At 36.3% G+C, this 121896-nt stretch overlaps 1 protein-coding gene across 1 annotated transcript; it reads right to left on the bottom strand.

The window, feature by feature from the left end:
* Positions 1–543: 543 nt before the first annotated feature.
* G2E3 (G2/M-phase specific E3 ubiquitin protein ligase) lies at positions 544–70605 on the bottom strand. The gene is made up of 15 exons (XM_045841289.1): positions 70420–70605; positions 43171–43211; positions 37136–37233; positions 34951–35052; positions 30538–30662; positions 29378–29543; positions 24865–24971; positions 23883–23999; positions 20898–21022; positions 20658–20790; positions 17936–18243; positions 15715–15896; positions 12421–12593; positions 4755–4945; positions 544–3638 (listed from the first exon to the last, which is right to left on the bottom strand). The coding sequence occupies exons 2-15, from the start codon at positions 43205–43207 to the stop codon at positions 3382–3384; spliced, it is 2121 nt and encodes a 706-aa protein (XP_045697245.1). The 5' UTR covers positions 43208–43211; positions 70420–70605; the 3' UTR covers positions 544–3381.
* Between the last annotated feature and the right edge of the window lie 51291 nt (positions 70606–121896).

The following is a 121896-nucleotide window of genomic DNA, read 5'->3' as shown; positions in this document are numbered from 1 at the left end:
AGTTAATTCTGATAAACAATTATTTTTCATGAGTGGCTAGTTTTAACGTAGAACAACTCAGAACAGTTCATTCACGAGAGCTTCCTAGGTGTAAGCCAATGACTGTTTGCAGTATCTCCCATATACAGAGAGGAAAGAATCTTCTATCTACTTAATATTTTTGGAATCTCAAATCCTGTCAAGTTACCTAATTGAGTTTATATAAGCACTTCATGTTTAGTAGCATAAACATTTATTTAGAAAACTTCATTATAAGTAACTGTAATGTTTTTTGGCTATATTTGATGTCTTTTAAAAACGGGGGATACAGGCTGACACATAAACTATCAACTAGTACAATACCTGGCACAGAGTAGGCATTGGAATACGTTTGGCAATTGAAAAATTGTGAAAATGAGAACTTGAGCACTGGGTCTCTTCAAAGCAATCCAAATATTCCTAAACTACATGTAATACACATTCAAGCAATCCACCATTCAACACATTCTTTCTTATACTTTGTATTGCATCGCTCGAAGCATAAAACTTTGTATTGTATTTCTTTAAGCATAAAAATTAGTTTAATAGCTTACTGTAAAAGTAACAATGAAGCATGTAATAATGACTATATATAAAAGATTACATATTTATAAATAGAGTCTTGTTCTAGTAATTTTCTTATAATGATTGGATGCTAAAGGCAAAGTCACTGAAAAACTTATTATCCTCTCCTTAGCATTCAGCATTAAGTACAAAAGTTCCACTACCTTTCATATAGTTGGGAAAAAATTATAAAAAGTTTTGGTATAAAGAAGAGGCCAAAGTGATTTTTCAATTTAGTAATGGAATGAAGGCTTTTTACTTGACCCAAACAAGGAATGGCTTATTCACAATATGGGAATTAAATATGACAAAATATAAGATCAGAAACTAGTTGCTAATATTTTAAAGAATATTTACCTTAACTACTAAAACAATCAAGTATCATAGAAAATTGTATAAAAGGCTTTCAGATGTTCTCACACCAAAAAGTTTAAAAACTGTTAGAAACAATTCATATAAAAATAACCAAAGACTATTAACAGTAGATGCATAATAAGCAAATTTCTGGTTTCCCTTGGTATTGAAAGCAATAGAAACAAGCTTGAAATATATGGCATTTGGGTTGAAATATTTAAGAAATACACACACATAATCATAAAAGTCTATTATTCCTTTCTAACAAACATTAGTAAGAATTGTGCACTGGCTATAACAACGAATGGGGAAAAAAATAATCAATACCAACCATGTGACATAGTAACAGTACAGTAAACAACCTACAGATTTCTCTGATATGCCCTGATTATACAGATTAATCTAAAAAAAAAAAAAATCACACTAATGGAACATCCTTAAAACCAGAAAACATTTTTCAATATGAACATTTATGCTTCAGTTTAAACGGTGAATATCCTAAATGATTATTTACACTACCTTTTCCCTAAGGCCCTGTCTATGCATAAAGTAAGTGAAATGAGGAGTTGAAATACTGTTTTTAATTGTAGCCAGACCAAGCCTGCTTCCTCCTTCCCACCCCTCCCCACCTAAAAAGTGTGTGAGTGCTCATCAGCTTAATTATTATGTAGGGGAAATTAATTAAAACTACAAATAACCAGAAAGTAGTTTAAATTAGATTTTTTGTTTGTATTGGTATAATGTCTTTTTAAATTTTATAAAGCTAGGTAGGTTAAGAAATAAAATATCTAATTTATCAACACATTTGAAATAAAAGCTATACGGCAAGTTTGAGGTTTATATTAGATATTCACATTTTTGATAATAGGTCCTTTAATTACTTTCAGTAATCTAAATTTAACACAAGACAAAGAAGTGCCTCCTTTAATGTTCTTTAAAAATTCAAACGAAAGTGAAACTTTAATTGCTGGGTGTGTTAGTAAGTATAACAAAGAAAATTACATTAGGATTATGTTTTACTTTTTCTTTGGTATTAAGAGATATATTATCAACACCAAATCAAACCTATTATTTTTCTTTAAAAATATCAATAACTTAAGGATACTTCTTGGGGAGAATGAGAATATGATGATAAATTATACCTGCTCTATGTATCAAGAAAAATGTGGTTACAATTAAGCAATTTACCTCTTATATGATTTACATTGGTAGAAAACCCATTTATATATGATAATAGATTTAGAGACATTAGACTTTTCCAAGTTCTTCTTCTGCAAAAGAATATATAAATATGGGGACATGACTATGGGTACATGACTATGGAGACATAATCTTCAAAATGTTATTATATGATTTCTGGTTCCTTTTAGGTGACATTAATAAATATTAATGTTCTGTGACTTTTAGTAACAGTAATAAAGTTAAAAAGGAAACAATTTATAGAAGAATATACTGAAACAGTTAATTCTGCATGGTGAGATCAGAATGGGTTTTTCATTCTACTTGTTTTTTTGTCTTACATATTTCTACATTGCCTATATATTAACAGATACCTTTCAAGAGCAAAAGAAGTTACAGTAATGCAGTGGTGTGAGCTTACTTATCATACAACCATCACAATAATAAATAACTGTCAAATAGCCAAACCTACCACATGACGACCCACAGAGATCATTCAGATATCTGAAAAAATTAGGGATCAGACATGAAAAAAAATCCTGTGATAAAGCCAAGGCTTTAAAGAAGACATTTTCTTAGTACTGTCAACTATGTTTTATCCACCTCAGAAGTGTTCTTAAGACTATGGAATGTACACAGATTGTAGAATATTTGTGCAGTTCTGATTTTTATGTAATACTTCCCATTAGGCTTAATCTAATTGCAGTGTGGGTCTATTTTAATATAAATCAGTAATCTAAAAAAAATCATTCTTTTTAGTTTAGCAACCAATTTAGTCCCATCCTAGAAAAGGATACATAAAACACATATCCCAGAATATATGCCATTGACCTATACAACAGGATTTATCAATTACCTTTCCCATTTAATGCTTTAAAATAAAGTGATAATTTGAAAATTGCATAAAGCTAGAAAAAAGCCATTGCAGCATCCTACAGCTAAATCAAATTTACAAAACAGTGAATACAAGGTTTTTTTATATATACCATGCTACTATACTTGAAGAAAGTCTGTACAGCCATTTTAAAAGTAATTACACTGAAGGTTATGAAGCATGCTTACTAACAAAATGGAAAAATATCAACTTTGGTACACCTTAACAAAATTTTTTTTAGCTTAAATGGCCAAAATATTCCTTTATGTTCATATCAACAGTTTTATTGGACCAAGAAGCTGACAAGTATGTTCAACAGTGACGATGGACAGATTTTTGAAATAAAAGTATTCATAGCAGCTTTTAAAGAAGCATCTCTTTTTCAAAACATCTTAATGTTCAATGTAATGAGAACTTTCTTCCTTTTCTAGTCTTAGAGTGTTTCTTATGGCAAAGTCCATTTTTTCTTGAAATTCTTTATATGTCTTGGTAATTGGAAGAGCTAAACAGTTATTACACTTGTTTCCAACAGGAAAATCTATATGAAGGCACTCAATTGAAGGAGTGGGTTTAAATCCTGCAGGTGGAATGGAATTGCAACCAGTTGCAAAAACAAGAATGTCTTCCATTGTTGTTGCAGATTTACCATCTGAAAAGTTTAGCAAGAAGAGAAAAAAAAGAAAAATTCAGTATATATTAAATACCATCATAGAGTCTTCCCCAACTCAACTGGGAATGTTGCAAGACAGACTACCACATTTATTTTGGGCAAACTAAATCACTAAATTGAATGTAGTAATAGGAAAACAGCACATTCCATAAATGTTTATTTGAATCTCAAAGTAGGACTCACAAAATCACTTAGTTGAACTACCCATTTTATATTTGAATGCCTTCTCAAATATAGAATTATCATTGAGTCCAAGAGTTTCAGTGGGTAATGAAACTCCATCTTTTTGGAATATGATGCTAAAAACAATTTTAAACTACTTCTAGAGCATCACTATTTGATAAACCAGTTCAGCAATTTTCAAGCTTTTTCATCTCATGCAATACATAAACTAATTAATTATTAAAAGTTTACAATACACCAAAAATATATATATTTTTGCCAACCTGACAAAAAATAGGTATAGTTTTGATTCATTCACACTGGACAGCTATTGTTGTGTTGGTTGTTATAATTTTTTAATTTGACAATCTAGAGGAAAAGAGGTCCATGCCTCTGACTAAATAGTCAGGTATTGCATGTGTTAAGAACTCTTGCACATACGAGTGTGCTTGAGGCACAGCAGTTGAAAAGTGCTGAATTCAACAAATGCAGAGACAAACTAAATGGTGTAAAACAATAAAAAAAAAACTAGCTAAAACAAGATTCTACTAAAAGTTAATTTTTCCCACTCTATTAAAGATTTTCACATGACTAATGCTCAATGATAAATATCACTCACTATCACAGCTCTATCCAATGAATAGAGAATAATTCAATTTAAGTATGAAAAAGATGAAATAGACAATTAGCTTTTAGGCTATTCTATGCAGTAGCAATCATTCATATATTTAAAATTCCTAGGAAAAATGCCTTTTACCTCAAATTATACACAGGAAAACTTTACTCTGTAACCTTTCCTTGGCACTTTCAACTTAGCCAATAAACTTTTAAAATATTTTATCAATATGGAGTTAGCTGATGAAAGTTCTTATTATCAAAAAGAAAAACTCAAAGAAACAAACTAAAACAGATAAAAATTAAACATCCACATACCCTCAACAGCCTGTAAGTAACTGTTCCAAAACCCCAAAGCCTGTGCATCCGATAATGTGTGTACCGTGAAAAGATCACTAAGGACTTTTGCTGAAAGACTCTCAGGTTTATGACAAAAGATGCTATAAAATGCTTCTGGATAAGTCTGAATTTTCTCCAAAACACCAAGAGTTTTCAGACCCTGCTTAAAACTTAAGAGAAGAAAAGTAATGAGCAAACATTCATGCATGTGTTTGGTATTAACAATAAGGAATTAACATTTCTAGCTAATTTACTACCACATATACAGAGAAGTGAGGAAAAAAGATAAATTATGGATATACTATGTGCTATGATACTTTCAAATCAATAACAAGCAAATATTTTAATATAAAATGAAACTTTTATATGTCTACATTATCTGGCTGTATAGTTTTAAAATTAAGCTAACAATTTTTAAAAGGAAAAAAGTAGACATCCTTTTCCTTGTGAAGTATTTTACACATCAAAGCTATTTAGTACAAAAATGCAGCTGCCTAAAGATTGCAGATTACAAACTGTAGCTACATAAAAATTTAAAACTTATGTATGGCTAAAAAGAAACTAACAAAGGAAACAAAGTAGGAAAATATTTATAATATGCATGACAAAATTAATTTCTAAATACACACAAAAATACAAATCGTTTTTCTAAAAGAACAATCCATTAGGAAATGAGCAAAATGCACAATTAACACAATACAAGTTAACAAATGACTTTTAAAAAAGGTACATTCTCACTGGTAAGAAAAGCATGAAAATGGTATCAGACTGACTAGGCCCTATCTGTGGTTCCAGACTCCCTATCACAGGTATCTTGCCACACCAATTCATCTCCCTTTCTACTGGCTCTTCCTCAAGAGTACATAAATGTGCTTGTCTTTCACATCTTTGAATAAGGAAAAAAATTCACTCAATTCCATCTGTTTTCCTTCATTATAGCCTACTTGAAAGACATCTCTATATTCACTGTCTCCATTTCTTAATTTCCATCCACTTTTCCTCCACTTTTGTCTACATTTCAGGAAAAAATTGCCCTATGTTTATGAATGATCTTCCTCTTTGGTACCAGTCTCATGGTTTTCTTCTTTTTCTCTGACCATACCTTTTCAGTATTTTACAAAAAGCTTTTTTCTTTGCTTTAAATGTTGTTGTTTGTCCCTCATGGATCTGTAACAAGGCCAATTTCTCTCATGGCTGCATTTAGCAGGTATAGGCTCATCACTATAAAATCTAATCTCTCCAACCTAAAAATACATCCAACAGAGTACTAAGTACCACATATTCCAAACAATTATTACATCCAAAAAAGAGCTATTCCTTACTACCAAAATCTGACCCATAAGAAACAGCAGATGCCTCTGTTTCATCTATCAAATTAGTACAGCTAAATCTGAAAGTCAACCTTAACTTCTCTCTCTTCCATTCCTAATTACCGAGTCCTATGAATTCCCTTTTCTGAAATTCCTTTTATCTGCCCATTTCTCACTACTACCCTAGTACAAAGTGCTTGAAGAGGAACTGTTATACCAGGTAAATAAATCTCCAAGTTCATCTTTCGTCCTATAGCCACAGGTATGTGCCAGAAATAAACCCAATACTGTCATTTATCCTGAGGTAGGGGGGAGTGCCCCCCCAAAGATATTTCCACATCCTAGTCCCTGGAACCTGTGAATATGACATTATTTGGAAAAATGGTTTAAGCAGATATAATTGAGGATCTTGAGACTGTCCTGTCTGGATTGTATGTTCTGGCCCTAAATCCAATGACAAGTATCTTTTATAAGAGACACACAGACACAAAAGTCCATGTGATACAGATTCAAAGAACTGGAGTTATACAACCACAAGCCCGCAGAAGCTGGGAGTGGCAAAGAACAGCCTCTTCCTAAATTCCAAGAAAGAGTGTAGCCCTGCCAGCACCTGGATTTGGACTTCAAGCCTCCACAACTCTAGGAGAATAAATTTCAGTTGTTTTAAGCCATCAGTTTGTGATAGTTTTTTACAGCAGCCACAGGAAACTGATATACACACACTTGTCCATGAAACAAAGCCCAAACTCCTTACCATGGCTTCCAGTGCCCTCCAGAGTCCCACACTTATGTTTCTTTCTTGTTTTTAACATTCACCTTCCATTTACCTTTGAAGCAAATTTTAGTCAAACTTAAGTTCACCCTTAAAAATTTTTTAAATTAGGATATATTTCAAGCTTAGATAAAAATCCAAGGAATAATAGAAAACCAAAAACTGTCACTAGAATTTAAAAGATAATTAACATTTTATGTTTGCTCAGATTATTTTCATGAAAAACACTCTATTCACTCAACTAAATCCTGTCTCCTTATCACTTCCCCTTCTCTCCCTCTACAAAGGAATCTACTTGAAATTGTTATTTGACTACTATCCTAAATTTTTTACTATAGTCTGCATTTCATTTCACTATATATGTATCTCCAAATAATAGCATTGCTCTGTTTTTTTTTTAATGACTTAATGTCTTCATTAAAAATACTCAAGTCCTTTAGAATACCCACAAATGCACAGTCCTTCCTTCTCCCCTTTGCCCAGGGTACCATATCTCATGAAGCATTGCTCTGATTGTTTTGAAACATCAATAAATGGTAAATAAACACTGTATTAATTTCTCTGCAACTTGCTTTTTGGAGAGCAATTTTTACTTGTAACTATTACTATATTAGGAAACTATTTTGATAAACTATTTTGGGCAATTATACTGCATTTTAAAAATTATTTTTTTTACTTGGTTTCAGAGAGAGAGGGAGAGAGGGACAGGGACAGGGAGAGAGAGAAGAAACATCAATTTGCTGTTCTGCTTATTTATACATTCATTGGTTGGTTGCTTCATGTACATACCCTAACTGGAAATTGAACTTGCAACCTTGGAGTATCAGAAGGATCCTCTAATCAATTGAGCTACTCAACGAGGGCCAATTGTACTACTTTTAAAAAATGTTTTTTGTGTGGCTCAGTGGATTGAGTGTTGGCCTGCGAACCAAAGGGTTGCTGGTTCGATTCCCAGCTGGGGCACATGCCTGGGTTGCAGGACAGGTCCCCAGTACGGGGCGTGTGAGACACAACCACACATTGATCTTTCTCTCCCTCTCTTTCTCCCTCCCTTCCCCTCTCTCTAAAAATAAATAAAATCTTTAAAAATTAAAAAGAAGTTTTTATTCCTTCCTGACAACTTTTGTATTTATTTTTTTAAAATTCCAATTTACCTTCTATTTTAAGTCGTATAAAATCTTTTTTAAAAAGTTACCTCTTAAGATTTTAATAGGCATATTTAAAATATTAACTGAATCAGTACAGCAGTTGCCCCTTATCCATGGGAGATACTTCCCAAGACCCCTAGTAGATGCATGAAACTAGATAGTAACAAACCCTAATACAGTATATTTTCTCCTGTACACACACAACCCTTCTCCTTAGTAATTAAGTTCAACTCTACTGGAAATGTGGCAGCAGTGTCTTTAAGGGAAGACATAGCCTCTCCAGCAATCTTTATATTTTTCAGTCCAAACCTGTTCCTGAATCCCTTACTTGCAGTAAATGGCGCAGTGTCACTTGTTACAGGGATCCCTAGCTGAAGTCTTCATATAAGCTCAATGTGTCTGGTGCAATGTGTTGCCATCATTCAGAATGAATTTTCTGTTCATATCTTCCACCCACAATTCAATTCCTTTTCCAACTTAACTAAGCACTTTTTTACACACTGTGGCTGTAACTTTTGCCATTTGAAGTGTGACAACAAAAGTAGCATAAATCGCTTTTTCCTTATTCACAATTTCACAGATAGAAGATTCGTTCTCACTGTAGATGTTAGCAACCTCAGCTGATTTTTTTTTATTCCTTACTAAGGTTGAGAATGTTCGATTTTTCACATAAAGGAAGCACTTTATGGCTTCTTTTTGCATATCCAAATTGCCAGTATCATTATTCTTGCAGTTGGGGCCATTATTAAGTGTATCCAAATGGCCTGACTATAAGACTCTTAAGTAGTATAATTTTCTTATGAAGAGAATTACCATTTATATTATGACTAATACACAGAATAGACCAACATAGTATAAATTTTCATGTTATTTTAAAATTTGAAGTGCATCTCTTAATGAGATAGCTGTACACAATGTTTATTTCCCCAAGTAGTTCATGTATCTACAGATGTATTTTTCTGATTGCTAAGTTAGAGAATTCATCATTTGTTTCTTCTTTTTTATTGTTTTCATAGATATGACTAATCTAGATTTCAGAGAGGGCTTCCCTATCTATATAACTGTTTAAAATAAAACTGAATGATAAATAGGATTTAGGCAGATCAACAAGAGGGCAAGAGAAAAACTGAATAATCTTTCATATGTAAAAGATAAAAAATCATATAGCAAAAAATAATCTTTTAAATATACATCTGAGCGCATAGGAAAAGTCATATAAATGTCAGAAATAACAAGGAAACCAAAATTTTGCCAAATTCCCTAGCTGTCATAATCAGAACCCTCAGTTTGCACAAACTTGGCTTTGGCATACTGCATGGACCCCCATCTGAAGCAAAGAAATTAACAAAGTAATTGGTTTTAGGATTCAAAGCTCTTATAAGTAGAGTGCCAGGGAAAAGCAAATACATAGCAGCTGTGTTGAGAAATCTCTATAGCCTGGGTCTAATGGAAATGCTAAAGACACATTGCTAAAGAAGATTTCCCAATAGAAGACAAAACATGAAAACACCCATTTACATCCACGCAAGTATTGAGGATAGCACTGAAAAACCAAATGGAATGAGATAAAGTATTAGTACAGTGATTTTATTAAAGCTAAAACAAGCAACTGAAAAAAAAATGAATCAAATAACACTTCTGTGTTGAAAAATGATCAGACTTCATTTTCGTGTAATGGAATAGACACATGTCTATTCTTCCTAAATACAGTAAAAACCCTGGACATTATATATAAAACAAACAGAAGACGACTGAAAGGTGGAGAGATGATGGCAGACCAGTTGGGTATCTCAGAACCCAAGGAACACCACGGCAGAACAAAGAGGAAATCTGGACATTCTTATATGAAGGAAAACTAAGAGAATTTGTCACCAGCAGACCTAAAATAATATCTATAGGAATTTTTTGAAACAGAAAGCAAATTATTAAAGGTATACTCTTAGAATATTAGGAACAAAGAAATAAAACTAAAAGCATGTTTCCATCCCTTCTGTTTTCTAAACTATGTTTGATAGTTAAGTTAAAAACTATAACATTTTATGTGTTTCACAAAGCACGTGCAAAAAATATTTAGGAAATTACATTATAAACAGGAAAAGGCAAAGAGACTTAGAGGTGAATCTTATAAAATGTTGACACCAGTAGACTGTTATCTTTTTTAAAACACCATACAAAGATATACACTCAACAGCACTATAGATAAAAATGGAATTAAAAAATTTAACCCACAGGAAGACAAGAAAAGTAGAAACCAAAATGATCATGGAAATGAAAACTATTAATATAACAGTGTTATTTTAAATTGCAGTATTAAAAATATATTGGAAATTATATGAAGCTTATTAATGTCATATTTAATTTATAAGAGTGCTAGGAACATCCCAAATGTGTATCTATAGGAAACTGGTAGAAAACCAAACAAAGGATACAATGATATATCCAAACAACAGAGTTCTGCAGAGCTCAAACACAGAATGAGGATTATGTCTGTTTACTACCATAGAGTGATCTCCAGAATACACTGGCAAGTAAAACATGAGCAGAAAAAAAAGGGGTGGATGGCATCTCATCCAATAAGATAATGAGTACACACATACTCATATATTTGCTATTATTGAAAAAAAATGAAATGATAAACAATAAAAGCCACTAAAATAATTACTTCATAAAGGCATGGAAGGTAGATGTGATAAACATGAAAGCTATACTTCTTTGAATACAATTTGTATCATAGAGCTGAGTTCTTTCAACACACTTTCACTATAGATTTGACTTTGGAACCACCCAAATATTTTACATAACTTTTTTTAAAAATCAAATTTTAATTGACACCACTAAAAATAAAAAATAAATGAAAGAAGTATACCCAGCTAGTAATATAACAACACAGAAAAGAACTATTACAAATTACTTTAGAACACAGTAATTTGACAGTAACAGCCTAGAACAAAACAAAAAAGAAAAATAATTTTAACCTATTTACAGTTATCTGTTACTGGTAATAATGTTGGTATTATTCTAAGACTATTATTTATAAAATGTGGAATAAGCCAAGTGAGGAATTATTTCATATTCTAATTCTTTAGTGCCTTTGAGAACTGGGATTCTCAACGTGGGACAAAGAAAAAGTTAAACATCTTGTAGTAGTGAATTTGAAGTATCAGTATAAACTCATGAGGTATTTTATCTTAAACAAAAACAAAACAAAAACACATTTGCTATTTTTGGTCCACTGAAAGGGCCTAGAAACAATGACCAACCTGGTAAAAATGATCATTCCTAGCATCAAAACTGTAGTTTTAATATATCATTTCCCATTTAAAGAAACAAAAGTCCTTTGGGTCAGAATGACAAAATGAGACTGAAACACATTATTGTACAATATAGCAAGATGGCTATCAAAGACTATTAAGGGTCAACATAAGAAAACAAAACAAAACAAAACAAAAAACCCTGGCTGGTATAGCTCAGTGGATTGAGCGCGGGCTGCGAACCAAAGCATTGTAGGTTCGATTCCCAGTCAGGGCACACGCCTGGGTTGTAGGCCATGGCACCCAGCAACCGCACATTGATGTTTCTCTCTCTTTCTCTCTCCCTTTCCCTTCCCTTTCTAAAAAATAAATAAATAAAATCTTAAAAACAAAACAACAACACCTCAAAGAAAAATAAAAAGGCTTATACTGGACAAAAATGAGACAATTTTAACTCCAGTAAAGATAATAAGTGTAACAGTTTCAACAAGTATATTTAAATCTATGCATTAATGATATTGAAATAAAAAAAAAATCTGATCAGTTTTGAGATAATATGACATCTGATAATAGCCTGAGAATAATACTGGAGTCAATGACAAGAGTATGACATATAAACAAGCTGGCCACAGGTTGGTTGATAATTGCTAAGATAATGGTATTACATAGTATACCATTATGCCTACTTTAATATGTTTTTTTTTATTATTTAAAAAAGTATGAGGACATATATAAGTTTTCAAGCTTCTTTAAAGTATTATTGGAACAAAAAGTTTGAGGACCAGTGTTAAGTTCAAGAGCAAGAATCACACTGACCTTCTTAATCAAAGAACACTCAGTACCTATTACCCACCAGACTACAGCACTCAATATATATTGTAGTTATTAAATAAGTAGAGATGAAATAGTTGGCTTATGTGGTTAAGAATTCTTAAATATTTTTTACTTAGAAAAATAATTATAAATTGAGACAATGATTACTTTCCTTACATAAGCACCACACATTTATGAAGTTTAGAATGGTCAGAACAGCAATCATCCTTAACAGGTTAATTTTAAAGCATTATTTTAAAATAACATTTAAAATTTTTTATCAAATATATATTGCATTATAAGACAGTTAATATGTAATTTGAGAGAATCTTTCACATATAAATAACTTACCTTTCAAAAGGTGCTTGTACTCTCTTAATTACATGGTATGCAAGTATGTCTTTTGCCAATAAGTATTTATCACTTAATGAAGTTATAAGTCTTAGACATCCAATAAACTCTAGGTAGCTATAGCACTCATTCATAACTGAGTTTAAGTCAGCTATATTTGTTGCAGTATTTATCTGTAATGAAGAAGAAAATATACCCAGTTTCCCCTTTCAGTTGTGAATGATACTTACATTTCAAATGACACATTACTTTATCCTCAATTCTTGAGTACACTGAAGTGGAGTGCAAGTATACCAATTAATTATTTTTAAGAATAAATATCTGACAACTTAGTTTAATAAACATGGTATATTTTTGCCTTTAAGAAACTTTGAATATAATGCCACTTTAATACAGGCAATCACTTATATAAAAGGCAACAATTGACATAAAATAGTTACATAGCACTAGAGTGGCAAGAGAGATAACCTGAGATTTCACAAGAGAAAGAATTACCAGGTGACTTAGATGAATACAATCAGATGAATACAATCAAAAAAGTATTTCAGTGAACAGCATAAACAAAGAAATACTTGGCCATTTATGTGCCAGACACTTTCATGTAGGTTAGCTCTTGAACAAAGTTACAGAGGAGAAAGATAAAAATAGGAAGCAGTCTCCAAAGGTTTTCCTGACTACCTGGTTCAAAATAGTACCTTCACACTCTGTGGGTATATGTTGTTTCATCCTGTCAAACCCACCAACTGGCGTTTTAGTTGGGCACACAGCCAAACTTTCCTCGCAGCCAGATGCAACTGTATGTGACTAAGGGTGTCCAATGGGATGCGAGTGAAAAATGTGTCAAACATCACTGTACTCCCACTTTCTCCCTTAAGAGCAAGTTTCAACCATGTAAATGCAGACACCGTCCTAAGTGATTACATAAATGAGAGGATAGAATCCAATTACCTGGATGACTGTATGTATCTTAACTATACCTCTGAAATAGGAGTCATTTCTGTAAACACCAGGTAGCATTTTGTTTTGTGGGGCATATGATATTTGCCACTACTCAACTCTGCCACTGCAGTGTGAAACCAGTCATAGACCTATAACAAATGGGTGTGTTGTGTTTCAATAAAACTTTACAAAAAGAGGCAGCAGGCCAACTTGACTTACAGCCATAGTTTGTCAACACCTATCCCTAAAATCTAGACAACAGATTTTAGAGAAAAATAAATACCCGCCATTGTTTTTGAGACATTGGTTTTCTTTTGGAACTGTTTTAGCAGGTTAGCCGAAGTTCTAACTTATTATCTAGCATTATCCCAGCATTATCTAACTCCTTTCTCACAGTCTGTTTTATTTTTATAACGTATTTTACTATATAATAGTACAATTAACCCTCAAACTGCACAGGTTTGAGCTGTAATGGTTCACTTATGTGCAGATTTTTTTTCAGTACAATTGTCTCTCTGCATCCATGGGTTTCCATTAGTAAATGCAGTAGGCTGACTATATGCATTGTTCTATGCCATTTTATGTAAGATTTTGGTATCTGCAGAGGCGGGAAGGAAAGGAGTCCTAGAACCAATCCCCAGAGGATACTGAGGAGCAATTATAATTTGGGGGGAATCAAAAATTATACGTGGATTTTTGACTGTGTGGCATTAGGTTCCCTTAACCCCCATGTTTTTCAAGGTCAACTATGTATTACATATTTATTTGTTTATCTTGTTTTCCCTCTAAAAGGTAAATTTCAAGGAGGTAGGGACTTTGGTTCACTACTCTATATTCAGTGATAAAACAGTCCTGGATACGACGTAGTATTTGTTGACTAAATAAACAAACATTTAATAAGAACAAAGTCTAGGAGCTCAAAGATACAGGTCTGGGAATCATTCAGAAAGGTTATGGGTGAGCAGAAGCTTTCCAAATACTATAGAATGAGGACTGTTAAGTCCAACCCCCCAAATATCTAAGTTTCAGGGGTAGGAAGAAGCATTAAAAAGAAGCATTAAGAAGTAGAAGGGAGTGCAATATTAAAGAAAACGGTAGAGAAGACTTTGAAGACAGTGGTGATTGCAGAAGTCAGAGGAGATAAGGGAATTAGAAAAAAAAAAAAAGGTAAGACATTTAAACGTGAAGATCTGGATGCCTGGATTATGAACTAGCTAACTTGGGACAGTGATAGTGGGATCAGAGTAAGAAATTAAGAAAGCCACAGGAAAGAGGAAGTGAGGATAAGGTCAGGCTTAACAAAATTAAGCCTAACTTCATTGCCCAAGTCACACAGCTTATAGTTTCTAACTATTTCAATCTACAATCTGACTTGTAAACATTTGTTTTTAACCAGTAAACTATACTGCTTTATTAATTGAGACAATGAATGGCTAGAGTAGGCTTAAGTAGGAAGGAGGTTAAAGGAAAAAAAGTTAAATGGCTTTCATTACCTTAGTTAGCTTCCAAATCAGTAACATGTAACCAAATATACTAATACAGCATTATGAAAACTAAATTGAATTTGTATATGTAACATGTGCAGTACAGGGTTAAAAAAATGTTAACATTTTTAGTTGGGAACAGTGAGTCTCCCCACTTGTTTCCATATAGAAAAAAAATTTATCCTGGTCTTTCTCTCAACCTAGCACCTATATTTCCCTATAGGAAGAAGTAGAAGTTTTCTGACTGGTAAACTAATTTCTTGCTCTTTTCAGATCCACTGCCTGCCTATAGGAAAGCATACTTTCATCTACTCTATAGCATGCAACAAGGAACCTGCCTTCCACCGTATCTGACAGGGTAGAGAAATCCATCTCATTCTAAGAAATGTTAGCAAGCCATTCTGACTACAGGTTGAAGTCACATTATCCAATTGGTTTTATCGACATTAAACCAGGCATTTTAATCCCTAGCTGTCTTACCTTTACATTTATCTTTTAACTTGTTGTGAACTTTGTTGATAAATAAGAATATTGACAGCCCTTAACTACTCTGGAGTATTATTATTCTATTGTAGATGCATTACTTATATTCAGATATACTTAGAATGTAGTCTACATTTTAATTATTTTTAAGATTTTATTTATTTATCTTAGAGAGCGGGGATTGGAGGAAGAAAGTGAGGGAGAGAATCATCGATGTGAGAGAGAAACATTGATCAGGTGCCTCTTGCACACAGCCCCCACTGGGACTGAACCTGCAACCTAGGCATGTGCTGCTATCTTTCGCTTTTCGGGATGACACCCAGCCAACTGAGCCACACCATTCAGGGCAAATGTAAACTATATTTTAATAAACATGCATAATTCTTACCCTAATTATAATCTGTGCCACATCAAAGTCCGAAACATCATCGAAAATTGGTAAGGTATTTTCTGGTCCATAAACAAGGCAGTTAAACAAAGTTTTAGAAAAGAAACCAGGTGAAGGACCACCATGAACCAAACAAATGGCAAGCATTTTGCCAGCTTCATAGTAAAGATTCTCTTTCAGAGCTGTAGATAAATATACATTAAATATATTTCTTTAATTATTATAAGATAACCATCATATATAATGAACACACATATAATAAAATGTTTTAAACCTAAGCATTAGATAAATGAAAATTCACAGGAGCTAAAACATATATAAAATATATACTTAACATAAAATATACAAAGAATATTTTTCTGAATATAAAGTAACAACATGTAGTAGCAAAATACACAGAAACTTTGAAAAAATCACCTAAATTCCCAACACTATAATAACCAATATACATACTTTGGTATATTTGTGTCCTGTGTTTATATAAACATATACATAAATAATTTGACTTCTGCTTTTTCTACTTATTTGATTGTAAATTTTTTATATTATTCAAAATATTAAAATTTACAGTTAAGGAATGCATTAAGACTAAGTTATAAATGTGCAGCAATATAAACCATTCCTTTAATTATTGGTACCCTCACAGAGTACCATTATACAATCAACATCTATTTACATATTCTTATTTATATATCTTTGATTATTTGATTAGGATAAATTAGGATACAGTATTAGTGGTTCAAAGGATACAAATATTTTTAAAGTTGTTGCAATATGGTGCTAAGTTGTGTTCCAGAATGATACAAATTTAATCCCAATGCTATATGTTATCTTACCATATCATAGCTTTCAATATTTTTCAATTGTCATTTAAAATGTTTTAGCTACTTTGATTAAGTCAAAAGGATATCATGTACATTTTCCTTTATTGTTTCTAAAAATTGTTCAAAGCAACTTTTTAGTAATCAATATTAACAATACTTGAAATAATTACAAAATCTCCTCAACAATAACTTTATAAGCTATGTATCAGTAGTCATATTTTACAGTAGAAGAAACTAAAATTCAGAGAGGCTATGTAATTACTGTAATCTAAGGATATAAAGCTACTTAAGTGATGTGTATAAAATGAATTCATATTTTGTGCCTTAAGTTCATATACTGTCCACTGTATCACAACTATCTTGACTTAACATTACTGATTACTTAGAATTTTTTTTAAAGGGAGTTTAGAATTAAACTGTGTGTACTGTATATAGTACAAATGACCCTTGGTGGTTTCTCAATTATTTCAATGATGCTTCAGGCAACAGTGACGAAGTTCTAGTGAACATATAGGAAGAAATTCAAATGGAATGAAGTAAGTCTTCCCACTTTTGAATTTCCTATTACAGCAAAAGTGGTATAAAAGCTCCAAAAAAAGAGTACTAGAATTAACAAGTGTTTTCAGATGCCTATTTTAATCACATTAACTTCTCACTAGATGTAAAGACACAAAAGTATCATATATATAATAAATTGCATAAGGAAAATTCTTCAAAGCAAAAGTACATTTAAAAATCCATTACATGTGGCCCTGGCTGGTGTGGCTCAGTGGATTAGGTGCCGGCCTGTGAACCAAAGGGTCACCGGTTCAATACCCAGTCAGGGCACATGCCTGGGTTGTGGGCCAGGTTCCCAGTAGGGGCATGTAAGAGGCAACCACACATTGACGTTCTCTTCCTCTCTTCCTCCCTCCCTTCCCTTCTCTCTAAAAATAAATAAAATCTTTAAAAAAAATCTGTTACATGTGGATCAGAAAATTATGTTATAAAAATGCTAGGTTGTGAAGAAACATGCCAGCTGTGAATTCCAAGTAGCTGTGAATTCCAAGTATCTGAACAGAAGGGCTCGGATAATCATCCATCCTATTTGACCACTCTATTCAAATAAAAGTAGAATAAGTATATAATACATTTTTAAGAAGTTAATTATGCAATCACTTCAGATGGATATTGCTATAAAGAAATTAAGAACATTCTTAAAAACAATGTTTTACTCCAAAATTTGGCTTTTGAAAATATCACTCTCCCCACCCTCCCTTTTCTGTGATTCCATCAGTATTTTATTAACAAAGGAAATTATACATTCCAACCAGCTATCAATTCACGTACTATCAATTCTAAATAAGTCTCTTTCTTTACACAAGTGTAGACAGTTAAGTTCAATAAGAAATAATTACCTTGAGAATTTAGGGACAAGTTCTTTGACAATGACCCTTCAAACAACGGTGAGTTCTCAAGATGATGCATTAAAAGTCTTAGAAATTCTTGCTTTGATCCAGAATGCTCTATTTCAAAATTATCATTTTCATGAACATAAACTACTTCAATTGTGTATAAAGGATTAAACTTTCGATTTCTGAATCCATTTAAGGCACTATTCCAGATGTCGGCTTTGTTGACATAGAATCTTTTAGTTTTTTTACTAATTTGAAACCCTAACTCTGTAATTATTGTTGAAATGTCTTTTCTAAATTTGTTGCCTTGCCTGTAAAACATGAGTTTAAACACAGAGGTAAGGTCTCTAAAATACTTTATGTGACAGTTATACAGCAAATTAAAAAAAAAAAGGATAAAAAGGAAGTTCTTTTCCAACTCCCACCCAAAAGCAGACAATGGCTGCTGCTGGAACCCAAAACATTTGATAACCTTAGTTCAAAACTCTTGATTCCCTCTCCCTAATCTTCTACCAAATTAAAATCAACTAATGTCATAAATGATTTGAGAATGTTGATTATTTAAAATTTGATCAATTTAGTAGACAGAAGCTCAAACTGTCACCTTTATAGCCAATGGCTACAAAATACATTTAAATGTATCTTATCTCATGTTCACTAGATCCTTTAATAATAGAGCAAACATAGTTTCCGCTTACTGTACGAGATTAGTTTTAAGAAATTACAATATATTTTAATCATAAAATTAATTAATAGTAGAACTAATATTATAAACAGAATTCACAACCCTTTAAGTAGTACTTTTTAGTCTATACCAGTAATTCTCAAAGTGTAATCCCAGACCAGCAACAGGAAACTTGTTAGAAATGCAAATTCTTAAGCACCACAGCAGATAAATGGAATCAGAACCTCTCTGAGCATGAGGCCCCACAACCAGCCTTAATAAGGCTTCCAGACTAACTCAATTGCTCCCTACCTCAGTTGCTCCACCTGTAACTGGAATTAATGTACTCACATTGATCCCATTTGGGGCAATATCATGGATTACCTTTCTACATCAAGTATAAATTTTTCCCATCCTAAAATATTATAATGACCCAGTGTGGGCCCGGTTTTATTTTTTCTTTCTTCTAATTCCAGTTTGGTCCCAGGAGGAGGTTAGTGATGGTTCCATCTAATTGGCTGCCATCTTGGATCCTCCTGTTTTTTCTTTCTTCACATACCCCTTTTCATTATTAACCCAGGTTGAGCAAAACCAAAATCTTTTGGTAGATAATCCTTCAGAAATACACCTTTTTGTAGCAACTCGATTCCTTGCTCCTGCCAGGAATGGGAATACTAACGTTATTCTAGAACATGATGGAATACTAGAACAGGAGCAAGGAATCAAACTTCTCTGGTATAGTATCTTTAGAAACCTAAATATTAAAATAATTTAAAACTATTGTGAACATCTTTTTTGACACTAATATATAAAAATATTTATAACAAAATTTTAGTTAATACAGTGGTACCTTAAAACAGCAATTCTTCACTTTTTGAATAGTATTCCATTCTATCTGCAAATCTAGTTATCAAATATTTTCACAAAAATTCTCTTGTTCTGTCCTGGCCAGTGTGGCTCGATTGGAGCATTAAAACAAAAACCAGGGGTGTCAAACTCACCTGTTGCCTTTAAAGGGTTGAAATAATTTTAGGGCTGTATAAATGTAACTACTCCTTAACTGTTAAGGAGTTGAGATTACATTCCATCCTTTGAAGGCTATTGTGAGGCTGATGTGGCCCCCAGCGAAAATGAGTTTGACACCCTGCCATAAACTAAAAGGTCGCAGGTTTGGTTCCAGTCAGGGCACACGCCCAGGTTGTGGATTCAGTCCTGGTCAGGGTATGTATGATGCAACAGATCTATGTTTCTCTTCCTGTCTTTCTCCCCTCTCTAGAATCAAAGAGCATATCCTTGGGCGAGGTCTCGTGTCCTTCTAAGTTTTAACTTGATACTATTTTTAACAAGAAAGTCTTTCCTCACGCTTAGGTACTAATGTTACTTTTGTATATTTTTCCCCTATTGGCTACAACAAGGCTCTATAAACTTTTTTATAAGCCACATATACTTACAGTCCTAATTTTAGCTGAACAGATACCTGACACAGCATAAAGATGTAATTGTAGTCTTATTTATATGGTTAAAAATGATTTTGGAAGTTATTCATTTTGCTGTCTTATGAAAACAGGCATTAATAGAATAATACTTTTAAGTATGCCTTAAACTTCCTACACAGCTGACATTATACCTGATATTGATAGTAAATGCATTAAACAAATGATAACAAAATAAAAAAATTAACCTTCTCTATTAAATGATTCCTTCCTTTTTAACAAAGTAACCCAATACCATGTTGTTTTAATTTCCTGTATTACTCTGTAACCAAATGACAGTTTGAGCACATTTTCTGGATATGTTCCTAAACTATCTTGAAAATCTCTATAATGAAAATATATTTTATATCATGACTCAATGTAGAATAAAATACTAAAATTACTTATATACATGCTTTCTATTTATAATACAATATGATACTTTATATTCCTGTTTCATTTTCTTTTTTAAATGCTGGTTGCATGATTTCATGATCAAATGTTGGTTCCTGCTGTTTGAATTTGGCCACTTCCTATTTAATTTTCTCAGAACAGAGTTTTATATTTTTCTCCAATTCAAAATACACACCTCAGCAGGTCTTTATGCTGGGCTCCAGGTGACTGTCTGGGTAATTTAGGTGATGATTCTTCCAACAAACAATCATTTATTCCAACATTGTTAGTGTTGGGTAATGTATGTTTTTTGGCTTTTTGGAAACCCCCTGCAGATTTAAAACCCAATGTGAGCATAACAGAAATATAAGTAGAAACTTTTAAATAATATATATTTGAATAAGAACATCTTTATTCAAAATTACAAAATAATTACCTGAATTGTAGAGAATACCTCTACATTCCAAACATTCCCAATTTTGTTCCCATGATCGTAGTGAGGAACAGGCTAAATGTGTTCCACTAGAACCACAACACTGACAGCGCTTTATTTCCCATTTGCTGAAGAGATAAAGAGAAGCAGATGTTGACGTTTTGGTGATAACTTAGTCATATTCCAACTACCCACACTGCCACAGGCCTCACTGTCAGTCTCACACAACCAACCCAAAGGAAGCCAAGTACATTATCTGCTTTGATATATTGCATTATTTTTCCTCAAAGCATTTTTTTCTACTTCATTATTTATACTCAAGTCTCCTTCTCTAAATGTTCTCTTAAATATAAATATGTATGTGAACATGCACATACACAAAGAATATACATGTCAGAAAGAATATGATTAAAGAAGAAAAAATTTTTCTTTTATATTTGGAGAGGACTATGCTTATAGGGAAATTGCTATGCCAGTGTATCTGATATGGAAGAAGCATTCGGTGAGTATATTACTTTAGCTAAAATATTACCTTTCCCATTGAAGATGAGACATTATTTTCTATAAAAAGCTTGCTCACACATCTCAGGTACTGTGCAGCTCAACAGGACCTAGACTCACTACCTGGCCCATCTTTGTATTCTCTCTCAGCTGCCCCACCGCATGTTGTGTGATGTGTGCCGGTCCATAATCACATTTTCTGTATGGGTGGGGATGGGGGTTGTTGGGCCTTGTCTTTGTTTGGTTATGAGTACACTCTCTATATAAAATGGATACATTCCCTGAGTGTGTAGGTGATGAGAAAGGTAACTGGATACTCTCCCTCTGGTACGTGTGGGCAAAATTCCCTTTGTGTGAATATGGGTATGTAGGTGTGTGTCCTGTGTGTCCCAGTGACCCCTTCCCCAGATAGTTCTGCCAACTAAGGGTGAAAAGAAAGAAAGATGACAGCTAACATGAGTGCTTATTATACACCCAGCCCAGTTCTCATTCTTCACGTGAAAAGTTTAATCCTCACACTTTAGAAGGTAGGGAGACCAGTTATCTCCTTAAAGAAAAAGAAACCAAGGCATAAAGGAGGAAATAACTTGTTCAGTCAAGTTTATCCTGCTAGTAAGTCTCAGAGTGAGGCCTCCAACCCAGTTTACCTGCTGCCAGACCCATGCTGCTAACCATTAAACCAAGCTGCCTTCTAGCAAAATTGCCTTCCCATCACTAGAAGGAGGGGGAGAGATTACAAAGAAAGCATTTAGATAGCAGTTATCTGTATCTCAGGAGAACAGGCAAAGACAGTAATCTCAAGTAGCTGTCAGAAAAAGTAGTTTGTACCTATTCATGGGCCAGTGGTTTACAAAAAGTATGTGAGTGTGTGTATAATTGTTATATATAATATACAAATATATGCATATTTTTATGTATAAGTAAGATCAGTTAAATAAAACAGCCTAAAAGGAATTTAGGCAATATCAGTATTAATAAATGCATTGCTTCTTAGAACTCTAAAGTGCTTTTATTGTTTGTGTTACCTCATCTGTGCCTCAGCACAACCCTTGAGAAGGGTATTGTTACTGAACATCCAGAGTCACCATATTAAATTATATAAATGCACATTACTCAACATTGTCAAAGATATCTCTGTCCTTATAGAATTTTTAGTCTAACAACAAAGACAAATGTAAGGAATGCGATTATTTAAGCATAATAAGCATAGTGAAAGGAAAACCCAGCCCAGAATGGGAAATTAGGAGTGCTAACAGCTGCTTAGGGGAAACTTCCAAAGCTACCAAGACCTCAGCTGAGTCTTTCCAGGTTAGTAGTAGCCCCATTTTCCACGACGAGCAAGGCTGCTAATATCCTGCTTTATATCCTAAGATTCACTTTGCCGTGTTCAAATACTATTGTATAAGAGATAAAAACTGAATAAAATTTCCTACATAAATTTCTACAAAACTGGCTGTTACTTTTTATTCTACCACTTAAAAAATAGATTCTTGACTTCTAGTATCCAACACAGTGTAGTACACACAGAAGGCACAAAATGATTGCTGATTAAGATTAGAGCCAATATCTACCAACATTACAAAGGAGTAATCAATAAATTTCAAATGCAAAACCCTTTTTATAGTGATCAAAAAGAAGAACTGCTAGATTAATCTAGTTAAATTAACCTCTAGAACAGGGCCATCCAATACAAGTATAATGCAAATCATATATGTCATTTAAATCTTTCTAGTAACCATATTTAAAAAGTAAAAGAAACAGGTGAAGTGCATCTGTTTCCAAAATATTATCATTTTGTTCAACACATAATCAATTTAAAATTATTAAGGTATTTTCAGTTCTTTTTTCTACTGTTATAGGCTCCCCAAAATTCATATGTTGGAGTCCTAACACCCGGTACCTCACAATACGACTATGTTTGGAGATAGGGCCTTTAAAGATATAATTAAGACAAAATGAGGTCATATGGGTAGACCCTAATCCAATATGACTAGACAGAGAGGCACAATCATGTGAAGATATAGCTAAAAGAGAGTCATGTGCAAGCAAAGGACAGGTTTCAGAAGAAATTAAATCTGCGGATACCTTTATCTTGGTCTTCTAGCCTCTAGGACTGTGAGAAAACAAACCTCTATTGTTTAGGCAACCCAGTTTGTGGCATTTTGTTATGGCAGCCCTAGCAAACTAAGACACATACTAAGTTTTCAGTGTTCAATAAAACCACATGTACCTAGTGGCTCTATATAGGACCGGTGCAGCACTAGAAAATAGAGCCTCAGGAAAATGTACCAAGGAAATAGGTTGCAATTATGCTGCATGCAATAATTTTTCTGTAAACAGATGTAAATATACATTTAATCAACATACCTCATCTTGTTAAAACATCAAACATCCTAAAAGCAAACACATTTTACTAACTGTAACTCTGCTTACTAAGCTGAAGGTTTCAATAACACTAATTAAGCACAAGTGAACTTGTCGATATACCTATTAGGTACATTATAGTCTCTCCCTTCCTTGCAACGACATCTTCGTACATCACAATGTTCATAGTGCTGCAGAAGCTCTTGATAAGCATTTTCCTCTAACTCCCAAGATGCATCTCTGTAAGTGAAGTAACATATTAAATATACTTTGACCTAAAATGTTACATGAAAGGATTAGTAATAAACCAAAAAATAAAAACTTTTTGTATACTTAGGAACAAGGATAAAACTTGTTCTTTTTAGGATCATTCTCTTCAAGATATAAATCCATTAGTGTCATTTTATCCTACACTTAGTCTCTCAGTGAATTTTCAAATGCTAAATGAAAAATTAAGCATAAATTTTCCTAAACTTACATTTTTAACATTTCACTGCCATTTTTTAAATTTCAAGTTTATGAGCATTATTTCTGGATTCCTCATCTTTAAATATTAAGAAAATTCTTCTCATATAGTTTATTTATTTTTTATTGTTGACACTATTACGGAAATCCCCTATTTCCCTCCCCTCTGCCTACCTCCACCCTGCCTTCACCCCTCTCCCCTGGCCTTCACCACATTATTTTCTGTGTCCATGGGCTATACATATTTGTTCTCTGACTAATTGCTTCAACTTCTTTTATCCTGCTCCCACCCTACCGCTCTGAGATCTGTCTGTTCTCATACATTTTAAATCATATCTTAATTCCCTTAACAAACACATACCATTCTGAAACCCACTATACTTGTGTATGAATCAATTAATACTGTATGTAACTAATGTGTTTATTAAGACACTATAAATCAACTATCGAGACATTTCAGTCACAGTCCCTGCTCTTAAGAATTAGAAATCTGGGGAGGAGGCAGTGGTAGGGGTGGCTTTACATTACTCTATTTGAAATATCTGCTTGTCCATCATCACATAATCAGACATAAATGATTATTTCTAGTTATTAAATTCTACATTTAAAATACATTTTGTCAAAGGGCTATGTTACTTACTTTTCAGGAATATGAATTCCCATTTTCAACATCTCTTTCTGAAACATGTCACTATTATTGCATATTGTGCACCTAAAGAAAAACACTCCTGCATTTATTGCTTGAACCTATAGTAAAAAAATAGAAAACCTATAATGAACTTTATAGTCAACAGAATATGCTATTTTTCTCTTAATATATTACAAAATTTTATTTTGTGTGTTAATGGTTTTCAAATACCAATAAACTAAGTTATCCCACTGCTAAAATTTGGAGATTGTTTTTCCCAATGGTCAAAACAATTAAACTAATGAACTGACTGTTTTTTTAATATATTTTATTGATTATGCTATTACAGTTGTCCCATTTTCCCCCTTTCACTCCCTTCCACCCTGCGCACCCTCTCCCACCCACATTCCCACCCCCCCACCCCCTTAGTTCATGTCTGTGAGTCATACATATAAATTGTTTGGCTTCTACATTTCCCGTACTATTCTTACCTTCCCCCTGTCTATTTTCTACCTACCATTTATGCTCCTTATTCTCTGTACCCTTTCCCCCCTCTCTCCTCTCACTCCCCTGTTGATAACCCTCCATGTGATCTCCATTTTTGGGGTTCTGTTCCTGCTCTAGTTGTTTGCTTAATTTGTTTTTGTTTTAGGTGTGGTTGTTAATTATTGTGAGTTTGCTGTCATTTTACTATACATGCTTTTTATCTTCTTTTTCCTAGGTAAGTCCCTTTAACATTTCATATAATAAGGGCTTGGTGATGAACTCCTTTAACTTGACCTTATCTGAGAAGCACTTTATCTGCCCTTCCATTCTAAATGAAAGCTTTGCTGGATAGAGCAATCTTGGATGTAGGTCCTTGCCTTTCATGACTTGGAAGACTTCTTTCCAGCCCCTTCTTGCCTGTAAGGTCTCTTTTAAGAAATTATCTGACAGTCTTATGGGCACTCCTTTGTAGGTAACTCTCTCACTTTGTCTAGCTGCTTTTACGATTCTCTCCTTATTTTTAATCTTGGCTAATGTAATTATGATGTGTCTTGGTGTGTTCCTCCTTGGGTCCAATTTCTTTGGGACTCTCTGAGCTTCCTGGACTTCCTGGAAGTCTATTTCCTTTGCCAGATTGGGGAAGTTCTCCTTTATTATTTGTTCAAATAACTTTTCCTCTTCTTGCTCTTCCTCTTCTCCTTCTTGAACCCCTATAATTCGGATGTTAGAATATTTAAAGATGTCCTGGAAGTTCCTAAGCCTCTCCTCAATTTTTGAATTCTTGTTTCTGCATTCTTTCCTGGTTGAAGTTTCTTTCTTCCCTCCTGTCCACACCGTTGATTTGAGTCCTGGTTTCCTTCCCATCTCTGTTGGTTCCCTGTACATTTTCCTTTATTTCAATTAGCGTAGCCTTCATTTTTTCATCTAATTTGCAACCAAATTCAACCAATTCTGTGAGCATCCTGATTACCGTGTTTTGAGCTGTGCATCTGATAGGTGGACTATGTCTTCATCACTTAGTTGTATTATTTCTGGAGGTTTGATCTGTTCTTTCATTTGGGCCATATTTTTTTTTGGTCTTGTTACACCTGTTACGTGGTAAGGGGCAGAGCCTTAGGTGTTCACCAGGGCGAGGCAACCCAGTCACTGGAGTGTGATGCTGTATGTGGGGCAGGTAGTCTGAGAGGGAACAATGGCACTTGCTCCGCTCTCTGCAGGATTGCAGTCACTTCCCCCACTTCCTGCAAGCAAACTGGGCCCTTCTGGTGCTGATTCCCATGTGGGGGGGTTTGTATACATTCTAGGACCTCGTGGGTCTCTCCAATGAACTCTCCTGTGAGGCTGGGAGTTTCTCCTGGCACCTCAACCCCCACAGGTGTTTCCAATCAATGTTTTGAGGCTTTATTTCCTCGAGCTGGAACCCTGGGTTGCATGGTCTATCTTGCTCCCCAGTTTTGCCTGGTTTATCCGAGCAAGAATGTGGCACCGGATGTGCTGTGCCCCTCTACAATGTGCTGCCTTGCTGGGTCCTCCAGCTGCCGCTTTATGTGCCTGGGGGCCACCTGCCACACTGCTGAGAGCCCTCTCCGTCCCGGCTCCCCAACTCCGCCCCTCTTTCCAGTCTGAATGAATGTGTCTACTTTTAACTCCTTGGTTGTCGGACTTCCATACAGTTTAATTTTCTGTCAGTACTGGTTGCTTATTTGTTTTTAAATTGTTGTTGTCCTTATTTTGGTTGTGCTGGGAGGCACAGTGTGTCCATCTACACCTCCATCTTGGCCAGAAGTCCGAATTGATTGTTCTTACCTTTACTATATATTCACTCATATATTCTTCTCAAACCTTTGGTGTCTAACGTAATTTCTATTCCCAAATACTATGTTGCCCACCTCTATAAATAAAATAGTAAAAATCTTGAGTCACATCATCTAGAAAAGATGTTTAATTGTTACATAAAAAGCACCCTTGATTCTATTTCCAACTCAATCTGTTAAGTTTTCTTCCTAAGAGTGGAGAAGTATAAAACCCATTCTCACTCTTTAGCAAATCCCAGGACAGAAGCAGCAGGCAGAAGGCATGCAGGAGGGAAAAGAAAACTATGAACCTACCAGAAAAAGTAGCAAATATTTAGTAAAATTAAAAAAAAAAAATAGTAGCAGACATTCATTTAACAAATATTTAACCTGTTCTATATAGGTGCCAAACACTATGATATGTACCAAAACAGAAATATAAAATAACTTGGATTTTACTTCAAGAAAAAGGTTTTCTTAAGTATATACTTGGGAGAGGAAGAAGTACCTCAGTCTATATAAGAGTGTGACAAAAATGTCACAGAAATGGTGAAGTCAAAGCTAATTTTGGAAGAAGATACAGGAGTCTGTCAGGAAAATGGGACAAAAGACATTACAAAACTGGAAAATTGCATATATCAAGTCTCAGTGGTGACAGAAAGCACATGTGATTAGAAAACTAGTTAACAATATACTTAGGAATTACATGCTGGCTATACTGAACTAAGTAATGAAGCTAAACAGGTAAATCAAAGCCAGTAGTGTGAAGAAATCATAGGAAATAAGGCATGTAAGAGGAATCTAGTTAGAGAAATAAAAAGTGCCTGAAGTTAAACCACATAGAAGGCAGAGAACAGCAACAAAATAGGAAGCCCAAAAATAAACATTAGGAAGACCTGACAGACTTGGGAATGCTTTGTGCTTGGTGAAGAAAGAAGTGAACAAAGAGGAATCCAGGCTCAAACAAGTAGCAAGTCTCTCTCTCTCTCTCTCTCTCTCTCTCTCTCTCTCTCACACACACACACACACCCATGTGGTAGAAAAGTAACAAGTTACTGAAATCTTTGAACCTAAAGGGTCTGCAAGCAATTGTAACAGATACCAAGGTCTTAGTAAATATAAATTGAAAGTGTGTAGTATGGAGGAAAAGAATACGATAGAACATATATGGAAGGTATCAACAAGACCAGAGCAACGATGGAGAAATCCAAACAGAACAAGAATAGTGACAATTCTATACATACCCGGAGTGAAAACTTTCCATCATTTTTTTTATATTAACCTATAGTCTCTCCTCAAAAAAATCCCAATGTATCATTTATAGTGGTACAACAATGAAATTTGCTTAACCACATATAAACTGTACCCTCTGGATCCTTTTAAAACACTTTTTTTTGTAAGAATTGATAGAATTTCTGATGTTGATCCAACAAAACAGGCTCTATCCTGCCACTTTTCACTGAATAGTCCTAAATATAAATGTTAAGGCTCATACAAAAGAACTAAAAGTAATCAATTAAGCTTTACTACTTTGACTACTGTTAGTACTTTGAAGAGTATTGAAATAGAGGATTTATAATACCTCTTAACTTTAAAAAATACTTTTGTGGATAATCTGTAGTCAGTAGTAATGTTTTGTTTTAATAAACAATAATAAAAGACAAGCTTTAAAAAATAGTACTAAACTTAAGTAAATGCTTTGTTATTTGGCATTCTATTAACTGTAACTGTCTATCAGTTGTCACTTTCATATATATATAATATATTTGATATTATTAATAACCAATCTTTTTAATTTTCAAGTATCTTCTGAATAAAATATTAAATTGTTTAATGTCAGGTTTTCTGTTACTTCATTTACTTGAAAACTTGTCATCAGGTTTGACATACAAGAAAAAATGCCTGTAACATTTAAATATCTTAGCTTACAGTTAAATGATTGTTTCACTTATCTTGATTTTCTAAGCTTAAATATGTAAATAACTTGGGAATTAAAGCCTGCTTTTTATTCATTGTGAAATACAAACAAAATCCTCAGGTAAGTATACATTAAAAAGTAGTATCTAAAGTATTAAAATACTGTACATTTCTAAAGGGTGAATTTTATATGTAAAATATGCTTCAATAAAGCTGTTTTTACAAGTTACAAGTAGTATTAGCTAAATACATGTTAACGCTTTCCAATTTTAAATTCAAATCAGCAAGCAACAAATTTTATATCAGAAAACATTTACAAAACATCTTACCTGTAAACAGTCTCTATGAAACCAAGCATTCTTACAACAAGGACTTCGTAATATGTTATAAGTTGGAATAGGCTCAATAAATTCCAAACAAATGGTGCATGGTACAGAGTCTCTATAATTATTAGGTGTAATTATTTGAACAGGTCGATGGTTCCAACAAAATGACCTAAAAATGTAAATTATTTAAAAGCAACATCTAATAAATTACAAAGCACAACCAGACTAGCATTACAATTCACATTTATAAGAGAAAAATTATTCATATCTCTCTAATAACTAATGTACATTTGACTGGAACCTTAGTACTATAAATCAGTTTTACAACCTATGACCATGGTGAATTGAACTTTCCAAACAAAAATCTTTTGTGGTAAGACTCACAAAATTTCAGTAACTAATACTATGTTGAGGATCCCATGTAATATTTATTGTTAGCAACAGAACATACACATAATTTTATTTAACACTACACAAAATTAAAAGAACTTAAAATTTAAATATTTAATCATTTAACAAAATGCAAGTAATAACTTACTCCTAACCCATTAAATTTATTTCCATTTGTATTATCAAAACTGCAGTTTTTGTACATAGTAAAAAAAATCCATTAACTTGGTCAAGAACACAAAAACTAAAAGAAATACAATGCTCATGATACCCAATATCAAAATCCATAAAATTTTGATGTTTAAAGCTGAATTCAGGAAGCATATTTTCAGGAGCATCCCAGGGCATGATATTCATTTTTTGGACTCCACCAAATTTCTGTACCTTCAATTTACTCAAAGAGAAATAAATATGCTCTGTGAAAGAAAACTGTACAACTATATCTGAAGAAGAATACAAAAATCTAGAATTACATAAGGTGAAAATTTTCATTGTCTTTGAATACACGTCGACAGTTTCATATTATATTCCAGAGCTGAAAGTTGAAGGTATAAATAAGCCCATTTCAGACTGGGCAATTCTCAAGACTCTGAAGATATAAATGATTCCATATATATTCCCTCTCTATGTGTTTATACACTATATATATAAAGTGTATAAATTCAGTGAAGCTTTGAAAAAAAATTTTAACAAAAAATTTTACCATTGGAATACCCGTATCCCTTACGTATTCTTCTTTAAACATTATCTCTCATACTCAACAGTTAACTTACGCAAAATTGCCAGTGAATTGAAAAATACATTCTCTCTGAAGTCCACATGGGAAATGGTAACTTCGTTTACATCGAGGTGCAACACATCCAATTGAAGCACCACTTTTCTTGCAAACACAGCATTTCTAGAAGAAAATAAGAAAGTAGGGGTCATAATATAGAAAATTTTTTTCATGATAATATGACTTAAGTATAAGTGAATATTCCTTTTGTGGAGTCTGAAAATTATTTTCATCATACAATAGCTGTGATGACAGTATATTAAAGAAATTTCCTGAGAAAACTGTTCTACCCAGAAACAACCTGAAGACACTAAAGATTTACTCCTACAACAATTTCTGATATAAGGAACATTTATAATCTAACATGTGAGTAAGAAAGAGAAGCTTCTTTTCCTTCCTATTTGCAAAAACAAACAGAAGGGTTTATATACATAATGGCTATACATGAAAGTCTCATTCAAATCTCAATAGAAAATACATAATTAGGAAATACTCAGCAAGGAGAACAGTAAAATACTAAAAACTAATCTGTAGAAAAATTGGCTAGGATTACTTTATCCTAACCAAATGAAAAAGTGTTCGATACTTACAGTAAATTAAACAGTGAGCCCCAAAAAGACATGTTCAAGTCTTAACTCCTGGTACCAGTATGAACGATACCTTATTCGGAAACAGGGTGTTTGTAAATGTGATCTCAAGATGAGATAATCCTGGATTTAGAGTGCTTCCTAAATCAAATGACTGGTGTCTTTGGAAGTGAAAGGAGAGGGAGATTTAAGACAGATGCACAAAGGAGAAGGCCATGTGAAGATGGAAGTGGAGACTGAAGCTATGCTGCCACAAACTGAGAAATGCAAAGGTTGCCAGCAGTCACCAAAGTTTTAGAAAGAAGCATGGAATGTATTTTCCCTTAGAGCTTTCAAGAGGAATCAATTCTTCTGACAGCTTGATTTGGAACTTCTGGTCTCCAGAACTGTGAGAATAAGTTTCTGTTTGAAGCAACCTGGTTTGTGGAAATTTATTATGACAGCTCTAGGAAAGAAACATAATACCACTGCCACTAACTGAAATACAGAAGTAGCATACAAACAGAAAGACTATTAGATGAATCATTACTAAAATACAGAGCAGTACCTAAAACACCTTGGAATCCTTGAGATAGATGGCCATTATAATTGACACTGATGAAGAGATTATACAGTGTTAATGCTAATCCCTCAAGCACCACCAAGTCATAGGAGAATACTTTGCCAACCTGATGCTCTCCTAGTAAAATGATATACAGAATTCCAGTTTGAAGTCACAAATGGAGATACCTCTTCAGGATCAAGATATTTTCATTTTCAAAGGTTCACAATACAGTATACTTAAGAGAGAATTCATATGTTTTAAGAAAACAGGTTTCCCAACTGTAAGGGGACTTTGAGGTCATCTTTCAGAAGTTCACTATCATCAAGAAGCTGAACTTTGAAACTAACATTCACATGTGGCCCTTAGATAAATGCCACCAGAGATAAACTTTCCCAAGGTTTTCCCTTGTGCTCTAGAGCCTCCATTTTACCACCAAGTCCTAGGTATCCTCAACATCTTAAAAAATAATTGGCTTCATTTCTTTGCCTCAACTAGGATAGGGAACAAACAGAACATTATTTTAATTACCTGTTGCAGATTGTAGGCCCCTACTCTATCTTCATATTTAACCTTCTCGTTCTCTTTCATCATTTCTACTCAGATCATGTGAAAACCTACAGTCCTTTCCTTGCACATAATCTAGTAGCTATCACACAGAAGACTCACAGATTATAATTAAATGAATGAGGAGTTAAAAGTTTAGAATACTTATCTTAGAGAACAGGCGAAGGCACTGAACACCAGCACACAATGTCACAGAAGGGCCACAAGAGGTATGGAGATCATAAATTATTGGTCTACATAGTTGTGTGATTTCTTCCTCAAACAATCATTCCAAACCAGAAACTGAGGTATAAGAATGAAAAGTGAACGGCTGGATTGACTCAGGTTTGAAGAACAGCAGGGTGGAAGTATGTTTATAATTCTGATGGAGAGTGAGTGAAAATGGCCCTATCTGGGTAGCTCAGTTGGTTACAGTGCCATGCTCATACACCAACTTGTGGGTTCGATCCTCGGTCAGGGCACATAAAGAACCAACCAATAGACAGTGGTATACAAAGAAAATATTCAGAAATCAAGGGCATTTTTGTATACCAACAATGAAACATCAGAAGCAGAAATCAGGGGGAAAATCCCAATTGATACAGCAACAAGAAAAATAAAATATCTTGGAATAAACCTAACCAAGGAGGTAAAAGACCTGTACTCAGAAAACTACAACACAACACAACACTGAAGAAAGAAATTAAGGAAGTACATATACTGTGTTCATGGAAACCTATACTGTGTTCATGAATCAGAAGAATTAACATTATCAAAATGTCCACATTACCCAAAGCAATTTATAGATTCAACGCAATACCTAATAAAGTATGAATGGCATATTTCACAAATATAGAACAAACACTTCAAAAATTTAAACTGAACCATAAACACCCTGGAATAGCAGCAGTAATTTTGAGAAAGAGCAAAGTAGGAGAGATCACAATACCCAATATCAAACAGAATAACAAGGCCACTGTAATCAAAACAGCCTGGTACAGGCATAAGAACAGACACATAGACCAATGGAACAAAACAGAGAGCCCAGAAATAAATCCAAGTCTCTATGGTGCATTAATAGTTGACAAAGGTGCAGCACCATAAAATGGAGTAAAAACAGCCTCTTCAACAAATGGTGTTGGGAGAGCTGGACAGCTACATGCAAAAAAAAAAATGAAACTCAATCACCAACTCACTCCATACATAAAAATAAATTCAAGGTTGATAAAAGACTTAAGTATAAATCATGACACCATAAAAGTCCTTCAGGAGAACATAGGCAGGGAAATCTCAGATATTCCATGAAGCAATATTTTCACTGATATGTCCCCTAGAACAAGGGACATAAAGGAAAGAATACACAAATGGGATCTCATCAAAATAAAAAGCTTCTGCACGGCTAAAGAAAACAACATTAAATGAAAAGAGAACCAACTGTATCGGAAAACATATTTGCCAATGATACCTCAGACAAGGGTTTGATCTCCAAAATACATAAAGAACTTACACAACTCCACTCTAAAAAGACAAGGAGCCCAATTAAAAAATGGGCAAAGGACTTGAACAGACACTTCTCCAAGGAGGACATACAAAACCATGTCCTCCAGAGACACATGTAAAGATGCTCAGTATTGCTAGCCATCAAAGAGATCCAAATTAAAGCCACAATGAGATACCACATCACACTGTTGAGAATGGCCATCATAAACAAAGCAACAAACAACAAGTGTTGGAGAGGTTATGGAGAAAAGGGAACCCTAGTGCACTGTTGGTGGGATTGCAGACTGGTACAACCACTATGGAAAACAGTGTGGAATTTCCTCAGAAAACTAAAAATGGAACTGCCTTTGACCCAGCAATTCCACTGCTAGGATTATATCCTAAGAATCCTGAAACACCAATCCAAAAGAACCTATGCGCCTCAATGTTCATAGCAGCACAATTTACAATAGCCAACTGCTGAAAGCAACCTAGATGCCCATCAGCAAATGAATGGATCAGAAAACTATAGCATATTTACACAATGGAATTCTCTGCAGCAGAAAGAACTCCTACCCTTTGTGACAACATGGATGGAACTTAGCATTATGCTTAGCCAGGTGGTAAAAGACAAATACCATATGATCTCACCTTTAACAAGAACCTAAAAAACAAAACAAACAAGCAAGCAAAATATAACCAAAGACACTGAAATAGAGAACAGGCTGAGAGTGACCAGAGGGGAGAGGGGAGGGGATTATAGGGGAAAAGGGTCAAGGGTTTGCAGGAACAATTATAAAGGATAGATGGACAATAACAAGGGGGAGGTGGAAATAGGGAGGCTGGGGGGAGGGATGGGGTGGGGGGAAAAGGCAGAAAACTATACTTGAACAACAAAAAATGTTAAAGAAGAAGAATCAACCAATACATGCATAAATAAGTGGAACAACAAATTGATCTCTCTCTCAAATAAATAAATAAAATTTTAAATAAGAGTGGGTAAAATGATGGGTTAGTTGGACTAAGATAAGGAAGTAAAATCAACATTGTCACATATATTATCCAGGGACAGTTTAACTCCCTGTTATTTGCAAGAACACAAATGTTCTAAAATTCACCGTATTTGACAAAAATAAGTACTATAACATAAAATCAAAGACTTACAAATTTCTAGTGTAGAAATTTTTGATAAAGAAGACTTTCCCATTATTGACAATATTTATAGTCTTTAGTGTAATGAGTAAAATAATTTACTTACCAGTTTGGAAGCTCTATTCACCTCTTTCCTTATGTCTTCTATTAGAAAACCATAAACTCCTTCTTCTTCTTTACCTCGCTGCCAAATTCCACTTGACATTAACTATGAATATATTCTCAGTTAGAAAAAAAACTAGTTTGGAATAAATATATATCTAATATTTTAATAAAAATAAGCATAACTCAAATTTTATGCATCTTTTAACTTTGTTATTTTTCATGATCAAAGTAAGAAGCTACTCACATTTTTTTTGTTTGAAAGACATTGTATATTAATAGTTCATATAACCAAACTGGTTTCTCAAGTATTTCAGAAACTAGCAGAAAAAGGAAGGAAAACAACAACAAGAACAAGAACAGCAGCAAAAAGCCCTGTAATTAAGCTTTAGGGGGAAAAGGGAATAAATACTGAAAGGTATAAATTTAGTCACAGTAAACAGTATGGAGATAGTAGAGATTACTGGTAATATTTCAGGCTTAATTATAAGTCTAATTGGATTCTGGATCATAAAAGGCAGATTTAGAGGGAAACCTATTGAATTATAATTAACATAAATGTTCACATTTAAAAAATCTGATTTTTAACTTTAGCTTAAATATATTAAAGGAGCATGAAACAAGAAAAAGCATGGGACTTGAATAAGAAATCCTGGCTTTCAAACCAGGCTCTGTGTCCAACTTTCTGGACCCCTAGGCAAGTAATTTAATGCCTGACCTTAAACACAAAAATAAAAACACTGGGCTAGATTACACTGTCTCTTAAGTTTCTTTCACCTCTAACATTTGTTGCCATTTGTAACATTACTATACTTTCCTGTTCATAATGAAATAGAATGTTGCCCAGGGTCAGTATCTTTTTGAATATATTAAATAATTCAAAAATATATTAAATAATTCAAAAGCACTTCAAGTATGTGATTAAAGAGGCTTATTTCAATCAGTATAATATACTCTAAAGAAAACCAAGTGATGCACATTACTTAAAAATTAGCTATGAAAAAAACCACCCTAACAAATAAAGTAGGTCTGCTAATTCTACTACATAAAAAGTGAAATAGCCCCAGCTGGTGTGGCTCAGTTGCTTGGTCATCATCTCACAAACTGAAAGGTCCCCAGTTTCATTCCCAGTGGGTTGCAGGTTTGGTCCCCTGGGGTGTGGACACAAGGCAACCAATTGATGTTTCTCACCCTCTTTCTCCCTCTGTTCCCCTCTCTCTAAAGTCAAAAATAAAATAATTTTTAATAAAACTGAAATAAACTCTTAGAAAAATGAAAAAAGTTTTCTTGTGTGATGCAAAATATAATAACCCCAACTTACAAATAAATCTGGAATGCCAATTTCATGTTCCCTGAAGTACTGGTACAAAGTAATTACACTCTTAGACCATCTACGAGTCTATTTAACTGACACACAATTCTGTAGTCTTAGAGAGCCACCAAGGAATATGTTAGATGTTTTCTCAAGGAAGTATCTAAAGAGTTTTAGCATGGATACTGTGTTGGGTATAAAAATATGTCCACAAATTTGTTGATACTCCTTCCTTTAAGATTTGGGACCTGATCCCTTCCCCTTAAGTGTGGGCTAGACTTAATGACTTCACTTCTAACAAATAGCAAAAGTGACAGTGGTATGTGACTGTGAAGACTTGGTCATATGATTCCATCTTGGTGTATCCATCTATCCCTCTCTTTTTTATCACTTACTCTGGGAGATGCCACAGTCCATGCCACGGACAACCCTACACCCAGAAATAGGCACCCAGAAAATAAGAACTTAAGACACAAATTCAGTGAGGGGAGAAGTTGGTAGAGGGAAAGGGAAACAAATTAAAAACAAATTTTCTTCTATTCCCTCAACCCACAAACAAGTCTTTTATGAGATTTATCACTAGCAACAATGAAAACAAGAAAGCGGTAAGAAGAATAACTTCCTCAGAGACTGAACCATTTTTTTCAGTTAGGCCCTAAAGGGTTAGACAAAAATAAATAGGTAATGATGACAGGTCTTTATATGTGTCAAGTAATTTCAGAATCTTAGAATCTGATAAATGACAATCTCATTTTTACATATCGGCAAAATAAGATCTGGAGAAGTTAAATGATTATCAGATAACAGCCATCAATATCTAATTCTCTTCTTTAAAAGAATATAAAATTTCTGAGATTTAATTATAAATTATACTCACCAAACAATAGTAATGCACAGTGAGATTCCATTTCTCATTAGTTTTCTTTTCTCCATACTTATTAGGACAGTCATCATTTTTTCGACAGAAAACACAAACTAACAGTGAAAAAGTAAATAGATATAAAAATATTTTTTAAATTAAAAAAACATTTATAGAATTAGTTCTTTCTTCAACTGATGTGTTTAATTCTTTCTGCATGAGCAGATCACATTATATTGTTATCAGTAACTTAAAATTTCCAACATCTACGCCTAAAACAATAATGTAACTCCACATTTTACTCATTAATTTATAATGATGAATGTAATGATTAGTGTGTAGTTAAAATGGCAACTTGCAGGGTAACATCACTGAAAACAGTGGATTAGGAATTTTTAAAACTCCACTAAAGCAACAATTAAACGGAAAAAAAACATCAGAATCAACTTTTCAGAAACTTTGAAATCTAATTTAAAAACAACAATTAGGAGGATGCTTAACAAAGAAACAAGTTGCTATATTTTGATGAGAGCTTCGTGGCATTTTAACTTACCCACCTACCATCACCCCCCTCCCCGCCAATCTCCAGCTGGGCAATGGCCTTAGGTATGATGGCTCATGTTCCTGGTGTGGACTGTCCAAGAGGAGGTAACATGGACTTCGTTCTCAAAGAAATGTGACCAGTTTGACCTCTGTGGTGGCTGAGGTATGCTCTCAGTTGCTTGCCCCTGTTTTGCCTGCCTCAGAACTTTGTCAGGGTTGGAGTCTGACCATCTGTCAAAAGCATTTAAGACAAATATACTAGCTACGGCAGCCTGAAGCAAAGGCTAACAGAGGGCAAGCAGGTGACAGAGTAAAAGACTAGTGGCTCTCAGGGGCTGAGGACACGGGAAATGAGAAGTGAATACCTAATGGGTACAGCGTTTCCTTTGACGATAATGAAAATATTTTGGAACTGGTAGTTGTACAACATTGCGAATATACTAAATGTCACCAAATTATACACTTCAAAATAGATAAAATGATAAATTTTATATTTAGTGCATTTTACCACAATAATAATAATTTTAGAAAAAAGTTTGATAAGCTTGGCTCTAAACCAGAGCTGTTTTAAAGTGCGTCAGTCTGCTCACTCATGCTCTCCTGAGGAAGTCTGGACAGAAATCCAGAGGTTCCCAGAAGGGCTATACTGAACCTTCCATATGACTAGTTTATGCCTTATTGAACTTTATCACTATCCAAGACACATGCAGAAGAGCCTTATACACACCAAGTTTGCTGATGGAAGTATGCAAATAATGCTTCATAGCCATGAACTACTACTATAATCAATAACATGGAGGAATTTCATAAACATATTGATGAGCAAAAGATTTAAGGTCAGGTATTACTCTTGGGGAGGAGCAACAATAACAAGGACAACTTCTGGGTGCTGTTTCTATTCCACTTGTTGTTCTGGAAGGTGGTTACACAGGATGATACTAATTATTACCCTGAGGAGTTTGTGATTTATTTGGGGAGCAAAGAGGAGTCAATAAAGACTTCTGACTTGGCAGTGATGTGACCAAAGGTTGTTCAGAGAAGATAATTCTGGAAATAAAAAGCCTAAGCATTGCATTCAAGAAAGGTAAAAGCCCACAGGAATCTAGAACCAAGACAAAAGAGACCGAAGAATGGCCAAAAAGGAAAGGAAGAAGATGGTGTAATTATAAGATGGTGTTGTTGCCAACCCTTATTATCAATGTGTCTTGATGTAAGTCTTATCCACATTTCCAAGTACCTCACTGAAAAGGTCTCAAAATAAAGCAAAACTGTTCTGTGACAATACTGGAAATAAGAGTGAGCCAAATCCAGCTATGTCCATGCGAGGTCCTATAATCTCTCATATGTATCACTTTGGATAAAATATGAACTGAAGTTAATAATTGCATCATTATACTACATTTCTCAAATGTATATGCAATGTTTTTTTTAATATAATGAGATACCAGACACCTATCTTCAAAAATGGGTGGGAAAAAGAATTGAGGGTTTCATATTCTTAGCAAGTTACATATAGGTCACCAGACTACAAGCAATTCAGAGAAGCTCCAAAATCCAACATCTATATTTCCACCATCACATATACTGAAACCACTTTGATGATGCTGTCATTCTCATCTGTCAGACTGAGTCAAGATATACACTCTAAATAAAGCAATAAGCCTCCAACATTCCTGTTCATATTCCTCTAAAACAACAATGAAGTATCTCTTTTATAGTCCCTGGTGAATCTTATAATTGCTTTCAGGAGGAACTCTTGATGAGAGCTGCAGGTTCTTCAGGTTGCCCATGTCAGGAGCACAGACTGACACTGCATACAGATGAGCAGAGCATCCAGAGAGCCTCCCAGCTGCATTTCCCCAAGGCTGAAAGGATCCATACCAGCTTAAAATCCTGCCTCTATCTCTTACTCACCAATCAGCATGTCCTTCTACAACATCAATTCCTTTCCTGTGAAGTCAGATTAATATTTTACACAAGTCAACAGCACTCTGAGAAATGTTCAACTTTCCTTTACCTCTGAATACAGATCCCAGTCAAAGTAGACTAAAAACAGAATAGGAAATATAACCAACTATAACCAATATGTAAATTAGCACTAGCCTTCAATTACTGGGCCACACACATGCACACTGACATTTCTGGTTTCCATGAGAGTAGGACCAGAGAAGAATTAGGAAGACAGTGTGGTGGGAAGAAACAGGCACTGCCCAAGTGTTGGGAACTGCCCTGCCTGGTTTCAGAAGCTGTAATCCCTGTGGCTAAGGCTGAGTAAAGGACCTTGGAACCATAAGCCACTTAGGAGACAAAGCTTATCTTCCTTGTAGGGACACCACCTCTGCCCCCTTTCTCTTCACCTTGCTTGGCCCCAGGCAGATGACTGGTTAGCCAATGACAGGTAAGATCCCTCAAAAGAGGGACAACTTAAGACAGGTATGGTCACAAAGGGGCCCTCAGGGAAGGACTGTGGGGGGCTATAGAAAAAGGGGGTGATGGACCCTTGCCCCTTAGCTTTGACATAGCCTGAGTCCTCATTCTGTCTGTGAGAAGTCTCCTAATCTCTTGGCTGCCTTACTTCCCCTGCGCCATTTAAGCCTGAAACAATGCCTTAAGCCTGAAACAATGCAGGAGGAGGGTGCTGCCCTGTGATGGAAGGGGCAGGTTCCCTAGGGCGATCAGGACTAAGAAAAAAATGCATAAAATCCTATGAAACCTACTTTGCTAATACCCTCAATTTAAATGATAAGGGTCCAAGCAGGAAGTGAGTTTGTTCCCCAAAGTTTCAGGGCCCTTTAGCTATCTGACCCTGACTTAGAATAAGCCCTCAGAGTTCTTTGAATGTTATCTATTGTTTAATAATTTATGCCTAACAATGACTGACCAGCTTTATGTATACACCCTGTATTCCTGTGCAAATTGAACCCAATAAAAGCTGTCAAGGCAAGGGTCGAGGTGCTCTCCTCTCAAGAGAGTGCCTGAGGCGCTCCAAGGCTTTTCCTCCCCTTGAGAGAGAAGCCGTGCCATCCCTTTTCCTCCACAGGACTTGGTAGTCTGTGTGAATTTGTCTCATCTCATCCACAATGACTCAGACCCCAGGAGCCGGGATCTACAACAGTCCAAGCATGAGGTGTCCTCCCCTTTCCTCTCTTCTCTTTGTCTGGATCCTCCACAGGCTTTCAACTTTCAAGATGAATTCTTCCAAGATCACCTTAACCCAAACATTTCACACTGCTCCTTGAATTCATAGCAACTCTAAGAGCAAAATGCTCCTGCATGAGATTTCTTACAGCGTTACTTCTTTTATTGTGTATATATGATTTTGACTACCATAAGGTCAAGCACCTGTAAGATCTCTGGGTTACCATCCACATTCCTTCCAGTGCACAGCACTGGGAACATACCATGTTTTTAATAAATATTAGTGAGATGAACAAAATCTTAATAACAATAATATTAAAAAGGCAATCGTAGACTCAGGGAGGTGTGAGTTAAGACACAGATCTACACTCTCACTGTAACCTTGGACAGGTCACATAAACACGTTATGGCTCTGTTTCCTCTTAAAAATGAGGACAACACTACCTACCTCAAACTGTGTCTTAATGAGAATGAGATCCTATATAATAATATAATTAAAAGGGTATGGCACCAAGACAGAACTGAGTAAATGTCAGTATTATAACTATCACTATTTTCTATCTTGCAATGTTTATATGCACAGAAAATTTCTAATAACATACTAATAAAACAATGAGAAAATCACTAGCTGAAGAGAAAAGACTGAGGATCTCAAGGTGCAAGATCAATACAAGATGAAGGAGCCTGAATCTCTGAATGAATGCATGGAACAGAAACTCCCTATGTGTCCCATCTCCCCTAACTAATCCACACTGAACTGTAACATGAACACATAATAAACTTTTATTGTGTTAAACTATTAAGACTTCAGGGTTTACCTATGACAGCAGCTTGTCTTATTTACTTTAACTAATCAAGAATAGATGTTATGTGTTAAAAAGGTGCTATGTATTTGTTAACAGGCTAGTTACAAAATAGACTCAGGACTGGAAACAAACCTCCATGAGCTAAAATATAATACTGTGAAATAGCTCCCCTATTATTTACCTTCCTCTCTCCAGTGTAATGAATTAAGCCATAAATGAAAGCCCTTTCCTCCAACGTTTTGAAAGAGTTCAGCTCCCCTGCCTTCCCCACATAAAGTAACTGACCACATTAACTCCAGCAAATTGCCATTTGTTTATTGGACATCTTACACCAGCAGCTCCTACCTTAATGTCTTCATCCCTACTGCCTCTACTTTTATGTAAGTGCACATCAAGAGAAAGAGGACTACAAGGAATTAGCTTACACTACAGAAGAGAAGTCCTCATGATGTATGCTTGAATGAACCTGAATCTGCTATAGACAGTGAGCCTGTGGCTGTCCATGTGTTCCCCTTTGCCCTTCACCCAGTATGAAGACCATGAATGCAGGACAGACCAGGTTTCAGGCATGCATTTTGTAAATAGGTTACTTTTGTTTTTATTTGTGCTTTCATTTTTTCCTACATTTTAATGTCTAAAAGTCAATAAAATTGTTCTGACTTAATTATACTTAAGATCACCTTCTACACTAGCAAATGATACTGGCTGCATCATAACAATGAAATAAACACATTCACATATATACATACAAGACTGAGTCAATCTTAGCAAAAATATTAATAACAGAACAGGTAGTATTTGCATTTGACAAAGACATGAAGGTAGTCCATGAATTTTTAAGTATCAGAACTGTTAGCATAGTTGATAGGAGTCTGTAGGTAAAGTTAGGAAAGCAGAGGGAGGTTTAAGAGCACCAATTTCCTTATCTAACATGCTGTAGAGTCAACAGATAATCTCCTTAAGTGATATGCAAATTATAGAGTTTTAAGTGTAATACTTTGAGAGGGAATAAAAAATAAATCTTAAAAAGGGTAGAATAGAGGAGAAGTGGTGGCAGAAAGAGTATAAAGTAACAGTTTAAATTTCTCATTTTCTATGGGAGCAAATCAATAAATACTGTTTCAATTCAAAATATAAATGAAAACAACTACAAAGGTCTATATCTATTTGAGGAGACTGTTGTGACCACTCAAGAGGCCATGTTTCTTATTTGTGTTCAACTTCCATGTATTGTTTAAATCATTCTCACCAGCATTTTCTTTTGTAAGAAAAATTATTTACTAAATAAAAAATACCACTTTACTCAGGTACAAACTATACCTGATAAATACATATAGATAATACAAATAAAATATGGTAAATTATCTTCTTATAGCAGATTTTTGTTGAAGTGAATACATACAAAATTGTTCTTTAGTATACAGATATACGAAGTAAGCATGGATCCAGGAATTCATTTCTATTGTTTGCGCAGAATTCTAAAGAGGTTTATTATAATAAAAAAGCAAGAGTAAAATATCTTAATATTTTAAATTATATTTGAAAAATTTAAATACGGTTACTTACCGAGAGTCTTAGAGTCACCAGGGTTATTTTCATTCATTTTACTAGAAAACACAAGAACATACAATACAGTCATCTTAATTTAAAAGTCTCAAGTTATCCATCTTAAATTTAGTCTGTGCATGTTTAGTCAGTCAATTTCAAGTGTTGCATATCATTTTGTACTCTAGTACATGATTTCCTCACCTTTTATACAATAAGACCAACAATTTCTGATAAGAGTGGTAATGTCTGTGGACACTGTTAAAACTGGAGGAAATGAGTCCTAGGCAGGTAGTTTAGTTGGTTAGAGCCAAGGTTGTGGGTGCCATCCCTGGTCAGGGTACATACAAGAATCAACCAGTGAATGCATAAATAAGTAGAAAAACAAATCAATGTTTCTCTCTTCCTTCCTCTCTTCCTAAAATTAACAAGTAATTTTTTAAAATTGCAAGGAATGTTTATTAGTTGTCAAGAGATTAAGATGACTGCTTTTATTTACTGTAAAGAGGCCAGAGTTTTAAGATATACTGCAATGCACCCAACAGACCTACACAATAAAGAATCTAGTCAGGGGTGTCAAACTCATTTTCACCGGGAGCCACATCAGCTTCAAGGTTGCCTTCAAAGGGCTGAATGTAATTTTAGAACTGTATAAATGTAACTACTCCTTAACAGTTAAGTGAGAGCTCAGTGCTGCTGCCAGGTAGAAACAAGGTGCCAGGCTGAATAAAACAAGGTGGAGGGCTGGACTCAGCCTGTGGGCCTTGTGTTTGCCACCTGTGGTCTAAATGAGCAATTTTCAACCCTTTTCATCTCATGGTACATATAAACCAATTACTAAAATTCTGTGGCACATCCAAAAAATATTTTTGTTGATCTAAAAAAATAGGATTAATTTTGATTCATTCATACCAGACAGCTATTGTTGTGTCAGCTGTTATTTTTTATTTCATAATTTAAGGAAGAGGTTAGTGCCCCTGACTAAATAAACAGTTAGGTATTACACATTTCAAAAATTCTTTCAGCACACTAGTGCACCACAGCAAGTAGTTGAAGATCTCTGGTCTAGACTTCTGAATTTCCAGCTGTACATTCAAGTAGATTAAACAAACAAACAAACAAACAAAACACAACTATTTACAATTATATCAACCTAGAACCTAAGCCCATTTTACATGTAGTCTTTTTTCTCCTGCTATTTTAGAACAAAATGACTATTTCTAAACTACAACTCCTATATAAAGTAAAAAAAATTTCTATTTTATTTTTGTTCATAATTTTACCAACACTTGCTCATCGGACAAAAAAACACCATCATCAATAGTAATGGCATTCATATTTGAGTAGTCTATACAACAATCATTTATCAGACTATATCTGTGGCTATTTTACTTGCAGGGATTCTATACAGAGTTGCAGCATGACTGCCATATCACATTCTAACTCTAATACAGTGTTCATCCATTTACATACGGAAAGACACTGATCTGCCTGTCTCCTCACTAGATAACAAATAAAATTATTAATATTCATTACTGAAATATAATTTTTGTCTCTAGTGCTAAAAGATCAAATAGAGAAAAAACATCTTAATAGTATCAAATTTCACTTTTTGAAGGATATATGAACAGCCTACTTGAAATGTTATGAGATTCAAGTATACATATGTGTTGGCTCTTGGAATTTAAGTTGAAAAGAACAAACGTAATGATGCTACTAGGTACTATAAATAAAATCTCCTTTTACAGCTGCAAAACCAATGCTCAGAGAGATCACAGAGCTTGGAAATGACAACAGACTAACCTATAACTGAATGACTGTGCCACTTCACATGAAAATAATAAAAGAGCACAATAAATAACAATGGTAATATCACAGGAGGGGCAAAAAGACCACAGAGATTACTATAAAATTTTGTTGATGCTTTCTTACAATTTAGAATTTACATTTCATACAGATTTTAAAAAATGTTTGAGTTTAAAATTGTTTTCCTCATATATCACTTTGGTGTTTTCATAAAAAGTCATAATCTAAGTCTTTTGAATCATTCTGACTACAAGCTTCAATATATCCGGGTTCTTCCTTACAAAATCATCTGTGCCATCAAGATTGATATTTTAAAGAATACATAAAACAATGAAAGTGTCCTGCATTAAGCAAGTTTTGAAATTAAGTGGGTGTAGCCTACTTTTCCCATCCCCACAACCATTATATAATGTTAAAGGAATACTCCTTAGTATTTCCTGGATGATTTTTCTTTTTTAGAGGCATTTACTATACTCTATACAGGCATATGACAACATTTATGACTTGTATATATATTCATACAATTGCCACAGATTCAGTACCTTGCCAAAATTGGCTGAGGATCACAATCTGTTTTTTTTTTTAAGTTTTATTATTAAATATATTGGGATAACATCAGTTAATATGTTTCAAGTACTGGGTTGGCCAAAAAGTTCATTTGCTCCCCGCCTCCCATAATATGGCTTTAGTGGAGCTTCATTATCTTTAACTTCATTTGAAACAGTTTTGTTAGATTGTTTTGTGACAGCTGTCATAGAAATGTGCATTTAAGAAAAAACTTAGTAAAATTAGTTAATTTTTGTGTAGCCTTTTTAACACTGAAGATGAAAGAAAATGAGCAATATTTTTAGCATATTATGCTTTATTAGTTCAAGAAAGGTAAAAACTCAACTGAAACACAAAAATTGATTTGTGGAGTGTATGTAGGAGGTGCTGTGACTGATCAAACACATCAAAAGTGGTTTGTGAAGCTTTGTGCTGGAGATTATTTGTGCTCCACAGTAGAGTAGAGCAGTTGAAGTTGATAGCAATCAAATTGAGACATTAACTGAGAACAATCAACATTATATCACACAGGAGAGAGCCAACGTACTCAAAATATCCAAATCGATAAAGTTACTGGTGAAAATAAAAAATGTGTATCTTACATATTACAAAAAAACTAAATAGATTTTTTGGCCAACTCAATATATAATTCTATAATACATTACCTATATATTGCATTGTCTGTTCACCACTCTAAGTCACCATATCCTTCTGTCACCCTTCTGTCACTATACACAGGGGTGCAGCAAAAGTGGGTTTAATATTGTATGTGAAACATACTGTATTCTTGTATGATTATTTATTAATTATTATATTGTTTTTCATATAAACAACTGTAAACCTACTTTGGCCATATCCTGTAGTTTGCCTTTTCTGCCTCCCCACAAAAAGCTTGTTTTTAAACATGCTAACAAGGATGAAAGAGTGTCAATCTTAAAAATGATGAAATACAGTAAATAGGGAGATAAAATGCCCTTTTTTATAATTCAACATCTGATAATAATTCAGCATACCATAAATCATTCATATCTAAGAATTTACCACAGAAAATTCCATATACACAAATGTAACAGTACTTTAATTAGAGTAAACACAAAAATTTTAACTTATAAATGATGTTTAGTCAGTTCCCAACGGATTTATATCTGATATTCAATATCTCTATCTTCTAATTCCTTAACCAGTCATCTCTGTGGGTGAGTTGCATCTATCTATTGTTTACTTTTAGATTTACTATAACTTAGTATAATGATTTAGGTCCACAATATAGGTAACTTTAATAAAGATATTTAAAAATCTCTCAATGGCATTAATGCAAACATTAATCATGTATTACTTTACATTATGTTTATTTCAATTTTGTTAATTCCTCAGCTATACTACTAAATTCCCTGAGGTTAACATCCCCATATAATTCAGCACAGTGGTAATAATTATTTGCTGAATGTGACTGACAATTATATTACAGATATTGGTATGAGTAAGCAAGATTCTAAACTGAATTTTCATTGTAAAGAAATCATTACATCTTCTGCTATTCCTCCCCTTCCCACTGCAAGAATCCAAGGCATCTCTCTTAGAAGACAATGTGATTAAGCCCTATCTAGATTTTTATAATTGTATAGGCAACTATATTACTTTCAAAAAGATACGTGAAGATTCTTAATTACCAACTTTAGAACTCTGTACTAAAAATGTGCTTCCTCATATTTACAGATAAATATAAAAGAATAAACCTGAACATCAATCTCACATGACATACAACAAAAGTAGCTCAGCAGGATGTAGAGGACCATGCTGAAAGCCTCCAAGTATCACTGGCCACAGCTAATCATAAGAAAGGTCTCCAAGGCTGTCTAAACAGGAATGGAAAAGGTATGCCAATATCTAATAAGCACTTTATACAGTTTTTCAGTTATTAATACACACTATTCCATCAATGGCACAAGTCTAGAAATAAGTCATCACTTTTTTAGTGATCTGATTTTCAACATAGGTACAAAAGCAATTCAATGGGAAATAGAAGTCTTTTCAACAAATGTTACTGCAAAACTGGATAGTCATATGGAAAACAAGTTAACCTGGATCCATACTTCATACCGTACATAAAAATTAATTTTAAGTGGATCATAAACCTAACTGTAAAAATTACAACTACAAAAAATTTAAAAGAAAAAGTAATACAGCCCTGACCAGTGTGGTTCCACTGGTTGGATATTGTCCCACAAAGTGAAAGGTCACCAGTTCAATTCCCAGTTGGGGTACGTGCCTGGGTTGCTGGTTCGGTAACCATTCGAGGTGCATGGAAGAGGTGACTGACCAATGTTTCTCTCTTGCATCGCTGTTTATCTCCCTCACTTTCTCCCCCCTTCCCCTGTCTCTAAAAATAAATAAAGTCTTGGGAAAAAAGTAACACATTCACTTTCCTTCACTTTCATGAAGTATTTATATATACTTCATCAAAATAAAAGCTTCTACTCATCAAAAGTTACCATTAAGAAAGTGAATATCCATGCCATAGACTGGGAGAAAATATTTGAAAAAGATGTCTGACAAAGACTTGTACTCAGAAAACAAAGAACTCCTACAACTCAATGATATAAAACAATCTAATAAAGAGATGGGCAAAAGACATGAACAGACACTTCATGTAGGAAGAATACAAATGGCCAATAAACACATGAAAAGATGTTCAACATCACTGGTAATCAGAATAATAAAATTAAAGATACTATGAAAGATCACTTGATACCCATAAAAATGGTTAAAGATTAAAAAGACTACCACCAATACCAAACAATGGAAAGGATATGAAGCAACTGGGAACTCCCATAAATTGTTGATGGGCATATAAAATGGAACAATTATTTTGAAAATTTTGGAAGTTTCTTAAAAGTTAAATATATACCCATGCACTTAACCCTTGCTTCACACCTAGGTATTTATTCAAGAGAAATAAAAACATATATTAGACAGGAAACTGTATACAAGAATATTCATTAACAGCCTTCATTATACTCCGAAACTGGAAACCCATAAAATCATCAACAAGAAAATATATAAACTGCAGTATATTGATAAAATGCAATACTACTTAGCAATGAAATATAAGAAGTGCTGCAAGATGCAACAAAGAGCTGACTCTCCCAGATATGCTGAGTAAAAGAAAAAACATACTACTATCCAGACCCAGGTTATTACATTCACATAAAGTTTCCATGACAGGCAAAACCAATCATAGAAAACATCAAAACAATGCTTGTCTCTCAGGTGGGCGAATGATCGGAAAGCAATAAAAGGAAAATTTCTAAAATATCCTACTTTTGCTTGGAGGATGTAAGCAAGCAAATTTCCAACAGAGATACCAGAGCTACAAATTGGAGTTTTCTAAATCCGATATTCTTTGTCTCTCTTAATTTTGTAGTTTTCAAGGAAACAATACCATAGGTCCATTTTGTAGTCCAGACCTGATATTGACTCCTTTACACACAGTCCTGCCTTTGCCTTGATCCTATGCAAATGCTACTTCATTTAAATTTCACCTAAATGACACTAAATTGAATTTACCAAAATCCTGTAAGAAATATATTTTACCCTTTGGTGAGAAGCCCTTTGGTTCCTCTGGTCTGCAATGTCTCTCACTGCAATGAGTTAGTCTCAAATTAGAATTTCTACAGACATCATACAATTCATACTTTTGACCAGTTCTATTTAGCCTTCTTTCTAATCCCTAGCACCTGAAATAAAACCCTTCTTTCTAAATCCTGATTGATGATAATTTTATTTCAAACAACCATCCCCAAAAGAAAACTACGTAAAAAAGGGACTATTCACATATTTTTGTTGGATTTTTGTCATTTGTTTTCCTTCCAGTACATGAATTTTAAGATGTCCTAAATAGTACAATGAAAATAATGTTATTTAAGTATATATCTCAATAACCATTAACAACAGATTTGGTCTTAGAAATAATATCACTATTTCCCCCTTTCCTGAAAATATCATTAACAATTTAATGAAGCAATCTAGAAAGACACTGTCCAGAGGTATTCTTATAATATGATTGAAGTAAACATACTAATCAGGTGTTAATTATAGATAGAATAGCCTGTACTAACAAACTCATTGATGATTCATGTATTAAGTGCTTCTATTTTATAGACATCAGCAATTGCAGCTCCTGCTTAACCAAGGAATAACCTGGACCACAAGAAATTCGGCGAGCATCAGTGATTCATATCAGAACCAGCAGAAACGCTGCCTGCACATCCTGTTCCCAGATCTCAGCAGTGAAACTTGGATGGAGCAATGAAAGTACACAATGATGCATTCAGGAGATAACACTGAAACCACCCAGAAGCAGAGCTGAGAAACTACATATCGCCAGAAATTCCTTAGTTCCCCTCCTCACACGGTTCACCTATATAAATTAGCTGGGATGCCTAAGATGCTAAGATGAGCTTTGAGATGAGAGTGCCCCATTTTCCAGGTTGCCAGCACCTGAATAAAACCACCTTCCTTTAGAACAGCACCTGCCTCTGGAGTAATCATTTTTGAAACAGTGGGCAGCTGGAGTTGCATTGTTACACTCTAAGTCTCTTACACTGCTTACCCCCACATGGTAAGTTAGTGATATTCAGAGTTTGAATCTCTTCCCCTCAACAGATGAAGCCTGATTTCCCCTTCCTTGTTTGTGGTTGTACTTATCAACTTGTTTCCACCAAAAAGCCTGGCAGAAACAACAATGTTAACTGTCATAAAAGGCACTGTGATATTCCCTTGAGTCACCTGCACTGGAAGAAGCTATTTACCATGTAATAAAGACTTATCAGATGCTCTCTAAAAGGTCAGTTGGCAAAGAACTGATATATACGTCCATAGTCCTGTGGACTATGAGGGAGCTAATTTAGATTTAATCCTTCAGCCCCAATCAAGCCTTCATATGATTGCAGATGGGCTGAAAACTGAGAGCAACTTCCCAGAAAACCATAAGCCAGAATCATATGAACTGCGCCTCCTCCCACAACCAAAAGAAAGACAACAATTTAAAAACAAAAAACAACCAGAACTGACAGAAAATCGAACTGTGTGGAAGTCTGACAAGCAAGAAGTTAAAAAAGACACACTTATCCAGACCGGTAGGAGAAGTGGAGACAGGCAGCCGGGTGGAGAGGACTCGAGGAAAGGCGGTGGCTGGAGGACTGAGGCGGGCAAGGCGGCACCTGGCAGACCCAGTGAGGCAGTGGCTGGTGGAGTGGGTGGTCCCACATTTGCGAGCAGACAAACCGGGAGGAACAACTGGGGAGCAAGACAGACTGAGCAACCCAGGGCTCCGGTGCGGGAAGATAAAGCTTCAGACCACTGATTGAAAACACCTATGGGTATTCAGGCAGCAACAGGAGAAACTCCCAGCCTCACAGGAGAGTTCGTTGCAGAGACCCACAGGCTCCTAGAATGTACACAAATCCACCCACTCAGGAATCAGCACCAAAAGGGCCCAAATTTGCTTGTGGGTAGCAGGTGAAGTGACTGAAATCCGGTGGAGAGCAGAGCAAGCGCCACTGTTCCCTCTCGGACCCCTGCCCCACACACAGCCTCACAACGCAGCCATGTGGGTTGCCCTGCCCTGGTGAATACCTAAGGCTCTGCCCGTCACTACGTAACAGGTGCCCCAAGACAAAAAAAATGGCCCAAATGAAAGAACAGATCAAACCTCCAGAAATAATACAACTAAGTGACAAAGAGATAGCCCACCTTTCAGATGCACAGTTCAAAACATTGGTAATCAGGATGCTCACAGAACTGGTTGAATTTGGTCATCAAATTAGATGGATAAATGAAGGCTAAATGAAATAAAGGAAAATGTACAGGGAACCAATGGTGATGGGAAGGAAATTGGGACTCAAATCAATGGTATGGACCAGAAGGAAGAAAGAAACTTCAACCAGGAAAGGATGAAGAAACAAGAATTCAAAAATTGAGGAGAGGCTTAGGAACCTCCAGGACATCTTTAAACATTCCAACATCCGATTTATAGGGGTACCAGAAGGAGAAGAGGAAGAGCAAGAAGAGGAAAAGTTATTTGAACAAATAATAAAGGAGAACTTCCCCAATCTGGCAAAGGAAATAGACTTCCAGGAAGTACAGGAAGCTCAGAGAGTCCCAAAGAAGTTGGACCCAAGGAGGAACACACCAAGACACATCATAATTACATTACCCAAGATTAAAGATAAGGAGAGAATCCTAGAGGCAGCAAGAGAAAATGAGTTACCCGCAAAGGAGTACACAAGACTGCCAGCTGACTTCTCAAAAGAGACCTTACAGGCAAGACGGGGCTGGAAAGAAGTCTTCCAAGTCATGAAAAGCAAGGACCTATATCCAAGATTGCTCTATCCAGCAAAGCTTTCATTTAGAATGGTAGGGCAGATAAAGTGCTTCTCAGATAAGGTCAAGTTAAAGGAGTTCATCATCACCAAGCCCTTATTATATGAAATGTTAAAGGGACTTATCTAGGAAAAAGATAAAAAACATGTATAGTAAAAAGACAGCAAACTCACAATTATTAACAACCACACCTAAAACAAAAACAAAAGCAAACTAAGCAAACAACTAGAACAGGAACAGAACCACAGAAATGGAGATCACATGGAGGGTTATCAACAGGGGAGTGGGAGGGGGAGAGAGGGGGAAAAGGTACAGAGAATAAGTAGCTAGATGGTAGGTAGAAAATAGACAGGGGGAGGTTAAGAATAGTATAGGAAATGTAGAAGCCAAACAATTTATATGTATGACCCACAGACATGAACTAAAGTGGGGGGAATGTGGGTGGGAGAGGGTGTACAGGGTGGAGGGGAGTGAAGGGGGGAAAATGGGACAACTGCAATAGCATAATCAATAAAATATATTTTTTAAAAAGAGGTTGAATAATTAATCAAGAATCTCCAAACAAAAAGCAGTTTAGGTCTATAAAGCTTCACTGGTGAATTATGTCAAGTATTTAAGAAGAATTGGTACCAATGTTTCTCAAACTGATCTACAAAATAGAAAATGAGAAACAGTGATAGAATAAAACATAATAAAAAATAGAGGAGGAACTACTTAATTCAATCTGTGAAGCCAGAACTACCTTTATACCAAAGCTAAAGACATCACCAAAAAGCTACCAATCAGTACCCTTATTAATATAGATACAAAAATCCTCAGTAAAATACTAGCAAACTGAATCTGTTTCAAGAGAATTAAATACCAGGACAAAGTGGGATTTATCACAGGAATGACTGGGTGTTTCAACACATGAAAAAAATCAGTGTGATACATCACATTAACAAAATAAAAGAAAACGTTAACATGTTCATCTTGATTGATGCAGAAAAAACATTGGTCAAAATCTAACACTCTTTCACAATAAAAAACTCAATAATCTAGAAATAGAAGGGAATTTCCTTTGCATGATAAAGAACATCAATGAAAAACCCACAGCTAATATCATACTCAGTGGTAAAAGACTGGAAGTTTTCCACATAAAATTTGGAGCAAAACAACAATATCCACTCTTACCACTTGTATTCAACACTGTACCAGAATTTCTAGCTAGCACAATTAGGCAAGAAGGAAATAAAAGGCATCCAAATTGAAAGCAAGAATAGCTCTATTTGCAGAACACATATTTTGCGTAAAACAGCCTAATGAATTTGAAATTAAAAAAAAAAACAAAAAAAAAACCTGTTAGAGCTTCTGAGATGTCAGCAGCATGGCACACATGAGGCTGAGCCCAGGGTCAGGGGCAGCGAAGAGGAGCAAAGGGTCACAGCCTGCTATCACTGGACAGAGGAATCAGTAGTCATGGGGACTGCCCACCCTATCTTCCTGTGGCCCCCTGCCAGCAGTAAAATCCTCACTTAGAGGATCTTGAAAAGGCAGAAAAAACTTCCCAGCCTAAGTGGTCTGTCTGCATTGCAGTTAAATGCACTAGAAATAACAAAGCTGTAGATATGCAAACCTGCCCCTACCACGGACCCCTCCCCAACCCATCCATGTTGAGCATTGTAGAGGCAGCTCGGTCAAGTCAGAGCAGCTCTGTGGGCGCTTCTGGCTACGGGAAGGCAGCGAAGAGAAGACTCAGGTCAGGAGATTCACAGCTCACCACTTCCACCGTGGAAGTGGTGCTTTGAGACTGAGGCAAACAGGTCATAACAGAGGGGACCACCTCCTTGAGAAATATGGGACATTTTCACAGCAGAGTGACTGGCCCACAGAGATCAAGGAAGCTCCAGTAGCACAAACAAGAGAAAATAAAAATTTGCACTTCTGCACCACCTACTGGCAAACAAAAGAAAGACCTCTAGTTATCAACCTGCTAAAGCTAAACACTTAAGAGTCAAATACTTAAAAAATATGTATTTCATTCCCACAACTGCCCAGGCAGAAATTAACCCATCAATCACAATTAATAGCCAAAGAAAGAAGGGAGTTCAGACAGAAAAGAAAAATCTCCAGAAAATAAACTTAAAGACATGAGAAACTCTGATTCAAATTAGAGTATTCAAGATTGCAATTCTGAAAAAACTCAGTGAGACAGAAGAAAACTCAAAAAGTCAACTCAATAAGCTCTGGAAAAGAAATCAGTGAGCAAAAGGAATATTTCACCAAAGACTTTGAAACCAAAATAAATACATACATACATACATACATAAAACATATTCTGGAGCTGAAGAACTCCAAATAAATGAGATAAATGAACTATCAAGCTTAGAAAACAGATCAGACCAAGCAGAGGACAGAATTAGTGATAAAGAAGATAGAAATCTAGGAGGAGGAAGATGGCAGCGAGGTAGGGGGGAGCAGATTCCACTTCCCCCTACACATGGGAGAAAAACCTAGCCTATCTACAGAGGAACATAGCAAACAGCCAACAGTACCCCAGCATATAAGAAAATAGGAGACCAAAAATTGTAGCGTACATTGAAAAACCAGCCAGTAAGGAGAGTGCTTCAGGACAATAAGGTCCCAGGGACCAGTGCGGGGACCAGTGCGGGGACCAGGGCAGCTGCAGCCCCAGACCAGGCACCCACTGGGTCTGCCACAGGGTTCTTGGGAGAGAGCCAGGTCAACTGCTCCCTCCCCAGCCAAACAAGGTCTGAGCAGCACCGGGAGAGACCCAGTTGCTTTAAGTTGCAGAGAAGTGAATAAGGACTGAGTGGCAAACACACAAGGGCTGTGAGCACCTATGGAGTTTGTGGATGCCGGTTGGGGAGAGTTGCGAGTCCTGCTGTAACCGGCCCTGACCTGGATAGTCCTGGTCTAGCTGGAGGCTTGGGCTGTGCGAGAGGCCAGGCTGCTGTACAGAGCAGCAGGCTTGAGTAGGAGGAATTTCTCAAAAAGAAAAAGTGAAAAGAGACACTGTCTGGGGAATTCTCCTGCACTCCAGCCTCATCCCCACCCAGGTGGTTAGCGCTTCCGAGGGGGCGAGGGAAACCCTGCACACCCCCATAGCACAGGGAAGAGTGCGTGCCCAAACTCGTCGGACTGGAGGTGGCCTTGCTGAGCGTACCTGCCTGCAGCTGGGGAGAGTGTGCTCTCCTGAAGGGCCCAGACCACAGCGGTAACCCCGAGGAGACTGTGCTCTGAGCATGGCCTGAATTCCATACCCAATGCGCTGATGAGAGGAGCCAGGCTAGCTCTGGGAAGAGTGCGTGTGATTATGAGTGCTGATCGGGAAGGGAAGAAAAGCCCTTCAGCCTGCTGCAGCCAACAAGACCAGAAAAACCAGTGTGGCCAGTTTGAAACGAGCAAGAGGTTTTTTTATGTAAATTTTAAAAGAATTTTTATTATTTTTCTCTCTCTCAATTCCTTTTTCCTCTCTCCTTTCTTGTTTTATTCCTTCTTCCTTTCTTTCCAATTTTATCTCTTCTTCCTTCTTTCTTCTGTTTCTTTCTCTCTCTCTTTTTTAAATACCCACAAATGAGACAAAAAAACCTGGAACTGTGAAAAGACAAGAGTTGGACCCAGAATGGGGGCATCCCAACAGCTGAGACAGTGAGACAAATTTCACTTTGCTATTACAGAGAACCTGCAAGTTATTGCATATCTGCATTTTCCCCATCATTCTTACATCTTTTATTTTAATAGTATTTTTGTATTCCTCTTCTTTCTGTTTAGTCTCCTTTGCTTGGCTGGTTATATTGTCTTGTTTGACAGGTTTCCCCTGTTCTCTCTTTCATAGTGTATTGCTAATTTATTGTCCTTCACTTCACTTGGATTCCATTAGCACACTACTCAAAGTTCTATACTCCCTATTCTTGATATCCAGATCACATAGATTCGGTCATATGATCATTGCTCTAATACTACTGTAAATAATAGCTGTTCCATACAATTGTAAATACTAAACAACACCCCTCTCAGATGTTAGGCCACTCTATGGTTTCCTGAACTCTATTACTGTAGTGGTTAATTCTATTCTCTCTCACACTACACCTATTCATTATCCTTTAATCTCACCTTACCTCAGAATCTGATGACCCACAAACTCGCTGCCTTCTAAATGCAACTCACAACCCTTCCCTCCCCAACAAGAGTCTTATCTTCTTTCCATCTTTTCTAAAAAGTGGCTAGTTGGATGGAATATCACGGTTAACACAATACATAGCCAAAGGATCTCCTATCTCTTCTCTACCGGCTGCTACTGTAAATATCACAGAATACTCTCTTGCTGTTTTAAACTATTTTGCCTTCCCCCTCCAACTGATCACAAAAAAGAGTAGGTGGAAGCTGTGAACACCAGGATACAGCTGGAAGAGGAAATCCAACAACAAAGGAACCACCAACAGATAACAACAGAAGAAGGTGAAGGAGTGGGTGGAAGCCAAAATAACTTCAATCCAGGACCTATCTGGAGATACAACTAAATAGTGGAGAAACTACCCAGAACAAACAACTGAACAAGAGCAAGAGAGAATCCTCAAAACCTTGTACACACAGAAGAACCAGCTTCAACACAACCTGCCCTCACCAGCACAAAAAAATACAAGAGGTGATGGAGAGAGTGACCCTCAGTTAACCAGCTGGTGGGGAGGACCCACCAAAGAAAGACCCAACAACAATCAAAACCCAAAGACAAACACAGAGCCAACTTAAACAACAGCCCAAGACCAGTGAGCTCAGGAGTTCAAGGAGACTGCACCACTGAATCTCACAGGTATTTTACCACAGAAGTTCACACCATAAACCCAGGGAGCCAGAACAGATCAATTTAAGAAGCTGAGGCTAACAAGAAGAGTCTCACAAACAATGGGAAGACAAAGAAACAATCCCCAAATGAAAGGAAAGGAGGAAGCCTCAGAAAGAATGCTAAATGAAATAGAGGCAATTCAACTATCAGACAGTGAGTTCAAAGCAGTGGTTATCAGGAAGCACAATGAGCTCACAGCGAATTACCAGAAACTACAGGGAAACTACAATGAACTCACTACAAACTATATCAACATGAAAAACAAAATAGAAACTATCAACAAGGGTCAAGAAGAAATGAAGAATACAATTTCTGAACTGAAGAACAGAGTAGAAGGAATCAAAAGCAGGATCGATGAAGCAGAAGATTGGATCAGTGAGCTGGAGGACAAAGTAGAAAAAAACATCCAGAAAGAGCAAGAAAAGGAACACAGGCTCAGAAAGAATGAAGAGGGATTAAGAGAAATGCAAGACAATATGAAATGTAATAATATCTATATAACAGGGATATCAGAAGGAAAAGAAGAGCAAGGGATAGAAAACTTATTTGAAAAAGTAATGACGGAAAACTTCCCTAATTTGATGAGGAAAAAAAGTCATACAAATCCAGGAAACACAGAGACTCCCAATCAAGAGAAACCCAAAAAGGCCCACTTCAAGACACATCATAATTAAAATGGCAAAATTCCAAGACAAACAGAAAATCTTAAAGGCAGCAAGGAAGAAACAGGAAGTAACATACAAGGGAGCCACAATAAGGTTAGCAGCTGACTTCTCAGTGGAAACGCTCCAAGCCAGAACAGAATGGTAAGAAATATTCCAAGTAATGAGAACAGAGGTCTGCAACCAAGGCTGCTTTACCCAGCAAGGCTCTCAATCAAGATAGAAGGCCAAATAAGGAGCTTCCCAGACAAAAGAAGTCTAAAAGAATACGCCTCAACCAAACCAGTTCTGAAAGATATGCTAAAGGAACTGCTTTAAGGAAAGGGAGGAAAAGGGGGGGCAGGGGAACACAGGTACAAAAATGGCAATGAATAAGTACCTATCAATAACCTTAAACGTAAATAGATTAAATGCTCCAATCAAAAGACATAGAATAGCTGAATGCATAAGGAAGCATAATCCACACACATGCTGCCTACAAGAGATCCACCTCAGGGCAAAGGCCTACACAGACTGAAAGTGAAGAGCTGGAAACAAATTTTCCAAGCAAACAGACAGGAAAAAAAAAAAAAAGCTGGGGTAGCAATACACATATCAGACAAAATAGACTTCAAAAAAAAGGGCCATAAAGAGAGACCCAGAAGGTCACTTCATAATATTCAAGGGAAGAATCCACCAAGAAGACATAAACATTGTAAATATATATGCAACCAACATAGGAGCATTCAAATACATAAGGAAAATCTTAGAGGACTTCAAGAAAGATATTGACAGACACACAATTATACTAGGGGATTTTAACATCCTACTGTCAAAAATGGACAGATCTTCCAAACAAAATATCAACAAAGATGTTGTAGCATTGAACAATGCCCTAGATGAAATGGACTTAACTGATACACATACGGAGCCCTTCATCCCAAAGAAGCTAAATACACATTCTTTTCAAAGGCACATGGAATATTTTCAAAGACAGACCACATGATAGGACACAAAACAAGCCTCAACAAATTCAAGAATATTGAAATCATACCAAGCATTTTCTTGGATCACAAGGGACTGAAACTAGAAACCAACCCCAAGGAAAAAAACACAAAACATTCAAAATCATAGAGATTGAATAGCATGCTATTAAACAATGAATGGGTCAAGAATGAAATTAAGGAAGACATCAAAAAGTTTCTGGAAACAAAGGAAAATGAACTCACAACAACCCAAAACTTATGGAACACAGCAAAGGCAGTCCTGAGGGGGAAGTTCATAGCAATACAGGACTACCTAAAAAAGAAAGAAACATTTCAAATAAACAACCTAACCCTACACATACAAGAACTCGAGGAACAACAACAAAGACAGCCCAGAGTAAATAGAAGGAAGGAGATAACCAAGATCAGAGCAGAACTAAATGACATAGAGACTAAAACACATTTCTAAGGATCAATAAATCCAGGAGCTGGTTCTTTGAAAAGAGAAACAAAATTGACAAGCCTTTAAGCAGACTCATCAAGAAAAAATGAGAGATGACCCAAATAAACACAATCAGAAACGAAAGAGGAGAGATTACAACTGATACCACAAAAATACAAAGGATTGTAAGAAATTACTATGAAGAATTATATGCCAAGATATTTGAAAACCTAGGTGAAATGGACAAATTTCTAGAAAAATATAATCTTCCAAAACTGAATGAAGAAGAAGCAGAGAGCCTAAACAGACCAATAACAGCTGGCAAAACTGAAGCAGTAATAAAAAAACTCCTGGCACACAAAAGCCTTAGACCAGACAGTTTCACAGGAGAATTTTACAAAACATTTAAGGAAGAAACGACTCCTATCCTTCACAGACTATTCAAAATACCCAAGAAGAGGGAAGACTCCTAAACTCTATTTATGAAAGCAGCATCATCCAAACCCCAAAACCAGATAAAGACACAACAAAGAAAGAAAACTTCAGGCCAATATTGCTGATGAACGTAGACGCTAAAATCCTCAAAAAATATTGGCAAACCACATCCAGTAATATATTAAAGAGATCATACACCATGACCAAGTGGGATTCATCCTAGAGATGCAAGGATGGTACAATATTTGCAAATCAATAAACTTAATACATCACATAAACAAAAGGAAACACAAAAATCACATGATCATATCAACAGATGCAGAAAAAGCATTTGATAAGGTACAGCACCCATTTATGATAAAAGCATTCAGCATTCCCAAAGTGGGAACAGAGGAAGCATTCTTTAACATAATAAAGGCTATAAAGGGGAGACCTACAGCCAACATCATACTCAATGGGCAAAAACTATAAGCTTTCCCACTAACAACAGAAACAAGACAAAGATGTCCACTTTCACCACTTCTATTCAACATAGTACTGGAAGTCCTAGCCACAGCAATCAGACAAGAAAAGGAAATAAAAGGCATCCAAATTGGGAAGGAGGAAGCAAAACTATCATTGTTTGCAGAGGACATGATAGTGTACACAGAAAACCCTATAGACTCCACCAAAAAACTATTTGACATAATAAGCGAATTTGGCAAAACAGCAGGATACAAAGTCAATATTCAGAAATCGAAGGGGTTTTTGTACACCAACAATGAAATATCAGACACAGAAATCAGGGAAAACATCCCATTTGATATAGCATCAAGAAAAATAAAGTACCATGGAATAAACCTAACCAAGGAGCTTAAAGACCTGTACTCAGAAAACTATAAAACATTGAAGATAGAAATTAAGGAAGACACAAACAAATGGAAGAAGGTACCATATTCATGGATTGGAAGGATTAACACCACCAAAATGTCCGTACTACCCAAAACAATTTATAGATTCAACACAATACCTATTAAAGTACCAATGGCATATTTAACAGATATAGAACATTTCAAAAATTTAAATGGAACCATAAATGGCTCCAAACAGAAGCAGCAATTTTGAGAAAGAAGAACAAAGTAGGAAGGATCACAATGCCTGATATCGAATTGTATTGCAACGCCACTGTAATCAAGTAGCCTGGTACTGGCATAAGAACAAACACATGGACCAATGGAACAGAATAGAGAGCCCGGAGATAAATCCAAGTCTCTAAGGTCAATTAATATTTGACAAAGGGGCAGCACCATAAAATGCAGTAAAAACAGTCTCTTCAACAAATGGTGTTGGGAGAGCTGGACAGCTACATGCAAAAAAATGAAACTTGATCACCAACTCACTCCATACATAAAAACAAATTCAAGGTGAATAAAAGACTTAAATATAAGTTGTGACACAATAAAAGTCCTAGAGGAGAACATAGGCAGGGAAATCTCAGATATTCCATGTAGTACTATTTTCAGATATGTCCCCTAGAGCAAGGGACATAAAAGAATAAACAAATAGGACATTACCAAAATATAAAGCTTCTTCATGACAAAAGAAAACAGCAGCAAAATGAAAATGGCATCAACTGTATGGGGAAATATATTTGCCAATGATATCTTGGACAAGGGTTTGATCTCCAGAATATATAAAGAACTCAAATGACTCCATTCTTGGAAGACAAACAATCCAATTAAAACATGGGCAAAGGACCTGAAAGACACTTCTCAAAAGAGGACTTACAGAGGGCCTAGAGACATATGAAAGGATGCTCAGCTCACTAGCTGTCAGAGATGCAAATTAAAACCACAATGAGACACCACTTCACACCAGTCAGAATGGCCATCATAAACAAAGCAACAAACAGTAAGTAATCTTGAGGTTGTAGAGAAAAAGAAATCCCAGTACACTGTTGGTGGGAATGCACCTGGTACAGCCACTGTGGAAAACAGTATGGAATTTCCTCAGAGAACTAAAAATGGAACTGCCTTTTGACCTGCCAATTCCACTGCTGGGATTATACCCTAAGAATCCCAAAACATCAATTTCAAAGAACCTATGCACCCCAATGTTCATAGCAGAGCAATTTATAATAGCCAAGTGCTGGAAGCAACCTAAGTGTCGATCAGTAAATGAATGGGTCAAAAAACTATGGTATATTTACATGATGGAATACTATGCAGCAGAAAGAAAGAAGGAGTTTCTACCCTTTGTGACAGCTATGATGGATCTGGATAGCATTATGCTAAGTGAAATAAGCCAGACCATGAAAGATAAATAGCATATGATCTTACCTATAAGTGGAACCTAATCAACAAAACAAAGAAGCAAGCAAAATATAACCAGATACAGTGAAATTAAGAACAAACTGACAGTAACCAGAGTGGAGGTGGCACAGGATAAAGGGGGGAAATGGGGATGAGATTTCAGGAACATAAATAACAGACACATGGACAACACCAGAAGGGGGTAGGATCAAGGGTGGGAGGTGGGGATGGCTGGGGCTGGGAAGAGTGGTAGGTGAAAATGGAGACAACTGTACTTGAACAACAATAAAAAATAGTAAAATAAACATGAGTGTTTAAAGCAAGGAAAAAAGAACATACTAAGTGAAACAGAAGAAATATAAAAGGTTACATATTATATAAATTCATTTATATGAAATATCCAGAACAGGTAAATCCACTGAGACCAAAAGCAGGTTTGTGGTTTCTAGGGATGGAAATGGGGAATGTGGAGTGACTGCCTAATTGGTATCAGTTTTCCTTTTCAGGTGATGAAATGTTTTGGAACTAGACAGAAATAATGGTTGCACAACACTGTAAGTGTAAAATGTCACTGAATTGTACACTTTAAAATAGTTAATTTCATAAATGTGAATTTTTCTTCAATAAAATAATGTTAAATGTACACATAAAATATGATGCAACCAAGAGAAATAAAGGTGTGTGTCCACTGTACACAATGTCCAAAGTTGCTTTATTGGTAATAGCCAAAAACTATAAACAAACTGAATGTTCATGAACAGACAAATAATAAAAAAAGGAATACTCATAAAATGGAATACATTTAACTAACACTCTTTGAACTGTACCCCTAAAATGGGTGAATATTATTCTATATAAATAATATTATTGGGCAGGTGTTTGAAAGTTAACCTTCTTTAACAATGAAGATATTTGTTTAAATTAAAAGGCAAAGCAGCATGTAAAGGAGCTTGTCAGTCACTACTCCATCCTAACAAGAGCTGAAAAGGCTAAATAATGAATAACAGTGCTTGAATCTGTAAGAGAGAGGTGGACACAGGGGTATACCATTTCCCCCAAGACTGAAGAGACGGTGAATACTGGGAGTCACAATAGACTACCTCAAGAAAGACTTACCAGCTAAAACAGCTGTGGGATTCAGTGTTGGGGTACAAAAACCAGAATTGTAATCGATTCATTGCTGGAGGCTCAGTGCAGACAACTTTTGAGATTTAAAAGCTCCAGGGGGGTCCAGTCATGGGGCCCTCTCACAATATTGTGAGATTTATCACAAGGAAATCCCACAGTAAATAACAGAGAAGAATTTCCTTGTGAATTCAGCAGGAGGGGAAAAGGTACCCTTTTGAAATATAACACAGCACTCTGTCCTTTGTAACAAGGTGTGCCCTCCCAAAACTAGTTAACTAGGCAGAGCCTAAATTGCTCCCATATTACCAGAGCCCAAATGGCCTGGGGCAAAGGAAATACCCAACTCTAGTCCACTCTAGCCATCCTGACCCACACACACAACAGAGGAGAAAAAACAGAAATATTTCTAAAGTTCATAGTCCAGAAGGATAGCCTCATAAAAAGACTGCGTGTGGTGAGACCCAGTCACTGGGCTGTGGAACACTTCTACTTCCCCCATACCTTACCACCAAATTACTAACAGCCTATTTACAGCAATTCCTTTTACTCAGTACATCATGTTGGCTATCAAGAAAATCTTACAAGGCACACCTAATGGAAAAAAGCACAATTTAAAAAAACAGCAAACATCAGAACCAGACATGGCAGGGATGGTGGAATTTTATAAAACAAGGAATGTGAAACAACTATGATTACTATGCTAAAAGCTCTAATGGAAATAAGTAGCAACTATACAATAGATGGGCAAAATAAGCAGAGTTGGAAATACTGCAAAAGCACCAAAAGTAAATGCTAAGAGAGATAAAAAACACTGTAAAAGAAATGAAGAACGCATTTGATGGAACTACTAGTAAACTGGGCAAAGTGCTGGTGAGTTTGAAGGTATCTTAATAGAAACTTTAAAAAACTGAAAGTAAAGACTGAAAAAATAAAATCAGAACACCAAACACTGTGGGAGAACTACAGAAGGTAGAAAATACATATTTTGGGAATGCCAGAAGAAATGAACAGAAAAAATATTTCAAGCAATAATAAAGTGATTTCAGACACCAAACCCCATATCCAGGAAGTTCAGAGAACAGCAAGCAAGATAATGTCCCCAAACTACACCTATGAATATCATTTCAAATTATGGAAAATCAAAGATAAAATAAAAATCCTACAAGAAGCTGGGGGAGGGGGGCCTGGGGTGAAACACTTATAGAGGAACAAAGGTAGGAATCACATACAACTTTGCAGAAACCATGCCAAGAAACAAGAGAGTTGAGTGAAATATTTAGTGCTGAGAGGGGGGGGAAAAAAACCCCAACCTAGAACTATGTATCTTGTGAAATTATCCTTCAAAAGTGAAGGAGAAATATTTTCTCAGATGAAAATTAAGGAAACTTGTTGCCAGTAGACCTACCTTACAAGAAATGTTATAAGAAATTATTGAAAGAGAAGGAAAATAATATAGGTCAGAAATTCAGATCCATGTAAAGGAAGGACGACCATAAGGAATAAGTGAAGATAAAATAAAAACTTTTATTTTTTCTATTCAAACTGATCTAACAGAAAACAATTTGTTCAAAATAACAATAGCAACAATAAATTTTATTATTTACTAGTTGTGAATGTATACTACTGCATTCTAGGGCAACCACTAAAAAAGGTTTTCCAAAAAACAGAAGTATAACTGATACCCTAAGAGAAAAAATAAAATCATATAAATTGCTCAATTAAAATCACAAAAGGCAGCCCTGAACAGTGTAGCTTAATTGGTTAGGCATCCTCCCATAAAGCAAAAGGTTGCCAGTTCAATTCCCAGTCAGGGCACATGCCTAGGTTGCAGGTTCAGTCCCCAGTAGGGGCACGTATGAGAGGCAACAGATAGATGTTTCTCTTTCACATCGATGTTTGTCTCCCTCTCTTTTTGCCTCTCTTCCCCACTCTAAAAAAAATAAAATTTAAAAGAATCAGGGAAGGCACACAAAAGTACAAACAGAAGAGGGCAACAAGTAGAAAACAGTAGCAACTATGGTAGATATAATTCCAACTATATCAACTGTCACTTTGATGTCAATGGTCTAACGTACCAATTAAAAGACTGATTTATCAGAGTAGATAAGAAAATCAGAAGCAACTGTATGCTACCCATGAGAAACCACTTTAAATATAGATTTATATTTAAAAGTAAACAGGTAGAGAAAAACATGCCATGCTAATACTAATCTAAAGAAAGCAGGAAAAGCTGTATTAATTTCAGACAGAACAGAATTCAAAGAAAACTTATCTGAAATAAGGGTATTACGTAATGATAAGGGGGTCAATGCTCCAAGAAGGCATAACAGTTCTTAAGGCGTATATGCCTAACAAGAGAGTGTTAAGTTATATGAAGCAAAATCTGGGAAAACTGCAAACAAAAACAAATAAATCATAGTTGGAAACTAACACTTCTCCATCAGAAATGGATAAATCCATTGCATTGAAGCCTACGCAAAGTGAAATAAAGGAAAATGTACAGGGAACTGACAGTGAAGGGAAGGAAACCAGGGCTCAAATCAATAGTTTGGAGCAGAATGAAGAAATAAACATTCAAACAGAACAGAATGAAAAAACAAGAATTCAAAAAAATGAGGAGAAGCTGAGGAACCTCCAGGACAACTTTAAACGTTCCAACATCTGAATCATAGGGGTTGCTAGAAGGAGAAAGGAAGAGAAAGACATTGAAAACTTACTTGAAAAAATAATGAAGGAGAACCTCCCTAATCTGGCAAAGGAAACAGACTTCCAGGAAGTCCAGGAAGCTCAGAGAGTCCCAAAGAAGTTCGACCCAAGAGGAAACACACCAAGGCACATCATAATTACATTAGCCAGGATTAGAGATAAGGAGAAAATCTTAAAAGCAGCAAGAGGAAAGGAGACAATTAACTACAAAGGAGTTCCCCTACGACTATCAGCTGATTTATCAAAACAAAACTTGCAGACAAGAAGGGGCTGGAAAGAAGTATTCCAAATCATGAAAGGCAAGGACCTACATCCAACATTACTCTATCCAGCAACGCTTTCATTTAGAATGGAAGGGCAGATAAGGTCAAGTTAAAGGAGTTCATCATCACCAAGGCCTTATTATATGAAATGTTAAAAGGACTTACGTAAGAAAAAGAAGATAAAAAATATGAACAGTAAAATGACAACAAACTCATAACTATCAACTGAACCTAAAAAAAACAAAACCAAAACCAAAACAAACTAAGCAAACAACTAGAACAGAAACAGAATCACAGAAATGGAGATCACATGGAGGGTTATCAGTGGGGAGTGGGATGGGGGAGAATAGGAGAAAAGGTACAAGGAATAAGAATCATAAATGGTAGGTACAAAATAGATAGGGGGAGGTTAAGAATAGTATGGGAAATGGAGAAGCCAAAGAACTTACATGTACAACCCATGGACATGAACTAAGGTGGGGAAACGCTGGTGGGAGTGGGGGTATAGGGTGGTGGTGAACAAAGGGAGAAAAAAAATGGGACAACTCTAATAGCATAATCAATAAAATATACTTTAAAAAAAGATGTAAAAGAAAAAATGGATAAATCCAACAGGCAAATAATCATTAAGGACATAGTTGAATTCATCATCAATTAACTGAATATAATAGACTACTGCATCCAACAACAGGAGAACATACATTTTTCTCAAACTTGTATGTAATATTCACCAAGACAGAACACATTGTGGGCCATAAAACAGACCTTAACAAATTTAAAAGAACAGAAATCATATAATGTCTATTCTTAGTCTATTCTAATGTCTATTCTTAGTGTGTTATTCCCTTAGTACAAGGGAATTAAACTAGAAATCAATAACAGAAAGATAACTAGAAGATCCCCAAATGAATGGATATTAAACAACACACTTTTAAATAACACAAAGACCAAAGAAGAAATCTCAAGAGAAAATACACAGTATTTTAAACTAAATGATAATTAAAACACAACATATCAAAATTTGGGGGATGCTAAGAAAGCAGTGGTCAGAGGGAAATGCAGAGCACTGAATGCATATATTTAAAAAGATCCAACTATATTATATTCTGGAAAAAGCAAAACAATGGAGACAGTAAAAAGATCAGTGCCTGCAGGAGAGGCACGAATAGGTGGAGCACAGAGGAATTTAGACCAGTAAAAATACCCTGTATGATGCCTTAATGATGGATACAAATCATTACCAGTACATATTTGTTCGAACCCAATGAATGCAAAACACCGAGAGTGAACCATAATTTAAACTATGGACTTTGAGTGACTATCATGTGTCAATGTATGTTCATCAAGGGTAAGAAATGTACCACTCTAGTGGGAGATATTGATAATGGGAGAGTGCATGTGTGGGGGTAGTGTACAAGGGAAATCTCTATTATCTTCTCAGTTTTACTGTGAACCTAACATTACTCTTAAATTAAAAATCTTAACAGAAAAGTAAAAGTAATACAGTTATAAGTTTATATTGACTTACTTTACAACTAGTCCTCAGGAAACAAGTTCCCCACCCTCTTCTTCTGTATATTGGCTCCCTATGCCCATTGTTCATGTATCTTTGTGATCCCATTGTCTTAGCACATGAAAAGTTTTCTAGCTTGGTTCCCAATAGTCTTTTTGTATCCCAGCTCCAAATTCAAGAGAAATAATGTGAATGATCTGGCCCACAGCAGATATTCAGCTCTGATGTAAATACCTGGTACTACTTAGGCTGAAGGTGATATGGGGAACGGAAGCATCCTTAGACCAATCCCTACCCACTGGTCCTTAGAATGATTTCCCTACATTGTTGGACAGGTTTTTAAAGAAAGTTTGTGGGCAAATTGGGTAACAGTCTTAACTATTAAAATTAAAAAGAAAGGCAACCCTGTTTTTCAGTTCCTCAATATTTTCTTAACTTAGAATTGATGCAAAAATGAACATTCATGTACAAATGAGGCTAATTTTCTAGTATAAAGTTAACTTTTAAATTATGTTTAAAATATATACTATTCCTATAATTAAAACTGCACTAGGAGGAAATTAAACACAAAAATAATTTTTTTAGCTTACTAAATTCTTTGGTGCCTGTTTCTTCATCTTAATATGGAGACAAAATAGCTGTAAGTAGTGTGAACATATGTATAAAGGATTTGGAGTTACGTGAATGTTAGCAAATATTGCTCTTAATTTTCCCCCACTTGAAATGGCTTCTGAGTCAATGATTTCAATACTTATTTTTCCATATTTGTGAAATTTATAAACCATATGATATGACTAAAATCTCTCTACTAAAGTATACAGAATTATATTCTCTCAGCATTAACAAGACACAATGTTTATTTGTTAAAATAACAAGGACTCACTGAACATAAACAGTTTCAGAGTACAAGGCCCCACTGCTCTGCATCAAGAATTTGCAGATATTAGGACAAAGAGGACAAGAGCTCTCAGTCTAGGGTTATAATGTTTACTACTAATGGCACAATGGAAGAAGCACTCTGGGGAAATCTAGGAAGCTATTTGAAAACTCACTGGGTAAAATTTTAAGGGGAAATAAAAATAGTCAGTGGCTAAATATGCATAAAGATGATGGAAATAGATTTGAGGAATTGTATGGATAAAACATCACAGGTTGGAAAAGGGTGGTGAAATATTATGAAGATGATGTTTGGAAAGAGAGGTTGGAACCAGATTGAGAAGGGCTTTGTAAAAAACAGCCAAGAAATTTGAATTTTTTATGGTAGGCAATGGGAAGTCATCAGAAATTTTTATGAAGCAACATTTGAGAGGAGAGACTGCAGAATGGGGCAGGGAGCATTACTTTAAAAAAAGGCATAAACTTTCTAATTAAATTTAGTTTCTGACTCTGGTTCAAATACTTTATTAGTTGTGTGAAAACAAATTACTGAACCTCTCTTAGCCTCAGTTTTATGTGAAAGTAGGGCATATCAAGCTTATTTGTGAAGACTGAGATAAAGTATGTAATGTGGTTTGTACAATGCTTAGTAACAACAGGAATATGTATCATTTACTATGTGCCACACACTATTCTAAGATGTATGTATGTATATACTGACTCATTTGATTCTCACAGTAATCCTACAAGGCAGGCATTATTTCTCCCCATTATACACTTGAGGGAATTGAAGCACAAAAATGTTAAACAGCTTTCTTAGGGTCACACAACTACCAAGTGGTAGAGATGGAAATGGCTCCAGTTTCATGCCCTTAATTAATATATTACAAAGTCTCTTTAGGAAAGATCAAGTCAGTGTTTTTGAACACTGCCCAAATCTTTTCATTTTCTAGTTAAATTTAGAATTAATAAACACAGGTTCCTTAACCCCATTCTCCAGACCTACTCTGAGATTTGAAGTGCAGGAATCAGCACTTAACAAACCCTTCATGGTAATATATACAAAATAAAATACGAAACTCAAATGATTTAGGTAGATAGAACAAAAACTCAATGAAAAGGGTCCAAGTAAGGAAAAGTAACATTAAATTGTATACACTAATCTTTACAAAATTTACCATTTGCTGGTGGTTTACACAAAATGAGCAGAACAGCTAGCTGCCTGTAATCTTTAGGGAGGTATAGCTAATGTGTTTGCTACAGTCTCACACAAAATGTTTGAATTTCAATGATTATAAATACTGAATAGTTAAATCTATTTTTTCCTGGTTAATAACAAAAATTCATCAGCAGGGATGGGAGAGTGGGAGTAGCCAGCACTGGATGAAGGAATATCTATTCTGAATATTACTAAGTCCTACTTTTAAAGAGCTATTTATACACTTATATGGTATGATTTCCTAGTGTTAAAATCTTTAAAAAAACAAAAATATGTGTTTCTATAAAGCAAGACAAAATTAGTCTGACAGTTTTCAGTAAAGGGAGATATAAAATTTCTATGCATTTAAAGTGCTCATTTACAATTTACATTTAGGGTACACATTTAAACTATTTCAAAAGGCATGACTTTGCTATGGGGTTAGATAGATTTTGATATTTTAGACAGTTCATCATTAAAAACAAACACCAAACACACACAAAAAAACCCCAAAGAAATCCCATACTGTTAATATGAGGAGAGTATTTCCAAAACGACTCCACAATTACTTAGCCAATGAATAAAGGGAGTGGGATTAAAGGGAGTGGGAAGCAGATCTGCGGAACCTTACCGCTATTGTTAGCAAACTGAGAACCTTGTGAATCACCGCTATTACTATAGTAAGTTTAAAGGAGCAAGAGCCTTGGATTTTTGCGGTACATGGAACACATCAGGAGTGAAAGAAAAATATCCGGGTTTTAAATACAAAGGATACTCAGATTTCAGTTTAAATCCCTACCGGGCATTTCAAAGACTGTCACTTCCCTGAGGTCCAGAATAAGAGAGGCTACTGCGGCACTCCTCTTAGGAAGAACTTGGAGCTACAGTGAGCACCTCTTCATTCCAAACCTGTCCCCAGTCTTCCATTTTAAATACTGGCAGATTCTCTGACCTGTGGTAATGCTTTAGCAATTAGATAACTACCATTGAAGCTTCAGGATTCGAATCGAATGGCGGAAATGCTAAATTGCGATTGCCAGAAAGTAAGAAATTAAAAAAGGCTTAATCTCGGGGCTGTGGGTTCTCTGGATCCTCAACACCATCAGAATTGACTTGCATACGCTAACAGTCAGGAGCCCTGGCCCGGGAAAGCTCCCCAGCGCCCCGAGTTGTTTAAGTCCCCATACCCGGTCCCGCCACCCAACAAACCTCAAGGCTGTCCAAGGCCTCCGCTACACTTTCTCGCCTCCTGAACTCCTATCCCACCAGACTGTTCCGCTTCTCTTCCTGGAACACTCGTTTCTTTGCGTTTCCCTGACACTCATCAAAGCGCGGGGAAGAAGTTCCAGAATGGCCGTGTCACTTTTCAGTTCTCGCGCTACAACAACCGCGACATCCCCAACCAACGGCCTGCAAGATTCAAAATCTTCACTTCCGTCCGCAACCCGGAAGAAGAGCTCAGCCCCGCCCCCGAGAGGCAGAACCCTGGGCGACGCGGGAATTGGGAACGACTGGGCGCACCACAGGTTTCACGCTTCGTGGCAGTACTGTCTAGGCTGCGTCCACGTCGCATTCGTTTCCTTAGTCTCGCTCCCTTCTTAGGTCCACAGCGAAGTCGGGGCTCAGGGTTGGTGTTTTTGTCCGGTAACTCTTCGGAGGGCCCTATTGTTTCTGAAAAGGACAGAGATGTTCTGAAGTTTCAGTAATGCAAGGAATGTATAGAATTAAAGCTGTAGCGGAGCCCAGATGTTTTTATTCCTCCCCTTACCCTGGCTAAACAACAGCAGCAGCACGGAGTGAAAAACAAACCCTCCCCAAATTTAGTAATGGGTTTCCTTGGGCCTCCTTAGTCCTATCCCGGCAGAGACAGGACTTTACCCCTTTCCATTCCAGTTTAAGGAAGACAAAAAATTAAGTGCAGTTCCGCCAAAAATTGAAAATAAGTCGTAGGAGCAGTACTGGTCTCCAATAAAATATTTGAGGATGAGTGTTAAAAAGCGACAAGTCTTTTTTTTTTTTTTTTTTTTTCTGATGAGAGATCATTTTACAAGTTGTCCTGTGAGATTCTTGGGAAACAGCGTTATTTTCTTTTACCAAGGACTGTGCAATATATTCTTTATTTAAACGTCTCAAGCTTCTGAAGGAATACGTGTAAGAACTTTAAGAAAGGAAGGATTGAACATGTTCGTAGGTTAAAGAAAAAACAAAACACTAAACAACTGATCTTGATGTTGCTGCCAATTCATCCTCATATCTAATGAGCATTGATTTACTTAAACTGATCAGTTTAAACCAAGTCATGATAGAACACTTTCTACCTTCATCAAAACTGCAATTTGAAGGATTAATTAGATATCTGGGAATTTATTTTACAGATAATCTGACACAATGTTTTATAAAGCTATTAACTGCTATACTATTTTTAACAGTGGAAAATAGGATAATCTGAATGTCTATCAATAAAGAAATGATTAAATAAGTTTTGACTTTAGGATCTGATATACTGACACTGCAGACATAAAATCCTGAAAAATAGTAAAGGTAGTCAAATGAAAATAGTTGAGCTTTAGGAAGACTATATACAGTATAGTTATTTTCAAGTCTGTGTCTGTGTATGGCACACAAATTTCTGGATGGATACATAAACTTGTAAGAAATTATCTCGGGGTCAGATTGGTAAATGAGAATGGGAAGAGACATTATAACCAGTTGAATTTTTCAAATAATAAGTCTGTTTTACTCTTTTAATTTTAATTGTTTTTAAAAGAATATTTTTAAAAATTCAGTATGTTCTAGATACAGAATTGGGTTTGATAAATGTATAATGTTTGAATAGTGTATGTCCACTCATTCCTTCATGGACTCATTCAACAATTATAAAGTGATGGTATGGCCACACATTTTGTCATTCATGATGTCATTGACATAATTTAATGCCCCACATTTTAAATATATTGTTCTTCAAGTTCCTTGGAGGCAGAAACTGTCATATATTTTTCTATATCTTTTATAATTCTTGGCATCTGCCCACCAGTAAGTTTCATTCTTCATAGAAATTAAATTTTCAACTTAACCTGCATGCAAAAGTTAAATATACTCAAACTGCCCTTGAGAAGTCACCAAAACAATAATAAAATACTATATGTATAGTATATATTTAATTTATAATCCTTCTAGAATTTATTTTAGCATATGGTGTGCAAGGTAGAGACCTAACTTAGTATCTTCCATATAGATACCCAGTTATTGCCATTTCTTATTGATTTCGAAGTGAATTACCTTTTTCCTATTAAACTCAAATGCCACCTTTATAATATACTAATGTACAGGGTCCAGCACAAATAATGCCCCTTTTTTATTACAAAATTGTAAGTATGTAATTTTGTAACATAATAATAGCACACTTAAGCACACCATATGATATTTTAGGTGAAATGTTCAAGTTAAAACTACAAATTATTATACCCATATTATTACCCTACCAGCTACACTCAAGCAGGCCATACTTCTGCCAGGTACTGTATATACACGTATGTGTGTGTGTGTGTGTGTGTGTGTGTATAGTGGGGCAAAATTAGTTTTACTGTTTGTATGGAAAAATAATACAATAATAAATAATAATACAAGAATAAACTCTGTTTTGCATATTCACAACTGTAAATCTACTTTTGCCCCAACCAATATAATGATTTTTTTTATTACAACTATATAGGCAAGCTTAAAACAAAATATTTGTTCTGTGAGTTTTCCTTAGTCAGTAGTTCTTTGGTACCCTTAATGAATTCTTTGATTTCTTCCACCAAAATGTTGACAAAGTTATCAGCCAGCAGCCCTGCCATCAGTCAGACCAATAGATTAATGTGTCCATAGCAGTGGAGAATCTCTTAAAGTCACTGACATATTTTTTCCCATATGACTAGCTGGGTTTGACTGTATAAATTGCCCAGGGCAATAAACACCAGGGCTGGTGTTTATTAAGTGGAATATCAGGTTATTTACACTACTTACACTGTCATTCCTTTTTTCCCCAGAGTGAGTATAGGTGAATTTGAATACAATCAGTATTCAAGTAATGCTACATTTCACGAGCAAAGAAGATTAATACCCAGTGACTAAATCAAGGAGCCTATATAAATATAGACTTAAGAACTTTTAAAAAAATACTCACTAGAGGATATATTTAAATCTAACAAATCTAGTCATGAGATTGGACTTTCTGATAGCTAATACATTTTTTTAATTAAGTGAAATATATTGATGAGTATCAAACTCAATAAAAGCTGGAAAAATTGAAGAAAAAAGACAATGCTATTTAGTTTCTGATAACCCCTAGTAATCTGAACTAGCTGAGAACTAAATCCTCAGAAAATTTGAATCATAGCTAATATAACCTCTCATCCCTGCTTTCCTCTTCCTATTCAGTCCATATGCAGGAGAGAACAAATTGAAACTACTCTCAGAACCAGTGGTCATCAACTCACATGCAAGAGCCAATACAAAGTTTTTTGGTGGAAAAGTTCCTAGAATCTACTTTGAAAGGTCCTTATCACAATTCATATGACAATATGAATAATAATGTTTAATAATAACAATAAAATGCCTAGAAGTAAATTTTAAAGAAAATATAGGACTGTATATTTTTTTAAAGTGTAATTGGAGAACATAAGTGATTTCACTATTTTTCAATGTAACTATTAAGATATTTTAGAAAAAGAAGATTATCAGAGGCTGGGAGGAGATAATTTACCTTATCAGCAAGACTTATAGCAAAGCTACTGTGATCAAAGAATAGCAGTAAGAAAAATTTTAGCATAAAAAGATAAATATAGAGAGAATCCAGAAAAATTCAAGTATACATGGAATATTAATACATTATAAAGGTGATATTTCAGTTTAATAGGAAAAGATGTTTCATTTATAAGTTAATAAGAGCTTTGTTATCTAACAAAGTTAGATACCTATCTTGCACCATATGCCAAAATAAATTCTAGAAGAATTATAGATTAAATATAAATGTATATAACAAAATGTACCAGGAGAAATATTAGAAAAATAGCTGTGACTTTAGTTTAGAAAGTCTTCTTAAAAATGGAAGAAAATTTAGAACCCATAAAATAAAAGATGAATATGCCACCCCAAAATAGGCCACTTTAGCATAGATGTTATTTTGAGTTGAGGGCAATTGAGAAAAAGTAGACACAGGAAGAACTCTCTGCCCTTCCCCTACCTAACTAAAAGCAAGGCATATATTACTCTTTGTGGTGCCCTCCTCTTCTCTCCTATACCAGGAGGTAGAGAACTTCCCTTATCACCAGAGATAGACATGGCTCCAAGGAGTCTGCATAAAAAGTCTTACTAAATAACTTTATCTACCACTAATTGCCCCCATATATGTATTTACCTTCCCACAATTTACTGCTCCTAAAAGCCCTAATCTCTCTTCTGTTGTCTAGTCACTTCACAATTTATTGCCCTTTGTTAAAATGGTATGTAAGCTCTTAATGCTGACTCTTTGGGTTTTCACTTCTTTTCTGTGGACCCCTGTTCATGTAAAATTAAAAAGAAAATGTTTATGCATTTTTTCCTGTTAATCTGTCTTTTGTCAGTTTAATTTGTAGGATTCCAAGTATTAAACATAAGAGGCTAGAGGAAAATATTTTCCTCTCTTACAAATACATAAGACTACATTAAATTTTAAAGTATTTATTTGACAAGTTTCACCATAAAACATTGAAATATGAATGAGGGACTGTGAAGAAATATTTATAATAATAGGATACAGGGTTAACTCTACTGTAAAAATTTTTTATATTTTGATTTTTTTATCCTCACCTGAGGACATGCTTATTGATTTTAGAAAGAGGGGAAGGGAGGGACAGAGAGAGGGAGAAACATTAATGAAAGAGAGAAACATCATACATGCTCTGACTAGGACAGAACCTGAAACTTAGCCATGTGCTCTGACCAGGAATCAGAACAAGGCTCCAACCAACTGAGCCACACTGTCCAGGGCTATAATTTGATTTTTTCAAAAAACTTTAAAAATAGACAAAAGAAATAAATAATTCATTAAATAGGAAATGAAAAATATTCATTTCAATATCACACTACCAAAAACTAATTTTCCTTTCTTGGACTGGCAAATATTAAAATAATTATAACATCCAATACTGGTAGAGTTTTGTGGTAAAATACACATTGTCATCTATTGGAGCATGCAGTGCTACAACTCTTTTGGAAAGTAACTTTTTGACCAAATCTCAACTTTGGAATTCTCCTATAGAAATAAACATGTTAGTGGACTTCCAGCCAAGATGGAGGTGTAGGTAGATACACTGTGGCTCCTCACACAACCCAAAGGACAACCACGAATTTAAAAACAAAATAACAACCAGAACTGACAGAAAATCGAACTGTATGGAAGTCTAAAAACCAAGGAGTTAAAGAAGAAACATTCATCCAGGCCAGAAGGAGGAGCAGAGACAGGCAGCAGGGTGGAGAGGACTCACGGCAAGACAGTGGCTGGAGGAACAGAGTGGTCAAGGCAGTGGATGGCAGACTGGGTTGTCACACATTTGCATGTGGACAAACTGGGAGGAGCAACTGAGGACCAAGACAGATGGAGCAACCCAGGGTTCCAGAGAGGGAAAATAAAGCCTTGACACCTCTAACTGAAAACACCTGTGGGGGTTAAGAAAGTGGGAGAAACTCTCAGCCTCACAGGAGAGTTCATTGGAGAGACCCACAGGGTCCTAGAATATACACAAAACCACCCGCTCAGGAATCAGCACCAGAAGGGCCCAATTTGCTTGTGGATAGCAGAGGAAGTGACTGAAACCTGGCTGAGAGCCCAGCAAGTGGCACTGTTCCCTCTTAGACCCTTCCCCCACATACAGCACCAAAACACAGCAACGTGGGTTGCCCTACCCTGTTGAATACCCAAGGCTCCTCCCCTTACTACATAACAGATGCATGGAGACAAATATGGCCCACAATAACTACAACTAAGCGATGAAGAGATAGCCAACCTACCAGATGCAGAGTTCAAAACACTGGTAATCAGGATGCTCACAGAAATGGTTGACTATGGTTGCAGAATAGAGGAAAAAGTAAAGGCTATGAAAAGTGAAATAAAGAAAAATGTACAGGGAACCAACAGTGGAAGGAAGGAAACTAGAACTCAAATAAACAGTGTGGAGCAGAAGGAAGAAATAAACATTGAACCAGAACAGAATGGAGAAACAAGAATTCAAAAAGATGAGGAGAGGCTGAGGAACCTCCAGGACAACTTTAAACGTTCCAACATCCGAATCATAGGGGTGCCAGAAGAAGAAAAGAAAGAACAAGACATTGAAAACTTACTTGAAAAATTAATGAAGAAAGATTTCCCTAATCTGGCAAAGAAAATAGACTTCCAGGAAGTCTAGGAAGCTCAGAGAGTCCCAAAGAAGTTGGACTCAAGGAAGCACACACCAAGGCACATCATAATTACATTAGCCAGGATATAAGATGAGGAGAGAATCTTAAAAGCAGCAAGAGAAAAGGAGACAGTTACCTACAAAGGAGTTCCCATCAGACTATCAGCTGATTCCTCAAAAGAAACCCTTCAGGCAAAGGAGGCTGGAAAGAAGTATTCCAAGTCATGAAAGGCAAGGACATACATCCAACATTACTCTATCCAGCAAAGCTTTCATTTAGAATGGAAGAGCAGATAAAGTGCTTCTCAGATAAGGTCAAGTTAAAGGAGTTGTTCATCATCACCAAGACCTTATTACATGAAATGTTAAAAGGACTTATCTAAGAAAAAGAAGGTAAAAAATATGAACAGTAAAATGACAACAAACTCACAACTATCAACAACTGAACCTAAAAAATACAAAACAAAAATGAACTAAGCAAACAACTAGAACAGAAACAGAATCACAGAAATGGAGATCACATGGAGGGGAGTGGGAGTGGGGAGAATAGGGGGAAAGGTGCAGGGAATAAGAATCATAAATGGTAGGTAGAAAATAGGGAAGGGGAGATGAAGAATAGTATAGGAAATGAAGAAGCCAAAGAACTTTTATGTACGATCCATGGACATGAACTAATTTGGGGGAATGTGGGTGGGGGTTGTGTGCAGGATAGAGGAGAATAAAGGGGTAAGATGGGACAACAGTCATAGCATAATCAATAAAATATATTAAAAAAAGAAATAAACATGTTAATGCATTTTGAAGCACTCCTAATTAGAAACAACTGCCTATCAAGAGGGAGATGATTGATCAAGTTGGGGTACTTCTGTACTATTAGACTTCACAAACCTATGTTGCTTTGCTCCCTAAACTGCTGCCTGCAAAGTTAGAGCAATTGAACCCCCCAAAACACACAAATTAAAATTATTTACAGGAATAACAGTATTCTGTTATACAGTAATGCTGATAAACCTAGCTTTGCAGCATGACATTCATTATTACATTAGCATTTTCCTAGAATGAGTACACACTGTTGAACTAAACTGTCATTTACAACAACTCATTCCTCTCCTGGGTTAGCCATACTGAATTTCTGGTAACCCATTCCACCTCCCATGAGTCAGATTTCTTGATCCTCATCTCCTACCTACTCTCGAAGCAAACACTTGACCAATACTTTTGGCAGATCCTAGTCTATTCTTCTTATAACCAGACAGGTCCCTGAATGTCTATTCACCCTGGGGATAAATTTGTTTTTGTTTGTTTGCCTTGAAAACACTCCTTATCAATCCTTATCAATATTCTGCCTGGTATTCAAGTTCACCTCACCTATCTGCTCCCCTGGGTAGTGGCCATACCATCCCTATGAAACTTCTTATTGCACTGTTTCCTGCTATTTAGAAACCTAGCAGAGTCGTAAAATGAAAAGTGTACTTCTAGAAGGTACCATTCAAAAAGTCTACTTGGAGGTCAACTCAGATTCTTCTAATAGGATACCTACCCTAGAGACAGAGCATGAGTGTATGTGTGTGGTGGGGGGAGGATCAGGGAGGAGGCTGGTACTGCTGGTAGATGGAGAAGTGTCACTTTTATGAATCTCAGTAATGCTTTCACATTTCTTTCTTTAACATCTTTTAATGTCATTATAGGTGTAACTCTAATGTCAACTTACTGACTTACAAAAAAGGTACTTCTTTTAGAGATTATGCTAGAGGAGCAGAAAATGGCTCTCCTACTACACTTTGTCCTATCTTTCTGTGCCACTTTTCCTCTGTTCCATTCACTAGTCTTCTATGTGCAATGAAGCCAAAACAACTAAAAGACAGGGAAAAACAATAAGTAAGCAAGGTATATGCTTCTCCCTTCAGCAATTCTTTGATCAGCACTACCAGTACAAATGTCAGCCCCATATATAGCTTTCAATTTTCTAATAGCCACGTTAAAAAAAATGGAAAGAAAATGTGAAATTAATTGGAATACCATATTTTATTTAATTCAATATATCTAAGATATTATCATTTTAACATGTAATCCGTAAATAAATTATGAATGACATATTTTTTGGTACTAAGTCTGCAAAATCTGTATGTATTTTATACTTAAAGCACATCTCAATTTGTACCAGCCACATTTCAATTGTTCTTTAGCCACATGTGGCTAGTTGCTACCATATTGGCCAGCACAGTTTAAAATCTGTCACAATTAATTACCTCTTAAGAATACAGGCTACCATGGTATTCTATTTTCTAAACACTATTTCACTAACTTAAAACAAAAATTTAAAAGCATAAAATAGAATTATCTTTTTCCCAACTAACTTTATTCTTAACTGTTCTTACTGTCCTTATGTTCTTATTGCTACTACTATATTTACCTCAGATTTGTTCTTTTCACTTCCTCCTTCAATGGAATTTTTTCCCTCTTATCCTCTCCTTGTCTCTTCCTTGGGTTTTCTTCTGTGGTCCTTAGCAATTTTTAAATATTTTGGAATACACTTAATACCTCTAATCATGGCATTAATGCTACAAAGTTTTCATCCCATGGTTGTAAAGCAAATTGCCCATTTAATTGATCACCTCATGTGTACAAATCATAATGAGAACATTGTACGAAATAAACATATTTAAAGTATTAGTGTATGATGTCATAATCAATAAATATTTGTTAAGAATCTACTATGCTATCAGTAGTGCTAATAATTAAAAAAAATTATTTGTAGTTCTGGCTAATGTGGCTCTGTGGATTTAGTGCTGGCCTGTGAACCAAGGGGTTACCACCCGATTCTATTCCCAGTCAGGATACATGCGTGGGTTGTGGATCTGGTCTTCAGTTGGGGGCATGCAAGAGGCAACCAATCAATGTTTCTCTTACACATCGAAGTTTTTTCCCTCTCTTTCTCTCTTCCTTTCCCCTCTCTAAAAGTAAATAAATAAAATCTAAAAAAAATAAATTTTGTTTGTATAGATTTAGAGACAGAGAGAGATCAATTTGTTGTTTCACTTATATATGCACTCATTGGTTGATGCTTATATGTGCCCCACCTAAGGATCGAACCACAACCTTGGCTTGGTATATTGGGACAATGCTATAACCAACTGAGCAACTCGGCCAGGGACACTAATAAATTTATAAATGGACTTTTCATTCTGTACACTAAAATGTTCCTTAGGTTCATTTGTCTGACCAGTTCTTGTTTGCTTTTCTTAATCACTATCTTTTGGGATGGAGTGTTTACATAGAAATCAGAGCCTCTTTCTAGTTAAGAGTAACTCCAAATGAAGGGACACACATCGGTGATACCACAATAATGGTTTAGCCCTGCTTTTTAGCCCTGCTGACTCTGTGTCTTTAGCTATATTTGTAATGCCGACCATGGTAATTTATTAGAATATAGAAATAAGAATATTAGCGTGTGCTGTGGCAAAAGCTTTGAAGGCCACTTTACAAGCCATCAGTGCCATTAGTCAAGAACTAGGACAAGTCAGAGAAGCAGTACTGGAAAATCGTGCAGCTACAGACTACCTTCTTCTTTTAAAAAAATATATTTTATTGATTATGCTATTACAGTTGTCCCATTTTCCCCCCTTCACTCCCCTCCACCCTGTACACCCTCTCCCACCCATATCCCCCTCTTTAGTCATGTCCATGTGTCATACTTATAAGTTCTTTAGCTTCTACATTTCCTATACTATTCTTACCCTCCCCCTATCTATTTTCAACCTACAATCTATGCTACTTATTCTCTGTACCTTTTCGCCCTCTCTCCTCCTCCCACTCCCCTGTTGCTAACCCTCCATGTGATCTCAATTTCTGTGGTTCTGTTCCTGTTCTAGTTGTTTGCTTAGTTTCTTTTGGTTTTGCTTTAGGTGTGGTTGTTAATAATTGTGAGTTTGCTGTCGTTTTACTATACACGTTTTTTCTTTATCTTCTTTTCTTAGATAAGTCCCTTTAACATTTCATAAAATAAGACCTTGGTGATGATGAACTCCTTGAACTTGACCTTATCTGAGAAGCACTTTATCTTTCCTTCCATTCTAAATGAAAGCTTTGCTGGATAGAGCAATCTGGGATATAGGTCCTTGCGCTTCATGACTTGGAAGACTTCTTTCCAGCCCCTTCTTGTCTGTAAGGTCTCTTTTGAGAAATCAGCTGACAGTGTGATGGGAACTCCTTTATAGGTTACTGTCCCCTTATATCTTGCTGCTTCTAGGATTCCCTCCTTCATTTTTACCTTGGCTAATGTAATTATGATGTGCCTTGGTGTGTTTTTCTTGGGTCCAACTTCTTTGGGGTTCTCTGAGCTTCCTGGATTTCCTGGAAGTCTATTTCCTTTGCCAGAATGGGGAAGTTCTCCTTATTTGTTCAAATATGTGTTCAATCTGTTGCTTTTCCTCTTTCCCTTCTGGTACCCCTATAAATCAGATGTTGGAATGTTTAAAGATGTCCTGGAGGTTCCTAAGCTTCTCCTCATTTTTTTTTTAATTCTTATTTCTCCATTCTTTCCTGTTTGGTTGTTTTTTTCTTCCTTCTGGTCCACTCTATTGTTTTGAGTCCCAGTTTCCTTCCCATAATGATTGGTTCTCTGTGCATCTTCCTTCACCTCTTTTATGGTAACCTGCATTTTTTCATCTAATTTGCGCCCAAAATCAACCAATTCTGTGAGCTTCCTGATCACCAGTGTTTTGAACTGTGAATCTGATAGATTGGCTATCTCTTGGTTGCTCAAAAGGATGCGTCCTGGGGCATTGATCTGTTCTTCTGTTTGAGATGTCTCTCTCTCTCCTTTTGGTCTAGTCGCTCCTGTTATGGTGAGGGGCGGAGCCTTAGGTGTTCACCGGGGCTGGGCACCCCAGTTGCTAGATTGTGACATTGTATTTTGTATGTGGGGGTGGGGGCGGGAGGGAACAATGGTGGTAGCTCCATTCTCCTGGGACCTCAGTCCCTTCTCTGGGATCCTGGGTTGCGCACTCTACCCTGGTCCACAATTGCCACCTCACTGGGTCTGCCAGCTGCCTCTTGTGTACTCAGGGTCCACCCGCTGCGATCTTGTGCACCCCAGATGCCTTACTCACTCCTGGTTGCCTTATGTGCCCAGTTCTCCCTGTTCTCCGGGCGCCGCGACCCATGCCCAGCTGCTCCTCTCCGCCCCTCCTACCAGTCTGGATGAACGGGTCTACTTCAACTTCTTGGCTGTCCGAGTTCCATTTAGATAAATTCTCTGTCAGTTCTGGGTGTTATTGTGCCTCTAAATTGTTGTTGTTCTAATTTTGGTTGTGCGTGGAGGTACGGTGCATCCACCTATGCCTCCCAGACTACCTTCTTTTAAGGCATAATCATGGATGTGAAGAATTTAAAGGACTTTGCTGTTTTAACTTAGCTGATAGTTCACAGCTCATAGAGCATAAAGTAAAGCAAGTAAATAATATAGTGTCCAATATTAAAAAAAAACAGACAAAGAGATTCTTTGGTATTGACTTGTCTAAACTAACCTCCTGGCTGCCTAGTATACCTGGTCTTTGAGGGACATTTATTGTTTTTATTCTTGTCATTTTCTTTAGTATCATACCTTGTTGTTGCACACAATGTGCCTCTTTCTGTAGGTCTGCAATTAGGTGTATTACTAACCACCTCCCCACCACCAGACAGTCCAATGCTAAGTTCTGATCTCATAGAAATGAGATAGTTTAATACTAACTGTGGGGAATGATAGGGGACTCAAAACTTGGAAAATTCTAGCTCAAAGTAAAAAGTTATAAGTCTTGCAAGTAATGTGTATGTTAAAGCTTTTGTTTCAGAAACTACAGATAAGGCCTGTCCTGGCTCCTGGGAAAACAGCCAACCTCCTGGGGCACTGCTAAAGATTACTGCCTGGGGATAACTGGAGGCATCCAGACCTTTGTGTTCCAGGGAGAGACAGATGACCACTGTCCCTGGGAACAGCTAACTACCCAGGACAGGAGTGTTGCAGCTTCTATCACCTAATCCTCTCTGAATCTCAAAGCCCCCACCACACCTTGTTTATTCCCTGGTATAAAAAGTCTGGCCTAGAGAGAGAAGGCAAGATGGCCTGTTAGGGTATGGACCCACAACATCTTCTCAGATCGTTGGCCATCTGAATAAAGCACCCATAAAGATTCAATCACTGTCATTGCTTATTGGGTTTGGTAGTGTCAGGCAGCCCAAATGCCAGTGTCTTTTCCGGTTATACACAGGCGGTACACATCTGCTGGGACTGCGGACGCTGGCACCAGAGAACTTGAGGTGCTGGGTGACATCTGGAGAAGGGAGGAGCTGGGCTGTGTTGAACCCTGACTCGGATAGTCTCTGGACTGTTTGGAAAGTTGGGCTGTGTGAAAAGCTGTGTGCTTGTTTAGAACCCTGGGCAGCTAGAGCAGTGGCTGGCTCACCCCACGGATTATTTGAGCTGCACCCGGAACTGAGTGGTGAAGTGGAACCATGCTCCTGAGCTTGTCTTGTGCTGTGCACCCAGAGGCTGAGTGCCTGAGTGGAACAGCGCACCCAGGGCCTGACTCATATTGTGTGCCCAGATACTAAGTGGTTAATTGGAGCCTGGCAGCTCATGGAGGACCTGGGCCAGAGGCTGGGAAACTGTGAATATTGTGGTCCCCTAAAAACCATATGAAGGGAGAAAAGCAAAGACCAGCCCCCATCTTCCTGTGGCATCTAGGAAGACCAGCAGAACTTGCTGAACAGGTTTGAAGTCAGCAGGAGGCTCACCCCCCCCCCCTTTTCTTCTTCCCCCAAGTGAGTCAATAAGACTCAGAGTTACAAAGGGTCTAGAGACAGATCCAAAGGGGGAGCACAAGGCTAACCCCCAAAACTGAGAAACTGAGACAAAGTCACTTTGCTATGCTACAGACCTGGCATTTTATTGTTTATATGTATTATTATTATTATTTTCATTATTTTTACCACTTTTATTTTATTAGCATTTCTTTTATTTCTCTTATGTTTAGTTTTCCTCATTTTCTTTTCTTTTTTCTTTTTTTTTGCATTATTTGACTGGTTTTCCTTATTCTCTATTGTATCTTGATTTTCCTTCTTTCTCTTGACTTGTGTTCCAATAACACACTACTCTTGATCAGGTACTTTCTATACTGGTTATCCAAATCATGTATTTCTTGTCACATTACTGTTGTTCCAGTACTATTGTAAATAACTGTTGTTCCGTACAATTGTATATACTACACAGCAACCCTCCCTGATCTTAGCCCACTTCACTTTATTCCTGAACATTATTATTGTTGTAGTTAACTCTATTCTCTCTCACTCTATGCCTACTGTCTATCCTTTACTCTCACTATATCTCATCATCTAACCTTGCACAAGTGGTCTGTTTTCTGGATTCAGCTCACAATCCTTCTCCCCTCTAACAAGTGTCTTATCTTCTTTCACCTTTTATAAAAAGTGGCTACTTGGGTGAAATATCACAGTTAATGCTATGCTTATCCAAAGAATCTCCTATCTCTTCTCTACTTGCTGGTACTTTAAATCCCATAAAATACTCTCCCATGGTCTTAATCCATTTTGTCTACCCCTGCCACTGATCACATACAAGAATAGGTGGAAGCTGAGAACTTCAGTATACCTGCTGGAGGAGAGAAACTACCAAAAAAGGAACCACCAAAAGGTAAAAACCCAAGTACACAAGAGAACCCACACAAACAGAAGAAAGGGCAAACCTAGAGTGTCCAGATGAGGAGAACAAAGAGACCACACCACTGAACCCCATATAATTCCTACCATAGAAGTTAACCCTATAAAGACAGCTAGCAAAGCAATATATCAGGAAGTGCAGAAACAAACAAAAAGAGTCACCTAAAATGGGGAGACAAAAAAAGAACATGCAATCAAAGGAGTGGAAGACTCCCTACTAAAAGAGCTAAACAAAATGGATGTAACCAAACTATCAGATATAGAATTCAAAATAATGGTTATGAAGGCGCTCAAGGAACTCATGGACAGCTACAAGGAACTGAGTGAGCAGTACAACAGTATGAAAAAGTAAATAGAAACTATAAACAGAAAGCAGGAAAATGAACAATAAATTCTCAGAAATAAAAAAACACACTAGAAGTAATTACAAACAGCCTGGATAAAGCAGAGGATCAATTCAGTGAGCTGGAGGACAAGGTAGGGAAAAACATCCAGAAAGAACATAAAAAGGAAAAGAAACTCAGCAAGAATGAACAGGAGGTAAGGGAGCTGCAAGTAAACATGAAATGTAATAATATCCATATAATAGGGATACCAGCAGGAGAAGAAGAGCAAGGGATAGAAAACTTGTTGAAAAAGTAATGATGGAAAACTTCCCTAATTTGATGAGAAAAAAAGTCACACAAATCCAGGAAAAATCCCAGTCAAGAGGAACCCAAAGAGGCCTACTTCAAGACACATCATAATTAAAATGACAAAATTCCAAGACGAAGAGAGAATCTTAAAAGCAGCAAGGGACAGACAGGAAGTAACATACAAGGGGGCCCCAATAAGACTAGCAGCTGACTTGTCAATGGAAATGCTCCAAGTCAGAAGAAAATGGCAAGAAATATTCCAAGTAATGAGACTTGGAATGCAACCAAGACTATTTTATCTAGCAAACCTCTCAATTAAAATGTAAGGCCAAGTAAGGAATTTCCCAGACAAAAGAAGTCTAAAAGAATACACCTCCACCAAACCAGCTCTGCAAGATATGCTAAAGGAAGTGCTTTAAGAAAAGGAAGAAAGAGTGAGAGAGAGAGGAACACAGATATGAAAAAATGGCAATGAATAAGTACCTATTAATAATAACCTTAAATGTAAACAGATTAAATGCTCCAATCAAAAGACACAGAATAGCTGAATGGATAAGAAATCATGACCCACACATATGCTGCCTGCAAGAGACCCACCTCAAAACAAAAGACCTACACAGACAAAAAGTGAAGGGTTGGAAAAAAATATTCCAAGCAAATGGACAGGAAAAAGAAAGCTGGGGTAACAATACTCATATCAGACAAAATAGACTTCAAAATAAGGGCCATAAAAAAAGACCCAGAATAATACTTCATAATACTCAAGGGAAGAATCCGTCAAGAAGACATAAAATTATATATATATATATATGCACCCACATAAGAGCACACAAATATGTAAGGAAAATCTTGGGGGACTTCAAGAAAGATATCGACAGCAACACAATTATACTTGGGGATTTTAACACTCAATTGTCAAAAATAGGTAGATCTTCCAAACAAAATATCAACAGTGATATTGAGGTATTGAACAATGTCCTAAATGAAGTGGACTTAACTGGTATATATAGAATCTTTCATTCCAAAGAAGCAAAATACGCATTCTTTTTAAAGGCACATGGACCATTTTCAAAGATAGACAACTTCATAGAACACAAAACAAGCTTCAACATATTCAAGAATATTGAAATCATATCGAGCATTTTCTCTGACCACAAGGGCCTGAAACTAGAAACCTACATCAAGGAGAAAACTCAAAAACACTCAAACTCATGAAGATTTAATAGCATGCTATTAACCAATGAATGGGTCAAGAAAGAGATCAAGGAAGAAATCAGAAAGTTCCTGGAAACAAAGGAAAATGAACTTGCAACAATGCAAAACTTATGGGACACAGCAAAGGCAGTCCTGAGAGGAAAGTTCATAGTGATACAGGACTACCTAAAAAAGAAAGAAACATTTCAAATAAACAACCTAACCCTACACATACAAGAACTTGAGGAACAACAACAAAGACAGCCTAGAGCACATAGAAGGAAGGAGATAACCAAGATCAGAGCAGAACTAAATGACATAGAGACTAAAACACATTTCTAAGGATCAATAAATCCAGGAGCTGGTTCTTTGAAAAGAGAAACAAAATTGACAAGCCTCTAAGCAGGCTCATCAAGAAAAAAAGAGAGAGGACCCAAATAAACACAATCAGAAATGAAAGAGGAGAGATTAAACTGATACTGTTACAGAACAAACAAGGGGGGCCTGGGATGATATACTATTATTGAAAGAAGCCCCCAGGTTCATTATGTCTGCCACCAGAGGAAAGACATCTCTCAATGCCAGAGATTTGTGAAAAGGAAAGGAAATGTTTATTTAATGCTATACAAACTTAAAGTAGTGACCTAATGTCTTTATCAAAAATCCTAAAGTCCCTTAAAACATCCACAAACAGACACAGTCCTTCCTTCCTTCCCCCTTTGCCCAGTTCAGAGTACCGTATTTCAGGAAAGGAAATAGAAGTCCATGGCTCAGGCAGTCCTCTGGTTATTCCCAGTTAGTACTCCATCTCGACTGGGAGACCTCCCTGGGTTCCCGGCACCCTCAGCTGAGTCGCCGGGATCTCTGCTAAAACCAGGTGGTGGTTCCCCCTTCTAAAGCTGCAAGGGTCCCCACTCTGGCAAAGGCATGTGGTCCTCTCTCCCAGGGCCACGGGAGTCCCCACTCAGCCAAAACCGCATGCTTCTCCCTTCAAAGCTGTGGGAAGAGGGGTCGCCACTCTGCCAAAGCCGCGTGGTTCTCTCTTCAATGGCTGCCATGTCTGGGTTTAAATCCCTGTGCCAATCTTCCTTTGCAGCCCCATTTCTGACTCCTCCTACACTTGGGCACACTTGCCCTCAATCTGCTGTCTTCTCCAGCTTTTCTGGTCCCCATCATGGGTCTGGGCAGGTGTGACCCCATGTCATGGAGCCAATCTTCTCCGAGCTCCCACGCAGGCGCTGTAACTTGGGGGACCTGCCCCCCAGTCACATCTTGGGGGGGAGGTCCCTTTCTATCCCCCTGGCCTAGAGCATGGCATTAGCTATTTAGCATATCTAAGTGACTAGCCAAAGGCTATAGGTATGTTAAATGACCATGCCATAGATTAGCTGCAAAGCTGCCCTGCACATTCTTGTTCTGTGTGCCTCTTCCCCCAACTCACCTGTGGGGGAAGGGGTGAAAACATCTTAAAATCTCCTGGACACCTTGAGTTCTGGACCCCATTTCAAATGCCTATTTGGGGTCCCCCCTCTTGGCTGCACCCTGTAACAATACCACAGAAATACAAAGGATTGTAAGAAATTACTATGAAGAATTATATGCCAAGATATTTGAAAACCTAGGTGAAATGGACAAATTTCTAGAAAAATATAATCTTCCAAAACTGAATGAAGAAGCAGAAAGCCTGAACAGACCAATAACAGCTGGCAAAATTGAAGCAGTAATAAAAAAACTCCTAGCACACAAAAGCCTTGGACCAGACAGTTTCACAGGAAAATTTTACAAAACATTTAAGAAAGAAACGACTCCTATCCTTCGCAGACTATTGCAAAATATCCAAGAAGAGGGAAGACTCCTAAACTCTTTTTATGAAGGCAGCATCATCCAAACCCCAAAACCAGATAAAGACACAACAAAGAAAGAAAACTTCAGGCCAATGTTGCTGATGAACGTAGACGCTAAAATCCTTAACAAAATATTGGCAAACTGCATCCAGAAATACATTAAAAAGATCATACACCATGACCAAGTGGGATTCATCCCAGGGATGCAAGGATGGTACAATATTTGCAAATCAATAAACCTAATACATCACATAAACAAAAGGAAACACAAAAATTACATGATCATATCAATAGATGTGGAAAATCATTTGATAAGACACAGCACCAATTTATGATAAAAACACTTGGTAAAGTGGGAATAAAGTGAACATTCCTCAACATAATAAAGGCCATATACAAAAGACCTATAGCAAACATCATACTCAATGGGCAAAAACTAAAAACGTTCCCACTAAGATCAGGAACAAGACAAGGATGTCCACTTTCACCAATTCTAGTCAATATAGTATTGAAAGTCCTAGCTATAGCAATCAGACAAGAAAAGGAAATAAAAGGCATCCAAATTGGAAAAGAGACAATAAAACTGTCATTGTTTGCAGATGACATGATAGTGTACATAGAAAACCCTATAGATTCCACCAAAAATTACTTGACCTAATAAATGAATTTGTCAAAACAATGAGATACAAAGTCAATATTCAGAAATCAAATGCATTTTTGTATACCAACAATGAAATATCAGACACAGAATCGGGAAAAATTCCCATAAGATATAACAATAAGAAAAATAAAGTAGCTAGGAATAAACCTAACCAAGGAGGTAAGAGACCTGTACTCAGAAAACTACACAACACTGAAGAAAGAATTTAAGGAAGACACAAGCAAATGGAAACATATATCATGTTCATGGATTGGAAGAATTAACACCACCAAAATGTCCATACTACCCAAAACAATTTATAGATTCAATGCAATACCTATTAAAATACCAATGGCATATTTCACAGATACAGAGCAGACACTTCAAAAATTTATATAGAACCATAAACGACCCCAAATAGCTGTAGCAATTTTGAGAAAGATGAACAAAGTAGGAGAGATCACAATACCTGATATTAAACTGTATTACAATGCCACTGTAATCAAAACAGCCTGGTACTGGCATAAGAACAGACACATGGACAAATGGAACAGAATAGAGAGCCCAGAAATAAACCCAAGTCTCTACAGTCAATTAATATTTGACAAAGGGGGCAGCAGCATAAAATGGAGCAAAAATAACTTCTTCAGCAAATGGTGTTGGGAGAGCTGGACAGTTACATGCAAAAAAATGAAATTTGACCACCAACTTACACCACACACAAAAATAAATTCAAGGTGGATAAAAGACTTAAATATAAATCATAACACCATAAAAGTCCTTCAGGAGAACATAGGCAGGAAAATCTCAGATAATCCATGTAGCAATATTTTCACTGATATGTCCCCTAGAGCAAGGGACATAAAGGAAATAATAAATAAATGGGATCTCATCAAAATAAGAAGATTCTTCATGGCTCAAGAAAACAGCATTGTCCTGGCTGGTGTAGCTCAGTGGATTGAGCGCGGGCTGCGAACCGAAGTGTCGCAGGTTTGATTCCCAGCCAGGGTACACGCTTGGGTTGCAGGCCATAACCCCCAGCAACCAACTGCACATTGATGTTTCTCTCTCTCTCACTCTCTCTCTCTCTCTCCCTCCCTCCCTCCCTTCCCTCTCTAAAAGTGAATAAATTAAAAAAAAAAGGAAACAGCATTAAAATGAAAAGAGAACCAACTGTATGGGGAAACATATTTGCCAATGATACCTCAGACAAGGGTTTGATCTCCAAAGTACATAAAGAACTCACATGACTCCACTCCAGTAAGACAACCCAATTAAAAAATGGGCAAAGGACTTGAACAGACACTTCTCCAGGGAGGACATACAGAGGGTCCAGAGACATACAAAAAGATGCTCAGTATTGCTAGCCATCAGAGAGATGCAAATTAAAACCACAATGAGATACCACTTCATACCAGTCAGAATGGCCATCACAAAAAAGTAACACACAAGTGTTGGAGAGGTTGTGGACAAAAAGGGAACCCTAGTGCACTGTTGGTGGGATTGCAGAGTGGTGCAGCCACTATGGAAAACAGTATTGAATTTCCTCAGAAAACCAAAAATGGAACTGCCTTTTGACCCAGCAATTCCACTGCTGGGATTATATTTTAAGAACCCTGAAACACCAATCCAAAAGAACCTATGCACCCCAATGTTCATAGCAGCACAATTTACAATAACCAAGTGCTGGAAGCAACCTAAGTGTGTATCAGTAAATGAATGGATCAAAAAACTATGGTAGATTTATATAATGGAATTCTATGAAGCAGAGAGAAAGAAGGAACTCCTACCCTTGCGACAACAGGAATGGAACTAGAGAGCATTATGCTAAGTGAAGAAAGCCAGGCAGTGAGGGACAAATACCATATGATATCACCTTTAACTGGAACCTTATCAACAAAACAAACAAGCAAACAGAATATAACCAAAGACATTGAAATTGAGGACAAGCTTACAGTAACCAGAAGGGAGAGAGGAGGGGATAACAGGGGACAAGGGTGAAGGGTTTACAGGAACAACTATAAAGGACACATGGACGATAACAAGGGAAGGGGGTGGAAACAGGGCAGGGAGGTGGGAAAAGCTGGGGTGGTGGGGAGGGATGGGGGAAGGTAGAAAACTGTACTTGAACAACAATATAAATCAAAAGTATTTTTTAAAAAGTCTGGAATTTAGACTTAGACCAGTTGAAATTTAAACACTAGCACTTTTACAAGTGCTATACAAGCTATATGTGAAGAACCCAACCCTCTAAGCATCACTATTGGTTTATAAAATGTAAATCATAATAACTGCCTCACAGGTTTCCTGTGAACTTTAAATGAGAGGACATTTGTAATGATAATTATGATTAGGCAAAATGAAAAAAACATAGTCAACATTTCCTTCCTCCTCCTCTCAGTGCCATGTGACAGGTCCAGTTTCTTTTTCTTTTTTACTATTTTTATTTATTTTTTAAGTTGATTTTAGAGAGAGGGGAAGGGAAGAATAGAGGGAGAGAAACATATATGTGAAAGGGAAACATTGGTCATCAATTGGTTGTCTCTTTCACAAGCCTTCACTGGGGACTGAACTTGCACCCCAGGCATGTCCCCTGACCCAGAATTGAACTGGTGACCTTTCAGTTTGCAGGTTGGTGCTCAACCAACTGAGCCACACCGATCAGGACCATGTCCAGTTCCTTTAGGTTGGTGGCCCACTTAATGTGGCCTGGGACTCTTCTCCCAGGTGGATCATAGCCTCTTGCTGTTTTTTTTTTCCCCTCAGAGCCTATGATAAATTCCTTAGTGACTTTCTATCTACTTTCTATGTTAGCAGCTAATCTGAAAAATTTATCAGAAATAGCTCACATCTTTTTTGGTATTTGTGCACTAATAGATATTAATTTCCAGTGGGTGGTCAGGGATTGTAATAGGTAATCAGATTTCCTATAAATGAAATGCCAAACAAAAGACATACAATTGGGAAAGAGAAAAGGAACTACCATTTATTCAATACTTTCTGTAGTCCAAACACCACACTAAAAAACTATACAAAAGTTGATTCACTTAATTATGACTAATGAAATAGGTGATGAAAGTAGGATTGAATGAGATTAAGTAATTTGCTCAAGTCCACAGTGGGCAGACCTTGTATTTTAGCTCATTTGCATACAAAGTCTATTCTTTTTTTCATCATAATATTTTAATTCACACAGACCATGAGAGATGTGAAACCCAACATTAACCTAAACAAGTCAGCTGACAGTTTAGTTTGTCTTTTATGGGAAATATGTTTAGGATGTTAATTTGATATCATGTAGCTTTAGGTAGAGTTTTCATTAATATTAGAAAGTACAGAGATTTTAGTAGTGGGCTTGATGTTGAATTAGATCAGCACTTTTAAAAATATGGTTCATGAGGTCAAACCATTTACAAATAATATTAAGATACTTTGCTTTTTTTCACTTTCATTCTCTCACAAGTGTATAATGGAATTTTCTGGAGGGTACATGAGGAGTGATAATGCAGCAGACTGAATGCAGAAACTGACACAAGGACCTACTTGTTTTTTCAGTCATACATTAAAGAGATTTGCATAAATGCAAAACAATGCCATGCTACTAAAATATTTTTGTTTTGGAAAATAAAAATGTTTATATTAGCATGTAATTGGTTTATTATTGTCATTTTTGGGTGAATTAGTTAACCATTTTTAAAATTTCTTAGTTTAAATTTGCAAGTAAATGTCAATAAATGTAAATCACATAAACAAAAAGTTTTATGGCCACCAGCTTTAAAAAAATCCTCACCCAAAGATATGTTTTTAAATTTACTTTTAGAGAGAGAGAGGAAAGGAGGGAGGAAGAGAGATGAAACCCACAACCTTTCAGTGTATGGGATAATGCTCCAACCAACTAAGCCACCTGGCCAGGGTGATGGCCCCAGCTTGTAAAATCATAAAGAAATCCAAGATGTTTAAAAGCTACAGAATTAGATTCTAAAAAGTGATTTCTAGGCTTTTGATTTTTAAGGACCAGTAAACCCAAGCAAAAAAGAAAAAAAGGAAAGAGTCCTCCCTACATTTTGAAGACCAACCACTCTTTATTTTGCCAAGTGTATTAATTTCCTAGGGCTGTGTTTCACAAAGTAACTCATAAGCAGAGTAGCTTTAAAACAGAAATTTATTGTCTCATAGTTCTGGTGGCAAGAAGTCTGAGATCAAGGTGTTGGCAGGGTTGGTTTCTTCTGAGGGCTGTGAGGAAGAATCTCTTCTATGATTCTCCCCTGTGTCTGTGGCAATATTTGGTGTTCCTTCATCCTCAAATGGCATTTTCCCTGTGTGTGTGTTCAAATCCAAATGTCCCCTTTTTATAGGGACACCTGCTATGGAGAATTTGGCCCAATCTAATGACCTGACCTTATTTTGATTACCTTTGTAAAAATCCTTGTTTCAAAGAAGGTCATATTCTGAGGTATGGAAAGTCAAGTCTCTAATATATCTTTTTGGTGGGGGGCACACCATTCAACACAACACCAAGTAAGAAGATTTAGTAATAATAAAAAAATTTCATCATTATTAGATGAATCTGTTCACAAAAGATGAGATATTTCACCACAAAATAAGAATGAAAGAAACTGATTAAAAAGAACATACTTTGATATGCTTATCTTTTAGGAAAAAACAGTATGGTGAAACCACATTTTGCAAGGGAATTAGTTTCTAAATTTATCACAGGGGGCTAAGCATAGTAAACATTATCCTAAAATTTTCCCATTGATTCCCATGTGTAGTAATTTAAGTGTATAAATGAATAATGTATAGAGTAGTGAGCCTCATTCCTGAACCTATTGTAGGCACCAGAGATTCAGTGATGAATAGGCAAGGAAAGGCCTTTGCTCTCATTGAATGTACATAATAGTGGAAGGGAGAGTCTATAATCAAACTGTTGAAAAGCCCCCCCCCCAAAAAAAAATATTGCCAAACAACTTGTTCATAAGACAGAACTGCATTTATTCTTACTATGGTAAGAAAGAGCACAACCTTGACTGAATTTTCATTCTATCTCCAAAGGGAAATATAAAGAAGTTCTAGATTTTGGGTTAAGGGAGGTTGTTCAGTGAAGGTGGTAAGAAATGGTTAGGATTGGGTAATAATTGTAATATAATAGTTTAAGATTGGTGGACAAAGCAAGGTAAAGATTTTGGAGCAAGAACTTCAAAGAGATTTGAAGAGTTAGTAGTTATTTGAGGTTATCTATTGAAAATTTGAAGAGCGTGGTTTCATTTTAATGGATATTTCTTGTCCTGGAACAAACATGAAGTCATTTGCAATATTTATCTTTCTGGACTAGAAACTCCTGAAATTGAAAAATCAAATTGAAGAAGACAGTGGAAAAGTTATTAGTGAAGACAGCAGAATAATAAACTCATATTAATGAAGATGGTGAGCTGAGCCCATTGTTTCCTGTTCTCAGTATTCCCCCTGGGGTCATTTTCGGTCCAAACTGAAGGATAGGTTGTTCACCTCTGAAGACATATCAGTTCACATCTTCTGCTCTTTTTGCATTGCCATGGTTGTGAATCAGGTTTTCAGGCATGGTTTTGATTTTTCAGTCTTCATAAATACATGGGTTCCCTGTTATTGTTGATGTTGTTCTTTTTTGCTTGTTTTAGTACTGTTATTCACTGAATCATTTAATGGTATACTTGCATCATTTGGTATGCAGCATCATTTAACACACTGCAGACTGCACATGTGAACACTACATCAAAGATAAAAGCCAAGAGAAGTATCATGATTAGAGTTTGAAGTCTATTTCTCATGAGAAATCAAGAATTGAAGATTTGTGGTCAAAATGGCAGAATAGAAATCTTTTAGGACAGTGTAAAAAATAATACCAAAATTTATATAAGAAAATAGATTTCATTCCCAATGTGAAGATACCACAGATTTGTTTGTTTGCTTCCTTGATCATTTTAGTAAATTAGAGCTTCCAGAGGTAGCTGCAGCTATATAAGCACAATGTTCTTCCTGTAAACCAGCATGTATTTCCCCTTGAGAGGCCAATAGCATATCTTTGTGGCTCTACTCAGAAGCACTGCCTGTCCAATTTTATGAACCTTCCAGGCAAGGAGTTCAACACTCCAGATGGCATTGTCTAACTGTTGTTTCTGCTGTTCTCTAACCCAGAGCATGTAAAATTCTCCTAACTTTCTGTGACTTTTGTAAAGTGTATATTCAAGACAATTGAGTAGAAAAGCAAGCAGTTCAGAATCCCCTTTGAGTAGACAGGGTTTGGATCTCAAATCAAGTTCCAGTTTTTCTGCTCTTTTAATTAAGTTACCCGCAAATTTCTTTTTCCAAGAGGGGACACTGATGTCTAAAACAAATCCCAATTGATGTCTAGCATTATTTTACCAAGGTATGATCCCTGCCCACACTATAGGTAGTAGCCAGTAGGCTTTTGTATCACAAATTCAGTACCAGTCATTGAAGGACACTTGTTATGTTTTCTTCTAAAATACCTGCCCCCCCCCCCCAGGAGTTGTCAAGTAGTGTGGTAACATTTTGGCATTACTCAAGGTCTGGCACCAGGCAATGCTGTTTGAAGTATTGAGATGCTTAGATAGATCTATAGCAAAAGAGAGGTAGTGTGTCTTATTTGTAATATCCATGGTAGTGAGATAGCCTCCAAATAAACATAATCTGCTCCTAGAGCTCTTTGAAGTTCTCCATGAAAATAAGTGGTTAGCAAAGCTAGTTTTCGTGAAGGCACCTCAATTATTGTTTCAGCAAAGATAGAAGACACCATCTCTATCATAGGGGCTATGAAATAAGGGATTTTAGTTTAATAGCTTTCTGGCCTACCATCTAAATATTCACCTAATGATTGAGTCCAGTTACCCAAGAAATCAACTAATTCATTACAAGAAACTGGTGCCAAGAAAAGCTGAGTGTTTCCCAAAGAAAAATGTACACAAACCCAAAAAGTCAGTCAGATTGTATGTTTTAGTCAATCATGAGTAGGTTGCAGCTGGGTGCTGGATTGATACCAAGTGACTAAAAGCACAAAAACTTATGTTAAGAACAGGGCTTTAAAAAATAAATAGAAGGCATTTAAATAGGAAAGGAAGAAATAAAACTTTGCAGATGACATGACTGCCTGAAGAAATCTACAAATAAGCAACTCGAGGTAATATGTACACTTAACAAGGTTTTGGAATATAAGATCAATATACAAGAACAAACAGTATTTTTATATACTAGAAATAGAAAAGTTAGTCATTGAAATTTTAAAAAAAGATTTTATTTATTTTTAGAGAGAGAGGAAGGGAAGGAGAAAGAGAAGGAAAGAAACATCAATGTGTGAGAGATACACTGATCAGTTTCCTCTCCCACACCCCCAGCTGTGGGCCACAACCCAGGCATGTTCCCTGACTGGGAATCTAACCTGCAACCTTTTGGTTTGCAGGCTGGCACTCAGTCCACTGAGCCACACCAGCCAGAGTTAGTCATTGCAATTTATAAAATTGGTAATTATTTCTTAGATTCAACACCAAAGCACAAGTGATAGGAGAAATATTTGATAAATTGAACCTCATCATTAATGAAGGCTATGCTAAGTGAAATAAAGGAAAATGTACAGGGAACCAATAGTGATGGGAAGCAAACTGGGACCCAAATTAACGGTGTGGATCAGAAGGAAGAAAGAAACATCCGATCAGAAAAGAATGAAGAAACAAGAATTCAAAGAAACATTCAACCAGAAAAGAATGAAGAAACAAGAATTCAAAAAAATGAGGAGAGGCTTAGGAGCATCCAGGACATCTTTTAACATCCCAAAATCCAAATTATAGGGGTACCAGAAGGAAAAGAGGAAGAGCAAGAAATTGAAAACTTATTTGAACAAATAGTGTAGAACTTCCCCAACCCAGCAAAGGAAAGAGACTTCCAGAAAGTCCAGGAAGCTCAGAGAGTCCCAAAGAAGTTAGACCCAAAGAAGAATACACCAAGGCATATCATAATTACATTAGCCAAGATTAAAAATAAGGAGAGAATCTTAGAAGCAACAAGAGAAAAAGAGATAGTTACCTACAAAGGAGTTCCCATCAGACTGTCAGCTGATTTCTCAAAAGAGACCTTACAGGCAAGAAGGGCCTGGAAAGAAGTCTTCCAAGTCATGCAAGGCAAGGACCTACATCCAAGATTGCTCTATCCAGCAAAGCTTTCATTTAGAATGGAAAAGCAAATAAAGTTCTTCTCAGATAAGATCAAGTTAAAGTTCATCATCACCAAGCCCTTATTATATGAAATGTTAAAGGGATTTATCTAAGAAAAGGAAGACAAAAAATACAAACAGTAAAATGATAGCAAACTCACAGTTATTAACAACCATACCTAAAACAAAAACAAAAGCAAACTAAGCAAACTAGAACAGGAATAGAATCACAGATATGGAGATCACATGGAGGGTTATCAGCAGGGAAGTTGGAGGGGGAGAGAGTGGGGAAAAAGCACAGAAAATAAGTAGTATAAATGGTAGGTAGAAAATAGACAGGGGAAGGTTAAGAATAGCATAGGAAATGTTGAAGCCAAACAACTTACATGTCTGACCTATGGACATGACCTAAAGGGGGGGAATGTGGGTGGGAGGGGGTGTGCAGAGTGGAGGGGAATAAAGAGGGAAAAATGGGACAACTGTAATAGCATAATCAATAAAATATATTTAAAATAATTTAAAAATTTGCACTTCAAAGAATACCACTAAGAAATATACAAGATATACCCATAGGCTACAAGAAAATATTTGCAAATCATAAATTTGATAAGGGACTTGTATCCAGAATATATTAATAATTTATAACAACAATAAAAAGCAGCCCAATTAAAAGATGGATAAAAGATTTGAATGGACAGTTCTCCAAAGAAGATACACAAGTGGTCAATAAACGCAGGAAAGCATGCTCTACATTACAGGTGGCAAACACAAGGCCTGCGGGCTGAGTCCAGCCCTCTACCTTCTTTTATCTGGCCCGGCACCTTGTTCTACCCAGTGGCAGCACTGAGCTCCTTGCCCCTGGTTAAGGAGTAGTTACATTTATACAGTCCTAAAATTACATTTGGCCCTTTGAAGGCAACCGCAAGGCTGACGTGGCCCCTGTTGAAAATGAGTTTGATATCCCTGCTCTACCTCATTAGGCAGTAGGAAAATATCAATTAAAACCACAGAATAAATATACTACTAGAATAGTAATAATCAAAATAAAAAAACAAAAAATAGCAAATGGTAAAGATGTGGAAAAATCAGAACACTCATCCATTGTTAGTGCAGCTTCTTGGAAAACAATGTGGCAGTTTCTTACAGTGTAATCATAAGACACAACAATTCTGCTCCTAGAAGTTTCCATAAAAGAAATGAGATTATATTCTCACATGAGAGACCTGTACACAAATGTTCATAGCAGTATATCCAAAATAGAGAAAAAGTACAATCAAATGCCTATCAACTGGTAAATAGATAAATAAAATTTAGTATATCCACACACACAAAAATACTGTTTAACAATGAAAATGAATGAAGTGCTAATACATGTTACAACATGAATGAGTCTCAGAAACAAGAAAGAAATAAGATACAAAGGGTCATGTATTGTATGATTCCATTTATATGAAATGTCAAGACTAGGCCAATGTGTAGAGACAGAGAGTGGTTAGTGGTTGTCTAGGGCTGTCAATTGAGTGCTAATGGACACAAGGTTTCTTTTCTGGAGTAGTCAAAATATCCTAAAATTAGATTATGGTGATTTTTTGTACAAATCTATAAATATAATTGCCATTTGCATTGTAGATTTAACATGGGTGAATTTTATGGTATGTGAATTATATTTCAATAAAGCTATGTAAAAATATTTATAGCTTTTATCTTTTTGGATAAGAGTTTCCTGGAAAAATAAATCATTTCAATGAAGATGGAGGAATGATAAAGTTTTGTTAGTGGAAACAAAAGAACGGTGAGGTCATTTACGTAGACAGTAACTTGTGGTGTATGTGGTTTCAATTTTCAAAACCAGTAGATATTTTTAAAACCATAAGCACATAACATCAATGAAAGATTTAAAACAAAGTATGTCATAGAGTGTGAATAGGTGACTATCCTACAATAGATTAAGCATTACTTTAATGGAGTGATATTAAACCAGAGATATGAATGAAAAAGAAGAGCCAGCTTTGGGACTATGACAGTGGGGACCAATGGAAGAATGGGAAGAGCATTTCAGCAAAGGAAATAGTGCTAGTTGTGGAGGAATGCTCTTTGTCAGTATTTTTCTAAGACCCTGAATTGACTTTTCAATATGTACCCATCTCTGTTCTCAGACATCAGAGCAATGCACTTCTCTACTATGTCAGTGCTCAGCAAAATCTTGAATTTATCAGTCTTTCTTTTTTAAATATTAAAAAAGCATCCATATTAGGCTATATTCACATATCGTAAAACTCACCCATGTTATATGTACAATGTAATGGTAGTTAATATATTTACAGATTTGCTTAAGAGTCACCACAACTCATCTACAAAAAGTGACCATTTTACTTCCTCATTTCCAATTTGGGTGCTATTTATTTCTTCCTCTTGCCTGATTGTTTTGTCTTGAACTTCCAGTACCTTGTTGAATGACAGAGATAAGAGTAAGAATACTTGTTTGTTAGAATGGCTATTATCAACAATAAAAAATAAGTGTTGGAGAGGATGTGGAGAAAAAGGAACCCTCGTACATTGCTGGTGGGAATGGAAACCAGTATAGCCACTAAGAAAAAGCATGGAGGTTTAAAGAATAAAGCTACCATATGACTCAGCAATCCCTCTTCTGGGTATCTACTTGAAAAATTTGAAAACATTTATTTATAAGGATATATGTACCCCTATGTCTATTGCAGCATTATGAGGTAGCCAAGACATGAAAACAACCCAAGTATCCTTTGGAGGTATGATTGGATAAAGAAGATGTGGTACATATATACAATGGGATATTACTCAGCAATGACAAAAGATGGAATATTATGACAACATGGATGGATCTTGAGAGTTTCATGCCAAATGAAATAAGTCAGATAGAAAAAGAGAAAAATTATATGATTTCAGTCATATGTGGGATATAAAACTGGAAGCAACAAAAATGAATCAACCAAACAAGCAAAAAACAAAAAAACTTATTAATACACACAATAGTATGATGGTTACTAGAAGGGAAAAAAGAGTGGGGAGATGTTGAAGAAGGTAAAGGGGGTTACAAATATAGTGATGGAAACAGAATAAACTGTGGGTGATGAGCGCACAATACAATATACAGATGATGTAGTATATTATTGTATACTGAAAAGTTATATAATCTTATTAACCAATGTCATCCCAATAAATTTAATTTAACAAGCAATAAAATATTAGGGTTCTGAAAGGATAGAAAGCACATAATAAGTTCCAAAACAAAGACAAGAGACTAAGATAGTTGCAGGTATGTTTTGTCCCTTCCAAGGCCCCTTGCTACCATCTCAAACCTAATACTTTATTGAGGATCCAATTGAATGCACTGTGTGAACATTTTCCTCTTATTAACAGAACCCTAGTGAGCTCTTTCCTCTACTGGAGGATGGGGTCCATCATCACCTAGAGTATCTCAGGGTATTGCAGAATAGAAGGGAAAACCCTGGTGGTGTAAGAGGGAGTCAGAATAGTGGGAAAACCTTTTCTGATTCTAATTCATTTAGTAAATATTTATACCAGACCCTCTAAACTCTGACTGTGCTGTGACTTTATGACAGTGAAATTTTAGATGAGAAATGCACTGTAAGGAATTATGATTTGGTAGATTTTGCAATAAATATTCATGAAACAAATTGTTTATAATATTCTGGAATAAAAGTTTCACTATATTTCCTTCTATTCAAGTCAGTTAATGTCAATAGCCCTTGTCAGTGTTTTTTACACTGAAATTAAGCTTTTTAAAAACTATTAAAAATTGCACTAAGTAAATTCCATACTTCCTTATTTGCCTTTTGAAAATAGTGAAGTCAGCAGGTGGGGAGTCCTTGCCAGCCATTATTCAGGTTTCCTCCTGCTATCCTTCTCTTGCCTCCAATCAACCCTTGCTAACTCTTGCTGTAATATTTTATTTCTAGAGAGAAAGTGTAAATAAAAATTTTTATTGTAGAAGAAATAATAGACTTATTCCAATAAAAATTCTGATTAGAAGCCAAATTCTACATGTGTTGTTTTTCCAGGCTCCTAATTTTAAATGAATTTTGAAAAGCATTTTTTATAGACAGTTAATACATTAAATCTTCCATAAGAATGTAGAGTCAAATATAGGTCAGAAAAAGATTTCTTTATTTTTACCATACTGTTTCTATATATTTGTTTATAAACATTATTAAATAACTACATTTGGCTAAATATTAGAGGGATAGGAAGGTGTATAAAATGCTGGCATAGCCTACAGAGAATGCCAGACTCCTCTCCCTCATCTTCATTCCTTGTTTGTTTTTCTTGAGCTTTAATTTCTATGATAAATTTTGTCTTTCTGCATCATGGAGCAAGTGGGATAAGAATTGCGTAGAATTTGCTTTAGAATCACCTGCTGGAGACACAGAAGAGGTTATTTGTTCTCAAACTCCTGTCCTCCCATTTATCATGAGTTCTTTTAAATGTACCACGATGGCTGAACAGGTTCCCCAAAGCATCCCACATGGTGACAGAAGTCTGGCAGAAAGCACGACAGTATTGCTGCAGCTCAGATGGGGTGACGAAGGCTGTACCTTTCTATAGTTAGTTGTTGGTGATTGCTCTGGAACCAAAAAGTGAGCCAAGGGGATGTAAGAGGAGACTTAAAGGATGTCCAACACGACCTAAAGGTTCTGGACCCGATTCGAAGATGTGTGTGTGTGGAAGGTTCCCCAACTACCAAGCAACTCTCAGACACCAGCTGGGTATCCTACAATTCAACTTAATTTAACACTATCTGCTTAAAGTAAGTATCAGATTCCAGAGGTTAAGGGTTCATTTCCATAAGACTGCCTTCCCCTCTCCAACTTCAAATGCCAGTTGAAAGTCCAGGTTACCTATCATTGGTGCTTCTGACCTACTGGTTATAGATTGAGACTTCTGACAACTCCCTCCTTGGACTTCAGATGTTAGTTGCAAGTCCAGGTTGTTACCTGTGCATAATTCTGACTGACTGGCTATAAATCAGAGGTTCAGAACCCAGAAAACCCATTTACTCACAGGATTACCAGTTTATTATAAAACGTATTAAGCCAGGAACAGCCAAATGAAAAAGCAGCATAGGATAAAGTATGGGAAAAGGGCTCAGGGCTTCCATGCCCATTTTAGGTGCACCATTCTTCCCGAATGTCTATGTGTTTGCAAACCTGGAAACTCTTTGCCCCAACTGGTGTGGCTCAGTTAGTTGGGTGTTGTTTACAAAGCAAAATATTGCCAGTTTGATTCGATTCATGTCCAGGTGGTATTTTTGGTCTGGTTGGGTGCCAATGAGAGGTAACTGCTCAATGTCTCTTTCCCTCTCTCTTTGCCCCTCTCTCCAAAAATAAATAAATAAAATATTTAAACCAACAAACAAATAAACAAACCTGGAAGCTCTCTGAAACCCAACCTTTTTGGTGTTTATAGAGGCTTCACTATATAGGCTTGATCAATGAATTCATCATCCAGCCCCTTTCCCCTTCCTGGAGGTCTGGGCATGGAACTAACTTTCTTTTTTTTCTTTTTTTTTTTTTTCATTTCTTGGAGAACAAAGTTTTTTTTTTTTTAAATATATTTTATTGATTATGCTATTACATTTGTCCCATTTCCTCCCTTCCCTCCCCTCCACCCTGTACCCCCTCTCCCACCCACGTTCCCCCACTTTAGTTCACGTCCATGTGTCATTCTTATGAGTTCTTTAGCTTCTACCTTTCCCGTACTATTCTTGCCCTCCCCCTATCTATTTTCAACCTACATTCTATGCTACTTATTCTCTATACCTTTTTCCCCCTTCCCCTCCTCCCACTCCCCCTGCTGCTAGCCCTCCATGTGCCCTCCATTTCTGTGGTTCTGTTCCTGTTCTAGTTGTTTACTTAGTTTCTTTTGGTTTTGCTTTAGGTGTGGTTGTTAATAATTGTGAGTTTGCTGTCCTTTTACTATACATGTCTTTTTCTTTATCTTCTTTTCTTAGATAAGTCCCTTTAGCATTTCATAAAATAAGGGCTTGGTGATGATGAACTCCTTTAATTTGACCTTATCTGAAAAGCACTTTATCTTCCCTTCCATTCTAAATGAGAGCTTTGCTGGATAGAGCAATCTGGGATGTAGGTCCTTGTCTTTCATGACTTGGAATATTTCTTTCCAGCCCCTTCTTGCCTGTAAGGTCTCTTTGGAGAAATCAGCTGACAGTTTGATGGGAACTCCTTTGTAGGTTACTGTCCCCTTATCTCTTGCTGCTTCTAGGATTCTCTCCTTCCTTTTTACCTTGGCTAATGTAATTATGATGTGCCTTGGTGTGTTTCTTCTTGGGTCCAACTTCTTTGGGGCTCTCTGAGCTTCTTGGATTTCTTGGAAGACTGTTCCCTTTGCCAGATTGGGGAAGTTCTCCTTTATTATTTGTTCAAATAACTTTTCCACTTGTTGCTCCTCCCCTTCTGGTACCCCTATAATTCGAATGTTGGAACATTTAAAGGTGTCCTGGATGCTCCCAAGGCTCTCCTCAATTTTTTGAATTCCTATTTCATCATGCTTTCCTGCTTGATTGATTCTATCTTCCTTCTGGTCCACTGTATTGTTTTGAGACTCAGATTCCTTCCTGTCTCTATTGGCTCTCCTCCGCGTATCTTCCTGCATCTCTTTTATGGTAACCTGCATCGTTTCATCTAAATTGCGCCCAAAATCAACCAATTCCGTGAGCTTTCTGATCACCAGTGTTTTGAACTGTACATCTGATAGATTGGCTATTTCTTGGTCGCTCAAAAGGATGAGTCCTGGGGGACTGATCTGCTCTGTTGTACACATGTCTTATACCTTTCCCTGTCTCTCCTATTTTTTTTTCCCCCGGTCTGGTCACTCTTGTTACGGTGGGGGGGGGCGGAGCCTTAGGTGATCACCGGGGCTGGGTGCCCCAGTCGCTAGATTGTGACATTATACCTGGGAGTGGGGGTGGGAGCGGGGACGGGAGGGAGTCAATGGCGGCAGTTCAGTTTTCCTGGGCCCAGACCCTTCCCCAGGCTCCTGGGCTGCGAGCTCTGCCCTGGTCCACAATCGCTGCCCCACTGGGTCCGGCAGCCACAGCTTGCGCACTCAGGGATCACTGCTGCGTTCTTGTGCCCCAGATGGCTGTCGCGCCGATTCCGCGCCAAACTTTCCCCAACCTCCGCACGCCGCTGACCCGCGCCAGCCCCGTGCCCACTCGGCTCGTCGTCTCCTACCGGTCTGGATGTACAGGTCTCCTTCAACTTCTTGGCTGTCCAACTTCCATTCAGATAAATCCTCTATCAGTTCTGTGTGTTATGCTGACCGTAATTTATTGTTGTTCTAATCTTTGTTGTGTGAGGAGGTACGGTGGGTCCACCTATTCCTCCATCTAGCCGGAAGTCCCGGGACTAACTTTCCAATCCTCTAATTGAAGGTTGGTTTTCCTGGAAACAAGTTCTTATTCTTAAGTGAGGTCCAAAAATCACTTAAGTAACATAACAAAGGATGTCATTATAGCTCTCATCACTTAGGAAATTCCAAGGGTTTTAGGAGCTTTGTACCAGAAATGGATGAACACCAAATACACACTTCTTATTATAACTATCACACAATCTTCACCTAGCCTAGAAAAAAGAAGACCTTAGGCAAGGTGTCAAACTCATTTTCTCCTGGGCCACATCAGCCTCACTGTTGCCTTCAAAGGGCCGAATGTAATTTTAGGACTGTATAAATGTAACTACTCCTTAATTAGGGGCAAAGGGCTCTACATTCGGCACTTTGAAGGCAACCTCAAGGCTGATGTGGCTCCTAGTGAAAATGAGTTTCACACCCTTGCCTTAGTGAGTCATGCCAATCTCAACTGAGGACTTCGAGTTTGGAACAAAAGTCTCATGTTAACAAAGGGTGTACATTTGTCTGGCATTGTCCTCTCTACAGATACATCCCTGGGGAGTCTGGCAAGGAGGTGTAACTATGGTATAATGGGAGTGGGGTGTTTGGGGGCCTGGACTCTTATCATCTCCCAATCTCATTCTGCCTTGTAGGGGAGACAATATGAGGCCATGGCCCTTGACATCATACAGCACAAGTGATTCTGGAATATTGTCCACTGAAATGTTTAATAATTGTGGGATAACTGTTACATAAAATGTTACAACCTCCTACCTTGAAAAGTCTACCTGCATCACAATACCATTTATTAAATGTGTAAAGCTATGGTTTTAGTATGACTGAAAAGAAATATCAAAGATGGAAACGTAGTTATTAATATTCATGACTGTGTTTTCTGTAAATTGGTTGGAAATGTAATAAAAATACATGAATTATACATTCTATAATAAGTAAATAGTAAAATATAATAGATAGTAAATACATATTTTTATCATTTTATTTTATAAAATGAATTTCATTACCTTAATTTCAGAAATTCCATCTTCAATCACTTTAAAATACTCTAAAATATTTCTTTAAATAATATCTAAACATTAAATATTAATTATAGCTCAATAAAGCTGGAAAAATATTTTAATTATTTAAAATATATATTGTTTAACAGCTTTATTGAGTTTACTTGGCATACAATAAACTGTATATATTATATATATTTATGATACCATCACCACAATCAAGAAATTAACAAAGCATGAGCATATCCATCATCCCCAAAAGTTTCCTCTGATACATTTTATTTTATTTTATTTAGTTAATTTTATTTTATCATTTTAATTTTTAAATTACTGTTGGCATACATTATTGTATTAGTTTCACGTGTACACCCCAGTGATTAGACATTATATACCTTACTAAGTGTACATCCTAGTAAATTTTGCACATATCTGATACCATACATAGTTATCAGAATATTATTGACTGTATTCCCTGTGTTGTACTGTACATCCCCATGACTCTTCTGTAACAACCAGTTTGTACTTCTTAATCCCTTTATCTTTTTCACCCATCCTCCCAATCCCCTTTCCATCTGACAAACATCAAAATGTTCTCTGTGCCCTGGCTCATGTGGCACAGTTGGTTGGAGCATCATCCTGTACACCAAAAGGTCATGGGCTTGATTCCTGGTCAGGGCACATGCCTAGGTTTTCAGGTTTAATCCCTGATTAGGTTGTGTGTGAGAGGCCACAGATTAATGTTTCTATCTTTCTCCCTTCCTCTCTCTCATGTGTGTGTATGAAAAAGCTGAAGGAGTTTATCTCACCAAATTAGTATTATATGAATCTAAAAAAAATAAATGGCCCTGGCTGGTGTAGCTCAGTGGATTGAGCTCGGGCTGGGAACCAAAGTGTCCCAGGTTCGATTCCCAGCTAGGGTACATTCCTGGGTTGCAGGCCATAACCCCCAGCAACCGCACATTGATGTCTCTCTCTCTCTCTCTCTCTCTCTCTCTCTCTCTCTCTCTCTCTCTCTCTCCCCCCCCACCCCCCCTTCCCTCCTTAAAAATAAATAAATAAAATCTTTAAAAAAAAATAAATAAATGAACAAGCTGAACAGAAACAGACTCATAGGTAAACAGAACATCATGATTTGGTGGTGATGAACTCCTTCAGCTTTTTCCTGTCTGGGAAACTCTTTATCTGTCCTTTGAATCTGAATGATAGCTTTGCTGGGGAGAGTAATCTTGGTTATAGGTTCTTGCTTTTCATCATTTTGAATATTTCTTGCCACTCCCTTCTGGCCTGGAAAGTTTCTTTTGGGATATCAGCTGACAGTCTTATAGGAGCTTCATTGTAGGTAAATAACTGCTTTTCTCTTGCTGCTTTTAAGATTCTTTGTCTTTAACATTTTATATTTTAATTATGATGTGTCTTGGTGCGGGCTTCCTTGGGTTCATCTGATTTGGGACTCTTTGTGCTTCCTGAACTTGTATGTCTATTTCCTTTACCAGGTTAGGAAAGTTTTCTGTCATTATTTTTCAAATAGATTTTCAATTCCTTGCTCTCTCTCTTTTTCTTCTGGCACTCCCATGATGCAAATGTTGGTACTCTTGAAGTTGTCCCAGAGGCTCCTTACACAATTCTCATTTTTTTTTCTTTTTGCTGTTCTAGTAGGGTGTTTTTTGCTTCTATATATTTCAAATCACTGATTTGATTCTTGGCATCATCTACTTTATAGTTGATTCCCTGTAAATCATTCTACATTTCAGTTAGTGTATCCTTTATTTTTTGACTGGTCCTTTTTTATGCTGTTGATGTTCTTACTAAGTTCCTTGAGCATCCTTATAACCATTGTTTTAAATTCTACATACAGTAGATTGATTATTTCCATTTTGTTTCATTTTTTTCCCTGGACTTTTGTTCTGTTATTTCATTTGGGACATTTTTCTTTGTCTCCTTATAGGCTGTCTCCTTGTGTTTGTTTCTATGTATTAGGTAGAGCTGGTATATTTCCCAGGCGTGGCTGAGTGTCCTAATGTAGTAGGTGTCCTGTAGGGTCCAGAGGCATAGCCTCCTTGATCTCCTAAGCTGGACACTCAAGGTGTACCCTCTGTGTGGGCTCTGTACAACCTCCTGTTGTAGTTGAGCTTTAATTGCTGTTGGCATATCAATGGGAGGGATTTATCCCCAAGTGAATCAGTTGCAAGGACTCATTGCGATCATGAAACCCTAATGTCTAGTGACTGTGGAGGATCTGCTGTGCAGGGGCCCACCCCACAGAGTAGGCCTTATTTCAGTGGGGTTCTTGTTTCCAATGATTCCACCCCTTGACTGTGTTGCTTGTGGAGTTGGTTGGGTGATGATTCTTCCACATGGTCTGAAGTTATCCACTGAGTACATGGGGTCTGGGGCCTCTTGGGAGGTGCAGGCCAAGTTTAGCCACCACTTGTGCTCTGTCTGAGGCCACCTATTGAGAGCCATAAAGTGATCTGCAGATGGCTGCTATTTGTGCTGTTCTTGGAGGTGCCCAGGTGAGGCCAAGATGTGAATCAAGACTGGTTGCTGCTGGCACCAGGCCTGAGGTCACTTAGCAAGAGGTATGCAGCATGCCGAGGCCAGATGCTGCTTGTTTGAGAGATTTTGGGAAAATATGAAGTATAAGCCATGACAGGCCATTTATTTGGAAAAGCCTCTAGACACAGCTTGGGTAGGCCTAAATGTTGGGTGGGGCAGGGTCTTGGGGAATCACCAAGGTAGAGCAAACAGTGTGAGCCAGGTTGATGGAACCTTAGAAATGGTGCCTACATGCTGGCTCTGTGGGGTGAGGTTGGGGCTCATCAAAGGAACAATGTCCTCTGCCAACACTTTTGTGTGGGAGAAATCTGCTCCCATGCCAGCTCTCATCCTGATGCTGGAAAATTCAGTTCCTCCCCATATGTCTCTGGTGCCTTTCCAGCTGCTGCCCCATGCTGGAGCTCAGAGGGAGTGAGTCCAAGTAAATCCACGCATAGACCATTTAAGGGGAACTGCCTGAGATTCCTGAAGCCCTCTACCTCCCTTAGTCTCATTACTTGTAGGTTTTTATAGGCAGAAGTTAGGGGGAATTCTCTTCCTGGACCTGGAACCTGGGGATGAGGGCCTGGTGTGGGGCTGGGACCCCCTCACTCCTCAGGGGGGCCCTCTGCAGCTGAGATATCCTGCTCAATTTTTATCCACTACACATGAGTGTGGGACCAACTTGCTTTGTGTCTCCACACCTCCTACAAATATTGATGTGGCTTTTTCTTTCATTCCCTAATTGTAGGACTTCCATTCAGCCAGATTTAAGGCATCTTTGAATGATTGTTTTTCTGTAGTTTAGCTTTAATTTTAATGTGTTTGTAAGAGGAGGTGAATTTACCTATGCTACCATCTTAACTGGAAGTATCCTCTGATATTCTTTTGTAATCTCTCTTTTATGTTCCTCCCTGTTCCACTGCCCTGCCCTATCTCAAAACAACCACTGCTCTGCTTCTTATCACTGCAGATTTGTTTACATTTTTGATAATTTCATATGAATGAAATCAGAGCAGGTATTCTTTGCATGTATAGTTTCTTTTACTGAGCATAATTATATGGAGATACAGTTATTTTTATTTTTTTGTTTACATATTCTGCTACATGTACATACAATTTGCTTATCCTACCAATAGGCATTTGAATTAGTTTAGTTTTAGTTTTGGGCTATTACAAATACAGCTGCTATATATTTATGTGCAGATTACAAGTATGGACATAAGATTTCATTTCTCTAGGATACATACACAGGATATTGTTGGTGTATTAAGTTTTACAAAATTGTCATATCCTTTCACACCTTTTACATTCTATCAGCAATGTATGAAGGTTCTAGTTCACCCATATTTTTACCAAAATTTAGTATGATAATCTTTTTAATATTAGCTATTTTAATAGGTAGTAATAAAAGTTGCAGATACTTCAGTCTTATAAAGTTTTAGTCATTCTAAGAGCTGTATAGTGGCATCTCATTTTGGTTTTAAATTGTACTTTTCTAGTAATTAATAATATTGATAATTTTTCCATGTATGTATTCTCTGATGAAGTGTATACTCAAATCTCTCACCCATTTTTATTGAGTTGTTTATTTTCTTTATATCACTGAGTTTTGAGAGTTCTTTATGTATTCTGGACTTAAGATGTTTATCAGATGTACATTTTTAATACATTTTATCCCAGTCTATAGTTTGCCTTTTAATTCTCTTAGCAGTGTCTTTTGAAAAGCAGAATTTTAAATTCTGATGATGTCCACTTCATCACTTTTTAAAAATAAGTTGTGCTTTTGGTGTTGTATAAAAGCAATCTTTGTTTAACCCAAGGCTGCTAACATTTTTTATAGAAATTTAATACTTTCAGGTTTTACATTTTCTCCAAAATACATACTTAGTTTTACACATGGTAAAAATATGAACTAAAGGTTTTTTTTTGCATATGGATATCCAATTGTTCCACCATTTGTTGAAAAGACTATCCTTTCTCTACAGAACTGTCTTTGCATCTTTGTAAAAAATTAGTTTTTTATACATATGTGGGCCTAATTCTGGACTATCTATTCTCTTTACCGATCTATTTGTTTATCTTGATGTCAATACTATACTCTCTTGATTTTCATAGCTTTATAACAACTTTTGAAATTATGTAGTGTTGGTCCTCCAAATTTGTTATTTCAAAAAATTGTTTTGGCTATTCTTGATCTTTTCATTTCCATGTGATTTTTAGACTAAGCTCTTAATATGTATAAAAAGTCTGTTAGAATTTTGTTTGGGATTGAATTGAATCTATAAACCAGATTGGGAGAGGAGACATATTTGTAATATTGGGCCTTCTGTTGATGAGCACAGAACACAGTATATATCTCTATATATTTAGGTTTCCATTACTACATGTCATACAGATTTATAGCTTCCAGTGTACAAGTTTTGAAAATCTTTTGTCAGATTTTTACCTTAATATTTCATTTTCTTGGTTTACTATAAATGGTATTGTTTTCATTTTAATTTCCATTTGTTTATTTATAGTGTATAGAGATATAATTATTTTGTGTATAATTTTGTACACTGTAAACTTCACTCAATTCACTTTTAGTTATAGTAGCTTTTTGTATACATTTCACTAATTTCCTTATTTAAATGATCACATTCTATGTGAATAAGTACAGTTTCTATTCCCTTTTTCTGATGAAATGCCTTTTATTTCTATTTCTTGCCTAAGACACTATATCAAACTTCCAGTACCACATTGAACAGATTTGATGAGTGTCCTGTTCCTGAATTTAGATGGAAAGCATTTATTATTTTACCATTAAATATAATGTTAGATGACATTTTTTGTAGTTACTTTTTACTGAGAGTTTTTATCAGGAATGGATGTTTGATTTTGCCAAATGCTTTTTCATAATCTCTTCAGATAATGAAATTATTTTTTAAAAATGTATTAATATACTGAAATTGATTGAGTTTTTAATGTCAAACCAAGCTTGAATTCCTGGGAAAACCTTACTTGGTAATGATGTATAATTCTTTTTTTATTTATTGGTTAATTTGATTTGCTAAAATTTTATTAAGAATTTTTCTGAGCCCTGGCTGGCGTAGCTCAGTGGATTGAGCGCGGGCTGCGAACCAAATTGTTGCAGGTTCGATTTCCAGTCAGGTCACATGCCTGGGTTGCAGGCCATGGCCCCCAGCAACCACACATTGATGTTTCTCTCTCTCTCTCTCTCTCTCTTCCTCCTTTCCCTCTCTAAAAATAAATAAATAAAATCTTAAAAAAAAAGAATTTTTCCATCTATGTTAGTGAGGGATATTGTTCTATAGTTTTCGCTCTCACAATGTCTTTGTTAGGTTTTGGTGTCAGAGTAGTGTTGGCCTCTTTAGAATAATTTTGGAATATTCCTTTCTTTTGAATTTTATGGAAGAGCTTTGAAAAAATTGATATTAATTTTCCTATACATGTATCATAGAATTCACCATTAATGCTAATGGGCTTTGAGTTTTATTTCTAAGGAGATTTTCATCTTCAAATTCAATTTCTTTAATAAGTATAGGACTATTTTGGGCTATCCATTTCTTCTGGAATAAGTTTTGAAAGTTCACATTTTTTAAGGAATTTGTCCATATTGTCTAAATTATCAAAATTATTTCAGTGTCATTTATAATATTTCTTTACATATCTGTACTATCTTTAGTGATGTTACTTAAAATAACCCTGATGTTGATAATATGTGTCTTCTCTCTTTGTCAGTCCTGCTGGAGATTTATCAGTTTTAATAATCTTCTTAAAAAGCTATTTTTATTTTATTGATTTTCACTATTGTCTTTCTGTTTATTATTTCATTAATTTTAGCTCTTTTGTTATTTTCTTTCCTCTGCTTACTTTGTGTTTCTTTAACCTCCTTTCCTAGTTTCTTAAGGTAGAAACTGAGGCCATTCATGAGACATTTCTTCATTTCTAGTATAGTTGTTTAGTTTTCTAAAGTTATTTAGAAAAATGCTACTTAATTTCCATTGGTTATTTAGAATTATGTATCAAATTTCCAAGTATTTGGGGATTTTCCATAAATCTTTCTATTATTAATTTCCAATTAAATTCCATTGTGGTGAGAGGATATGCGTTGATTGACTTGCATCATTTAAAATTCACTCAGACTTGTACCATGGCCCATGATATGATATATCTTGTTAATTGTGTCATGTGTACATGTTAAGAGTATGTATTCTGAAGTTTTTCTGGTAGTGTTTTAATATTCAGTTAGGTCAAGCCTGCTGATTTTATTGTTCAAGTCTTCCATAGCTTTACTAATTTTCTGTCTACATTTTCTATAAATATTAAAACCAGGGTATGAAATCTCCAAATGCCATTGTGAATTTATTTCTCCTGCTATTCTATCAGTTTTTGCTTAACTTATTTTGAAAATCTATGAATAGTGGCACATGTTTATGATTGTCATGTCATCTTTGTGATTGACCCTTTTATATTTATGAAATGGCCTCTGCATCTCTGATAACCCTTGTTCTGAAGTCTACTCTATGTTATTAATAAAGCCTGTATAGCTTTTGTTGTTTATTGTAAGCATAGTATATCTATTTCTTTCATTTTACTTCTCCATGGAGACTATACAAGCCAGAAGTTAGTGGAACAACATCTTTAAAGTATTCAAAGAAAAACAACTGTCAAATCAGAGTTCTATACCACATGAAAATTAAAAAAAAAAAAGCAAAATAAAAGTATTTAAAAACTTCTTCAGACTTTCATTGCCAACAGACCTACACTATAAGAAATATAAAGAAGCTTCATTAGACAGAAAGAGCATATCGTTGCATTGATTCATCAACGATAATTACTGAGTGCCAGGTACTATCTAAGCCGAGGACAGAACAGTAAACAAAGTCCCTGTTCTCATGGAGCCCACATTCTAGTGAAGAAGATACAAAATATGCAAGTAAACAAATACATACATAGTGTCAGATGATAGCAAGGTGCGTGAAGAAAAACACAACTGAACAAAGTAACAGAGAGGAGGAGGTCTTATTTTAAATTGAGAGATCATCAAAGTCTTCTCTGATAAAGTGATATCTAAACAGAGATATGAATAAATTAAATGAATGAGATCTTGAGACAGAAACATGCTTGGCATGTTCTAAGCATAGGAAAGGTGTAAAGTGGATGAAAAAGAGTAAATGAGACAGAGTTGGAGGAGAAGAGGTAGCTGGGGGCCAGATTATGTAGGCCTCTAGGCCATAATGATTCAAACTTCATTCTTTGTGCGATGGGAAGCTACTGAAGGGCTCAGGGCAGGAAAGGGACATTATCTGATTGGTGTTTTAAACCTAGAACTTTGGCTCCTGTGTTGAGAATAGACTACATGTGGGTCAAGAGAAGAAGCAGGAAGACCTGTTACAAAAGTAAATAATATGGCATAGAAAAGCTTTAAATCAGCTCTAACTGATAATAATCCAAGTGTAAATTTAAGGGGCAAGTGAATCAATATTACTTTGCAGCTTTCTGTGTTTGCGTCTCCTTAAAACGGCCTTTGTGTCCATGAGGCAGTTTCTCTGAGGAGCTGTGCTTAGCGTTTGGGTTGCAGTTTATTTCAGCATTGTTTCAGGTATCTACTGCTACTTGATAAATAACCCCACAATTTAGTGGTCTAAGATCGGTCATTTTGGCAGGGCTCATCGGTTCAGCTATCTGCTCCACTTGGCATCAGCTGAGAGGACTAGGATTATCTGACCACTGCGCCTCTTCCATCCAGCAGTTGATGCTGGCTGTCAGCTGGGTCCTTGGCTGTGTTTGTGGTCAGACCTTTCCATGCTGCTTCATGGCTTCCCCACCCATGGCGGCTTAGTTTTAAGAGTCAGCATCCCAACAGTGGCTGGGTATGAGTGAGTCAGGTGGAAGCAATACAGCCACTTCTAATCTACCCTCAGAAGATAGGCTGCATCCCTCCTGCTGCCTTTTCTTCATTAGAAGCAAGTCTGTAAGGCCGGCACATATTTAAGAAGAGGAGAATTAGGTGCCACCTTTTGATAGAAAGAAAGTCAAATCCCACTATGAAGAAAAGCGAGTTGGCAGACTGGGTGGCCTTAGTAATATCTTTAGCCCTTCAAAGGACAAATTTTCTTTGCTTGGCTTCAACAGGACAGTTTTAGGGAAAAAACATGGGAAACACAAGACTTAAAAAATATCAGAAACAAACCTGATAATTTGTTTCCCCAACAAACAGTTGAATGTTTATCATATTTTACCAACCAAAACAATACTAGTCCTCAAGGAGCTCATAGTCTAATGAAGAAGAAAAAACACGCAAACAGATCCTGAGGACTTCAATAGAAGGGCCCATGTCTTACTCATGTATTCTCAGTGCTTAGTACTCCTTCTGCAACATAGTAGACACTTAATAAATGTAAGCTAAATTGAATATTCTATTGTGACAACTGATATATTAAATTACATACAAATATTTAAGGAAGCACAGAGGAGGGAGAGACATACCATATGGGGTTCATGGATGGTTTGACAGAGGATGTGGCATTTAAATTAGGTCCTGAATGATTGAATGTAAAGTCAGGGCACCAGAAGTAATCAATCATACTTGATTAAGAGAACCCTGTCAAGTCAGATGACTCCTCTGTGGCTAAATATATCCTTGACACAGAGTAGGCACTCAAAATATATCTGCTGAATAAATGAATGAAACATGATTTTTTGCTGGTTGGCCTAGAAAAGTTAGGCTTATGTGGGGTTGTAAATTTTTATGCCATGTGAAGAATGTTGGAAGGTATCCTACATGTAGTACAAACCTGGATGATGCTTTTACATAGGAAAATCTTGTAGTTAGAAGTGTGCTGAAGAGAGAGACCTCTTGCAACAAGAAGAAGTAATTGAAATGGGGAAATATTGAACCCAGGAGGCCAGACCAGTTTGGAAGTTACTGCAAGAGTAAAGAAAGGAAAGATAGGGAAGAGAGAGCAGACCGAAAGAGAGTTTTGATGGTGGAACTGGTAAGAGTAGATAACTTGGCTGAACTATGGGGAGTAGAAGTGAAGGAGAGAAGAATCCTTTTTCATTCCCTAGCTGGGTGACTGAGATGATGACTGTGCCTCCAAATAAAGTAGAAAATACAGGGGTCAGGATACATCTTGTATGTTTTGTGTTGTGTGGGTGTGTGATGTTCTGTGTTCAGTTCTATGTGTTGTTGTATACTAGGTCCTCAAGTGGAAATTGAAGGAGAAATGGCTGGTTGACACTTAGACCTATGTGTGGGGCCCCAGTTTTCTAAGGCCCATGGCCTGGGTCGTAAAGTAATATTCAAACAAAAGACTTAAAGTGGGATCTCATCTAACTAGTTGGACCTCTAGCCTCATATCATTTAAACTGTGTCCTAGCAAGTGGTATTAATTACCTACTCTTTCTCTCTTGCATTTTCTCTAGCTTCCTCTGCTACTACCAATATCATGAATTGGTGTACTGGTTGAGCACTGACTCCTGAAGACAGCTCCTCTTTCTGTTTCATCTCTTATGGGAACCTTAGGGTCCCATGACAATGCTGAGATGATAATTCTGAAGTTTCTGGAGGCGGTCTGGCCTTCCATTCTAATACAGGGGATACCACCGTGACAAAGTAAGAAAAATGATGTCCTTGGCACTTATGTGTGGCCATGGAGGTGGGCCTTAGATCTTTCTTCAAGAGAACCTGGTTTTGGATACGTGCGTGGGCATATTTGGGAATGAGGGCCTCCCTTCAGAGCCAGAAATGACAAGAAAATATAAATTCAAAAATTAACCCTAGGTGTTAAATTTCTGGGGCCATAGGTCAATCCTTGGTGGCCTAAAGGGTTTGTTTTACTTGTCACCATATGTGGGGAATGGCAGACAAAGCTCAGGGCCTGAGTGAGGTAAGATGTTGGAGACAGACTTCTTTGTAAAGCTGAGACCATTAAACACAATGCCTTCAAAAAAAAGGTAAATTAGGTAAAAACTCTCAGCAGCAGAATAAGACAATAAAAACATTAATTTGTTTCAGTCTTGGGCTGTAGGTGAAGGGATTTTTAAAAAATACCCCTGGGTATTACTAACCACAAATTAGCCCTTATGTAGGTTTGGAGAAGGAATTCCTGCTATCTGTGTGCTCCTGTCTTCAAAATCCAAGGTGAGAAGTGTTTTTAAAAGTAGTCTGGGGTTGGTAGTTCCCATGGGCCCTTTTTAGATATGAAGTCAAATCTTCATGAAGAAACTCACCTTAAATTCAGTCCTCAAATAACTTTCATATATTCAGTTCCAATGAGCATGAGTTTACAATTAAAAAAGAAGTCACAAAACACATAAACCATATGTCTTTCAAGAATAAGTTATATCCCTAAATGGGAACAAATGGAGGCAATACATTCCTATACAAAGATCCACCACAATCGTTAGTTTGACAACACATATAAATGAAATAAAAGGTAGAATTATAGCCAATTTTTATCATAAAATAAGGTAAACTTCCTTAAATATTTTAGTTCATAACAACTGAACACAAAGATAAGACCCTTATACTCTGGTTTTATCAAAAGAAAGAACATGGGATGATAACGAGCAGCAATATAAATAAAATTAGTAAATCCTTCAATGCTTAGAAATGTTTGGAAAATATACCCCTTAGAAGTACTCACGCTCCCCAAATAATATTTTTAAATTGTTTAATAAAACTTCATTAAAAATTAGTTATTTTACATTTGCAGGAGTTTTGATACTGATATCTGTAAAAAAATGTAATACCTCTGAGAATGGTATAACTAACTGATTGATAAAATACCCTTTGCAAACAAAATAAATTCAGAAGAATTTATGCCACAATTACAATATCAAGATAAACATTTGCATCAAAGCAATCTGATTTCAGATGTTGTATCAAATAACAAGCTGAATACTTCACACTGTATTTATAGACCTTCCAAAAGACTAAATTATGCATAATTTATTGGAACTTTGAGCTTGCCACTTATTATGTAGTGTTAGTAAGAAATACTATGGGACACATAAAATATCAAAGTGAATTATGGAAGGTGAGAGACTGTCTTTTAAAGCTAAGGACATCATTAGCTCTTTTTGTGTTTTCTACCAAACAAGAATGAAAGCACTGTCCATTAAATTACCAAGTATTTTTAAATAAAAACACTCTTATGATAAATTCTTCCTAGCTTCCCTACTATAAAAATGTTTGTTTCTCCAGGTGAAATAAGTTTGAAATCTTGAAGTTTTTGTTTACATTTCTTGCTTTCATTTTGTGGGATGTATTTCTTTTTCCAGGTGACTTCTGCTATGGACTTCAGCTGAAAACAGTAATGCGGGTCTAGACTGCCTTACAAGCATGTAGGTATTGTATTAACATTAGGCCTTTTAAGCCACATCACCACCAGCAGTTCTGGTTCAGAAAATCACTGAGTCATTTTTTTTCGGCTGGTGCAAATGGGGAACCAAGGGGCTTCCTCTCCTAAGAAGATGGAAGGACACAACTAAGAGTTTTAGAGGAGAAAACAGCCTTTTGGCAGCCCTAGGTCATAGATATCCTGAGCTCTTGTTGGGGATGAAGAATCACAGAAAGAAATGCAAGAGATAAGGACTTGGTGAACTGCCTGTTGTAAATGTAGGTGTTCTTTGCCCATGAGAAGGCACAGAAGCTGTTTCCTGGAGGAAGACCACTGTCAATCAGACTTGGATGTCAGGAATGCAGGGACAAAAGAGAGGTGGACAGAGGAAATTTGAGGTTTTAATATATGGGATAAATGGTAGGCAGAGAATGAGGGCTTCAGGAAAGACTTTGTAGATAGACGTACCCCAAAGGCAATTTCTAAAATTTGAAAGAAAACAGGAGTGTTTCAAATACTCTCTGAGAGAGGCAGTGTGTATAAATGATAGATTCCCCATCTTCTCCCTCCTTCGCCTTAGGATATGGAATTCTAGCATCACAGTTAAGCCCTAGAATTCCATATCCTAGGGTCACAGTTAAGCCCACTTCTCATGGGCTCCTTCTCCCAAGTGAAATTTAAGTTCACAGACAGGTGACTCAGGATAACTGGCATGGATTGACTAGCAAACCATTGAAGCTGAAACCAAGAAGCTTTTCTTCTTTTCCTCTCTTCTGTTTTCTATGCTGTAGGTTATGGTTGGTAAGAATCATGTGGACTTAGATTTTATTATTTTCTGATTTGATTGCATTAAGTTTTCTTTTCTTTTCTTTTCTTTTTTTTTTTTTAAATTAACAAGTGATTGATGTCTACATTGTAAATTGTTGAAGTAGTGGTCACATTTAGTCTGGAATTTAATCGCCTTGTAGTTTTTTGTGGAGTGTGAGGTTTGCCATCATATTCTCTACCCATGGTGCTGCATTTAGCAAAGTGAACAAGAGAAATGTTTGGGGTCAGATAAACTCAACTTTATAGTTGCTGAAGGAGGTACATTATACTGATGGAAGACTGGTGGGAGTCTATTTTTAAGCACTGAAGCTTGTTTTCAGCCTGTCATTGCACTAGCCAGTGTTTCCCAAACATGGAATGCTGTTCAGCAGTGTATCAGTGGGAGTCTGACGTAAGAGAGTTCTTGGTGAAACAAGTTTGAAAAAAAAATCTTAAGCAGTCTTGCCTATGCCTTCTTTTCCTGCAGGGCTCCTCAGTTTTTAATCTGTTAATGTGCATTGGTAAATGCCAAGAGGGAATATATTGCACAATGCAATACGAGTATATCCATGATGTCTTTGGTCATGGAATACTTTAATATAACATACCAATGAACATCTTTTAGACAGTTTCTTAGTAAGAGAATTTGAGAAACATCAAGCTGTGAAAAGGGACTTGGGTACTGGTTCCCACTTAGTTCATACTTTGGGGTTTTGGACAAAAGCTTCATAGTATAAAGAAGGCACATTTTTCTGGCTTTGGGCTCTGTGCCTATCCCTTGGGCTTCTTGCAAGGGGGCTAGGGAGGGTGAGGGCAACTGTAGTTTGAACAAAGGAAAGGAAGGGGAAGGAAAAGTATGGCTGTGGCAGGACAAGATACATACATTCAGAAATCTTACATCCTGGCCAAATGCTTTTTGAGTTCCACCTTTGACACATCTTATTGAATCAGAGAGATCTGGGTTGAAATCAAAGCTGTACTAGCTATCAACAAGGTGACTATGGGAATGTTACGAAACCCCTTTACACTTCAGTTTCCTCTTTATAAAATTGGGGGAATATAATTAACTCATTGTATTATCGTAAGAATTGCTAATAACCCACTTGGCAAATAATAAGTACTCAATTTATTGAACAAATGTACCAAATTTTCTGCCTGTCATATATAGTCTTCAACAAGTAGAAATTTTTTAAAGTATAGTTGGTATATGATATTATATTAGTTTCAATGTAATGATTTCACACTTTTATACCTTACAATGTGATCACCACACTAATTCTAGTACACATCTATCACCATCCAAACTAATCACAATATTATTGAGCTATTCCTCTTCACATTTCTTATCCATATCCCCTCACCCCATTCTCTTTTGGCAACCATCAGTTTGATCTTTTTCTCTGAGTCTGTTTTTGCTTTTGTTTGTATATTCGTTTTGCTTTTTTTTTAAGATTAACAAATGGAAATTTTTATGACTACTACTATCTTTATGAGGTCTGATTCTGAAATATAAATGTAGTCAGGATGGACATCAATGTTGAGAAAGACACTCAGCTTAAATTTTATGCATGTTTATGGATATTTTTTGAAGGGATCACTTCTATGGGTCTGTAAATTATCAGACAACTAATTCTAGATGCAGAACATCTCAGAAAGATGTATTAAGTGTTCAGAGAAGGGAGGAACAAAGTACCACACAACCAGGGCAGCAGGTGTTGCAGTATTGCTGGTGCTGGGGGAATACGTCGGCCCAAATATGGGTGCTAAGTTATCTGCCCATATCCAACTGTCCCACACACCAGTGCCAGAGGAGTCTGCAAAGTTCAGAATGTCTGTTTGCTGTTCAAAATCTTTACTACTTGCCTATTAGAAGAGCAACAAACCCCATTGACAACCTGATAACAATTATGGATATTTTCCTCAGAGAATTGCATTTACGCTCATGCACAAAAAAACTACCCTATTTTAAGAAATTCTGGAACACCACAAGCCCATTATGAACCATACATGGTCCATGGGATGCATCCATCATAACATTTTAATCTTGACATCAAGACCCTCTACAATAAATCCGTAACAACTTGTTCCCACTCTCATCCCACTTGACCACACACTTAGACTCATTTTCACAGGGAAAGGATTTATCCATTATCTTAAAAAAATGCCAGAGCCATTTGAATTCTTGCTTTCCAATTTGCTTATTAACTGTAGCTCCTGGAATACTTTCTTCTGTCATCTCTGGTTATGTAATCTCTACCATCCCTTTAAAGACCATTTCAATTCCATGTGTCCCGGGAAGCCATTTTCAATCAGTGGTGACCACTGACCACCATCTCCCTTTATCACTCATTTGATAATTAAAACATGCTCTCCTTTATTCACCTTTGATACATATATGTCAATCCTCCCTGACTAGATGGTAAACAAAAACTATTCTATTCACTTTGGCACAAGGATGAAATGTTGTAGACAGTATTGCCATATTTCTTTAGACTGTAGTAAATCTTTCAGAAACCTAACAAAATGTAGCTTAATTTCTAACATAAATAAATATAAAAAATGACATTTTAAATACATTAAAATGTTATTGCAGGATTTGGAAGAATTACAATAAATTACCACTAGATGGAGGAAGTGATTTTCTTCGTCTGTGAGTGAATTTGAAGCTTTTCATATGAAGAATTACAAATGCTTGCTTAGGCCTTAGATGGTTATCCTTGACAATTTATCAGATTATTAATATCTTTTAGAAGACTAGTCTTCTTCACAATTTTATGAAAAGTATTATCTATCTTCCTCACACCCAGACCCCCAACAAAGGGAAAACAAAAATAAAGCAAAGAGATATAACCCATACGAAATGAAACCAACTAAATAAGTGATCGAAAATTTACCTTTGGGCTCTGGAAGAAATTTCATATGATTTCATCACATATTAGCATAATTAATGTTTTTTTACAATGAGATGAATGTGTTGATGTTTACAAACCATTATATACCAGCGTCTTTCAGAGTGACGTGCTGTCTGACTGTATTTATCACTATTGTTGCATGTTTATAACATGATAGCATTTTAAACATCAAACATGACAACTTGTGCTTTAATTGACTTTTGTTTTGAAAAGCCCTGTGTGTTCCTTCGAAAGGGTAAAGTTGCCACTTGGGAAAAAATGAAATCTATGAAACTGTGAAAATCGCTTTCATTGCAGATACCATTGCAATTGGTTAGAAAGTGAAACCCTTCACCTTTCTTTGTTTCTTCCTTTTTTTTTGGTAAATGTTGTTACTTTTCTATAACTCTAGCAGAAATGTTAAAATTATCATAAATGAGCTTTTGCGCATGCTGTTATTTCATCTTCTGTAAAGAATTTCAATCATATTCTTAATGTTTCTGTTTCCAGGCCAACTGTTTAATGTTCAGGGCTTTATTTCAGACTGTGCCTCAGACTATTCATTTATGCTAACAGTAGAGCCTGAACAATACTGTAAATTAAAGAAAATGTAATTTTAGGATTTGTCTTATAATTTACCATTTTCAAAAAGCCCTCTCTGGAGAAATTAATAGCTTTAATATTACTGGAATAATGAGGATCAAGTTTGAGGAAAATATAGCTTGAAAGTCTATTACTGAAAGTGATGGAAATAGGCATTTTTGCATTGCTATCTGAGCAAGTATAATACCATACCATTTATCTCAAATTATCCTGAAGAAAAAGAACAAGAAGCACTGAAAAAACAAAGAGTAAAGATTTAAATGGATCTGTTATTCTCTTGCTTTCCCTCACCTACTATTTTTGTTATTATAAATATTAACAAAAATCAGCAAATAAAATTAGAGAGTAAAAACAGAAGGCTGATATGGCCTTTCGGTCAACAAAGAGCTTCTGCTTAGCACATCAAAATATCTTAGGCCTATTATTT

Source organism: Phyllostomus hastatus, unplaced genomic scaffold (genome assembly GCF_019186645.2).
Source record: "Phyllostomus hastatus isolate PE091 unplaced genomic scaffold, TTU_PhHast_1.1 phas_contig_348, whole genome shotgun sequence".
NCBI lineage: Eukaryota > Metazoa > Chordata > Mammalia > Chiroptera > Phyllostomidae > Phyllostomus > Phyllostomus hastatus.
Note: the sequence above shows the minus strand (reverse complement) of the source record. Positions and strands in the feature narration are given on the sequence as shown.

Bases quoted from the DNA above. Each gene is read 5' to 3' on its own strand.
- G2E3 (XM_045841289.1), bottom strand. From the start codon at position 43,207: ATGAATGAAAATAACCCTGGTGACTCTAAGACTCTCG. The intron at 30,663-34,950 runs GTAAGTAAATTA...ATTTTCTTCTAG, and splicing joins TGAATAGAGCTTCCAAACTG to AAATGCTGTGTTTGCAAGAA. The intron at 12,594-15,714 runs GTAAGAATTATG...TCTTCATTACAG, and splicing joins TGGCACAGATTATAATTAGG to ATAAATACTGCAACAAATAT.